Raw genomic sequence first — 144,179 nt, forward strand, 5'->3', positions numbered from 1 at the left:
CCCAGAAGAGATGGTATGTTGTCTCGACCACGGTGCACCCTTTTGGGCAGGACTTGTATCGGATGAGTCCTCTTGCGTGCATGAAGGCTCTTACAGGAAGTCCTCCTTGGATGGCCATCCAGACGATGTCTTTGTGCTGGTTCGTCAGGCGCTTGGATGCTCCGTTTCCGCACACGTGGTCTGTTGTGGCTGAGGGCAGGAAGCCTGTCAGCTCACTGATGTCCTTGCACGTATCTGTCATTGGACAAGCTTCGGAGTCCATGTGGCAGGCGGGCTGCCTCCAAACCGAACTCCTTCACAAACTTTTCCACTTCTTTGTAGAACCACGGGGTCTCCCAGTTGTACGGGACGGAGCTCGCCCACTCTGCCCAGCCGAGGCACCTCCACGTTGGCAGCAGGAAGAATCGTGCCATCAGAAAGCCGATGTGTCTCTCATCTTCGGTCCTCAGGGTGTTCCTCACGCAGTGGCACACAAAGACCCCCCTCAGGATGGTGGTGATGTCTGACACTCTTTTGCCTCCCTTGTCGTGGGTCTTGAACATCACCGCCCTCTTCACTTTGTCCATCTTCGAGCTCCAGATGAAGTAGAAGATCATTCTTGTGATTAAGCATGGGTGAATTTTGCGGATTCGCAATCCGCAAAATTGCGTATTTACGGATTCGCAATCCGCAAAATTCACGAACTCTCGCGAATTTTGCCGATTTTTTTCTTGTGTTCGCAAGTGTTTTTGCCATTTGCGAGGGTTTTTTACCAGTTCGCAAACTTGTCGGGTAGCAACGGTCGCGACCATGTTGTTTCTCCGTCTGGTTCATCACAGCACCCTCTTTTTCACCACTGCCACCCTCTGTTTCACCACTGCCACCCTCTGGCTCACCCATGCCACCCTCGTTTTCATCACTGTAGATTATGGGGGGAAAAGCACACCTGCCCTGCCGCAACTGACATGAATGAATTTTTGTATCGCTTTGTTCGCCCTAAGTGTGGCAGGGTATGCTCAGACATGAGTCCCTTGTTCACTTGGCCACTGGATTCAAGATAGCCTGGCTGATGAGGATTATGAATCCGAAACCAGTCCCAGGATGCTTGTTTCCGGTCCAGGGAAGACATGGCTTGGCAGTTCGGGTTGGACTGTTCCCACGAGGCACAGGGTCAGAATGATTTGCATATAGCTATGTCTGAACTGGGGTGGTTGAGTGAACTAAAGAATGGTGATGGATTAAACCCAGATCAGTTGACTGGGGGTGAGTGTTTGATTTGTTCAAACGCTCCGTCCATCATCCCCTTTTGTATCGCTTTGTTCGCCCTAAGTGTGGCAGGGTATGCTCAGACGTGAGTCCCTTGTTCACTTGGCCACTTGATTCAAGATAGCCTGGCTGATGAGGATTATGAATCCGAAACCGGTCCCAGGATGCTTGTTTCCGGTCCAGGGAAGATATGGCTTGGCAGTTCGGGCTGGACTGCTCCCACGAGGCACAGGGTGATGCTGATTTGCATATAGCCATGTCTGAACTGGGGTGCTGAGTGAACTAAAGAATGGTGATGGATTAAACCCAGATCAGTTGACTGGGGGTGAGTGTTTGATTTGTTCAAACGCTCCGTCCATCATCCCCTTTTGTATCGCTTTGTTCGCTCTAAGTGTGGCAGGGTATGCTCAGACGTGAGTACCTTGTTCACTTGGCCACTGGATTCAAGATAGTCTGGCTGATGAGGATTATGAATCTGAAACCGGTCTCAGGATGCTTGTTTCCGGTCCAGGGAAGACATGGCTTGGCAGTTTGGGCTGGACTGTTCCCACGAGGCACAGGGTCAGACTGATTTGCATATAGCCATGTCTGACCTGGGGTGGCTCAGTGAACTAAAGAATGGTGATGGATTAAACCCAGATGAGTTGACTGGGGGTGAGTGTTTGATTTGTTCAAACGCTCTGTCCATCATCCCCTTTTGTATCGCTATGAATGAATTAGAGGCTGATTGATTAATGTGTCACTGAATTTGAACTTCCAGTCTGGCACCTGCTTCCTTATCTGTAATTGCTTTCTGTTGCAGTGTAATTTTTTTTAGCAGGACCTTTGTGGCATACTTGTAGCTATTCTCTGAGCCTGCTGTGAGGGTCATAGCAGGGTCATAGAATAGTTGCAAGTAGGCAACTGAACTCTGGAGGGGACCCTCAGGAAGCACTAGAGGGAATGGTTACTAATGATAAGATTGAACTTTTGCACCTGCTGAGTGCTTTCAGTTTTGCAAAAATCGTTTTTCTGCAATTTAGCGCGATGCGCGGGCGCGAATTCGGGCGAGATCGATTTTGGAAGCCGCGAATTTGTGCGAATATACGATTTGGTTTTTTTGCGACATGTTAGTTCGCGTGATGTTTTGCGTTTTCGCAAGCCGCTTGTAGCGCAACGTTTGCGAAGTTACCCTAGCGGTCGTACATGGGCGCGGCCATCTTGTTTGCGTGACGTAATTCCATTTCCGGGCGCTATGTGTAATCTCGCAAAGTGTGCGGCTCGCTAGTACATGTTCGCGTGTGATCTCGGGGGAAATCTTGCGCGAACTTACCCACGCGGTCGTGAACGGGCACGGCCATCTTGTTTTTCATTCATTGCTATGGTTCTGAGCATTCTTTCTGTATCCTCTGTCAATGTCTGCCATCCTTTGCTTGTTTGAAGTTTTTTTTATCTATTTTACTTATTATCTATCTCTCTATTTTTCTAGCTCTATATTTTTGTGTTTTCTGCTACTTTTGGTTAACTTTAAACTACTTTTTTTAACTCTTTTCTTTTCTCCTTCCCTATTCTATTTCTTATTTATTATTTACCTTCCTTTCTGCCCAGACCATGGTAAAGAGAGCCGGGAAGCAGCCTGAGAAGGGGAAGGGTCCCGCACCCCGTGCCCGGCTCCCGTGCGGGCGTTTGAGGGGGGAGCAAGTTATAGCCCGGGAGATTTTTAGTGCGGAGGAGGTGGCCGCACTAATCTTTTATGTCCAGCGCCGCCTCCCCAGGACCATCATGGGAGGCAGCAAGATCGCTAGCGGCTAAGGGCTCCGGGAGAAGGTGTGCCGGGCAATGTTTCAACACTCTGGGGTCCGGCGCACCTACAACCAGGCCACCCACCATTGGACGGATCTCCTGGACCAGAACGCGACTTGCTGGACGTACTCGGCCTCGAGATCCCCGGGCTTGGTGAGTAGTATTAGCTATTTCTAGCCATTTCATCACTACTCTGTTTTCTCCCGCTCTGTGTGTTATTATATTGCACATTTTTGTTTTTTACCAAGTGTAATAATGCTGCCTATCACATTGCAGGTAAATTATATTTCAATATCTTCTGTGCATTTCAGGTGCACTGCTCTCCTTCTCAGTAGCGTTGCTACTATGCTTATTTGTTTTTGATTTTGTGTTCATTTCATTGGCCTGAGAAATTATGTATGAGTGTAGTGTAAAGAACTGCGTAATGCTAGACACTAAGGGGCAGATTTTCAATTACTGGCACATCCCTGCAAAGTAGCAGGGATGCGCCAGTAATTGTGCGCCACGCCACCACCACCCATGGTGTGCCGTATTTACAATGCGGCGCACCATGGGCCCAAAACGTCACCGAAGCGTTACGCATCTGTGCCCTAAAGGCGGCACATTGCTGGAGTTGCGTCGCAATGATGGCGCAGCTCCAGCAATGCTCTGGGGTGCCCTATCTCCCCAATGCTGCGTGAAGCCGTACGTCTGCTTCAAGCAGTCGCAGGGTTTGAGTCACGCATCATTGTCCTAAAAGTGACTGATTGAAATCTTGTAGGTTTCCCTCAGCCACTTTTAGGATGCGTTCCTGCGCAGGAACGCCCTCCCTTGCGCCGGAATGCCCCCTGATGACGCAGGGCTTTACAACGTGATGCATCTCCCATATGCGTCACGTTGTTAATATACGCCGCACCATGGCGTCTCTTTTGTTCTGCCGCTGCATTACAAAAGTCACGCAATAATGGAGCAAAAGAGCCGCAAGGGGCTTGTAAATCTGCCTCTACAGACTCAAGTCCAGTCCTTCCTTTGTTCACCTGGCAATAAGAAGAAATAGTGGTGGTGGATTGATAGTTTGAGTATTTTAATGACTGGTTAATGTAGTAGGAAACTTTTTAGTGTTGTCGCTGATCTGCAGTCACGATGGAGTTTGTCTGTCACTTCGCGTGCTGCGGACTGCTGCCTGCCAGTCCTAGGCGAACCTTTTTAGTAGTTTGTTTAGTGAGTTACATAACTTTCCAAGTCGACGGTCCGCAAATCAAGCAATACTAATATCGTAGTAGACCACATGAGATAGGTCAATATATCCCGTGGAATAGTTGTCTATTTGCTATTTCGACAAAATATTTTGTTATTGTTCTTTTGAAATGTTTGATTTGGTTGACAACAATCATCCATGTTTTCGGGTCTTTCTTTCTTTCATGTTGTACATCAGCTCCACCCAGGGGCAAGAGGACAGAGGAGGAGGTGTTATCGGCTGCTGCTGCTGTTCAAGGCCAGGATCGGTCAGGCGAGGGCTCCTTTGCTGGCCCCGGTAAGTTTTAATTTTAAGAGAGAGTACCTATTTTTTCCTAGCGTTCCTCATTCGATTTTTTCTAAATCGTCTTTGATCTTCTTGTAGACTGTATCTAAATTCTTATCCTGCCTCTACTATGACTCCCTGTGGTATTACTAGATTATTCTTATTAGTCTGTCTGTGTAGCTAACTAAGATTGCACAGTTGGCAAAAGGTGTTAAACAAAACTCCCATTCTAGTCAGCAATAGCTCTATGCACTGAGTACAGTCCTCTGGGATTGTCCATAATGTCTTTTCAAGTCTCCTAAATGTTTATGCTTTGACAATTACCAACAATAAAAATGTTAATGACCACCAAGAAAGAATAAGATACTACTTTACTTTTGGTTTGGATAGGAGGACAATCCATACTACTACTGTTGCAGAGACAAATCTGCACTAACAGAACTATGGACACTAAATAGTGCATTGTTTATCAATTATAATAGGCGCAGGTAGACTTTCCACATACCTCAGTGATATCAGACTTTGAAGAACCCCCAATCTCCTTACTGACTAGATTGTGTGGCAGTGTCATTTAGCTCCCGAATTCATCGATGATTGATTCCCAATGATGATTATCCAACGCAGGGCAAGAGTACGGAGTCAGAGTCCAGAAGTGTCATAGGCACGGACTCATGCTTGGAAATTGCAAAACCTTTAGCTCAGTCACTCTTGACCAAAAACCACAGAGTCTATTTAAGTTTTAAAGCTTTATTACAAGTAAAAATATTTATTAAAATCAAGCTTGTCATGAAACATAAACGGTTGATTAAAAATGGGAAAGTGCTTGGTGATTTATTTCACATATTTATTGTGGGCGAGCCGAGCCCTCACCTGGTTTGAACTTTAATTTCTCTTTTTGGTGCTGAATCGTTGGTCACTCCGTCCTAGTGATGATGATTTGTTCTTAGAAGTGAAGCTTCTGTCTGTTATGAGAAAAATGGTGCTTGTTAAAAAGCAAGCATTCATCAGTTGTGCCAAAAAGTGCAGCAAGACAACACCCTTCCCTGGAAAAAGGGACATTTTTACTTTAGAGTAGACAGTCACAAATTATTAGATTGGTTTCTGTATTCACATGTCTTCATTCCTAGACAAAATACTAGTGAGTGGTGTATGTCTATGACATCTAACATTCTTAAATGTACTTTGTAGGTGGAACATCTGGTGCTGGGCCCAGCGCGGAGGTGGAGGAGGGAAGTTCTGGTGAGGAGGCGGTGCAAGTGCCGGACGAAACTGCTGTGCCGGTTGCCATGGTAGTGGCGGGCAGTGGTAAGCTCTTATATTCCTTACTTATTGAGATTGCTCTCTGCACGGGTGTAGTATATATTTTCTACAGTTAAGTTACTATACTGTTAAGCAGACTTTTAAATTTAGAACAAAGTTTTTTATCAACCAGGTAGTAGCCTCCTCTAAATTTACTTCAACTCAGCGGTGAATTTTTTTTCGAGAATCCAAATCTGATCTGAGATGAACTTGATGGATGGGATGAACGAAAAGCGAAAGAAGGGTGTAAGTAAGTGTGGAAGGACGAGCAAGTTAAAAGTAATGATGACTGACAAACAAGAATGATACGTGATTCATTGGTGCCCGAGGTGGCTGGGAAGGAATATGATGCATGGCTGGGTGAAGGATGAAGCAAGGATGGGTGGAAGGAGAACAGCCTGGGTAGCTGAAACAGAAACTGTATGTGTGCGCAATATATGCTTTGGTTGAAATTCAAATGCAAGTCAAGCACAGATGTTGTAGTGTAGCTCCTATTTTCCCAATAGGCTCTGCGCATTGGAATAGTACCTACAGCAGTAAAGGCCTAGACCAGACGTTAACTAGGTCTACTACTGTCGATACTAGACTTAATTTTTGGGTTTGCCAGCTAAGCTCAGAGTTCGCTAGAAACTTTCTCGAATGTTCAAGGAAGGGATTAACTCCCCTGATTAGACAAGAAGGGATTTAGTTTCTGACAACCATAGAACATGACAACTTTGCTCTCCCCTAATCAAGAGTCAATCTCAAGAGTCGTGTGAGCACAAGGCAATTATTTTACTCAGTCAGTACGTGCATTCTTAGTCTCATCAGAATGTAGAGAAAAGGAAGAGACGGGCGTGTTCAATAAAAAGGTGTTATTTATTGATCAGTCTCTTTTCTCGTACAAGAGAAATGGATCGATATTATTGCAATACTTATAGTTAAGTAAAGTGCATACATTAGAAGCAATAGTATAAAATAATACTGTAAAAACATTGATATGGTTTCTGAGCCATATAATGTTTAAAATGATTAAAATATATTTACATACACATATACATTTGACTAAACGTACTCAACTGGTGTTTCTAAATACGCCTACCCCGTGTACCTGACCTAAGTCTAATGCGTGGGCGGGAATAGAAAGTTACAGTTTAAGTTAAGTTTGTTTTTGCCAAGTGAATAACTAAAGAATTCTCTGTGAGGGGTTATTCAGTTCTGTACCTGGAATTTTGGATGAATGAGGAATGGTATCTCTTTCTCTGCTCTCGATATTCCAGGCAGCCTGCGAGGGCTGCCCAGAAGCGCCGGTGCTGGGTCTCTCGGCTTGAGATAGCAGCGCGTCTCTCAGCGCGTCAGGAAGGCGGGGCTGCTGCCAGCGGGGTCTGCTTCTGCTCTCGGCTTCGGCAAGTATGGCTCCTCCGTCTTGTCACCACGCATGTGTTTGCATAGGGCAAGGTCGGCAATATTTATACCTTAAAGGTGCCGAGATTGACGTAAGGATGGACATAGATACGTCAATAAAGATGTCATACGACTTGCTCGTTAGCACATTCTTTACTAAAGTTCTCTGTGAAATCAAAACAATGGCCGCACGGATTATCCAGGTTGTCATAGGTTTGATTTGTTATGAGAACGTCGTATGCCTTATCAGGGGCTGGAGGAATGTCGCTTGTCTAATTAGATCTCAAGCGTTATGACCTAATCAGATAACACGTTCCTGTGCCGTAGTGTGACTGCGTCAGATAACGGTATCTGCATCATGGGGGATTTCTTGCCTCATGGGCTGACTGTTAGTTAACTTGATAGTTAGTTTAACCAGAATAGGGTCAGGAATAGGGGGACTGATTCAGAACCTATAGAAATACACGACACCCACTCCACGCTAACTATGGTCATATCTACTAATCTATGCATAGTATAACATAGTACAACATACTATAGAGTATAGTGTATACCTTACCACCCCAAAATACATAAATGCATTTCGAAATTTTCAAATATACTGAAAAATTGCAGTCATATATATTGTATGCACTTAAGCTATGAATTAAATGCAAAAGTAAACACGCATTTTTATGCATTATTGCTTATTGGTATATGAGAAATACACATGAAATGGCTCTTAATATGGCTATACAGAAAGGAAGTCCGAGACCATTTCATCACATAATAAAATATTTGTGAACATACCAGCGGGCAGCTAAAGTCTATAAAGTATCTAAAAATAGAAATTTTAGTTCTCTAGGAATAGTTTCTTACTTTAAGCAGAAGATCAGTGTCCCGGGGAAAAAATATGTAGAAAAATATTTTAAGGGGCATGCTGAAAAAATTGCTGTCCGTGAACTGGAGTGAAATTGTTCATGTGACTTTATTTTTAAAGTTGAAGGCCGAATTCAGGGAACGCCGTGTGCGAGTTTACTCAAAAGTCTCTATTTCTGTTCCGGAGAGAACATCATATCATTCAGGCTTTCGAAAAAACTGTCAACAGCTTCATGGGAAAGTTCCACTAAGTCGGAAATAGGGGTAACCATGCATTCATGCGCATGATTGTCTCCATTGACATTCTGATTCGCATTGCTGACAGAAGGTCGTACCTGTTCGATGCTGCTTTCATCTTGAACTTCACTACTCTTCAATCGTAGTGGTGAAGATTCCAGGAATGCCGTCATCAGGATTGGCAGCCTTTGAGGGCAGCACAAAGCGTGAACCTTGGTAGGAACCAACAGTGTATCTGCATCCACCGGCGCATCCGATTGTAGCGTCAGACAGGTGTCTAACACGCATTCTTCTCCGCATAGCAGACACCTTAGTACAGGTAAAACACACCTTTGCCACATTGGTCGAAATGATAGAAACCAAGTCATGTTTAGGTCTCTAAGCCGGGAGAGTCCCAGGATTTTTGATATCCGGTCCCGGTATCCAATGGCTAGGATCGTATCTTCCATTGTCGCGAGAGTTTGATCTGTGACATGGGTTGCCATAACGAAAAATAAGGACTAGGAATAGGATTCCTGCAATTAGTCCCAGGATCAGGGGAAGTCCGCCAAAAATCGAATGGACGAAATCTGGAAAAATACCCAGTATGGCTTTGAATGGTGTTAATGCCATCGAAAATACTGTCTTAAATACCTTTGAGACCCCAGTGGTATCAGAAATATTTAAGATTTCGCTCAGGATTTCCGCGAAATGTACGGGGGAATTAGTTGATAATAATGTATGTATCTCTGCAGTCGTCCTTGCGACTTGTAGATCATACGTTTCTTTAGATGACGTGAGCCTTGTAGGCGTCTGAAGAAGCACTGTTTTCATTCTGCTTAAAGTGTCTATTCGAATAGAAGTCATTTTCAAACTGGGCCATGCCCTTGCCTCCCTGTCTGGAAAGGAGCTGGGGAACAAAGAACGTCCACAGCACTTGACCTTCGCCGTTGTAGTGACTAGATAAGGAGTCCCGGGCATAAGACTGCAACATCTGCGGTCTACAATAAGAATGTAACTCCCATTATAGAGTCTTTGAAAGAATGGTTCTATTTCAGTTGCAGGTGCGCCTTGCTGGTGACATGAAAGGTTGTATGAATTCCCTTCACAGGCTCCGTGCAAACTAATACCGTTACACAGAAGCGTGCCGCTTAGTGACATAGCACAATTGTTGCCACTAAGAAAAACTTTCTGTCCTTTATTACTGACACATGCATGTGAATAGGGCAGGTTCCAAGTTGTTTTAAGGTACCCCTTTCCCAATTTCTCGTACATGCCAGCCTGTATATATTTTTGGCAGTATTGAAACCTGAAGGTTGAGATTGGAATATTTATGATTCCGTGGATTATCCATTCACTGACAGGTCGTTCTGACATTGTCAACGGTAATCTTTCTAGTTTTTCAATGCTCAAGATTGTATAATCAGCACCCTTTTGCGCCATACCGATTTGTCTATCAGTAAGGTTAAAGATTTGGAATAGTGACGTTGTGTTGATTAAACGCCAAGGCACATAGCCTGAACGCAGATTTTGTAACGTCCAGCCAAGTTGTACAATAGAACGCAATTGTGACTGACCATGTTGTAATAACAGTAAGTCTTGCGATAATATATCGATTGCTGACGACACAATGCTGTCCAAAGAAAAAATTCTGGAGGACAGAGTCATTAACCCATTGTCCACTACAGAAAGTGATTTTTCCAAATTGATACGGTCAATTTCCCGTATTCTTTCTGCTGTTTCAATTTGAGTAACCTTCCAGGCCTCATTGTATGCTGCATATACAGAGGCTGCTATGAAACGCTTTTGACGCTGTTTGCGTGGTCCCAGTATGAAATCACGCAAGTCAGCACCATCAGTAAGTAAAGTTAGGTGTTGCTTAATTTCAGGCAGTGTGGAAGACTGTAGCCATTGAAGGCATAATTTGCCCACACTGTAGGTTGTTATTATCCCTGGGTGATGTCTTTGAGGATATCTAGGGTCTGGCCTGGTCATTTTAAAACCCTGTGTTTTATTCAGGAATCTATCTTGACAGTTATTTGTATCTGTGGGCCAGATCAACCATTGTTTCCAATCAGGATGTGTTCTGTTTTGGTTTAATATATGGTTTACGTCTATCTCTTCATCTGTATCAGAGTTATTGCTAAACATTGTTGGCTTTGGAATAGACGGTTTCATTAAATCTTTGATTTTGGCTAAGCCAAGACAGGTGGTTTGTTGAACAGTGTCATTTAAAAATATCATTTGTTCTGCGATCATGCAGGCTCTAAACAAAGCTTCTAAACCCTGTACTTGCCATTCTTTTGTACCCCAAACACTTTTCAAATCAACATTTTTGTCCCAATAATCAAATCCAAAAGTATTCATTTTTTCAAAGAATGAATCTGAATATATCAATTTTGTGTTGGTTATCATGGTTTTCATCCCTGTCTTGTTTGACAATTTAAAATAAAATGTTTCAGCATTAGTTATGTTAAAACCTGAAAAATATGAATATTTGTCATAAACGGTTCTAGAGCTCCCTTTTGGAGGTGTAGCACAATGTTCCCATTGATTATAATTTAAAACATTTCTAGGTTGTGCAGATTTATGCAAAAAATGGTTACCATAATGGTTATAGCAATACATACTATCATAATTTGTAGAACCTTGCAAATAATCATGTTTTGTAAATTTAGCAGACATTACTAAATCAGACATCATGTTGTTAATACTCTCGAAGTCCCAATCATCAGCAAATGAGTTTGGTTTTGCAAAGTCACTCAAAGAGATCTTGATTTGGTGTGGATATTTCAGGATCTCGACCGGACCATAAATTTCATAGTCAGTGTTGTCCCAGGCTACCCCACCAGGTATCGGATTGGCTGTGAAGTTGGCTGAAGAAAGTTCTGAAGAAAGTTCTCTTTTCTCGACGTGTGAAGATGTGTGTGGTTTGAGGACCAAGTTGATGTTCTGACTTGCTGTGTCCATTTTAGCATATTTTCCCTCAATGAAGCGTCCCAAAGTAAATACCATGATGAGCCAAAGTATGAGGATAAATGCACCAAAACCCACCCAAAATTCAATCCATGGAGAAACCAGATATGTTTCTTTCAGTTGTTTCAAAAGTTCCTTAGCTTTGTCTTTAAAGGATTTTGATGATGGCTGTGTCTTTGATTCACTGAAGCCTTCAGAGGAATCATCGAAGTTGATGAAGTACCCGGATGCAGTTCTGTCAATTGTTCCAATTGCTTCAGGATTTTTGTTTCTTGCATTGTCACTTGGTACTTCATTGTAGATTGGTGTGTCTCTGCTAAATGTTTTTATTTGGGTTTTCAGAGGTCTGAGTTCTATTGCATTGTTGCATAGTCCTTGTTGTTCTTCTGTAGGCGTTTCGAATGTGATGAGCCTCTTTGATAGGACCTCTGTACTGGTAGCAAACCTTGGTGTTCTGCTACTTATTGGGAGTCCACTTGGCCTACTGTTTGTTATCGGCCACATGTTGTGGTTTTACCAGGTCGATGGATACAACTCGGTTCTCCTTTTTTCCAGCAAGTGGCGGTAGTACAACTGATCTTGTCCCGTTGACAGACAAGACAGGAACTGCTTTTCTGTAAGAAGGCCCAAATTCCTTCTTTACCGCGATCTTCTCCCTGACTAGATCCCCGACTTCTGGAATCCAGACAGGTCTTGCTGGGACAGGTGGTGATTCTTCAGTGGTCGTTGGCTGTTGTTTCAACTGTATGTTGCTCAGGTCTTTTCTTGTTTTGTTTAAGTCCTGCAAAATAGCCAAACGGTCTTTGACATCAAAGGTTTTTTCTATTACCACTGAAGTCTGACTATCAAGGTCAGAGATCAACATCCTAGTTCCGAATAATAATTCGTACGGACTGAATCCCTTCAGAGAATTTCTTGGCAAGTTATTTAGACTACGTTGGACACTTATTAGATGTTTGACCCACCCAGCTCCCGAACCTAATATCCTTTCCATTATAGATTGCTTTCTGCCTTGGTTTTTTCTTTACACCATCCAGTACCCTCAGGAAGGAAGTGAGAAGATTCCCGCTGGGCTGTGCTCATTTGGCCATGTTTCCCCCCCAGGCTGGATTGCCTGAGTGAAAACAATGGTCGAACGTAGCATGCTCTTAGCGTATATGCCATTTAGACTCGCAAATCTTTGTATAACAGTCCGGACGTCAGCCGAGTGCTGTGGATCTACATTATAAGTGGAAACTAGCCTGTATATGTTAATCGCAAGCCATTCTTTTTACTGGTGATGTTATCTGCAGTCAGATTCCACCGTATTATATTTTTTCTCTCCCCACTGCGATTTCTGTTGCAGTTTGGGCAGTTTTTTACAAACATGGTATGATGTAGGCTCATGCCTGGCCACCAGTACCGTGATTGTAAATCTTCCAGAGAATCTTTTAGTTTGAGGTGTCCAAGACCATCACCCATATGTGCGTCTGCGATTAACAAGTGTCTCCTGTCCATGTTTGGAATCACTCTATCCCCCACTCCAGGGATTCGAGCAAAAGGGACGGAGTTTGCATCGATTATGTATGTATAATTGAGTGGATAGTTGATCGGTAACGCTGAGCAGTCGCCTTTTGATGACGTTTTCACCGCCAGCAATGTTTCACCGTCAATGTATTTTAATGTACGCTTTTTTCGAACTACGGGAGCCGATTTAGTGGCTGCCGCTGCGGCTGTTTCAGCCAATGAATTCCCTACAACGTGAACGCCATCACGTTGATGACTCAGTGAGTGTGTCACGTGAGTCTTTGGTAGTTCTTTTTGTAAAAGAGCTATTTGTTCCCAGAGCAGTTTCTGCTTTATTGGTGCATCTGTGTCATCTTTGTAACCGTTCTGAATCCATGTCTGCAAATCGCTGTTATATGATTTGACGCAGTAATATGAATCTGACACTATAAGTGTCGGGAATTCGCGATCCGCATTATCTAGCGCCATTTTCAATGCGATTATTTCAGTTTGTTGTTCTGAATTAGTTTCTACTGAGTGTGATTTTGTTAATAGAGGTTTTAATATACCTCCGCGCCACACTTCTTTTGTAATCTCACATGTGGGGTTGTATGCTTGTTCTCCCCAAACGGAGGGTTGAGCATGTCCGTCTGTATAGATTACACAGGCGTAATGTCGTAGAGGCAGAATGTCGATTGGCAGAGGATACGTCTTTTCATATTTTAGATTTTTTAATTCTTCTAGTTCTGGATCAAAGTAGTAGCATACTTTGTCCGTTGTGATTGAATTCACCCATTGTATCCATTCCGGATTCAATGTTGTTGTTGGTAAATTACACGGTGTTGTTAGTGCCTCAAAGGCTGATTCTGCTGTTCTGACTGTGATATGTCTACCGTCAGCTATGTCTTTTTCTCTAGCTATTGCGGTTTGAACTGCACGAATGATTATTTCTGTATTACTGAATTTCTGTTCAGCTGCTGTGTACATGTGTGATTTGAATGCAATTGGTACCTTTTCTCCCTCATTAGAGGTCAGGTATGTGAATCCGCATCTCCCTGGGATGACTCGGATCACAAGGTTGCGTGTGTTATCACGTGTTTCTAATTTTGTTTTAATTAGCATGTCTGTTTGTAAGGATCTCAAAATTTCTGTGTGTGTTTGAGTCCAACTGGATCTTTTAAAGTCTGGTTTAATTAGATCATAAAGGGGTTTGACCCTTTCTGCGTAATTTGCAATGTATGTTCTTCCGAAATTTAGGAAGCCTAGCATTGACTGTAGGTTTTTTAGTGTTTTAGGAGCTTGGATTACGGCACATTTCTCTAGGAAATTGTCTGCCAGGCTTTTGCCTTCACTTGATAACTCGTATCCTAAGAATAGGACCGTCAGATGGGCAATTCTGGACTTTTTGAAGTTGAATTTGTAACCCTCTGCCGCGAACCCAAGAATTATGGTGTTCACTCTTTTCAAGTGAGTCTCCAAGTCATCATCTGTTAAGTAAATGTCATCGACATAAGATAATGCTTCATCATCATATAGTTGTAGTAATTCTGTTACTCTCGCTGAGAATACCCCCGGGCTGTTCTTGTACCCCTGGGCTAACCGACAGAATTGTTTTTGAGTGCCATTTACTGAGAATGCAGTTAAATATCTGCTTTCTGGTGCTATATTTTGACAAAAGAATCCATTGGAGATGTCCAAGGTTGTTTTGTATTTTTTGCGCACTATGTTATTCATTAGTGCAGCACTGTGTGAGTTTTGCACTGCAAAGGTTTTGCAACATGTGTTAAGGTGTCGGTAATCCAAAACTAGACGGTATGAATTGTCTGGTTTGGAGACCGGAAACAAAGGGTTGTTCATTTGTGAGGTGCAAGTTTCAATCACCCCCTGGTATTCTAGCTGATCTACTATTTCATTTACTTGTTTTTTAGCTTCTTGCTTAATTGGGTACTGCCTTTGTGCAGTTGGTTGTGATTTTAACTGGATTTTGTGAGGAGGAGAATCCTCATCCCATCCTACATGATTTTTATATAAAGCAGGTGCTAAGGCCACTGCCCACTTTCTAGCAAGTGTGTATTTTTTATGAATCGGTATTTGATTCGAGAAGGCAGGCATAATTACTTCTTCGCCATGAGGGCACTCCCTGACAAACTCTGGTGGCCAGTCTTTTTCAGCAAGAAGGATGTCATAGCCCTTGGAGAGGTTATCCCAAAATAGTCCCCTAATTTTCCTAGTCTTATCTCCCTCTATACGTAATGTTATCTCGTATATCTTGTGGGGCTTGCTAACTCTGGTGTCTGCAGTTTCCACTTGAAGGTATTCATTCGTGTCCACTGTCTCCAGATGATTCATAAGGACTTTGCGAGCTATGCTCACCTCTGCTGCGCTGTCTAGCATTGTCTGAGCCCATTCTCCGTTTTTCAGTTGTGTCCTCAGTATTCTCGGCATTGTTAACTACCTTGATACTGGCTACCTTCTTTTTTGGAAATTGTAATTTCTTTTTTAGTTGAGCAGGTTCCTTGTCTTTGGACTTGGCGTGCTCTTCTGATCGTCCTCTTCTTTCCGATTTCTGCGAGGAATTCTGAAAAGATTGAGAGGGACGTGTATCAATGTCTTGATATCTATCAGGTTTTTTAATATTATCCCTATTTCTAAGGTTATATCTATTCCCAGAGGGGTCACTCTGCGGTGACCTCTGTCTTTGGTTTGGAGATTTCTCTCTTCGCCTAGGAGACCTTCCTCTGGACTGGAATTTCTTTTCTTTAGGATTGGATTGTTTATTTCCATCCCAGTTCTTTTTTGGTGAATTATTATTATTAAAAAATATTTTTTCTGGACTTGTAGTCAGTTGCGGTTTTACTGGTATTCCACCTAGACTATCTCTGCCTAGTTCTTCATAGGATTTTTCTATGATTCTGGCAATTTCAGCTGGTTGGTCTGCTATATCTGTCTCTTTTAACCTCTGGCGGATCGCCACGTTTGCTGCTTCACCTTTTATGTTGGCTAATAATATAGCCGAGACCTGCTTGAAGTCTTTTAGTAATTTCATACCAAGAGTTAAAGCAGGTTCTGGACCGTATTCATCTTGAATTTGTTTTAGCACATCTGGTATTACCGAAATGGATGGAACACCGTGCGTTTTTGTGTAGATGGAAGCAAAGACTGTACCCCAAGTGTCACAGTCCTCAATGTGTGGTGCGATTCCCATTGGGAGACATATAGTCAGAATCCTGTGTTTTTCCAGCGGGGTGGTGTCAGGAAACACCGCCTCTATTTGGGTAATTTTCTGTGCCAACCAGAATGGTATCTGTTCCCGTTTAGCTGGAACTTTACCTAGGCAGGACTGGATGTTCTGTGGTGTAATTTTATTTGTGTTCCCCTGGTGAGGGGTCAGCTGTGGAAGTTTAATCGCTGGCTGAATTGTTGAAGTCCGCATTACATACTGAACTAATTGTCTATGAATTTTTAGTAGTTGTTTTAGCTGTATTAACAGCTCTGCTGCAGGCATTCTATCGATGTCTGGATGTGGTGTGTATCCGGCTAAGACCGGCCACGTTGCTCCTGGTCTTCCTAAAGGACCGAGCCTTGTAATGTGATTATTATGTTTTAGGGCGCCATCAAACAAGAGCAAATGCTCTTGGAATTTGAGTGGTACTTCCACCTCCTCGAAAGGAGTGTATGTTTCAGGAGGTTCCTCTACTTTGTAATAGTGGAAGTACTTTGTTACAGCATTCGCTGCTGGAAAATGTATCCATGTATAGTATACCTCTGTCTGCCGATATTCGTGTGCCTCAATTACGAATATGACTGTGCCACCTCTAGGTGTCAGTCCATTTTCTATAAGTTTTAGAGTTATAGATCTCCTTTTGGCGACCTGGATGAGTATTATATCCGGGTCTGCTGTGAGTGCTGTATTATCAGCTGCTGCTATTTCAGCTGCTAATCTAACTGCCTCTCTTTCTTCATCACTGTCTCCCATTTTACGGACAGGATGGTATTATGTTAATTTGCAGATCAGGTTTCTTTATGGAACAAAGATTAGATGCGCAATATTTTGGAACTGTTTATCCTTCAACGTTGACTTGACCAAAAACCATACATAGGAGTTCCCTCCTGCGAGGTTTTGGAGGATATTACCTTTCACCCACTCCAGACGTCTTTGGAGTATTTGGGAAAAGGGGTCTGAGTGAGAAAGCACGACTGAGTTACTCTAAATGTCTTACGTTAGTTTTATCGCCCTTTCCAAACGCGTTGGGCGCCATGTAGTGTAGCTCCTATTTTCCCAATAGGCTCTGCGCATTGGAATAGTACCTACAGCAGTAAAGGCCTAGACCAGACGTTAACTAGGTCTACTACTGTCGATACTAGACTTAATTTTTGGGTTTGCCAGCTAAGCTCAGAGTTCGCTAGAAACTTTCTCGAATGTTCAAGGAAGGGATTAACTCCCCTGATTAGACAAGAAGGGATTTAGTTTCTGACAACCATAGAACATGACAACTTTGCTCTCCCCTAATCAAGAGTCAATCTCAAGAGTCGTGTGAGCACAAGGCAATTATTTTACTCAGTCAGTACGTGCATTCTTAGTCTCATCAGAATGTAGAGAAAAGGAAGAGACGGGCGTGTTCAATAAAAAGGTGTTATTTATTGATCAGTCTCTTTTCTCTTACAAGAGAAATGGATCGATATTATTGCAATACTTATAGTTAAGTAAAGTGCATACATTAGAAGCAATAGTATAAAATAATACTGTAAAAACATTGATATGGTTTCTGAGCCATATAATGTTTAAAATGATTAAAATATATTTACATACACATATACATTTGACTAAACGTACTCAACTGGTGTTTCTAAATACGCCTACCCCGTGTACCTGACCTAAGTCTAATGCGTGGGCGGGAATAGAAAGTTACAGTTTAAGTTAAGTTTGTTTTTGCCAAGTGAATAACTAAAGAATTCTCTGTGAGGGGTTATTCAGTTCTGTACCTGGAATTTTGGATGAATGAGGAATGGTATCTCTTTCTCTGCTCTCGATATTCCAGGCTGCCTGCGAGGGCTGCCCAGAAGCGCCGGTGCTGGGTCTCTCGGCTTGAGATAGCAGCGCGTCTCTCAGCGCGTCAGGAAGGCGGGGCTGCTGCCAGCGGGGTCTGCTTCTGCTCTCGGCTTCGGCAAGTATGGCTGCTCCGTCTTGTCACCACGCGTGTGTTTGCATAGGGCAAGGTCGGCAATATTTATACCTTAAAGGTGCCGAGATTGACGTAAGGATGGACATAGATACGTCAATAAAGATGTCATACGACTTGCTCGTTAGCACATTCTTTACTAAAGTTCTCTGTGAAATCAAAACAATGGCCGCACGGATTATCCAGGTTGTCATAGGTTTGATTTGTCATGAGAACGTCGTATGCCTTATCAGGGGCTGGAGGAATGTCGCTTGTCTAATTAGATCTCAAGCGTTATGACCTAATCAGATAACACGTTCCTGTGCCGTAGTGTGACTGCGTCAGATAACGGTATCTGCATCATGGAGGATTTCTTGCCTCATGGGCTGACTGTTAGTTAACTTGATAGTTAGTTTAACCAGAATAGGGTCAGGAATAGGGGGACTGATTCAGAACCTATAGAAATACACGACAATGTATGGCTTGCGGTTTCCCAAATAAAATGAAAAGGTTGTTTTCCCGTGAGAAAACGTAAGGTTTGTCCAGATGAGAGACATGAAGAAGAATGATTGACATATAGTTTGAATGGATGGATGCCTGGATCATGGTACTAGCTGACTCTTAGATAGCATATGTGTATCTAGGGAGAGTAGACGGTCACTGGATGAACTAAGTGTTACTTTGAAGAGCATGTAACACCGCACCCGCACGTCCGTCCCAGTGTAGGAAAGGCAAGGAAAAGAAGTTGTAATTTTGTCCAAATACTACCATGAATAGTAGCAGTAGTTTGTATTGCAAGCACAGCATATATCCGGCTATTACGAAGGCCACTCACTACCTCTGTTAATAAGTTTAGTAGAACTCGGTCATTCATGTGTGGATGTATCACTGTTCACTTAATAAAAAGCAAAGCACCTAAAGTCATCCCATATGTAAGCAAATACATACCATGTGCAGTGATAGATAATCAGATTATTTATCTTCTTCATTTTCCTTTTCTAGTATTCATTGGCACTGTAGGGTGAAAGTTAAATTAATTAAGCAGTAGCCCTTGTAACAAAGTATTCTCAGTACCATCCGTAATAGAAAAGTAAGAGCATCACCACCTGCATGTACTGGACTGGTACAGTAACGCAAGTCTGTCTCACTCATCATGGCGGGCATCTGTTTTTCTCGGGTGCAAGTTGACTGCGCTGGCATTATGCCGGCTGGCAGAAGTTAGCGTACCAATTTTGCTAAACAAGAGAGAAGAAGAAGAAGAAGACTGGTGTACTGTCATAGTCGACTCTAATGGAGTGAGTCCATAGTGCTCGTAGAATTGATTCCTTAAACTCCCACTAATGTTAGAGCAAGGATGAAGAAGTGAGAGGTTAGATAGATACTGGCCACAATAGTTATGTACTGCGCTTGCAAGTTGCTAGTTCTACTGTGACATAACTTTCTGCTGAATCATTTTGTGTTAATCTTAAAGAGCATTGGTTACAGACTATGTCTTTCTTTCTTCATATAGTTGCTCCTTCCAAACCAACACGGAAGGAGCTGGCTAAAAGGGCCCGGCAACGGAGGCTGGAGGCCACTGTCACCGAATATAGGTGGCTGGTGGCCCAGGAGGAGGAGGACACGCACAGTACGTCGACAACATCCACGGCAACACGTGCATCCTCCTCCGCGCTCCCTGGGTCAGCCAGTCAGCGGTACGGAGCCGGGGTACCGCAGCCACCCGCCACCGCAGAGCAGCAAAGAAATCAGCTGCCCCCCACAGAGGTGCAAGGCACGCGTGCACCGCCTTTCACTGAGGGTGTCCTACCTCGAGCAGGAGCTCCTCAACACCAAAACCCTGCTCGAGACCCTCCGCAAGGAGCATGCCGACCTGGCCTGAAAGGTCAACAGCTGCAGCCAGCAGTAGGAGGAGACTTAAGTGGCATCTTGATTCAAGTTGTGTATGTACTAGTAATTGCCCAAATGTTTTCAAAACTAAGTGCCTGTCACAGAGTAAGTGAATTCAATAGTCCTAGGACCTTCAGTCTATTGTCTCTCCTAATACTCCATTATACTACCTCCCCCCAAACGCTTATCTTACCTGTAATTTGTGTTTGCAAATAGGGCTAGGCACAGGGCTGGCTGCACAGGAAATGGCGATTAAGGTTGGCAATCCTGGGCGGATGAAATGTCATTATTGCGGTGGTACTTGTGGTGTTACACAGTGGCAGTTGCAGCATCTGAAAAAAAAAGAAAATGAAACCTTGTTTGTCCTTACCGTAGCATTAGAACGGTACGATAGAGAATATAGCAGGTGACAGTACACTAGAACAGTGCCACAATGTAGCCGAATAAATGGTAAGGTATTGAAAGTACTTGCGTTGAATTTCTTTGACATTGGCTACTACTACAACAAATAGTACTGAAGGTGAAGGACACAGCAGCGTAATATTAATTTGCCACGTCTAGGAGGAGGATGTTCTTGATGACTAATCAAGTTGATGGCGCACATGAAAATCTGCTTTCATTTGCCAATAGTGACTCAGTGTCAAGCTGAGTAAGAATATATCCTCGGATTCCTTCACCAGCCTGTTGCTATGACCTTATCTTCCCCAGCAAGTGTGTGGAATTATTGCTGTCATTTAGTCACACATCAATCAAAACCACACAGCCCAGGGGAAGAAGGTTAGGGTTTGGAAAATGGATGGGAATGGGGGTTTTTGGGAAAGTTTTGTTGAGAGAAGAAGAAAAAAGCACAGCATGGACAAACAATAATTGAAGATAAACAAATCTTTGGCTACAATGCTATCCATAAATCTTGTAAGTGACATAAAGGAAGTGCATGCACTACTGCATGCATGGTTACTGAAAAGTAAGTAGTACTTTCTACAACCGTGAATGAAAGAATGCAACAGTACAGGGCTGCAGTAATAATTATGCGCTTTCACTTGCCTATCTCTGCACTCAGAGAAACACTTCTTACATTATATTAGGTTTAAAAAATAGCAAAAGTAAAACCTATGGAATGGCTGTAGGGATGAATTTAGAAGCATAGATCAAAGAAATGCAGAGTCACACTCATAGAAGTTCACAGCAATAACATTACTTAAAAGATAATTAGAAAAGAACGGATACTGTATATGTTTTTGTAGTTGTCCTGTTGAATTTGGTACGTTGCATGCATCCAACCATTCCTCTAATTAGCGGGACTCCTCCATTCCATCTGACGCTCCATCCATCAATGTTGGTGACCAGAAGACACCCTGTCCACTGCCTGCCTGGCGGATGCTGAATTGCGGCTCGCTAATGTGAAGCCTGACTTCATCCTTTTTTTCCCATTGCACAGGCTGAAACCCGGCCTGTAATTATTGATGGAAAAACAGGAAGTGATATTAGAACACCACTGACAAATAAATATAAGGTATGTACGCTGTGTAGTGCAAAAAGTCACACTTTCAGATTCCTATTAGACAGTATAATATTTTTGAAAGTGCCTACTCTGTCTGTGTCTCCTTTTGAAGGATAAATAAGTATGGGCGAATTAATTTAGCGGATCCTTCCCCTCAAGCTAGGTGTACTGTAAACTGTGTTTTAGAACAAAATTAGACCTTCCCAGCAGTGCTCCCAGACCCTTAATAAACCCAGTCGCAAAAATGGAGAAGACCCCCAATCAGATCTCCAAAAAACGAGGCCTAGTAGAAAATGGTGACAAAACGTACTTGGAAAATAAAGTAGGCCCAAATCCCCCCTTACCTACCATGGATTGTATTCAAACCACTTGCAAGCAAGCAAAAGTATCCATACCCAGCATTGCTCCAAGACTCACAAACCCCCCCACAAACACCAGGAACCCCCACAAACAGCCCCCCGAAAACGGTAGAGTGAGCGAAATCTCAGAAAATGCTAAAACGTTTTCCCAAGGGATTGTCTCCAAAACACTTTTTTTCGGGGATTAGACCTTTACAGCAATGGCCCCAGAACTGTCAACCTGGGCGAAAGCAAGTTTAACCCCCCCGACAAGCCAAAAGGAAAAATACGGGAAAAACCACACGTAAAAAACTTTGGGCCTACCTGGAATTCAGTCCAAACGCGCTCTGCAGCTAGGCCCTAACTCCTTTTTTCCACCATGGATTTCCTGAAAAACAAATGCAATCAACATTAGACTGTGTCAGCAGTGCTCCCAGACCCCAAAACCCACCCACAACAACCTCAAAGCCCGCCAAACAGCACCCCAAAGACAGGCAAGTGATCAAAAGTGCAAAATCGTTTTCTGCTCTGATTTTCTCCAAACCACTTTTATCCGGTATTAGACCTTCCCAGCAATGGCCCCAGACCCGTCAACCCAGGCGTAAAGAAGTAGAAGACCCCCAAACAGCCAAAAAGCAAAACTACAAAAATGGGGACTTAGAAATTTTAAGGCAAATTTCCAAAATCACTCCACGCGCGCTCTGCAGCTAGGCCCTAACTCCCCTTTGCCACCATGGATTTGCTTCAAACCTCTTGCAATCAAAACTATCCATACCCCGCAGGGCTCCCAGACCCCAAACCCACCCAAAACAACCTAAAGCTCGCCAAACAGCACCCCAAAGACAGGCAAGTGATCAAAAGCGCAAAATCTTTTTCTGCTCTGATTTTCTCCAAACCACTTTTATCCAGTATTAGACTTTCCCAGCAATGGCCCCAGGCCCGTCAACCCAGGCGGAAAGAAGTAAAAGACCCCCAAACAGCCATGAAAGCAAATCTACAAAAATGGGGACTAAAAGATTTTCAGGCAAATTTCCAAAATTACTCCACGCGCGCTCTGCAGCTTGGCCCTAACTCCCCTTTGCCACCATGAATTTGCTTCAAACCTCTTGCAATCAAAACTATCCATACACAGCAGTGCTCCCAGACCCCAAAACCCACCCACAACAACCTAAAAGCCGGCCAAACAGCACCCCATAGACAGGCAAGTGATCAAAAGCGCAAAATCTTTTTCTGCTCCGATTTTCTCCAAACCACTTTTATCCGGTATTAGACCTTCCCAGCAATGGCCCCAGACCCGTCAACCAAGGTGGAAAGAAATAGAAGACCCCCAAACAGCCAAAAAGCAAAACTACAAAAATGGGGACTAAAAAATTTTCAGGCAAATTTCCAAAATCACTCCACGCGCGCTCTGCAGCTAGGCCCTAACTCTCCTTTGCCACCATGGATTTGCTTCAAACCCCTTGCAATCAAACTATCCATACCCAGCAGTGCTCCCAGACCCCAAACCCACCCACAACAACCTAAAAGCCCGCCAAACAGCACCCCAAAGACAGGCGAGTGATCAAAAGCACAAAATCTTTTTCTGCTCTGATTGTCTCCAAACCACTTTTATCCGGTATTAGACCTTCCCAGCAATGGCCCCAGACCCGTCAACCAAGGCGGAAAGACGTAGAAGACCCCCAAACAGCCAAAAAGCAAAACTACAAAAATGGGGACTAAATCATTTTCTGGCAAATTTCAAAAATCACTCCGCGCCTGCTCTGCAGCTAGGCCCTAACTCCCCTTTGCCACCATGGATTTGCTTCACACCTCTTGCAATCAAAACTATCCATACCCAGCAGTGCTCCCAGACCCCAAAACCCACCCACAAACACCCAGAACCCCTCAAACAGCACCTCAAAGACAAGCAAGTCAGCAAAAATGCAAAAAGAATGTCACCTCCGATTTTGTCCAAACCACTTTTATCCGGTATTAGACATTCCCAGCAATGGCCCCAGACCCCTGCAGCAACCCGCAAAAAAGCAGAACACCCCCAAACAGGCAAAAAGCAATAATGGGCCTACTACCTTCAATTCTGTCCAAATGCGCTGTGCAGCTAGGCCCTAACTCCCCTTTTCCACCATGGATTTCCTGAAAAACAAATGCAATCAACATTAGACTGTGCCAGCAGTGCTCCCAGACCCCAAAACCCACCCACAACAACCTAAAAGCCCGCCAAACAGCACCCCAAAGACAGGCAAGTGATAAAAAGCGCAAAAACTTTTTCTGCTCCGATTTTCTCCAAACCACTTTTAGCCAGTATTAGACCTTCCCAGCAATGGCCCCAGACCCCTGCAGCCACCCGCAAAAAAGCAGAACCCCCCCAAACAGGCAAAAAGCAAAAATGGGCCTACTACCTTCAATTCAGTCCAAATGGGCTGTGCAGCTAGGCCCTAAATCCCCTTTTCCACCATGGATTTCCTGAAAAACAAATGCAATCAACATTAGACTGTGCCAGCAGTGCTCCCAGACCCCAAAACCCACCCACAACAACCTAAAAGCCCGCCAAACAGCACCCCAAAGACAGGCAAGTGATCAAAAGCGCAAAAACTTTTTCTGCTACAATTTTCTCCAAACCACTTTTAGCCGGTATTAGACCTTCCCTGCAATGGCCCCAGACCACTGCAGCCACCCGCAAAAAAGCAAAACACCCCCAAACAGGCAAAAAGCAAAAATGGGCCTACTACCTTCAATTCTGTCCAAACGCGCTCTGCAGCTAGGCCCTAACCCCCCTTTTCCACCATGGATTTCCTGAAAAACAAATGCAATCAACATTAGACTGTGCCAGCAGTGCTCCCAGACCCTAAAACCCACCCACAACAACCTAAAAGCCCGCCAAACAGCACCCCAGACAGGCAAGTGATAAAAAGCGCAAAATCTTTTTCTGCTCCGATTTTCTCCAAACCACTTTTATCCGGTATTAGACCTTCCCAGAAATGGCCCCAGACCCGTCAACCCCGGCGGAAAGAAGTAGAAGAACCCCAAACAGCCAAAAAGCGAAACTACAAAAATGGGCACTAAAACATTTTCAGGCAAATTTAAAAAATCACTCCACGCGCGCTCTGCAGCTAGGCCCTAACTCCCCTTTGCCACCATGGATTTGCTTCAAACCCCTTGCAATCAAACTATCCATACCCAGCAGTGCTCCCAGACCCCAAAACCCACCCACAACAACCTAAAAGCCCGCCAAACAGCACCCCAAAGACAGGCGAGTGATCAAAAGCACAAAATCTTTTTCTGCTCTGATTTTCTCCAAACCACTTTTATCCGGTATTAGACCTTCCCAGCAATGGCCCCAGACCCGTCAACCCAGGCGGAAAGAAGTAGAAGACCCCCAAACAGCCAAAAAGCAAAACTACAAAAATGGGGACTAAATCATTTTCTGGCAAATTTCAAAAATCACTCCACGCGCGCTCTGCAGCGAGGCCCTAACTCCCCTTTGCCACCATGGATTTGCTTCAAACCTCTTGCAATCAAAACTATCCATACCTAGCAGTGCTCCCAGACCTCAAAGCCCACCCACAAACACCCGGAACCCCCCAAACAGCACCTCAAAGACAAGCAAGTCAGCAAAAACGCAAAACAAATGTCACCTCCGATTTTGTCCAAACCACTTTTATCCGGTATTAGACATTCCTAGCAATGGCCCCAGACCCCTGCAGCCACCCGCAAAAAAGCAGAACACCCCCAAACAGGCAAAAAGCAAAAATGGGCCTACTACCTTCAATTCTGTCCAAATGCGCTCTGCAGGTAGGCCCTAACTCCCTTTTTCCACCATGGATTTCCTGAAAAACAAATGCAATCAACATTAGACTGTGCCAGCAGTCCTCCCAGACCCCAAAACCCACCCACAACAACCTAAAAGCCCGCCAAACAGCACCCCAAAGACAGGCAAGTGATCAAAAGCACAAAAACTTTTTCTGCTCCGATTTTCTCCAAACCACTTTTAGCCAGTATTAGACCTTCCGAGCAATGGCCCCAGACCCCTGCAGCCACCCGCAAAAAAAGCAGAACACCCCCAAACAGGCAAAAAGCAAAAATGGGCCTACTACCTTCAATTCAGTCCAAATGCGCTGTGCAGCTAGGCCCTAACTCCCTTTTTCCACCATGGATTTCCTGAAAAACAAATGCAATCAACATTAGACTGTGCCAGCAGTGCTCCCAGACCCCAAAACCCACCCACAACAACCTAAAAGCCCGCCAAACAGCACCCCAAAGACAGGCAAGTGATCAAAAGCGCAAAAACTTTTTCTGCTCCGATTTTCTCCAAACCACTTTTAGCCGGTATTAGACCTTCCCAGCAATGGCCCCAGACCCCTGCAGCCAGCCGCAAAAAAGCAAAACACCCCCAAACAGGCAAAAAGCGAAAATGGGCCTACTACCTTCAATTCTGTCCAAACGCGCTCTGCAGCTAGGCCCTAACCCCCCTTTTCCACCATGGATTTCCTGAAAAACAAATGCAATCAACATTAGACTGTGCCATCAGTGCTCCCAGACCCTAAAACCCAACCCACAACAACCTAAAAGCCCGCCAAACAGCACCCCAAAGTCAGGCAAGTGATCAAAAGCGCAAAAACTTTTTCTGCTCCGATTTTCTCCAAACCACTTTTAGCCGGTATTAGACCTTCCCAGCAATGGCCCCAGACCCCTGCAGCCACCCGCAAAAAAGCAGAACACCCCCAAACAGGCAAAAAGCAAAAATGGGCCTACTACCTTCACTTCAGTCCGAATGCGTTGTGCAGCTAGGCCCTAACTCCCCTTTTCCACCATGGATTTCCTGAAAAACAAATGCAATCAACTTTAGACTGTGCCAGCAGTGCTCCCAGACCCCAAAACCCACCCACAACAACCTAAAAGCCCGCCAAACAGCACCCCAAAGACAGGCAAGTGATCAAAAGCGCAAAAACTTACTCTGCTCCGATTTTCTCCAAACCACTTTTAGCCGGTATTAGACCTTCCCAGCAATGGCCCCAGACCCCTGCAGCCAGCCGCAAAAAAGCAAAACACCCCCAAACAGGCAAAAAGCGAAAATGGGCCTACTACCTTCAATTCAGTCCAAATGCGCTGTGCAGCTAGGCCCTAACTCCCTTTTTCCACCATGGATTTCCTGAAAAACAAATGCAATCAACATTAGACTGTGCCAGCAGTGCTCCCAGACCCCAAAACCCACCCACAACAACCTAAAAGCCCGCCAAACAGCACCCCAAAGACAGGCAAGTGATCAAAAGCGCAAAAACTTTTTCTGCTCCGATTTTCTCCAAACCACTTTTAGCCGGTATTAGACCTTCCCAGCAATGGCCCCAGACCCCTGCAGCCAGCCGCAAAAAAGCAAAACACCCCCAAACAGGCAAAAAGCGAAAATGGGCCTACTACCTTCAATTCTGTCCAAACGCGCTCTGCAGCTAGGCCCTAACCCTCCTTTTCCACCATGGATTTCCTGAAAAACAAATGCAATCAACATTAGACTGTGCCAGCAGTGCTCCCAGACCCTAAAACCCAACCCACAACAACCTAAAAGCCCGCCAAACAGCACCCCAAAGTCAGGCAAGTGATCAAAAGCGCAAAAACTTTTTCTGCTCCGATTTTCTCCAAACCACTTTTAGCCGGTATTAGACCTTCCCAGCAATGGCCCCAGACCCCTGCAGCCACCCGCAAAAAAGCAGAACACCCCCAAACAGGCAAAAAGCAAAAATGGGCCTACTACCTTCAATTCAGTCCGAATGCGTTGTGCAGCTAGGCCCTAACTCCCCTTTTCCACCATGGATTTCCTGAAAAACAAATGCAATCAACTTTAGACTGTGCCAGCAGTGCTCCCAGACCCCAAAACCCACCCACAACAACCTAAAAGCCCGCCAAACAGCACCCCAAAGACAGGCAAGTGCTCAAAAGCGCAAAAAACTTACTCTGCTCCGATTTTCTCCAAACCACTTTTAGCCGGTATTAGACCTTCCCAGCAATGGCCCCAGACCCCTGCATCCACCCGCAAAAAAGCAGAACACCCCCAAACAGGCAAAAAGCAAAAATGGGCCTACTACTTTCAATTCTGTCCAAATACGCTGTGCAGCTAGGCCCTAACTCCCCTTTTCCACCATGGATTTCCTGAAAAACAAATGCAATCAACATTAGACGGTGCCAGCAGTGCTCCCAGACCCCAAAACCCACCCACAACAACCTAAACGCCCGCCAAACAGCACCCCAAAGTCAGGCAAGTGATCAAAAGCGCAAAAACTTTTTCTGCTCCGATTTTCTCCAAACCACTTTTAGCCGGTATTAGACCTTCAAAGCAATGCCCAATACTCATCAACTCACCCGCAAAGAAGTAGAACACCCCCACAAGTGCAGAGTCTTTCTTCATTGGGCGTAATCCAGCCATCTGCTTTTATTTATTTATTTATTTTGAAAGTTTTATATAGCGCGGACAAGATCCTTGCTGATATCAGAGCGCTTTACAAAGAGGAGTACATGGGGACGCAAAGTCATACAGATAAATCAATAGGTCACATAGTATAAATGGTACAAATAGGTGGCTACAAAGCCAACCTGTGTACAAAATAGTACAAGTAAATGGCACAGGTAAATGGCTACAAAGTCAAACATGTGGGAATCAGACAATTAATAAAAATGATTAAGGTTGAGTGGGAGAGTTTGACGGAAGGATGGAGGACTCGTTGGGCGGGGAGGTGTAGTTGTGTGAGGTTATGCAGGGGCGACGAGGGGGACGAGGGCATTTGCTGCGTCTAAGAGCGGGGATTGACGCCCGGTTTGGGGCGTGTTGAGTGAGTGAGTCAACCGGATGGGTAGGGAATAAGTTGGGAGGGGAGGTGTGTGAGGGGTGTGTGGCGAGTAGTTCCTTTATGTTGTGTATGTCATCTTTGATCTGAGCAAGGGTGGCCATGATGTTGTCCAATGTGGGGTAGGTGGTGGAGGTGGGGGCGGCCGTCTGAGGGGAATGGCTGACCAGGAAATTCGTGTGCAGGTGGGAGCGTGGGCTGGTGTTCGAGGAGGTGTGCGTTGTGTTGGTGTACGGGAAGGTGTTTGGGGAGAAGGGATGTTTTGGGCGGGAGGGGTGTGGATGAGGTGGGGAGGGGGTTGTTGGTGTGAGTGAGGGCAATGATGGTAGGTGGGTGGGTCAAGGTGTATGCTGGGAGACTGATAGTCGAGGTGGGGGTGCAGGAAGGGTAATGGGGACTGAGAGTAGGAGGGGAAATGGGATTGGGAGTGGTCATGTTGTGGGGAGGGGGAGTTATACTAAGAAAGGAGGTGAGAGGGTAATGGGGACTGAGAATGGGGGGGATGGGGGGATCCATGTTGCGATGATGGTTTAGGTGGGACTAGGAGAATGCACTATAGTGGTACACATGTGCAGGAAAAACAAAAACATACAGTAGGTTACACGGTGTAAGAATAGTACTAGTGATCAATCGGCGTATCCCAAATGTAAGAGTGCGCAGAGAAACATATACATACAATAGGTTACAATAGGTTATAGAGTACAACAGTGTCACTGGTGATCAACCAGATATATATATGGGGTAGTGCCACCATCAAAAATCCGAAATCATAGAAATCAGAAATGACATTAGTTAGCAACCAAGGTAAATGAAGTAGCATTGCATTACAATTGTTCGAAATACAGGTAGAAGAATAATACTGCGGTAAAAGGTATATGAGGTAGCAATCTGCGCATTACAAATGTTCAACATACAGGTATAGGTACAATACTTCAAAACTAGGCAAACATTTTTTCAGATATGGTGTAGCAATCTGTGCATTACAAATGTTCAGAGTAAAGCTAGGAGTGTGCTACAATAACAGGCAGACATTCTTGCAAATATGAGGTGGCATTCTGTGCATTACATATGTTCAGAATATAGTTAAAAGTATAATAATATAATAATAGGCAGGCATTCTTTCACAAGAGGGTGTAGATACCTAACTGAGCCAAGTACTCAGTAGTTGTGATTAGTCTAGAGTGATTAATTCTTGGCGAGTGTTCAGATAAAGAATAAAATGACTAATCCAGGATGTCCGCCCATGAGAGAGAATAGTCAAACATGTCCGCCAAATAGGTGGGATAGAGACATTAGTCCTCTGTTTGTTGCTGTTGCTTAGCTAGCATAGAAAGCAGTGTTCCCTCTCCTTCATGCATGCAGGGGAGGTGGAGATATTAGTCCTCTGTCTGCTGCTATTACTTTAAGCCTAGGGGGAGGAGTTTCACTTTCTATCCGAGCCAGCAATGCTCCAGCTATCTGGGAGGAATGCTTATCTCTGTGTGGGGGGAGTTAAATTGAGGAGCCTCGTGGACAGAGGTACCGTGGGGGGGGGGGGATTTATTGTTACAGGTTTATGGCTCCAGCAATTTTGGACAGAGGAGGTAGTTTAAAAGTGAGCAGGCGGGTAGGAGAAATACAAATACCTCAAGTCTCTGTGTGCCCCCTGAGTCCGACCGTAGAGTCTTTCAGAAGCAATGCATCAATCCACAAGGTGTCTCAGTCCCTTCCAATTTGCTAAAATTTGTGAATTGCTTGTGATTGAACTCAACAGATTAGATCAGATCATGGCTCCAAGCCTGTATCACCATGAGACGCAGCGTAGGTAATCACCCGGTATCTAACAAACTCGATGGGGGCAGGCTTCAGTCTTCTATCGCAGAACCGCTCCCGTTGTTGGTCTCAGGGCTCTCCTCAGTCGCTCCCCTGGGCAGCGGCGCGCAATACCCTCCGTGCGTGTCTATCTCCTGAGCCCGTGTCCTGTCTCCGGTGCTGCGGTGCGGGGGGGAGCAGGAGGGGGAGGGACTGCCACTTCGTAGCAGCCGCCGTCCTCCACCGTGGAGCGGATGGTGGGGGGGCCACTTTCAATCCTCTGGTGTTCGCTGTAGCTCCTCTGCTGCGGCTTTACTCAGCCCTCCGTAGCCTCTGAGACTCACTGCGTCTCACTGCGGTGGAGCGGGCGGGCGGTTCCGGCTCAGCAGGCTCACGGAGCTTTAGCCGCCTCTGCGCGGGGGGGTGCCCTCCTATGCTGCCGAGGGTGCCCACCGATTCAACCGTGTATGCCTTTGGGCTTCCTTTGCAGCCTAGGGATGGGTCAGCAACCGAGCTCCAGTGCCTTCCCCTGCCTTGTAGCGGGGGACCACTTCCAGCCCTCCGAAGTCGTCGAGCTGTCTGGAACAGGCTCCTGGAGTTTCAGCCACCCCTTTTGATGCGCCGCTCTTATGCCGCCTTGGATCCAGTGCAGGGCTGGTGGCAGGGTGGTCCGCAGTGTCGGCAGGTGGTCCGCGGTGTCGGCTCAGCAGCACCGCGTCAGCGATGAGGGTGTCTGAATCGAAAGTCCGATCGGGGCATTTCAGGGGTCATTAGTCAATCCAGTTACTCGATCCAGTTACTCTTTCGTTCCGTTCTTCACTGCTCTCTGGGACTGAAACACTGTCATTGTAGTCTGTCATCAGTGCTTTGATGTTTTTGCCACCTTTTCCAATTACTGCCCCGGCATTCTTGCTTTGGAGCAGAATGAGCAGTTCTACCATCTCGTCTGTATTTCTGGATCTTTTGAATGCCTGTTCTTCCTCCATGTCCTCTGCTGGGCGCTTTCCGTTGGTTTCTGTGTTGGAGAATTCAACTTCTTGTTCAGTCTCCATTTTCTTGAGCACCTTCTGGATGTAAACTTAGCCTCACGCACTCGCTTAGGCCCACACGCTCTCAACACGGACTGAAGTAGAGAGCTTTGAGGGAAATAGGAGTCTGGAGGAGGAGGAGGATAGAGGAGCATGTTCTTGTGAACTGGTGAACATGAGGAATGCAGACTGCGGCACCTTCAAATCAATAAGCAAATAAGTGAAGACAGTTCTGCTGATGGGCTTGTTTTTGTGATTAGGTGATTAAAGTTTTTTTTATATAGATTTTGCAAAACAAAGAAAGACAGACACCCAGGAATAAAAGTGAATAAGGACGAAAAAGAAAGTTAGTGATTCATTGACTCATTTTCAGGGCTCGGTGTCAGGGAAGAAGAGCTCGTCCTCAAACTCTGCGAATTCAGACGGGAGTAGGTCACTAAACAGGGAAGAACTTCCCTCATCTAAGTTGGTGTCCTCCTCGTCTTCTTCCTGCGTGCGTTCTCGTATTTTGTAATCTGGTGGTATGAGGTGCTGATTCATCGTGATCATTGTTAACCTCTCCACATTTTTGGGTGAGAGGCGGGTCCTTTTGGAAGTTACAATGCCACCAGCAGCACTGAAAACACGTTCAGAAGACACGCTTGCGAGTGGGCAAGACAAGTAATTTATAGCCAGGTTGGTGATCTCTGGCCACACAACTGTTTTCCCATGCCAATACGCCAATGGGTCATGAGAAAGATGGACCTCTGTTGAGTCATTCAGATAGGCCTGCACAATCGACTCAAGGTTCTCCCGGGTTCCTCCACTTTGCTTACTTTTTTCTGGGACCATTTCAGAAGCAAACCCAAGCTGAGTTAGCCAATCCTCTTCATCACACAATATTACTATTGTGTCTGGTGCAGATGATACGGTTGCTTGTGTCGTTAACGGCTGAGAGGGAAAATCACTCACTTCTGCCACAGCCACAAATGCAGAAGTGGATTTTTTTGACTGCGGACGGCCTGCTGATGCTGATGTACTGCCTTTTCCTTCAATTTCCTGCTGTTCTCTTTCAAACCGAGTGGCTGACACAGCTAGCCAATGTTTGTACTTTGTAACATCTGCGTCATCAAAAGGAAAGAATACTCTGCCTGCCACTGCCTTTTTGTACCGTGGATCCAGAATAGTAGCACAAATGTAATGCTGTTCTGTCTTGATCATTTCAAGACGATCATTGCCAAGTAGGCGGTGTAATAACTTTTCCGCCAACTCAAATGCTTCTTCCTTTCCATCTTTTTCAAACTTAGAACACACCGCCTTCAGTCGGTGCTCTAGCATGCTCAACAATGGGATAGCTTTTCCCAAATTACAGTCCTCCCTGCTGACTGCACGCGTTAAGACCTCAAAAGGACGAAGCATGTCTGTCAGGCTTTTAACTAGGTGCCATTGCTCCACCTGTATCCTCATGTCCATCATAGGTGTACCCAGTTTAAAGAAATACTGATCGACTACCGCATACTGCTCATACAGACGCTCAAGCATGTAGAAGGTTGAGTTCCAACGTGTTGCCACCTCCTGGATGAGTGCTTTCACTGGCAATTTACGTTCATATTGCAGGCACCTCAGCTGCTTCCTGGCCTTAAAAGAATGGTTGAAATGTGTGCACATTCTTCGGCAGGTGGCCAGTAACTCGGAGACTGGACTTTCTTCACTCAAGAATTTTTTAACAACCAGGTTTATACAGTGCGCCAGACACGGCACTCTGAAATAGTTACCCATATCCATGGCCTTAACTACATTGGCGCCATTATCCGTGGATCACACATACAATAGGAGTCAAGAGGGAAAAACAGAACTAGGGCGCCCTCCACTCAGTAAGTCAACAAAACAATTGACCTAGTTCTTTAGGCAATTTACATCCAGATCTGTGAACACCTATGGATCGTCAAATAATCACTCCAACCACACCTCTAACTCTAGAGATTGTTACCGTGTCCCAATCTATTGCCATAATAAAAAGTAGCCATACTCTGATCAACACATTACAAACAGCACAGGACTAACATTCACCAGAAGGACAACAATAAAAAATGTGTGAATAGCTAGATGGCACCTCACGGGCGCACCACCAATGGGACCCCTGGTTGGTACTCACCAGGATGGCCCTGTTCTCATCATCGGTGCCACCTAGCTTAACGTAAACGTGTCCGAAACCCAAAGGAAAGGAGACAGTGAATGGTGCAGTGTACACAAACTTATATGTGACAAGGACTAACAACATTCAACATATAACAAAAAAGGATACTGTGCAAACAAGACACAAAAATTTTACTCGCATTCCCTTGTTGCAAACGGTAAACACATATACATAAAAAAGAGAGATGTGAATACTACCTATCGATTCACACTCTGCTTACAGCCGACATGTTTCATTGCCTTGGTCTTTATCAGGCAATTTCTTCAGGGCAAAATAATGAGCTGCCACTGCCAAAAACACTGTGCTTTGAGTGCCTGTTGGCCAGTTTTTCTCTCATACCATCCAAGAGGAAAAACTTTCAATATCAGGTCACAACCCCCAGCGGTGGGTGTGATCCTTTCTCCCTTCAGTACTTTATCAGTGGAGAATAGTCGTTCGGCGTCTTCTCGGCACTGGAACGACTATTCTCCACTGATAAAGTACTGAAGGGAGAAAGGATCACACCCACCGCTGGGGGTTGTGACCTGATATTGAAAGTTTTCCCTCTTGGATGGTATGAGAGAAAAACTGGCCAACAGGCACTCAAAGCACAGTGTTTTTGGCAGTGGCAGCTCATTATTTTGCCCTGAAGAAATTGCCTGATAAAGACCAAGGCAATGAAACATGTCGGCTGTAAGCAGAGTGTGAATCGATAGGTAGTATTCACATCTCTCTTTTTTATGTATATGTGTTTACCGTTTGCAACAAGGGAATGCGAGTAAAACTTTTGTGTCTTGTTTGCACAGTAATCTTTTTTGTTATATGTTGAATGTTGTTAGTCCTTGTCACATATAAGTTTGTGTACACTGCACAATTCACTGTCTCCTTTCCTTTGGGTTTCGGACACGTTTACGTTAAGCTAGGTGGTACCGATGATGAGAACAGGGCCATCCTGGTGAGTACCAACCAGGGGTCCCATTGGTGGTGCGCCCGTGAGGTGCCATCTAGCTAGTCACACATTTTTTATTGTTGTCCTTCTGGTGAATGTTAGTCCTGTGCTGTTTGTAATGAGTTGATCAGAGTATGACTACTTTTTATTATGGCAATAGATTGGGACACGGTAACAATCTCTAGAGTTAGAGGTGTGGTTGGAGTGATTATTTGACGATCCATAGGTGTTCACAGATCTGGATGTAAATTGCCTAAAGAACTAGGTCAATTGTTTTGTTGGCCATTATCTGTGGAAACATAACCAATCATGCGTTTTCTTGGGGACAGCCATTCAAAGACCTTTGTGTTAAACTCATGCAAAATGTTTTCTGCTGTATGACTTTTCTCCATGGCAAACATGGCTATTGTTGCATGTTTCCGAGCAGCTTTATAAACTTTGTCCTCGTCAACACCTGCATTTATCTTTGCTTTAACCCCTGAAAAAGAGACCCAGTGTGCAGTGATGCACATGTAATCAGTGGCTGCGCAACTGCTCCACATGTCTGTTGTCAGATGTATAGTGTGAACAGCACTCTTCTGCAAAGCTGCCCCAATCACCTCCAGCACATCTTCATGTAGTGCTGGAACCGCAACTCTGGCAAAATAGAACTGGCTAGGAACCTTCCATTTAGGGCAGAGCGTTGCCACCATTTCAAGAAAACCCACCCCTTCCACAAAAGAAAAGGGGAGAAGGTCCAGCGCTAGCATTTTAGCCAGCTTAGTGTTATACAGACACGCCATTGGGTGGTTGCGTTCATATGGCGCTTCTGAAAACAACATGCTTCTAATGGTGGGCTGGACAATTTAACAGGATGATGATGACTTCTGCGACCCAGTTACGCTCCGTGATGAACTTTTTCATGTTGGTGTCTCACTCTCTCCCACACTCTTAGTGTGGCTCATAGATCTGCTGCTGACAGGGGTACTGGGTGTAAGTGAAGAAATGTTTGACGCTTCTTCTTCCTCCTCGTCATCAGCAGATGAAACATCAACGGATACAATTTGTTGACTTGCAATTCGGGCATCCTTGATCTCCCTTAGGAGCGCATGCCATTTGACAGTGTGCTGTCTCTCAAGATGACCTCTATGGCCTCCGGTACCATAGTTGGTACCAAGCTTACCACGACTAACTCAAACCATACAAATGGTACAAATGGCTAATTATTTCCCTTGTTGGGCTAACACTAAAGAAGTCCCAAACTGCGGACTTCAAATGTCTGTGGAGGGCGGAGGAGGCGATACTGGGAATGCTGCTAATGCCAGATGAACTGGAGGATGTGTGTTGCCGAAATTTAGTACGTTGTGCACTTACAGCACCACTAATTGAGGAAATGGAGGTCGAGGTGGATGGAAGTCCCTTCTGGCGAGAAAATATGGAAGCTGTAGGTGGTGGTGTTGGTGTACTAGTTAACTGCATTCGTGGTGGTCCCATTCCCACATCGCCATCATCATCATCACGCTCAGCAACATTTCGGGCTAGGGTTAAAATGTCTGTGTGCTGCATGCCCGCTGAGGCTGGAGTGACGCCTATGATGACTGCGTCGTCGTCATGAGAGTCTTCACCAGCAGGAGTATACGCCCCTTCTTGTTCAGCGTCATCACCACACTCCATAACTCTGAGACTTTCGGGGACCTTCCTTTTACGCTTAGCTACCTTTGTCAGATCATGGTGTGCCTCACTCTCAGACGGCCATGGTGGTTCCCAAGTTTCATCCATATCATCAGAAGGAAGGGGGCTTGAAGAAGAAGTAGACACCATCCTTGATCTTTTCCTTGCTGGGGATCTGGAAGACAATGAATCATCAGGAGGAGTGGCTTCCTCATGTGATACCTCGGCTTGAATGTCAATTTCCTGATGTGCCCCTACTTCGGGAGGAACAACTATTGTGGGCACTTGTGCCGCTCCATGCCCCTCTGCTTGCTCCTCTCCTTGCGCTGCCTCTCCTTCCACATGTACTTGGGCTTGTACTTGCACATGTGGTTGTTGTTGCGGCTGTGGTTGTTGAACACTCGTCAGATGAGTTACAACAACCTGTGTTGATTGAGGGATGCTGCTACTTTCTTGCGATGAGCCAACATCACTGGTCAATGGTGATAGAACAACTATACTGACTGCCTCTGCAGCACTCAAGGGCTTGGACCTAAGTTGGCGTGGTGGTGGTGGCACTGAGCCCAATGGAGCGGAGGTTCTGCTCCCAGCTTGGTCCCCAGCAGACCCCGCTGCTGCTGCAGGCGTACTTTTTTTATCCCAAAAAATGTGGCGGTCGTCACACCAGTCTCCTTGGTAAGTGGCGCCAGTTGCTTCTTCTGCTCCTTACTGGCAACTTTCTTGCTAGAGGAGCTACGGGCAACTTTTTTTGGGGCCATCTTCTTCAGATGTCAGAACAGCAGGCCGCAGTTGCACAAGTTGCAGAGTTGTCTGTGGCCGCACGTGATGTTGTGCTGCACACACCGCAGCAGGACTTCTTCCTGGCACTGATGAGGACGATGAGGCTGATGATTCGTCTTTCTGCACCTAAAAGCAAACGAAGCCAGAGGAACATCAGTTAAATAAATGTTGGATATGTAGCGCTTCAATTAATAGTTTGCAAGTAAGCATTTTTATTATACCTACCCCCCAAAATGGAAAGACCAATAAAATGCACCACTGACAGAGTACCCCTGGGCATAATGGATGAAAGCATGGCAGACTGGGTGCAGGCCTATGACACAACAAAGCACACTGCCTGGCTTCAAAATTGCCCCTAGAACCCCACCCACATGGCCAGGCCCTGCCTGGACCAGGCCTCAAAATGGCCCCCATCCACATGGCCATGCCCCATCTATACCCCCAAAAATCGAAAAACACACAAAAATCACCACAATCCAATGCCATCCATGCCCTCCATGATGTTTACATTCAAGACACCCCACAGAAAGACTAGGCCCATGCACCACTGAGTGATTACCCCTGGGCAAAAGGCCCAAACAGCCAGAAAAATCGAAAAACACACAAAAATCACCACCATCCAATGCCATCCATGCCCTCCATGATGTTTACATTAAAGAGACCACACAGAAAGACTAGGCCCATGCACCACTGAGTGAGTGAGTACCCCTGGGCATAATGGATGAAAGCAAGGCACATTGGATCCAGGCCTATGGCACAAAGCACACTGCCTGGATTCAAAATGTCCAATTCACCCCCACCACATGGCCCTGGACCAGGCCTCAAAATGGCCCCCACCCACATGGCCATGCCCCATCAACACCCCCAAAAATAGAAAAACACACAAAAATCACCACAATCCAATGCCATCCATGCCCTCCATGATGTTTACATTCAAGACACCCCACAGAAAGACTAGGCCCATGCACCACTGAGTGAGTACCCCTGGGCAAAAGGCCCCAACAGCCGAAATATTCGAAAAACACACAAAAATCACCACCATCCAATGCCATCCATGCCCTCCATGATGTTTACATTAAAGAGACCACTCAGAAAGACTAGGCCCATGCACCACTGAGTGAGTGAGTACTCCTGGGCATAATGGATGAAAGCAAGGCACATTGGATGCAGGCCTATGGCACAAAGCACACTGCCTGGATTCAAAATGGCCCCTTCACCCCCACCACATGGCCCTGGACCAGGCCTCAAAATGGCCCCCACCCACATGGCCATGCCCCATCAACACCCCCAAAAATCGAAAAACACACAAAAATCACCACAATCCAATGCCATCCATGCCCTCCATGATGTGTACATTCAAGACACCCCACAGAAAGACTAGGCCCATGCACCACTGAGTGAGTACCCCTGGGCAAAAGGCCCCAACAGCCAAAAAAATCGAAAAACACACAAAAATCACCACAATCCAACGCCATCCATGCCCTCCATGATGTGTACATTCAAGACACCCCACAGAAATACTAGGCCCATACACCACTGAGTGAGTACCCCTGGGCAAAAGGCCCCAACAGCCAAAAAAAATCGAAAAACACACACATATCACCACAATCCAATGCCATCCATACCCTCCATGATGTGTACATTCAAGACACCCCACAGAAAGACTAGGCCCATGCACCACTGAGTGAGTACCCCTGGGCAAAAGGCCCCAACAGCCAAACAAATCGAAAAACACACACAAATCACCACAATCCAATGCCCTCCATGATGTTTACATTAAAGAGACCACACAGAAAGACTAGGCCCATGCACCACTAAGTGAGTGAGTACCCCTGGGCATAATGGATGAAAGCAAGGCACATTGGATGCAGGCCTATGGCACAAAGCACACTGCCTGGATTCAAAATGGCCCCTTCACCCCCACCACATGGCCCTGGACCAGGCCTCAAAATGGCCCCCACCCACATGGCCATGCCCTATCAACACCCCCAAAAATCGAAAAACACACAAAAATCACCACAATCCAATGCCTTCCATGCCCTCTATGATGTTTACATTCAAGACACCCCACAGAAAGACTAGGCCCATGCACCACTGAGTGAGTACCCCTGGGCAAAAGGCCCCAATAGCCAAAATAATCGAAAAATACACACAAATCACCACAATCCAATGCCATCCATGCCCTCCATGATGTTTACATTAAAGAGACCACACAGAAAGACTAGGCCCATGCACCACTGAGTGAGTGAGTACCCCTGGGCATAATGGATGAAAGCAAGGCACATTGGATGCAGGCCTATGGCATAAAGCACACTGCCTGGATTCAAAATGGCCCCTTCAACCCCACCACATAGCCCTGGACCAGGCCTCAAAATGGCCCCCACCCACATGGCCATGCCCCATCAACACCCCCAAAAATTGAAAAACACACAAAAATCACCACAATCCAATGCCATCCATGCCCTCCATGATGTGTACATTCAAGACACCCCACAGAAAGACTAGGCCCATGCACCACTGAGTGAGTACCCCTGGGCAAAAGGCCCCAACAGCCAAAAAAATCGAAAAACACACAAAAATCACCACAATCCAATGCCATCCATGCCCTCCATGATGTGTACATTCAAGACACCCCACAAAAAGACTAGGCCCATACGCCACTGAGTGAGTACCCCTGGGCAAAAAGCCCCAACAACACCCCCAAAAATAAAAAAACACTCACAAATCACCACAATCCAATGCCATCTATGCCCTAAATGATGTCGAAATTCAACAAAACAGTTGCATCATGCACCCATAACTAACCCTGGTCCTACTGGATACTGTGGCTACCCACAATATATTTTATTTAATGTTCTGAAAAAGTTCCAAAATTGTAGTTGCAGCAACTGTAATGCCCCAAACAAACAACATCAACTTACTTGTTGAATTTCTAATCCAAAAGTGATCCAAAGAAAGTCAAAAAGGCCTTAAATCCAAATATCCAGCAGCATCCACAAAAAGTAATCCTTCCAGGTCAAGATCCAAATCAAAGTGACCAGCACATGAAGAAAGCACTGGGAGGAGCCTGCTGGACAGGAACAGGACGTTGGAGACTGTAGGGCACTTCCTTCCTCCCACCCACCCCCCCCAAATTGACTCCATGCAAAAATAAAGTGCAGGCAAATGTCAACCTGAGGAGTTATTCAGATAAAAATCATAATTTTCAAGGTTTATGCTGCCTGCTGGTGGATTTCTTGTGCGAAATTGCCAATTTTGCAATCTCGCAATTGCGAGATTGTCGCTGCCCGCCGCATCTACGTGTTCGCAAGTGTTTACTCCCATGATGCGTGATCACGGGCCTTTATGACGTACTCGCGTTGCCAAACTCTCACTGTGCAAGGTGGCAAGCCGCGATGACGTAATCGTGGTCGACAAACTCCCGTGGGATCCCGCAGCAAGATCCAAAATGGCGCAGCACACGCACACATGGAGAAAAAAAACTCTTCAAACGCTGAATAACGGTAAGTGAACGCTGCGCGCCGCAAAATTGTATAGTATTCTATTTGGCAAGTGCGACCAAGCAAAAAAATCCGCTTCGCGCGAATTTGCGAATTTTCTGCAAATTTGCGAGAGTTCGCAGATTGCGAATTTGCAGAAAATCCGCAAAATTCACGAGCGGAACGGATTTTACGTCCACACTTACTCGTGATGGCCTTGGCCGTTCTGGTCTGCACCGGCCACACTTGAAAGACGTACTGGAGCACTGGCAGGGTCTCGTTCCGCAGGACCAAAGACTTCCCTTCGATCGTCAGCTTCCAGAGGCTCCAGGGTCCCAGATTCTGCCTCGTCTTTGCCAGTCTTTCCTCCCATGTCTTCTCTGCTGCACCTTCTCCGCCGAACCAGACTTCAAGGATCTTCAGGAAATCCTGCTTTATGGGGAATGGCAGTGGGTCTCGGGTGGGGGTCCAATGTCCGAAGAGCAGGGTTTCCGACTTGGTGCTGTTGATCTTTGCTCCTGATGCTTTTCCAAACTTGATACAAGTCCTCTCCAGCTCTTTCACAGGTGGTCTGTCCACGCAGAATAGTGAGACGTCGTCCATGTAGAGGGAGCACTACACTTCTCCTCGTCCGCCACTTCCCGGTGCCTTTACTTCTCTGGTGTTCCTGTTCTGCCGAATGCGTTCGGCGAGGAGTTTGATCACGCAGAGGAACAGAAGGGGGGAGAGTGGGCAGCCCTGACTCACCCCCGACAAGGTGGGGAATGGGTCAGTTCTCCAACCATTTACCAATGCCGTTCTACCGCTTCTACCACTTACCATTGACAAGTGCAGTACAAAGATCCAGCGCATAATTGCACGCAATTCCCCTGCCTGATAGGATTATTACTTATAAAAAATGACGGTGACTTTACAAATCTTTTTCAAAGTTTTAAGTGTATTGCTACCAAAATATATACACATATAAACGTATTTCTTATTCTCAGTGCTAAAAAATACTATTTTATCTGTGACAATAAAACTAAAGTGATTGTGGTGTTGAAGGGGCTTCTGGGTATGAAAATTACCCAAAAATAAAAAAAGCTTGTTCTTTCAGGCAGACTTCCCTCAAGTAACAGAAGATGGTATTCTGCCTAAAGCTTCCTGGACACGTTCAATTACCCCATCCCTCGCTCTCTCTCTCTCTTTCGCACGCACCCACACAAAACAAGCATAGGCATAGCCAATAGGTCTCGCCTTTAGGATCTTTAAAGCTAGAGATATTGGCTGTCTTTCCCAATTGTCACTTTGATGTGCACAACACGTGCTTTAGGCTTTCAACGTATATGTCAAGTACTATTCATGATTCTATATCCACTACACCCGAGCACACCTAATCATTATTTCTATAATCCAATTCAAACATATGTTGCCATAGGAAAAAAAAATCTTTGATAAAAAAAAAGACTTTAGTCCAATTTCCCAGAATTCAGCTTCAAAGAAGTACTTGAGTCACGCTCTCCAATCAGAGCTTGTGGATTTAATTTCACATAAAATATATGTTGACACTGCAGCAGCCAACGCGCGTTTCGCCCGCAGGACTTTTTCAAGGCTTAAACACGAGTGGAGAATCAAAAAATATTTTTTGATTATGACTGCCAAAATGTAGTTCAGTAACTTGTTGGAGCATTTGTTTTCTTTACCACAGCTTTATTTTCTCCCCATATAAAAGCACAAATTTAAAGTTCCCGTTTGAGATGTAGTTTAAGAAAAGATGTAGTCCAGGCAGTCTGAGGTAGCCACAATTCATCAATGTGTCATAAACGGCTCATTGGACCCTGATAAGTCCAGTTGCCTGGAAAAGATAGGCGTTCTCTTCGGCGCGTTTCTTCTGTCCCGATCTCGTACGGCACGAGATCGGAAACGCGCGTCGGCTGCTGCTGTGTCAACATATATTTTATGTGAAATAAAATCCACAAGATCTGATTGGAGAGCGTGACTCAAGTACTTCTTTGAAGCTGAATTCTGGGAAATTGGACTAAAGTCTTTTTTTTATCAAAAATGTTCCTATGGCAACATATGTTTGAATTGGATTATAGAAATAATGATTAGGTGTGCTCGGATGTAGTGGATATAACATTGGGTCAGGATTCTTGGGATCAATAGACTGATTGACACCCCAGTGGGTGGGTTTAATAACACCCTTTGAGAGCACCTCCCACTTAGTAACTTGCAAGAAAAGAATCTTTTTTTCGGACTTAGATAGTCAATAGATGTGCGGATCAATTTGAGCAAACCCACTATTTGTGCCCTTGTGCTATGAATGATTCCTTTCCTATTACAACTAGGGCAGTGGTCGAAGTGGGGGAAAAAAGTAGGGGAACTGTGGGCGGAGAAGCAGAGGGCAGGAATAACCCGTGGATTGGGGCAGAGGGCGGTGTCAGAGGTGTGGCAGAAAGAGCAAAATATCAAATTCTTTTGTATTTGTTTCCCATTTCACTAACCGGTTACTGCTTATCACGTTATTTAATTTAACAAATGGCTACAAATGTTTATTTAAGGTTTAATATCAGTTATTGACATTAAAATACACTCACAAAGTGGAATACGTTTCCAATTACAGAATGTCCCAAATATCCCTAAAAGTGGAATCATTAGTCTCCCAGCCATGGAGTTTCTATCATCAGCACTTCTCCTCCCTTTTTCCACAAGAGTAGTTCAAACATGAATGGCAAAATATACTTGTTTGCAAAGGTTTTTGACATATTTATGGCTCTGCCATATTTGCCACATAGTACATCATCTGCTGCATAATCTGACGATTTTAAATAATAAATTGTTTATAGCACAAACGGATGAAATGTTACTAAAAAATGTGATTTGTGCTGCTGTGAAGTGCAAAAGTTGACTGGTCCCCTTTCTCACTGCTGCAGTTGTATGTTCCACTGGCACTAATAACGCAAAATCTTTGCAGAGACTGTTAGCATGTGTAAAAATGTAAATCACTGCATAGGAAATGTTACATAAGACAAAGGACAAAGGGCCCGATTCACAGAATGAACTTAAGACTAAATCCTAAACTTACTACTATTTGGTATTCACAGAATGCACATACTACTTTCGGGATTCACAGAGTGAACTTACTACTTTCGGGATTCACAGAATAAACGTACTACTTTCGGTATTCACAGAATAGATTTAAGACTACTAACTCTAAGTCCGAAATCGGGGAGTAAATTCCGGCCCGGAGGCGGAGCTTACGGCCCGGAGGCGGAGTTTACGGCCCGGAGGCGGAGCTTCCGGCCCGGAGTCGGAGCTTGCGGCCCAGAGTTGGGGATTTCAGCATGGCAAAAATCCCCACCTCCGAGCCGGAAGCTCCGCCTCTGGGCCGCAAGCTCCGCCTCCGGGCCGTAAGCTCCGCCTCCGGGCCGTAAGCTCCGCCTCCGGGCCGGAATTTACTCCCCGATTTCGGACTTAGAGTTAGTAGTCATAAATCTATTCTGTGAATACCGAAAGTAGTAAGTTTATTCTGTGAATCCCGAAAGTAGTAAGTTCACTCTGTGAATCCCGAAAGTAGTAAGTGCATTCTGTGAATACCAAATAGTAGTAAGTTTAGGATTTAGTCTTAAGTTCATTCTGTGAATCGGGCCCTACCTCACTATTAGAAGGCTGTTGAAGACATGGCTATTCTCCCAAATCTAATTTTTCTTACGTGCTGTTGTCTCTCTTGGTGCTCATCTGAGTGCTGGGACACCCCGTTGCTGGGGCAGCCATGCACTCTACAAATATTTTTAACATTAACATTAACTGCAAGGTGCAGGAGTCACATGACAACAATACTAGTAGGCAGCATAGTTTAATAGTGATTGGTCTAGAGAAAAGCAAACTCAGAATTTAAAACGTAATACCATGGTTGGGGGTTCTCTTTAATAATCAGAAGTGATTTCTACCCAAATGAACCCTTTTTTGCAACATTAGGATAATCAAAGACTGGGAAATAACACATTACGCTCTAATTTATACCTTGCAGTTTGCATGCAGCTCTTACATGACAGTTAATAGCTCACTATTCTATGTTAGGATTTTAACTTATTAACTGCAAGTAACAATAGGGACTCTCTGACAAAAGCAGTAACGCACCGACCTATTTATATTAAGTGCACTTTGTGATCTGCATGGTACATGTTCTTAGTAGCAGGCACATTAACCCTCTGCGCTTCCTTTCCATGAGTCAAAACGTCCACTAGACAAAACACCATGGGGCATACTATCAAACCAGGCGATAAAATTATCGCAGCTTTATCAGCAGAAAACTGCCAATAAATCGGTGATAATGGGCTTAATAATATGCTCTATGGAAGATGTCTTCACATCTAACATGGGCTTCGATTGGAATTCCATAGAGCATATTATCAAGCCCATTATCGCCGCTTTATCAGCAGTTTTCTGCCGATAAAGCGGCGATAATGTTATCGCCTGGCTTGATAATATGCCCCCATCTCTCTCTACTAAGAACATTAATCACTGGAGTTATCATGACATTTTGATTGTTGCCAAAAATTGCTGGTGGCCAGGAAAGAGGCATCAAGTTCTTTGAATACCATATTATACTTGCAAACACGACGCCCCCAACTGAAGTCAGCGCCAGCCGCGTTCCATGCAGGTAACAGTGGTGGGGCAGTGGGGCCGAGTAAGAGGGATTTCGATAGACGATGCCAAGGGAAAATTAATTATTAATTTAATTTTCCATTGACATTGTCCCTGGAAATCCCCCCTTCCCTGCCTGGTGCGGTCGCACTGCCCTAGAGCCACCCTACTAAAAGGTCTTGTGACCACAGTGACAGTCACTGTTGCTTTAGGGTGCGCTGCTGCAGAGGCCTGCTCACAAGACTGAAGGTGAACTTCAGTATGAATTGTGCCTTCAAGGTCAACCCACACTTGCCATTGCTAGAGTCCTCCTGCTGGTGCTAAGACACCAGGGCTTTTAAGATACTCCGGGCCTTCTAAGGTCTAGCACAGGAATGTGCTCCCTCTGGGGGAGTGGTTTGGTGGACTGGTCATGAAGGCTGATCCTGGTTCTCCAGTTCCAAATTCAGCAGCTCTGACCATAGTGCCACTTCCTCTCCCCCACTGAACACCAAACTGCCTCACTGAAAGAAACTCACACTGCCTTCAACTACAACCCAATTGTGCCCCACTATAAACACCTGGATGTGACTCAATTCAAATTACACACTAGACAAGAGCAATATGCTGCCTAAAAAACAATTAACAACATCCTAGAAAAAGCAAACATTCATAGGAAATGCAAAATTAAGTAAAGTATGTGAAATGTAAGGAGGAGCAACATGGTTACATTTTTCATTTTACACTCATAGGGCCCGATTCACAGAATGAACTTAAGACTCAATCCTAAACGTACTACTATTTTGGTATTCACAGAATGCACTTACTACTTTTGGCATTCACAGAATGAACTTACTACTTTTGGCATTCACAGAATGAATTTACTACTTTTGGCATTCACAGACTGAACTTACTACTTTCGGCATTCACAGAATGAACTTACTACTTTTGGTATTCACAGAAGTTAGGATTTTGTCTTAAGTTAGTCTTAAGACAAAATCCTAACTTAAGTCTGTCTTAAGTTTGTCTTAAGTCTGTCTTAAGTTTGCCTTAAGACAAACTTAAGACAAAATCCTAACTTCTGTGAATACCAAAAGTAGTAAATTCATTCGGTTAATACCAAAAGTAGTAAGTGCATTCTGTGAATGCCAAAAGTAGTAAGTGCATTCTGTGAATACCAAAATAGTAGTAAGTTTAGGATTGAGTCTTAAGATCGTCCTATTAAGATCGTGGAAAAGTGGGTGACCCGCTCACTTTCAGGCTTCCTGGAAGAAATCGGATGGTTCGATGAGGCGCAGTTTGGTTTTCGCCCTGCGCATGGAACGGAATCCACACTGGTAACCGTTCTGGACAATCTTCGTTCGCGTGTCAATAGCGGTCGGCCGCGTTCGATACGGTTTGCCATCGGACCCTCATCAGGAGGCTGGAGGAGTGCGGGGTCACAGAGGGGGCTAGAGACTGGCTGGTATCCTATCTCAAGGATCGGCAGCAGATGGTCTCGCTCCCCCTGTTCCGGTCAGGGCCGCGGAAAGTAGGGCAGGGGGTTCCAGAGGGCTCGGCCATCAGCCCTATACTCTTCAATCTTTACCTCTGCCCTTTGGTCCAGCTTATAAAATCTTTTGGTATCTCGGCCTTTAATTACGCCGATGATACCCAGCTGGTCTTCTCCCTGGAAGGAAATAATGCGATCCCGCTGGAGACATTCCATCGTTGCATGGCAGCTACAGCTGATTGGCTCAGGGCCAACTCCCTACAATTTAACACCTCAAAGACTGAGGTGCTCCATTGCTCCATGGATCGAACTCCGCGGGCACTTCCGGAGAACTTTTGGCCCTCCACTTTCCCCGAGACGGTGTCGGCTGCGGAGTCAGCTCGTAACCTAGGGGTGATCTTCGGTCCTAACCTACAGCTGGACATGCACGTTAACAAGACCATCTCTTCGTGCATGATGCTGCTACGCATGTTACGTAAAGTCCTGCCCCTTCTCCCTGCAGAGGCCAGGCCGGAAATAGTTCGCGGGACCATACTCAGTCGCTTAGACTACTGCAATGCGCTACTCCTGAAAGCACCAACAAACCTGCTGGGGAAGCTACAACGGGTGCAGAACATGGCCGCTAAGCTGGCTCTTTCTCACCCTCACCTGAGCTCCTCCACCCTAGCCCTAAGGCATCTACACTGGTTGCCGGTGCACTTGCGGGTAGTGTACAAAGCGGCGTGCCTAGTATTTAAGGCGGTACACCAACAGGGCCCAGTGCCATTGCAAAATATGTTTGCCTGGTACTCTGCCCCGCGGACCCTTCGCTCTTCCTCAGCCCTATTGCTTGTGGTTCCGAGGTTCCAAAGAACTAGGATGGGTGGCCGCTCGTTTAGTGTCGCAGCGGCCAAACTTTGGAACTCCCTGCCACTCCCTTTGAGAAGTCATAGGGATTACCTCCCGTTCAGGAAAGCCCTAAAAACGCACCTTTTCCCTAGAACTGGCTGAGCAGGGGTGGTGTGGTTGACTGGATCTCAAGCGCCAGGATGCCCTTGGGGCGACAGGACTGCGCTATATAAGTATACAAAATAAATAAATAAATAAATTAAGTTCATTCTGTGAATCGGGCCCTTTATTCAGAAATTAATGCACTTTCCCACCCAGGGAAAACAATGCTGTTCAAAGAGAGACGAGAAAAAAAAAGTAGCGCTTCACTGGCAAACACTGTAAAGTGGCGCTAATGTGTTTATTAGGTGTGAATAAATCAATCTGGTCACCTTGCAACCACTCTGTCTTACTTTAGTAAGTTAGTTAGTTAGTTTTCATATTTTAAATGTTTTATTTCTCTCCACTTCGAGGCTGCACTTAATAATTGAAAAATATCAGAGCAAAAGTGTTTTTCTTTTTGGATTCCACTTCACAGAGGAGCAAATAAACGAAAGGAGGAAAGAGAAGGTAATACCTGTTTCTTGAAGTCTCAGTTTTCACTAAATGAGGAGGAGCGAGTCAGAATGAGAGCCTGGGAAAAGGGGGAAAAAAGAGAGGGGGGCAGCTGCCCTCTCCTTGTCTTCACTGGGCACGAAGGAAAAGACAGAGGGGCATGTTATCAAGGGAAGTATCGCCGCTTTAGCGGTGCTTTTTGCAGCTAAAGCGGCGATATTCTTATCGCCCTATTAACAAGGCGGCGCAAAGATGCATCAGCCCATGTTAGCAGCCGATTTCGTAATGCATCTCATGACAGCGATAGATATCGCTAATGAGATGCAAAGTAGGCGTTCTCTCTTAAGACAACATGTGAAATTGTTGCAAAACCAACAACGCTGTATCAACAACGCTGCCCCTGAACAGCAAAGCGATAACAAAACACGCGCTAAGCCCCCATTATCACATGATTCTAACACCTGAAAAAAACAGACTTAGAAGTATTGCCTATGGCAGGTGGAATGTGTGGTTTGGTTGGTACACAATCCCCTATTAACAATCATTTTATTATCGCTGTGAAATCATCGCAGGATTTCACATGCTAATGATGATTATCGCAGTCTATTGCTGGGTTGCACTTCGCCTGTTAGCAAAGCGTTGCTAACACGCCGTTAACAAGACGATGTCATTCAGCGATAGAGGGCAATAGAAGATGCTAATGAAAAACGTGCTAAGGGGTTTTCGCAGTTTGTAGATAATGTGCCCCAGAGACCTTCTCCTTCTCTGCCCGTTCTGCCCATCCCTAAAAGTCGAGCCTTAACTATCGGCCTTGGCGATTTCTGCCATCCAGAAGGAATGTTTAAAATAAGAAAGTAGGGGAACGGACTCAATGAAATAATGAAGTAGGGGCACGCCGTGCCCTGCCGATCCCGCCCACTTCGACCACTGAACTAGGGGCATGTGAAAGACAGGAGTCTTTGTATTCTTATCTATATTTTTGAATCTGCAAGCGCCAAGTTCAAATTAAGGGGCACAACGTGGCAAAAAACAGCAGGAAAGAAATACACACATTGGAAATGCAATCGGTTTTGCATTTGCTTGAGTTAGAGCTATTGGCGCTGTAAATGACAGTCTTTTACCCATGTGTTTTGGAGTGTATGTATGCGGTGTGTAGTGGAATTATGTGGGTTGGATTGGAATAGTTAGTAGTGGAACTGTGTGGTGTGGAGCGCTTCCTGCGCGGTCTAAAGGTGAGGTGGTGCGCCGGCGCGGGGAGCGCCAACCCTTGCTAGCGTCCCTGCCACTCCCCACTGACCCAGAAGTTGTGGCCGTGGGCGGGAACCACCCTGAACGCGGAAGTCAGAGGGAGGTCCGGTGAGCCCCTGAGAATCGCGCCGCTGGTGTGAGGAGTGCTGTGCCCTGACTGAATCGCTTTTCGATCACAGCCAACGTGAGGTGGGCCTGTTTCTTCCAGTAATGTGCAGCGTTGTGAAGGAACTGTGAACCGGCATTGTTTTCCCTAAGGGCGGAAGTTGCGTGACCTCGCCGGCAGCCTGTTCGTCAGTCTAAAGACTTTGAACTGGTGCCGCCTGAGTGCAAGCGATGACAAAGCCCGTAGGCGCGTAGAGACTCCACCGGCAAGCAGAGATCCTATCCCGGTGGCAGCCGCGTGCAAATGAGATGTTCACTGTGTTTCCTTGCCTTTTTAGATACACGCGCGTACTCCTTGAATGAGCCTTAAAAGAGTCCCAAAACGCATTCTGTGCCCAGAGAAGCCTGTATGCATTGTGATTGAAACCAACACAAACTGTAAGAGTTATCTTTCCAAATTGAAACGTAATGCAAATGAAATGTTCCTAAAATATTTAATTGGTGGCAGCGATACCAGAATGAACATGTATTTATTTATTTAAATGAACCAGTATTTATTCTGCTAGGCGAAAGTGATATATAATCTATTGATTTGTGATATTGATTGCTGATAATATTTATTCTATTTATTGATGCTATTTATTCCTGATATTCATTCTATTTCTTGATGCTATTTATTCTTGATATTATTTATGGAACTACTCATTACAGAATTGAAGCCCAGAAATGTGTGACTAAAAGAAATGTATATGTGCTATCCCAATCATCCCTATTTACAGAGAATTTTTACATAAAGGAATCGTATTTTTCTACAGCAGTGGTGTGGTGTCCTTCTTTTTGGTGTGGCTGCACAGGGAGTTATTATTGGGTCAAAGCCGGCTTAACACTACAGCCTTCACTCGCCTTGTCACTTGTGCCAAGCTACCCCCTTTGTGCTGGGCTTGCCCATCGCAGGTCCAACATAAAATTGGTGCTCAGCGGGGGGGATCACGAGCCGTGCTTGTTTTGTACCCCATAATAATTCAGGGTGCACCACAGGTACACACCCGGAGTTTTCTCCTAGCGGCCTTCTAATTCAATCTTTTGCTTTTTCTAAATTCTTCCTGGAGGTGGGTGGAGGTGACCCTCAGAGTTCCTATCCTTATAACCTACTTCGGGGTGGTTGTCCACACTTTTCACTGACAAGATGGAATTCGAAATGTCAGAGCTGGAGACCTATACTGTGGCACAGCTCAAGGATTTCTGTCAGGAAAGGGGAGTGTTTGTTAGGCGAGGGGCCAAAAGAGAGGAGCTCCGTACTAGTCTGCGAGCCTGGGTGGAAGCGCACACGGAGGGAACGGTGGAGGAGGAGGAGTCAGACAGAGGTACTGTCATTGAGGGAACTGCGGAATGTCCCCTGGGGGTGGGTGAGATGTCAATCAGCCCCAAGGTAGCCTCACGGGAGGGCAGCAGTGTATCCTCAAGAGGGTTGTCAGAGACCGAGTTAGCCGACAGAAGAGAGGAAAGACAGTTCAGATGGGAATTGGCCAAGATGGAGATGGAAGAGAGAATGGCAGGGAGGAGAATGGAACACGAGTTCAAGCTACGAGAACTCAACCTCCAGGCCCACAACATCACTCCGCAGGGTGTCGAGTCAAAGGAATTTGCCAGGGAGTCCAGGCCTCATTTACCTAAGGATGTAGTCGCCAGTTACACCGCTGGAGACGACATAGCCAAGTGGCTAACAGCCTATGAGGTCTCCTTAAGAGCCCATGGGATCCATGAGAAGCATTGGGGTGGTGGAATATACCGGTACATGCCTCCGACAGGTAGGGATGCCCTATTGGCCCTAGACCAGGAGGAGCAGGTAGACTACCCCGCCATGAAGGTGGCGCTCATCAGAAAGTTTGGGTTGACCCCAGAGAAATACCAGCAAAGGTTCAGGGGCAGCCACAAACTGAGCTCACAGAATTGGGTTGACTTCCTGGATTATGCCAAGAAAGCCCTAGATGGGTGGGTCCAAGGTAGTGATGTGGAAGACTATCGAGGGTTGTACAACCTAATACTCAAGGAACATCTACTCGAGAAATGTCTTCCCTAGCTGAGGCAACACCTGGTAGACAGCAAACTTACTTGCCCCCGTAAGCTTGCTGAGGAGGCAGACATTTGGGTAAGTACCCGAGTGTCTACGAGGGGGACGGGAGGAGATTCTCAGAAGTCCGGACAGGGCGCTCCTCAGAAGAAAGGGGGAGAAGATAACAAGAAACAAGAGTTCTCCAAAGGCCCCCAAAATAACTTTAAGGGGGAAAGTCACTTTTCCAATTCTAAGGCTATTCTGCAGAAGAACCCTAATCCTGGCCAGAGTCAGCAGCCAAGGGTTATCCATTGCTTTGAGTGCGGTGGTATTGGACATTATAAGGGAGTCGTGAAATGCCCAAAGAGGCCACCCCCTCCCACTGGAGGAAAGACCCTGGGAGTCGCTAGTGTAGCGCTCGGGGAGGAGATGCCCTTAGATAAGGGAAGGGAGAGGGTGGGTGTCACCTTAGTGTCCCTGGGTGATCGGGAGATGGTTCCAAAGATCCAGGTGCCCTCAAATACTACCAAGTATGGGCAGTGGGTCACCATCAATGGCCAGAGAGGGGAAGCTCTGAGAGATACAGGAGCCAGTATGACTATGGTAAAGAGTCATCTGGTGTCCTCGGAGCAGGTGATTTCAGGCGTACTTCATCCAGCCGCGATGGCTGACGGCAGAATGGGCCACTATCCTGTGGCCGAGGTTCCCTTTGAGTGGGGAGGGGTTGCAGGTTCACTTCGAGTTGCCGTAAGCCCCGCCGTGCCAGTCGATTGTCTGCTGGGTAATGATATGGAGCACAATGCTTGGAAGGAGGTGGAATACCGGACTCATACTGAGATGCTGGGTACACCTGCTTGGGCCTGTGTGAGTACCAGGTCTGCGGCTGCTCGGGAGGAGAAGTCGCGTGGGTTGGAGCCTGGAACAATGGCCCACCCAGCTGCTGATGAGGGAGCGTCTCGAGGACAGGAGGAGCCTGCCTCGATGTCCATGCCCCGTGAGACGGATAGGCCACCTGTGGAGGTGGACCCGGAGTCCGCGGAGGAGGACCTGATTCCGTTGGAGGACTTGCCTATCCCCGCTGAGTGGCGAGTGGAAGGGGGACCATCCAGGGAGGAACTAAGCAAGGGACAGAGGGAATGTCCCACCCTCGAGGGTCTGAGGCAACAGGCTGAAGCCCAGGCAGCAGGTAATGAGTCTGGGAACTATCATGTTTACTGGGAGGATGGTCTCCTCTACAGTGAACCCAGGGCACCAGTGCACGGATTGTCACGGGCCCTGGTAGTCCCACAGTGTTACCGAGCCTTCCTATTAGAGTTGGCTCATGAGATTCCCTTGGCAGGACACTTGGGTCAGGACAAGACTTTTGCCCGGCTTGTCCCCCACTTTTATTGGCCTCGAATGAGGGTGGCGTCTGACGCATACTGTCGGTCGTGCGTGTCATGCCAAGCCAGTGGGAAAACAGGGATGAAGCGGAAAGCTCCCCTGGAACCACTTCCCGTCGTTGGCACCCCCTTTGAAATGGTGGGCATCGACATTGCTGGGCCCCTAGATCCACCGACATCATCCGGTCACAGGTTTATCCTGGTACTGGTGGATCACGCCACAAGGTATCCAGAGGCAATTCCTCTGAAAACCATTACTGCACCGGTAGTGGCGAAGGCCCTGATGGGGATCTTTACCCGAGTGGGATTCCCCAAAGAAGTTGTGTCTGACAGGGGGACCAACTTCATGTCAGCGTATATGCGGGTCATGTGGAAGGAGTGTGGAGTGACCTACCGGTTCACCACTCCTTATCACCCACAGACCAATGGTCTCGTGGAAAGGTTCAACCAAACCTTGAAGGGTATGATCAGAAGTCTACCCGAAAGCCTGCAGAGGAAATGGGACGTCCTCCTACCCTGTTTGCTCTTTTCCTTCAGGGAAGTGCCACAGAAGGGAGTGGGCTTCAGCCCCTTCGAGCTTTTGTACGGGCACCCTGTACGTGGACCTCTCAGCCTGGTGAGGGACTCCTGGGAAAAATCTCCCCGGAAAGTTCCCCAGGATGTGGAGAGCTACATGCTGGCCTTCCGAAGCCAAATGGCTAAGTTGTGGAAGCAAGCTTCTGACAACTTGGAAGCCAGCCAGGCAGTCATGAAAGCATGGTATGACCACAATGCTCACCCAGTGGAGTTGGAGCCTGGACAGAAGGTGTGGGTGATGGAGCCTGGAGAGCTGAGCGCCCTCCAGGACCGATGGACAGGCCCTTACGAGATGTTGTAAAAGATGGGCAAGACTACCTATCTGGTGGACGTGAAAACCCCTCGGCACCCGCATCGGGTGTTACATGCCAATCGCCTCAAACCCCACTTTGAGAGGTCCGAAGTCATGTTGGTAATGGTGACTGACGGTTCAGAGGAAGAGGACACTGAGCCTCTCCCCGACCTTTTTGCGTCTCAAGAAAAGGATGGGTCGGTGGAAGGAGTGAAACTCTCACCATCCCTGACTCCTGAGCAGCAGGAGGAATGTCGCCAGGTCTTGGGGTCATTCGCTCCTCTGTTCTCCCTTGTCCCGGGCAAGACCCACCTGTGTACCCATGACGTGGACACTGGAGACAGCCCACCTGTGAAGTCGAAGTCTTACCGGCTGTCTGACAAGGTGAAGGCCAGTATCCAAAGCGAGGTAGCTAAGATGCTGGAGCTAGGAGTCATTGAACCTTCAAGTAGCCCTTGGTCTAGCCCGGTGGTATTGGTTCCCAAAGCTGCCCCACCTGGCGCCACATCAGAATTGCGATTCTGTGTGGACTACCGAGGACTAAATTCAGTAACCAAGACAGATGCTCATCCAATCCCTTGGGCGGATGAACTAATTGACCGGTTGGGAGCTGCCCAATATCTCAGTACCATTGACCTTACTGCAGGGTACTGGCAGATTCCCATGACTGATGGAGCCAAGGAAAGGTCAGCCTTCTCCACACCTGATGGACACTACCAGTTCTGCGTCATGCCCTTTGGGCTCAAGAACGCTCCTGCCACTTTTCAGCGGCTGGTGAACACGATCCTCACCGGGATGGAGTCATTCTCTGCGGCTTACTTGGATGACATCGCTGTCTTCAGTAACAGTTGGGAGGATCATTTGCAGCATTTGCAAGCTGTTCTCCAGGCCCTGGAACGGGCTGGCTTGACGATCAAGGCCAGCAAATGTCAGATTGGACAGGGGTCGGTAGTGTACTTAGGTCACTTGGTGGGCAGGGGAACGGTGCGGCCCCTTCAGGCGAAGATTGAGGCAAACATGGCCTGGAAACCCCCAAGACCCAGACTGAGGTCCGAGCCTTCCTGGGCCTCACAGGTTACTACAGACGATTCGTAAAGGGGTATGGCACTGTCGTGGCACCCCTTACAGAACTCACAGCCAAAAAGCAACCCAGGAGAGTCATCTGGACGGAGGCTTGCCAGCGAGCCTTCGACACTCTGAAACAAGCATTGTGTAAAGCTCCAGTCCTGAAGGCTCCAGATTTTTCGAAAGAGTTCATTGTCCAGACAGATGCAGCCGACATTGGCATTGGGGCAGTGTTATCGCAACTCAATGAAGAGGGTCTGGATCAACCCGTGGTCTTTCTGTCACGAAGACTGCTTCCCCGGGAACAGAGATGGAGTACCATTGAGCGGGAAGCCTTTGCGGTGGTCTGGGCACTGAAGAAGCTGCGACCATACTTGTTTGGTTCACACTTCCTTGTTCAGACAGACCACCGACCCCTTCAATGGCTCATGCAAATGAAGGGGGAAAACCCCAAACTGTTGAGGTGATCTATCTCCCTACAGGGAATGGACTTTCGGGTGGAACACCGGCCCTGTGTTGACCACGCCAATGCAGACGGTCTCTCCAGGTATTTCCGCCTTAGTGTTGAGGACTCCCAAGGGGTTGGGTAGTTCTCCCCACTTTCAGCTGGGGGGGGACGAGTGTTAGACCTGTCTGCTTCTGAGAGTCCCCTCACCATTATGATTTCTTTTGTTCCCCTGTACCTCCCAAAATTTGTCGCTTTTCTTTGTCTGCCAGGACTTTTTATGTGTTGTTTCATGGGGTTAGATGTTCCTTGAAGCCCAGTTGCTCACCAGGTTTGTGGCACCTATTTACAAGACATGGTGAAACCGGTGGCATTACAAACTGGGGTTGTCAACCCAAAGATATGGCCCTAAAATGGTAGACACCCTTTTCCCTCATGTGAGTGACTCCCATTGGAGCCTTCATGAACCTTGACCTTTGGAGGTTTTGGCGCCCTTTGTTTAGCGCGCTCTTCTGACAAGAATTTCTTTATTTTCTCTCAGGTACACAAAATGGCTGCTCTGGAACCACAGTACGGTGGCTCTGTGTGGCCTAAATACACCTCCGAAGGGCCATGTCATTGTCACAGCCAGAGAAGGTTCTGGAACCTTCTGGCTCGTGCCAGCACCCCAGGGCACTGGCTATATAAGGCTCAGTACCTGGCGGCCATTTTAGATTCATTTTAGATTCCAGACTTGACACCAGATTGACACCTGCCCTGTTGACCCCTGAGGTGGCTGGTAGCGCGGGCAGTAGAGTGGCAAAGGTCATTGGCATTGACCCTGACTGGCGTTCCAGTTATCCGCATTAGCGGTGACCTTGCGCCTACAGCGCCTGCCCAACGAGTGCCTCATCATCCCCAAAGACTGTGGCCAATATTGTGTGCCTCCCCGCCCCCCCCCGGTTGTGAATTGCGACAGACTTCACGAGTCGCGTGGCGAGAGCAAGTTCGCCGCGACCGCGATCGTCGACTGTGCCCCCCTTCGCGACAGGCGCCTCTAGAGGGCAGCTCGGACGTCTCCGAGCCCCACCAGCGTAGAGCGCTTCCTGCGCGGTCTGAAGGTGAGGTGGTGCGCCGGGGCGGGGAGCGCCAACCCTTGTTGGGCGGGACTAGCGTCCCTGCCACTCCCCAGTGACCCAGAAGTTGTGGCCGTGGGTGGGAACCACCCTGAACGCGGAAGTCAGAGGGAGGTCCGGTGAGCCCCTGAGAATCGCGCCGCTGGTGTGAGGAGTGCTGTGCCCTGACTGAATCGCTTTTCGATCACAGCCAACGTGAGGTGGGCCTGTTTCTTCCAGTAATGTGCAGCGTTGTGAAGGAACTGTGAACCAGCATTGTTTTCCCTAAGCGCGGAAGTTGCGTGACCTCGCCGGCAGCCTGTTCGTCAGTTTAAAGACTTTGAACTGGTGCCGCCTGAGTGCAAGCGATGACAAAGCCCGTAGGCGCGTAGAGACTCCACCGGCAAGCAGAGATCCTATCCCGGTGGCAGCTGCGTGCAAATGAGATGTTCACTGTGTTTCCTTGCCTTTTTAGATACACGCGCGTACTCCTTGAATGAGCCTTAAAAGATTCTCAAAACGCATTCTGTGTCCAGAGGAGCCTGTATGCATTGTGATTGAAACCAACACAAACTGTAAGAGTTATCTTTCCAAATTGAAACGTAATGCAAATGAAATGTTCCTAAAATATTTAATTGGTGGCAGCGATACCAGAATGAACATGTGTTTATTTATTTAAATGAACCAGTATTTATTCTGCTAGGCGAAAGTGATATATAACCTATTGATTTGTGATATTGATTGCTGATAATATTTATTCTATTTATTGATGCTATTTATTCCTGATATTCATTCTATTTATTGATGCTATTTATTCTTGATATTGTTTATGGAACTACTCATTACAGAATTGAAGCCCAGAAATGTGTGACTAAAAGAAATGTATATGTGCTATCCCAATCATCCCTATTTACAGACAATTTTTACATAAAGGAATCGTATTTTTCTACAGCAGTAGTGTGGTGTCCTTCTTTTTGGTGTGGCTGCACAGGGAGTTATTATTGGGTCAAAGCCGGCTTAACACTACAGCCTTCACTCGCCTTGTCACTTGTGCCAAGCTACCCCCTTTGTGCTGGGCTTGCCCATCGCAGGTCCAACACCCGGGCACTGCGTATAACAGTTTTGGTGCTGCTGATCTGGGGGTAGGAAAACATAAGAATGAGGGAAGACAGGAGGTGAATCAAACACACTTTATAAAGAGAGTTACATATCGTATTCTCTGTATCTTTTTAGTAGCACTACTATTCTGTGGGTACGTGTAGTGGGTGTTTGTGTCAAGTGTGCCTCCCTCATGTTTACTCTGATTTCTCTTGTACTCCCCTGCTGGTCACTATTAGGAGCTGTGGAGGTTTGTGGTAGGTATCGGATTCGCTGTTACTGTGGTCCTACGGTATGATGTCACTTTCCACATCATTGTCTCTTGTAGTGTCATTTCTCTGTGTGTCGGTTACAGGGTCGTACTCCTCATTATCCGAGTCCCAGCTGGTATTCTTGGTGCTTGATGCGGCATCAGCTTTATCCCATCCGATCACTTTATTGCACTTGGCCATTCTGCTGTGGGATCACACTTTGCCGTCACTTAATAAGGCAGATCGGGAATAGGTTTCATTTACTTGCAGAGGTTCACTGAACTTGCTCTAGCTTTTTCTCCGTAATTGTGCCAGCTTCACTCGGACCCACTCCCCCTTTTTCAACGAGACGTGTAATGCATGTTAATTTCACAACACACTGAGGTTGATACGAATAATTCACTTATCGGGAGATTTGCATTCAAGCAAGTTTCACTCGGAACATTGCTCCATAAATCCTCCCTTTGATGGCATGTTTGAGCCATCACAAAAATACCCATCACCATTAAATTTCTATCACCAGTTGCAAGCTACAAAAAGCACATCCACAATGAAAAAAATACTTTTTCTGCTCCACCGTGGACAATGCAAAAAACAGGCCTAATGAACTCTTCAAAATCATCAAGCAACAAACCACTAAGTCCACAACAACCTTCACCCAGGCCTCCTCGGAACTCTGCAAAAATTTCGCCAGCTTCTTCGAAGAATAAATCATAAAGATCGAACACTCGCTAGACACCAGCAACAATCCCGACAGCAAAAGCCTTCCCCTAGATACTACAGAAAGCACATGTCCTCACAACGAGATTATCAAGCTAATCTCAACCTCCAAACCCGCCTCTCACCTCCTAGACCATATACCTACTCAACTGACTAAAACCCTCAAACTCGCCATAGCTCCCTTCTGGTGCAGAATAATCAACAGCTCCCTCCAATCCGGCACTATACCTGATTGCCTTAAGGCTGGCCAAGTCACACCACTACTAAAAAAAACAGGCCTTGATTGCACGGACCTGAACAACTTCAGACCCGTCTCCAATCTCCCCCTCCTATCAAAAATCCTGGAGAAATGCGTCCTCTCACAGCTAACTCAACACATGGACAACATCAACCTTCTTGACCCCCACCAATCGGGATTAAGAAAAGTGTTCAGCACCGAGACGGCGATCCTCAACATAACAGACGACATACACCAGTCACTTGACTCTGGCCAATGCTGCCTTCTCATCCTCCTCGACTTATCTGCAGCCTTTGACACAGTAGACCACCCAAGGCCATTAAAGAAAGGGCAGGGGCCGATGATAAGGTACTCCGATGGTTCACCTCTTTCCTCCAGAACCGCTTGCAAAAGTTAAAAATCAAGAACTTTACCTCCGACCTAGTCTAGTCTAGTCTAGTCACTTGTATTGTGCACATATCAGCGGTTCCGGTAAGTGTGGTGGCAGCACAACAGAAGGTCCGCTGAGCGCCGGGGGCAGACTGCGAGCTTTTAGGACAGTTTAGAGCTCTTCTGCCTCCCCTTCCATTCCCTCTGGGTTTTACTTCTATCAGCCGCTTGATAGCGCTTGGCAGCGCGACTTCTAAAATCTTTTAGTAATCTTCGTATCACTACCTTTTAAGCTGTTACCAGACAGCGGGTGATCTGAGACTCGTTTTCCTACGTGGGGTGTGCCTCCCTGCCCCGGTCCATCACGGCTGACGTGCCGATTGTTGTGGAGGGCAGGCGCCATCTTGCGTGAGGACCTGGTTCCCGGCGGTGACACGCGCTGCGCTCTAGCTGGGGGTGGGGTTTGGCTTGAAATTGTCCACAGGATTGAGGCACTTCGCGGTTCCGGTAAGTGTGATGGCAGCACAACAGAAGGTCCGCTGAGCGCCGGGGGCAGACTGCGAGCTTTTAGGACAGTTTAGAGCTCTTCTGCCTCCCCTTCCATTCCCTCTGGGTTTTACCTCTATCAGCCGCTTGATAGTGCTTGGCAGCGTGACTTCTAAAATCTTTTAGTAATCTTGGTATCACTACCTTTTAAGCTCTTACCAGACAGCGGGTGATCTGAGACTCGTTTTCCTACGTGGGGTGTGCCTCCGTGCCCCGGTCCATCACGGCTGACGTGCCGATTGTTGTGGAGGGCAGGCGCCATCTTGCGTGAGGACCTGGTTCCCGGCGGTGACGCACGCTGCGCTCTAGCTGGGGGTGGGGTTTGGCTTGAAATTGTCCACAGGATTGAGGCGCTTCGCGGTTCCGGTAAGTGTGGTGGCAGCACAACAGAAGGTCCGCTGAGCGCCGGGGGCAGACTGCGAGCTTTTAGGACAGTTTAGAGCTCTTCTGCCTCCCCTTCCATTCCCTCTGGGTTTTACCTCTATCAGCCGCTTGATAGCGCTTGGCAGCGCGACTACTAAAATCTTTTAGTAATCTTGGTATCACTACCTTTTAAGCTCTTACCAGACAGCGGGTGATCTGAGACTCGTTTTCCTACGTGGGGTGTGCCTCCCTGCCCCGGTCCATCACGGCTGACGTGCCGATTGTTGTGGAGGGCAGGCGCCATCTTGCGTGAGGACCTGGTTCCCGGCGGTGACGCGCGCTGCGCTCTAGCTGGGGGTGGGGTTTGGCTTGAAATTGTCCACAGGATTGAGGCGCTTCGCGGTTCCGGTAAGTGTGGTGGCAGCACAACAGAAGGTCCGCTGAGCGCCGGGGGCAGACTGCGAGCTTTCAGGACAGTTTAGAGCTCTTCTGCCTCCCCTTCCATTCCCTCTGGGTTTTACCTCTATCAGCCGCTTGATAGCGCTTGGCAGCGCGACTACTAAAATCTTTTAGTAATCTTGGTATCACTACCTTTTAAGCTCTTACCAGACAGCGGGTGATCTGAGACTAGCTTTCTAACGTGGGGTGTGCCTCCCTGCCCCGGTCCATCACGGCTGACGTGCCGATTGTTGTGGAGGGCAGGCGCCATCTTGCGTGAGGACCTGGTTCCCGGCGGTGACGCGCGCTGCGCTCTAGCTGGGGGTGGGGTTTGGCTTGAAATTGCAATGACCGGCCGGAAGCGCAGCGGATGAGCGCAGGGGGCGCGACGAAGAAACGCCGGAGTTGCACCTGAGTTAAGCCCGTCTGCGCCCGTCCGCGGCCGGCAGGGGCTAGGGGCGCTCCATTATGTTCCCCTACTCACATATTCTTTTTCCCAGCTTTGTTCTTACTGGAATCTCGGCACAATTGGACCCTCTATTACCGCTCATCTGACCCATCTTGGTTTGTTTTCTCCCTCCTCCTCCACACCACCCCCGATTATATCACAGCTGATCCCTTTGCTTGCCACTCCTTTACCTGTTCCCCCGCTTCCCTTTACCCTTCACACCCCGGTATTTAACACCACGGCCACGTTGCTGAATACTAGATCTGCAGTCAATCATCAGTACGAGCTATTTGATTACATCGACACACATGAACCGGATCTCCTGTTCTTAACGGAGACCTGGTTCAAGGCCGACTCCCTGCCCAATATACTAGCTGCATTGCCCCCCCCATACTCTGCCATTCGAGCGGATCGCCCGGAGGGCAGGAGGGGCGGAGGAGTGGCCTTGATAGTTCGCACTGACCTCCACTTTCAGGCCCTTCCCTTCCCCCCCAACCCCGAAGTAGATTATCTGGTAGTACGTTCGACCTCCCATCAGACACCCCTGACCTCTGTTCTGATTTACCGTCCCCCTCACTCCACCCCTTCATTTCTCTCCAGCTTTCAAGACCTATTGGCTACACTGGCGATAAATAACTCGTCGGTGTTAGTCCTAGGTTACCTCAATTTTTGGCCAAACGACCCTGCGGAAAGCTCCCTTTCTAAGGAGTTTACTGATCTCATGATCAGCCTCAATTTCACACCTCATATTCACAGTTCCACTCACATTCAGGGTCACTTGCTGGATCAGATCTGGGCTCTGAACGTCCCCACAACACCCCCATTATCTCTCCTTGCCCCTGGTCAGACCATTCGCTCATTTCATTTTCCCTTGCCTTAGCCCCTGAGGCTAAACCCCAGCTCCCCAAGAACATCTAGATCAGGAAATAGGGCAAAGCTGATATGCCGTCCCTCTGCTCGTCTCTGGCCAAGACCGCCCCTGACCTTTCAGGCCTTGCAGCCTCGGCTCAGCTGGTTACCATCAACAACTGGCTGACTCGGGCGGGCGATGAGTTCGCCCCCTTGGGACGAATTTCGGTCAAGCGGGCCCATGCAGCTAACCGATGGTTCACCTCAGACCTCAAGGTGAAGAAACTGGCTGCACCGAGAGCCGAGCGAGCATGGAGAAGAGCGAATTGTCCTGTGTTAAAAACCACTTACCTGTCTGTTCTTCAGACCTACAAAAAAGGCATCCTTGATGCCAAAACTGAGTTTTACTCTAACAGGATACTGGCAGCGGAGTCCCGGACAAAAGAAATTTTTGCTACCGGGCACGAGCTGGCCTTATCTGACAGAGCCACGGCTACGATCCCCTCATCCCAATCCCTTTGCAACTCGCTCAATGAGTTTTTCGTTGAGAAAGTTGCAAAGATTAAAATTAACATCCCTCGTCCATCATCTACATTTACTAATCCCTCCCCTCCCCTCTCTGTCTTCAAATTAACCAGTATTCCCCTGTTGACTAAAGACACACTCCTCCCTCTACTCCAACGGGTGAAGTCGGGCTCTCCCTTGGACTTTGGCCCCGCTCACATTCTTAGAGAAATCTTTCTAGATTGCCCTACCCCGCCCCTCACCTTCCTCAACGACTCACTTAACAATGGTGATGTTCCTAGTTTCCATAAATCAGCGGTCGTTATCCCAATTCTCAAAAAGGCCGGTGCTGATCCCTCATCCCCTTCTAATTACCGCCCCATCTCCCTCCTGCCTTATTTGGGAAAGGTTTTAGAAACACACGTTACTAGTACCCTGAGCACCCATGTGGAGACAAATCGTTGCCTCTCTTCCTGTCAGGCGGGTGTCCGGCCCCTCCACTCCACGGAGAAGGTGGTGGTCTCAGTGATGGACGAGCTACGGGAAGGCATCGACACCAACCTCCCGCAAGCCCTCATCCTCTTGGACCTGTCCGCCGCTTTTGACACGGTGGATCACTCCATCCTCCTCACCCGTGTCAGGGCGGCGGGCATAGAGGGCCTAGCCTTTTCATGGCTCGAGTCCTTCCTGAGTGAGAGGGCTCAGGCTGTCCATCTTGCTGGTTTCACCGCTGCCTCCTGTGAGGTGGTGTGTGGTGTTCCCCAGGGCTCTTCACTTTCCCCTCTTTTGTTTAATTTATACATCTACCCCCTCATTTCTATGTTACAGCAGCTCGAGGTCACGGTGTTTAATTACGCCGATGACCTCCAGCTAATTTTTAACCTTTCCCATTCCCCCTCATCCGCCCAGAATGTTCAAACAGTTATGCTGTTCATTCAGGATTGGATGAACTTCAACCACCTCAAACTCAATCCGGATAAGACAGAACTGGTCTTGACCGGAGGTGGTTGCAGTCCCTGGTCCCCTTCCCACTGGCCCCTATCACTTGGTGCTCCCCCACTCCCGGTTCCTAAAGTTAAAACCCTGGGGATTCTTCTCAATTCACAACTTTCTGTTCATTCCCAAATTAGTGCAGTGATATCCTCTTGTTTCTTTTCCCTTAGGACAATCAGGAAGATTTCACGTTTTTTCTCCCTCCCGGCACTAAAAATCATTGTGATGGCAATGGTGCTTTCGCGCATTGATTATGGCAACATAATCTACAATGGCGCGCCGGCCTATGTCATCCATCGTTTGCAACTAGTGCAGAATCAGGCCGCTCGCCTGATCTATGGCCTGCCTAAATCCCATCGTATCACTCCTTTATTGCAGGCATTACACTGGTTGCCCATGAGAGAGCGAGCCTTATTTAAACTCGGCTGCCTCACCATCCAGGCCAGGATGGGTACCGCTCCTGAGTTTATATGCTCAGCCATCAAGCCCTATCTGCCGGGCAGAGAACTCCGTTCCACCCACATGGCACTCTTGGCTACCCCCCGTTTTAAAAAGAAGAAAGCTGGTGGAGCAAAATTTGCGGTTCTTGCCCCAGCTTTCTGGAACTCTCTCCCTGTGCGTCTCCGCACTTCACCCTCCTACTTAGAGTTCCGAAAAAATCTCAAAACTCTTCTTTTTTCTCGAGCTTTCGCTGTTTAGCCTCCTCTTGCTGCTGGTACTGGTTATTATCTGTAAAGCGCCATGAAACCGCTTGGTAAAAGTTGCGCTTAATAAATGTTTTTAAATTCAAATTCAAAAATATCACATCCCGAAGGAGTCTCATGGCGCATGCAGACAGTCCTGAGATAAAAAGATGAGCCGAAGGATAAAACTAGCAGATGAGCCAGGTTTTTAGTTTTTTTCGAAAGCTCATATGTTCGGTGGTTATACGAAGGCTCCGAGGAAGTTCGTTCCAGAGGGAAGGTGCCATGAAAGAGAAGGCACGACCACAATTTCTGGCAGTTTGAACTCTGAGCGGCTTGAGCAGTGACTTAGTACTTGATCTCAGCTGTCAGCCCGGCATATACCATGTCAATTTCTGAGTCCAGTATTTTGGTCCTCGCCCGTACATGTGCTTGTGAACCAGACATAGGGTCTTAAAAACAGTTCTTTTTTTTATCGGAATCCAATGTAGGGTTCTCAAACATGGCAATGAGGGGGATCGTCTAGGTAGGCCTAAAATCAGACGAGTAGCCTTATTTTGGACGACCTGCAGTTTCCTGATATGGCACTCGTTAATGGCCAGGAGGAGTGAATTGCCATAATCTAGCCTATTTACGATAAGGCCCTGAACCAGAATTCTACGTGCTTCGGTTGGTATCCATTTAAAGACCTTGCGAAGTCTCCGCATGATTCCGAAGCAGGTGGCCACAGTATGATTAACTTGGTCACTCATGGATAGCTTGTTGTCCATGTGGAACCCTAGGTTGCGGACTGATTCTTTTGGGGAAGGGCACTCCCCCAGTTCCGAAGGCCACCAGTCTTGGGTCCAGTGTTCATTTGCTCTCCCAAATAGCATGACTTCGGATTTAGTGCCATTCAGCTGGAGATGGTTTTGGCCCATCCAGTTTTTTACCTCTGCCATACATATTCTGAAACGCCTTTTGGTCTCATTTACGTCAGGGCCAAGTGTAACCAGTATTTGCGTATCATCCGCGTATGATAACACGTCAAACCCACATGCCCTGATCACTTTGGCCAGAGGGGCCATATAAACATTAAAGAGCGAGGGGCTCAAAATAGAGCCCTGAGGCACACCTCTTATGTCGGGCCGAGTACTGGCCAAAGTTTTTTCTACTTGTACTGTGGTTGTTCGGTTCGTCAGGTAACTGACAAACCATCTTAAAACCTGCCCTCTGACACCACACTCCAATAGTCTTCTGTAGTAACTGACTCCACGCAGGTAGGTGATATTCAGGTAGATTTATTGAAGATAAGTGGAAATCAGTGATACATCAGTAGATAGCCCCACCAGGAGTGCCCAGCTAGGCACTCAGCCCTACTCCAACTGACAGCTTCATAGAACAACACTCCAAATGACATGATACCAGAGTGTTCTACAGATGGAGTAGTGGGAGATATGTATACACTCAATATACAGGATATTACATCTTCTGATCAAGATTTGGTGGGAGATGGTGTCAAAGGCAGCTGACAGATCTAAAAGGACAAGAATAGAAGATTGACGTTTGTCCAGGGCAAGCCCAAGTAGTTTACCAGTTGTTCATTTACAAATGCTTCCAACACTTTCCCTGAGTATGGCAACAAGGAGATGGGACTCAAGAACGTGGTACCAGTGAGCCACTGGGACCATCCCTGAGAGAACTCGCCTGTCTCCCCGTGAAAAGGATTTCCCACAAAGTTCATAAATGTTCAAAATCAAGTTTATTCTTATTTCGTCTTCAAATCAAATTCAATTATCGTTTTTAAGCATTTCATTCGTGCATCAATATGGCATCATGTCTGCTTATTCTATCCAATGCATTTCGGGCTTTAAAATAGCCCTTCGTCAGGGAATAACATGGCTGTAAGAATAAAGGTATAACTGGTTTATACTCATGGTCTAGGATGGTTGTCTACAATATTAACATCTCAGTCTGTTGTTATAGCCAAAGGTACTCTGATAATGGAAAAACAAGGTTCAAATATATAAAAGGATACTCTATTACTAAAAACTACCGGTCATATAATACATGCATTGACTTTTGAAAAGGTAGATAAGAAATTATGACTTACATGCCTGATTTGTTTCATGTGAGGTTTACAAGCTAAAAGAAACAGAGAGAGAGATCGACAATGTAACTTAGCGCTATTTAGTATCATAAGTGTAGGCGCTCTCCACACAGTAACTCTAACTCGACTAACCTGATTTCCATGCTGGATGGGCTTAATTAGCTTCCATAGGTTTGTTTGCTCGAAAAACGCCGCTCTACTGGATGCGCGCCATTATAGTGGTTTGTTTATGACCGGGTTGCGGTCATGTGATCAATAGACGCTGAAGACAGACTGTCGTCGTCATGGTGTGTTTATGGGGATCTAACGCCATAATGTCCTGTAAGAGGGGGGTTATTGTTGTGCTTAAACGAATGTAAAGCGGATGAAAGTGGGGTAAAAAAATGTATGAAAAAATAAAAAATAAAAACAGGCGTGTATTAAAAAGAGAAGTGAAAAGAAAATGGGTGGGTTCGAACCCTGTTGTTGCTATATTGGATGTCAGTGCATCAAACCTTTGAGCTATCGAGAGTGTTTGGCTTACACTTGGGTGTATCTAACCATGAGTATGATATTCTCATTTGCAACTAACACAGTTGTGCCGTGTGGCACGTACAGGGCAATTTATAAGTAGCATGCAAATTGGATGCGATCATTGAGTCCATTTGGCTTCTGTGTGCCAAGTCTGTATATCCAAAGGTTTTCCCTTTGTAAAAGATATTTGGAATTGTCTCTGCCTTCAGTTTTCTTAATGATTTCCAAGATTAGGAACTTGAGTTGGGTTATGTTATGTTTTGCTTCGTTGAAATGAACTGCTATCGATGATTTGATATTGTTCAATCGAATGTTGGACTTATGTTCTGTAATTCTCACTTTTATCCGACGCTCAGTCTTCCCAATATATACCTTCCCGCAGGGGCATTTTAAGGCATATATTACATTAGATGTGTCGCATGTCCCATTCACCTTAAGTTTGATACTGTGGCCTTTCATTGGATGGTTTATTTTGTTTCGTTTCTGTATGTTATTGCAATGTCCACAATTCAGACAGGGCTTTGTCCCTTTGTATGTCTCCATGGTTGTGACTTGGGGTTTGATCATTTCTCCCAAATTTCTCGCTCTAATATAGGCAAATAACGGAGGGTCTTTAAAGCAGTTGTTAAAATCTGGTTCCAACGTTAGTATTCTCCAGTGTTTCCGTATGATTTTCTTGAATTTATCACTTGATGTTGAATATTTTGATACTGCTACTAGCCGAGTTTGTTCCTTTTTGGTGCTTGGTTCTAGTAGTTTGTCTCTACTAATCTGATTGACTTTTGTTTTTGCTTCCTCTATAATTTGTGTTGGATACCCTCTCTGTTTGAATTTCATGCCCATTTCCACAGTTTTTTGTTCTGTTTTGTTTGCGGTAGATGTGATCCTTTTTATTCTAGCCATTTGGGAAAACGGTAGGTGTTTTTTCAAGCTGTGTTCATGAAAGCTGGAATAGTACAACATATTATTACTGTCTGTGCTTTTAGTGTAGAGTTCGGTTTCAAGTCCAGTAGTAGTGCGATTCACTCTAACGTCTAGAAATGTGATAGTTGTTTCAGACATTTCCCAAGTCAATTGTATTCTTTCGTCGACATTATTGAATGCAGTGAGAGCTGTTTCTAGGTCAATTTTTGTGCTCTTCCAAATGATGAAGATGCCATCTATGTATCGGATGAACAGTTTTAGGTTATTTTGCCAGTTGGTTTGAGAAAGTATGTGTGTCAATGTGCTTGCATGCATTTATTGATTGATCTTTCTTTTGAATAAGTAGATTAGATGTCTAATACTTTGCTCCTTAGTACGTACGTTGGACTCCTGTGAGAGTTCATCCCTGATCAGAGCATATATTCTGTCCGCTTCATCAGACTTAAATGCAAATGTGGAGGCTCTGGCCTCTGTACTCCTCGAAATTTCGTCATAATTACTCATGTCGTGCTATGTGCGTGCTATCCGTCCTATTGAGGTTAGGAGAATTAACAGAAATCGGTTGGATGGATGCACAGCTGGTGTGTTCCCTGGTTTTGGGTGGGTTACCCAAAACCAGAGAACACACCAGCTGTGCATCCATCCAACCGATTTCTTTCCAACAAGGAGATGGGGCCATAATTAAAAAAAATATTTGCATCAGCGCCTGATTTTTTTAATATGGGTTCAACTCTTGCCACCTTCCAAATTTTTGGGAACTCAGCTTCCTTCAGGGATTTATTTAAAAGACCGGAAAGAGAATCTACTAGCGCTGGGGCAAAGGTGGCAAATAGTTTGGAAGTTAATTGGTCACTGGGGGAGACTGATTTAATTTTCCGTCGTACTAGTATGGTTTTTTCGTTGTCAAGCAAATCAAAAGTGGCCCATCTCGGGAAAGAATCATTTGTATATACAGATTCTTTCGTGTATGTGTCCTGTTCTAAATATTGAAGGGGTGCGTTGTCCAGATCGAAGGATTTGCATATATTTGTGATTTTGTCATCTAGGAATGTAGAAAGGTCTTCCGTCCATTCTTCAGTCTTTGGTGTTGATTGTGGACTTTTAAAGGAAGTAAATTCCTTTAAGATATGATGAAGCTCCCTAGACGAGTTCTCAGCTTTAGTTATCCGTTCGGCTAAGTGTGTTCTTTTTACTGTTCTTATTTCCCTCATATATTTAGTATGTAGGGTTTGATAGGTTTTGCGATCATTTAGATTTTTACTTTTCCGCCAGGTTTTCTCAGCATTTCTTGTCAAGGTTTTAAGGTTTTTTAGTTGGTCTGTAAAACAGGGCGAAATGTTCTCCCTACAATGGACCATTCGTAGAGGGGCGATCTTGTCCAGTGTCTTGCCAACGGCAGACTCCAGATGCATAGCTGCTAGATTGACATTTGCCTTCGGGTCTATTTGGTCTACCACAAAATTATCCAAGAGAGCAGCGAGAATGATCTTTTTCATGTTTCTGTAGGTTTTTTTGTCTTTATTACTAGTCATTTCTAGTCTACAGCTATTTATGGAGAATTTCACCAAGTAGTGGTCAGTTCACAGTAGTGGAATAGGGGGGCCGTCAAAACATTAAGAGAATTAGTGAATTAGAGGTCAAGCGTGTGGCCAGCTTGATGGGTGGGACCTGTGATCTTTTGAGTCAGATTGAGGATATTCATAGAAGAGATCAGTTTTTCTGTCTCAGTATTTGACTGGTCATCAGCGTGATGATTAAAGTCACCCAGTAATAAGAAATTATCCGCTGTCAATACATGAGGGGCTATAGTTTCTAGTAAGGTATTGGCGAAATCTCCTTTATTCCCCCGGGGGTCGATATAGCAAAGCTCCTTTCCATGTTTCTTCTTTTCCCAAGCCATTCACTCTGAAAACAATGATTTCAGATTCATTTACCACAAAATGTTCTATAATGTGAACATACATGTTTTCCTTAGCTGCTATCAATACTCCTCCCCCCTACCCCCTATTCTATCAGACCTAACTATAGCGTACTGCTGAGGGAAGGCTATGTGAAGGTCAAGAGTGGCATGCTCGTGTAACCATGTCTCAGATATAAAATATAGATCTGGCTTTTCAGAGTCTAAAAGGCCCAATATCTCCAGAGCATGTCTTGGGATGGATCTAGCGTTGAAGTATATGGCCGTACATTTTACCTGTACGGAGCTAGTGGGAACGGTCTGAGCTTCGCCTGTCTTGGTACGAATCTTCACTGGTGGCTCTAGGAAATCAGTACAAGGGGCCTTCGGAAGGTCTGTTAATAGTGCCTCTGATGCCATAAAGAGGGGGGAATTTAATTCTAAAAGTTCATTTTGTGCATACCTGATATAGCGTGAGGTAGTTGTAGTCATTTTCAGAAGGTGAGGGTGACTGGATAAGGTAATAAACACCACCCAAAACTAACGATAATGGTGTGGCAGCTGGCGGCGTTCTGGCATGGACGGGCGCAGACGGGCTTGCCTTTGGCACGCCTTCGGTGCACTGCTGCGTGCGTCCTCGCCTCCCTCGAGGTTAAATAGAGAAGGGGGCGAGTTCAGCTAGAGCGCTGACAGTCTCTTCCCTCCACCCTGTCAGCAGAGGTGTACCCCAAGGCTCAGTGCTGTCACCTCAACTGTTCAACATATACATGGAACCCCTCACCACCATTCTTAAAAAGGCGAAGATCCCCTTCCACCTATACGCTGACGACACCCAGATCTATCTAGAAACCTCCTCCCCAGAGGACATCCTCAGACTAAATAACACTCTAAAAGAAATTCAAGGCTGGCTATCCCAAAACCACCTTAAACTCAACCAAGTAAAAACGGAGATCCTCCTCATCTCCAACAAAGAAGAGAACCCACAAATTGCGGAGTGGCTTAAAGCTTTAGAGGCTCTAAACGGCAACCACACCTTGGCCAAGTCCGTAAAATCATTAGGAATCACCCTAGACCCCAAACTGGACATGAGCAACCACATCAAAAACTCTGCAAAGTCTGCCTTCCTCAACCAAAGGCTTCTTTACAAAATCAAACCATTCATTTCTGCCAAAGACCTCAAACAAGCCACTCAATTGCTGGTGGTATCCAGACTCAACCACAGCAATGCAACCCTTACTGGTGCCTCAAAATCCAACTTGGCTCCCCTCAGAACAACCCTCAACGCAGCAGCCAGAATGGTCACTGGAATCAGGAAATATGACCACATTTCACCAGCACTAAGAGAACTAAAATGGCTTCCAGTTGAACAGCGATCCAACTTCAGAATGGCATGCCTCACCCACAAAGCCCTCCACACAGGAAAACCAGAATATTTAGCCGCCAAACTTAAGAGGGCCGGGGAGACGAGAAACCTCAGGAGCTCAAACTCCCTCCTTCTCATACCCTTGAAAACACGCAAACACAAAACAGCTGCGAAATCATTTGCCGGAACCGCACCCAAAATTATCTATCCCTTCCTTCACAAAATTAAAAAAACACCTTAAAATCCTCCTGCTGAACCACGTCCTCCCAAATGGATAGCCACGCCATCCCTGAGGACGGTGTTCTCTGACCTGACTCTGCTCACATCCCCCTGAGCCCACCTCAAGACTTTCCCTGCACATGATTAAGCGGCCTCACGATCCTCAGATCATCTCCACTCAGCACTCAACAAGGCTACCTCAGGACTCTTCCACTCGGCCTTGAAGACACGGGACCCCTGGTCTGCCGATCTTTTTAGATCTACCGAAATCAACATTCAACAAGGCTACCTCCGAACTCGTCCACCGCTTCCATAAGCCTTAGCACGCTTGGACTACCAAATCGTTCTGATCTATTTGCTGACAATTACTGTAATATGCTTAACTACCTTGAAACAATGCTGTAAAGCGCTCCGATACCCTCAGGTCTGGTCAGCGCTATATAAAACTCCTAAAATAAATAAATAAATCATGAGGAACCCTCCAGCAGTATCAGTCGAAAGACGATCAATTAACCACTGTAGACAATTTGCGAATTTTATGTGAATTTAGAGTGACCCCAACTGAAGGTATCAGTGCTCCAAAAATGTCTCCCACCATTTCTGAAAAAGTTGCTCTTTTAAAAAGTGTTAGTCCTTGTTTCTCTTCCTTGATTCCAGTGTCTCTATCCACGTGATACATTTTAGGGAATACTATTAAAATCAGTTGTCAAATACAGAAAATCCTTGGACTTATAATGAATTTTTCTCAATTTTTTTTAAAGCATTTCAAAAACTGTACGCTGCTATATAGATCATCAAAGAATGCACTGTTATAAATTGTTGTAAACTAAGTAATGATTGTATCTTAATGTTGTCTTTTTTTTCCACAATTAATTTTATCCCGCTGTATTTGCTTGTGTAACTTTTATGGTTTGTAAATTCAAAACCGAAATAAAGTTTCATGAATTGAATTGAATTGAATACTATTCCAAAATAGCAACTCCCATACCATCTTTCAGGTAGCCTGTAACAGGCATTTTCCCACAAACAGAATAGATTCTAGGAAATACTGGATCAGTTCCCCCTTTTAGACCCCAAACCCCTATAATTAGGAAGGAGTGTTCACAGTCAATGGAACCAATTCATTTATTATACTCAGTTTTAAGTCTATGGAGGCAGAATTTTCCCTTTTTTGCCAAGTCCAGAGCCATTGCGGGATGAGTCTTGCCTTGTAGATACTATCCCCCTTAATGTTATGTTATGTTATCCATGCTTATATAGCACACGGCTGCCCCAGCAAAGGGGCATCCCGGCGCTTCCAACAACAGAGGATGAACCTAGATACCACAGCAGGAAGACTCCAATATAAAAACAGAGGCTAGAGAAGCTATTGTACTGGAAAGGGATAGGTTTTGATAGCTTTCCTAAAGTCCAACATACCCTCCAGACCACGTATCTGAACCGGCAATGAGTTCCATAGTTTGGCCTCCCAACATCGAAAGGAACGTCCTCCCGCCCTACAGAACGCAGATGGAACATACGGGGTCAACAAATTGCAAAGCAAATTGGGCGTAGCGGGCTTCAGTATCTTAAAAGAAAGACATAAAGTTTTAAACTGGATATGTTCCGCCATGGGAAGCCAGTGAAGTTTCCGAATGGTGTCAGCAATGGGACAGAACCGAGGATTCTCCAGCAAGGCTCTCGCCGCCGCGTTTTGAATCCTTTGCAATCAGGTAATCTCAGCTTGGTTAGCCCCCAATAACAGGGCACTAGCATAGTCCAGTCGAGATAGAATAGTTGACTGTACAATCAGCTGGCGTGTTGAGGGTTAAAAAAACTTCAGAAGTCCCCGTAAGAGACCGAAGCACGTACTGGCAACTTTCTTGGTGTGGATTCGAAAGCTGAGAGAGGAGTCCATCCACACCACCAAGTTCTTAACCTCCTCCTTGGGTTCCGGAGTCTTGCCTAGCGACTTCGGCCACCAATGCTCACCCCACAGGCTTGCATTCTTACCAACTAACAAAATCTCAGTTTTACTAGCATTTAACTGCAAATAGTTAGTGGTCATCCATTCAGCCACGGCCGTCAGGCCCTCTCCAAACCTGGAGGCGTTCAAGGTGGAACCTTCAGCCAATGCAACTACCAGCTGCGTATCGTCCGCATATGAGACAATTGAAAGGGCTACTGCCTGGCCACTGCAGCTAATGGCTGGACATACAAGTTAAATACTGTGGGGCTCAGAGCGGCGCCCTGAGGCACCCCCTGCTCAATGGAATGGACATGAGATAGAAATGGGGGAGCAGATACTCGGAAGAATCTTCAGGTCAGAAAAGATCTGAACCATTCCAGAACCAGGCCCGTAATGCCTGCCACCTCCAGACGTTGTAGCAGTACATCATGCGAGACCATGTCAAAGGCGGCACTAAGGTCCAACAGGATCAGTGCCCCTTTCTGACCAGAGTCAAGAATGGTCCGCAGGTGTTCAGTCATGGCTAGGAGAGCATTCTCGGTACTATGGTCAGAGCGGAAGCCATTTTGCGACGCATCCTGAATGTCATTGGACTGCATAAAGTTAGTTAAGGTGATGTTAACATGAGCCTCCGCCACTTTCGCCACCCAGGGAAGAAGAGATATAGGCCTAAAGTTCTCAGGCTTGGCCGCGTCTAATGCTGGTTTCTTAAGAATGGGGGACAGGGGAGGAGCCAAGATGGCGATCGAGATGGCTGCATAAACGCTCGGCTCCGTGAGCCCTCTCACCCCGCACATATATCCTGGCATTTATCCTGCGCAATAATTGCATATCTAAGTAGGCGAAGGACACCGTTCACTTACCGTCTGCTCCTGAGGCTTCTCCGTGCGTTAGACCCGAAGATATGTCCCCGACTGTTTGGCGGCCTTCATTGTGCCGGGCCCGGGATCTCGAGTGAGGAGAGTATCCGGCCGCGACTGCAACAACAGCGGCCTCCTGCTGCGGGGGGAGTCGGTCGGAGGGAACCTGAGATCTCCTGGCCAAAGGCGACAGTGCCGATCTACTCCAAATAGCAGATTGCTCTGCGGAACGTGCGATACAGCAGGACCGGAGGGAAACCATGATACCCGACCCCCCCTCGATGTGATGCCAGGGCATTAACGACTTCTCCCGGGACCGACGGGTGACTCCCGGGGAGCGGCAGAGATTTTGTATAGCCCTTTGGTGACCCTCCGTTGAGATGCCTGCTTTGCTTTTAGGGGTCCTCCTGTGAATCCTGTCGCGTCCTGGTGTGGGGCCCAGTCCTGAGGTGAGATTGAGAAGGAGGAGGCCGTAACGGCTAAGATGGCGGATGGCACCCTTTTCCGCACCCCTCATCTGGATAGAGAAACCGCTGTACAAGAGAGTCCCCGGGGTTGGCACCATGAGAAAGGGCCCACGTCCAGAGATGTACTGGCTGCATTAACAACCCTTCAAATTTATTTATTTATTTACGGGTTTATACCGCGCTAGGATCACCTCCCGAAGGAGTATCTCCGCGCCTTTGAAAAACCTTTCAGCTTGTGGCAGTAGGTACACAGGTATCACTAGTTGGGAAATAGGAAGGTTTTTAACTGTTTTCTGAACGGGAGATATTCCTGGCAGAGTCTCAGAGAGAGAGGGAGGCTGTTCCACAGCCTTGGTCCGGCTATGGATAGCGCCCTTCCACCTTGCCTGGTCTTTCTAGCTCTTGGAACCTGTAGTAGAGCTTGGTCACTGGATCTCAGGGACCGTACAGGTTTATAGAGGGAGAATCTGCTGTTTAGATACTCAGGACCTCTATTCTGGAGGCTTTTATGTATAGTACATCCAATCTTGTACTTCACCCTTTGTTTAATGGGTAGCCAATGTAAGATGTGCAAGAGAGGCTTCGATGGTGTGCGGGGGGGCTGATTTAGTACAAGACGGGCCGCAGTGTTCTGGACTACTTGCAATCTTGCAATAACTCCCTCGTTTGCTGATAGGAGCATCCCGTTGCAGTAGTCCAGACGACTCAGTATTAAGGCTTGTACTAACGTTCTCCTAGTTGAGTTGGGGAGCATAGGAAAAACTTTCCTCAGCATGGCGATCACATGGAAGCATGAGCTCACCACTTGGTTACTGTGTTGTTTCAGGGAGAGCTCCTGGTCCAGACGCACGCCGAGATTTTTTACCACCTGCTTTGGCTCTGGAACTGGGCCTAGATCTTGCGGCCACCAGTCTGGGGACCATAGGAGCTTAGCCTCACCGAACAGCATCACTTCCGTTTTTGCAACGTTACATTGCAAGAAGTTAGATGCCATCCAGTGGGCTACTGCCTTCATCCCCGAGGAGAAAGAGTTCCTGACCGTCTCTGTAAGATGTTTGAACGGAAAGAGGAGTTGGGTGTCATCCACGTATGACATAGTGATGAACCCATGAGATCTCATGATGTTTGCCAGGGGGGCCACATAGATATTAAACAGGGTCGGGCTTAAGCAGGACCCCTGTGGCACCCCCTTTGAGATCTTCAACTCCTCTGACCGGTGGGGACCCAGGATGACAGTCTGGGTACGGTCAGTCAGAAAACTCCTTAACCATGCCAGAGCTCCACCTTCCAGACCGATGTTCACAAGTCTGGTAGTCATGATGTCATGTGACACGGTGTCAAACGCCGCAGACAGATCCAATAGAACCAGGATGACGGAGTAGCCCCCCTCCTGGTACATATGTAGATCGTCTGCGACTGACAGCAAGGTGGTCTCGGTGCTATGGCTTGGCCTGAAGCCCGATTGGGAGGGGTCCAGCCCATGTGTATCCTCAACGAACCTGGACAGATGTCCGTTAACAAATTTCTCTATCATCTTGCCCATAAAAGGGACCCTGATCCGGGAGGCCCGGGAACTGGGAAGAAGGATGGCCGCCATTGTTGCTCCGCCGTTCCACGTAGGCTTGGTTCAATCTCGTGTGGGCGCCGATCTGCCCGCCTCTGTGTCACTGACGAATGCCTCCGCTACGTTTAAGTCCGTAGAGTCGCTGGTAGACTTGGTTCATGAGATTGCTGCGGATACACCTGTTGCGCATGTGATTGACTCATTGGGGCCCCTGTCTGCTTGGCGAGTAACTGAACGACATCTGTCCGTGTTTTGGGCTGCCCCGACGGTGTTTCATCGCTTGCCGCATTGTGTGACTCTTTTTCCATGGCTGGCGAAATTGTGTTCGGACTGGAGGTTGTTATCGGTGTTGACATTGATACAGACAGATTTCCGCCATGCGTCTTCGGCGGGGTTCTGGTGGCTAACGTTCCATGGAGCAACAACACTTCCCGATCCTCCTGGAACATTTGGACCCTTCATGCTCTCTTGTATGCCGATTGAGAGTGGGATATACGTTGGTACTATGGATAGAAGAGGCCAGGGATGATCCGTTTGGAACATGGTGGGACTTATTGTTGTTTGACGGTGATTTCAGGAACACTCAGCGGGGATATAATTGATTGTACTATACATGGTTACTTTTTTCTTCGTAGTCCTTCTACCATTGCTGTCGGACGACTATTGCACGCGGTGGTGGGGAGGGACCTGGTGGCCGGATCGATGGTCCTCCTCCAACATTTTTTCATCTTTTTTCTCTCTTCTTCTCTATATTTCGGGTTTCTTAATTAGGGCGACAGGCACGCTGCTGGGGGGGGGTAGGCCGTAACCTTCTGCAGGGGTGCAGGGTGGGGGTAGAGGGATGGGATTGTTTCTTTGTCCTTTCTTTGTCTTTATGGCCCTTTGTCCTTCTCTTTTCGATGTCGTCGTCTTCTATGTTTCCTACAGTGTGTTTCGCTTTGCGGGATGGGGCATAGCTCGCAACGAATTGTATGTGTTTTTTATACCTATCCTGACCCAAAGGCCCTAACCCCCATTACTTCGAATGCATGTGCACTGCTGGCGGGTTTTATGCTTTTTGTTAGCTATCGTAGGAGCATGTATGATTGTACGGCATTGATTCTACTTTTATTTTTCTTTATTGTAAAATGAACCTTCTTGGATCCTTATTCTCGCATTGTAAATTTCCACATATGTTATATCCTGGACGCTCATCGGACCTTGATTTCCGTGCCGCTTTCTTTTTCTATACTGTATTGCTCTATTTCCGACTTGAATAGCGGCCGGCCGGAATGGTTGTAGGCCCATGTTTGTATTTCCTTGCTGAAACAATAAAGGTTCTTTAAAAAAAAATGGGGGACACCCATGCCTGTTTCCACCATGTTGGCACCATGGCTGAGGAGAAGGAAGAATTAATTATCTGGCAGAGAGGTGCTAAAAAAAGCGAAAGAGACTCCTTAAAATGAGTAGGCTTTAAGGGATCAGCTGGAGAGCCCGATTTAATTTTCATACTCAGCCTAGTCAGCTCCTCCTGGGAAATCTCAGGAATAACCATAAGACTAGAGCTCGGACAGGGTCTTGAGGAAATTCGTCTAAGGGGAGAGGTCATAGAAGAAAAAGACCTATAAATAGCCTGCACTTTCTCTACAAAGAAGGAGGCCAACTTTTCACACTGACGTTCCGATGTGATTACAGGCGCCGTATTTTTTCTGGCTCTGACGTCTTTCAAAATCTTAAAAATGCATTTAGCAGGGTTGGAGCTGAGCATGATCTCATTGGCGTAATAAGCCGGCCGAGCTTTACAAACAGCTCTATGGTGAGATTTAAGTTCGGCCAAGTACTGTGATTTTTTTCCAGGGTCATAGTCTTTCCTCCATACACGCTCAGTTCTTTTACATGCCTTCTTCAATATGGTCAAGGCTTCGTTGTACCAATGACTGGAGTCATGAGTACGACCCTTAAACCAGCCCGCCGGGATGAGAGAGTCCAGCGCCCATGTGATCCAGTCACAAAACATCTCATAACCTAACTCGAAGTTGTTAAAAGGAAACAAAGGGTCAGCGCTAAGAAGTGCGTGAAAGTCCTCTAATCTCAATTTCCGCCAAGGGCGTTTAAAAACTGGTCGCTGAGCATCCTTGCAGAACATCTCTGATATAGGAAAGGACATTTCCACCAACAGATGGTCCAACCAACCCACGGGGGTAGGGATCGCCGTAGTAGCAGACTCAATATTAGAAAAAATAGGGTCTAGCAAATGGCCACCCATGTGCGTGGGACTAGAGACCAGTTGATTTAGCTGGAATGCAGCAGGATCTTCAAGCAAGCTACAGATGCTATTGTCTTGCATAAGGTTGAAATGCAGATTCAAGTTGCCAAAAATGCTAAATTTGCAGTCCCCACAGCAAGCGAGCCCACCACCTCCAGAAGCGAATTTATAAAACTAATGGCCGACCCACACTAATGCTAAAGTGAGCACATTCACACCCTTGCAGTACTTCCTTAGTGAAGAGACAGGAGTATCAGATTTAAAAATCATCGCAATGCTGCCCCCCCTAGTGTCCCTATTTAACATGCAGATGGAATATTCCGTAGGGAGACCTAAGTTAGGCTCAGCCGTCGTTTCCCCATTGAGCCACGTCTCTGTCAGAAAGAATATGTCCGGAGTTTCGTCAATAATGAGGTTGTAGATTTCAGCATGATGTTTAACTAATGACCTCACGTTAAGCTGCAAAATTTTCAGCCGTCGCTGTGAATTAGTAACATTATGTGGCGGAGGGAATAAGGGATCAGGGAGCACAAACCTACAGCATGGTCAGCTGATGGGCCCACTCAAAGGGTGTAATGGAAAAGCTTTACACTGATTAGCTAAGGGATTCATTGCCAGTAGGTCTTCTCTGGAAAAATACGGACATCAGACATACCTCGGCCAGCATCTTTGGCGAGAGGCAACGTACTCTGTGTACCTCCTCATTCAATGCAGAGTTCCTTTTCTTCCTCATCTGCCCCTTCCTGTAACTGTCTGACCTCGTCACATGTGTCAAAAGCTAAAAAGAACATAAGCTGGCAACTAGTTTCTACCCCTTCCAATTTCTTATTCAGTGCTACGTGGTTCCTGGCACAAAATTGTGCAATCTGATCTGCATATCGATTGCCCACTGTCACAAAATCATTTCCTGACTGATGTGCAGGACATTTGACAGCAGCAATTTGGTTTGGTTATTCTATTGCATCAAGCAATTCTTTCACATATTTCCCATTTCTGTTTGGGGATCCTGAAGAAGTCAGAAATCCCCTTTGCAACCATAGTTGACAAAGTTGTGCACAACCTGAAAACCATATTGACTGTCCGTAAATATGGTTACTCTCCAACTTTTTCCCAATTTACAGGCTTCTGTCAGCACAACCAATTCAGAAATTTGTGCAGACTTCACCACTTTTAAACCAGATTCTTCCAGAACACCTGACACTGTGCATACTGCATAGGCAGCACTTAATTTGCCTTCATCTTGCCGCAGGTTTGAACCATCAACAAACATTACATAGTCCAAAATTGCCAGGGAAACATCTAGGAGGTCTGGACGTGGTTTTGTGCACAATTCTGTCAGTTCCAGACAATCATGTTCAACCTCATCCTTAACTTCTTCACAATCTTGACTAGGCAATAAGGTGGATGGATTCGGTGTAGTACATCTGATTAGTGTCACATTTTTAGCAACTAGAATCACTCTCTCATATCTAGTCATCTGACTAGGGGTAAGATGCTGGGTCCAAGTTCTTGTTAAATGAATCTCAACTGAATGTGATACATATACTGTGAGACAATGTCCCATTACAATTAATTCGCTTTGCTCCAGGCTCATACACGTAGCAGCTACTGCTTTTAAGCAACCAGGTAAAGCTGAAGCAACTGGATCCAATGTGGCAGAGAAGTTTGCCACTGGGTCTGGTCAGTCCATGTCTCTGTGTTAAAACTGAGAGTGCACATCCTTCCCTTTCGCAACAGAAAAATGCAAACTCTTTGGACTAGTCTGGAATACCTAATGCGGGTGCTTGGCAGAGACAATTTCTCAACTTTATGAATGCTTCCAAACTCTCATCATCCCACTCAATTTGGTCTCGACTTCCCTTTCTGGTCCATTGAATCAATGGTTTTGCAAGTATCGAGAAACCACTTAGCTTACTACAGAAGATTTGTCAAGGGGTATGGATCCATTGTGACCCCCCTGAATGACTTAACTTCAAAAAGAATGCCTAAGAAAGTTCAGTGGACAGTTAGCTGTCAAAAGGCTTTTGATGACCTGAAGCAGTACACCAATTCTGCAAAGTCCTAACTACTCCAAATAATTCATTGTCCAAATAGATGCATCTGAGTAGGGGGTAGAGGCTGTGCTATCCCACTTGAATGATGAAGGTCAGGACCAGCCAGTAGCTTTTGTTAGCAGAAGGCTGACCCCTAGAGAGAAACGTTGGTTAGCTATTGAGAGGGAGGCCTTTGCTGTGGTTTGGGCTCTGAAGAAGCTGAGGCCATACCTGTTTGGCACTCACTTCACTGTTCAGACTGGCCATAAGCCCCTCTTATGGCTAAAACAGATGAGGGTGAAAACCCCATACCTTTGAGGTGGTCCAAACAGTGGAACATAGACCTGAGAGTAACCATGCCAATGCAGATGGACTTTCCAGATATTTCCACTTAGAAAATGAAGACTCAACTGGTCAAGGTTAGTTTAATGTCCCTGTGTTGGGGGGGGATGTAGGAGAGTAGGCTCTGCTTACTATGGTTACCCCCACTTTTTGCTGGTGTTTCACTGTTTTTCAACTTTAGTCTGGCTGGGGCCCTGCTATCCAGGACCCCAGCCTAGCTTCTTCCTCTCTAAATTGATTGCATGTACTATAGGTACAATCCAGTTTGGTCACTGGGGTACCCTTGTGAGTCCCTAGTATATGGTACACTAGGTACAGGCAGTCAGCAAGGAGCTGAGTAGCCTCCAAATTAGCACACACAGCGATTCTGTGGGAGCTTGGCCTTGACATGAGACAGACAGCTGCTTACCGCACGTCATTGTCTCTTCCTTCTCCCCTCCCCGGTACTTGGGTGATTTATGACGATTTATTGCTGACAAACTTATAGACCAGTCATGGAAAATGATGCCATGAGAGATCAGTTTTGGCACACATTGGTGGTATTCAATACCACAATGACAACAGCATATATGTGGAGGAACTATTCAACGTTGAGTTACATGTGCTTAGTTTAGGACACACAATCACATTGCAAACAAAATAGCTGGATGTGTTCTATATGAACTGAAGACCCACAAAGCATTCACTGCTGCAGTGTGTCAAAGATATGGAAATTGTATTGTAACTGCATTTATATAGCGCTAATTATCCCTGAAGAAGTGTCAGAAGCGCTTTTTCAGCGAGTAGCGCGCTTTTCCAGAACCCATTAAGGATTAGTGGTGAATTAGTATAATGAAAAAGGAAAATAATTTGAGTGGTGGATATGGTATTATGTTATTTGGATTGAGAAGGATAGTGGAGGGATGTTTTAGAGCTCATAGCAGTAGCAGGAGGCTTGGGGCGAGTAAAAGGGAGACGGAGGGGGAAGAGTCAGAGGGAAGGGTTTAGAAAGGCTTGTTTTTGGGGGTTCAGAATAGTAAAAGAGGTATGAAAAAGTTAAGAATGAACTAAATGGACATTTCTAGAACTAGTGCTTAGCCACGTTTGCTGACTAATGCTATGATTGTACTCAAGAGAAGATACCTATGCATTGAAACTGTAGTTGTAGCTACATGGTTGACTAAATGTTCTGGCATATTCTTATGTTTTGCTGTATTACCGCAAATAGTACTTCCATTGCTTGATATTTATAGAAACATTCTTAATACATTTGAACTACACAATTTAAAATACTCCGGGGCCGATTCATAGAATTAACTTAAGACAAAATCCTAAACTTACTACTTTTGGTATTCACAGAAGTTAGGATTTTGTCTTAAGTTTGTCTTAAGACAGACTTAAGACAGACTTAAGACAGACTTAAGACAAAATCCTAACTTAAGTCTGTCTTAAGTCTGTCTTAAGTTTGTCTTAAGACAAACTTAAGACAAAATCCTAACTTCTGTGAATACCAAAAATAGTAAGTTTAGGATTTTGTCTTAAGTTAGTTCTGTGAATCGGGCCCTCCATGTTTAGGAATCTTGGGCCTCATTTATGAAAAGTGACGCATTGCTGCGTGAAAACAGCGATGCGTCACTTTTCACTGCGTCCTCCTTGCGACACCAATGATGCGTCATATTTACAGTATGACGCATCATGTCGCAAGGTGTTACAGATACGTCAATATTTCTGACGTATCTGTAAGCGCAAAAGTCACGCTTTGCTGGGGTGTTTCACAAAAGTGACGCAACTCCAGCAATGCGTCCTTTCACATGGGGAAGCCCCATGGGAAAGGGCTTGCGTGAGTCTTACGCCTGCTGTGAGGCAGGCGCAAGATACAATCCCAACCAAAGGCCCTGCAAATCATTTTTGGGCGAGATTCTAGAGTTTAGTGAATACTATAGTATTAGCTCTCAGCTGAGCCTGGAAAGCCTGCTCTTTGAGGAATGTTTTTATATTGGATACCATAATATTAACTACAATCTAGAATCTCGTCCCATAATGCTTTGAAGGGCCTTTGGTTGGGATTGTATTTTTGCCAATAACTGTGCTTGGGGTGGTCCCAGGAGGATGGGACCACGACCAATCGTTCAGCATGATGTGCTCTTTGTGTTCAAGTCATCTGCTTGTTTGTCACCTCTCTCTCCGCTTGCTGAATTTTCATTTTCACTTTTGTGAGATGACTCTATGTATTTTTGCATGTAATGTTTGATTTAATTGTTGTCTTATCAGGGGTATGTGAAGTTTCTGTTATATTTATTGGGGTGAGACTGAACGGAGTTGCTCAATTCCCACCCTTACGGTCTTCAGCAGTGAAGAGGGGGTAGGCTGCTGTTCAGGAGGTGATGTTAGTTCCTCTGCAATGTAAAGGGCCGAAGCATTTTAACTGTGTGTTTCATGAATGATCATGCATTGGAGACGTTTACAAGCAGATTGCATGACAATGTACATTGTGACTGTTTGGGAGGGGCTACCTATTTCTTGCTGGATGTTGCCTTTTTCGACTACATCATGGGTATGAGGTTGTACTTGTACATTGTCATCTCACAATTTACAGCTATGACTAATGTGATTGGGAAGTTCATACACACAGGCGGCACCAGTTGTGTCCTCTGTTCAGTTGTGAAGGTAATGCAGTTTCTCCCACATTGCAGTTAATGTCGCTGAACTCCAATTGTTATGTGTGTGCGCTGCATTATGGGATATTCACCCATACAGCTTTTGTTTTTCTGCCCCTTATCCCTTTCAGGCAGTGGGCCTCCACTTCTGTGCATTTCCAATGCTAAGATGTTGCAAGCTAGGGTAAATGTGTCATGGTCAGAGTTGGGACACTTGTGCATTGTTTTCAAGCAGAGGTCTTGGTTATGTAAGGGGTTGTATGTACACATGGATGTGTCAGAGTGTGACCTGCTCCTTTAAGGATGTGGGCCACATTCAGCCACCTCTGTGATGTGGCCTGCACCATGTGGAGATGTTTGGGGTGCAGGCATGGTATTCATCATGCTCTGTCACTTGCATTGTCAGTGTGGCTCACAGAACATCACCTTTTCTGTGTACTGCACATCTGCATTAGTTGCAAGATTAGTTGTGTGTGAGGATGGCCCGTAGGTGCAGTGGCTACTAAGGCCTACTTGCTATTTCAATGTGTGCAGCACTATGCTGAATACATGTGCATCCAGGTAGCTTTGTCTATTGTCTATTTTGATTTGTTTTGTGTGCATTGCTTACTCCCCTCCCGTTGGCTTACCTGTTGTGAATATGGTGCTCCGCGAGTTTCTATTGTTGTTGCTGGCTGGACAGACAGTGTCAACAACAATAGACCTCTATGTTGACCACACATGTGATATGTAAGTGGCCCGGCATTAGATGGATGTGGAATTCCAATGCATATTTGTGGTGCTCAGGCCTTGTCACCACTACCCTGCCAACAAATTTAAATGGAAGGTTGATGTGTGCATGTGTATGTGACACACAGCTGGTCACATGGATGATACATGCTGTCCTGGTTATGAATATTCAATTCATGGATTTGTGTGTGGGTGATAACAACCATGACTGCATATTTGGTCACCTTCACAGTTGACTTCACAAACAGCAAGGTTTACATGCACATAATGGTTTCGTGGGCACCTGATACCAGGACTGATGTAGAATGGTGTTTTCTTTATGGCAGATGTGTACACTTGGGAGTGGAGGAGTACAATTCAACCTAAGGAGTGTGTGTGTGACATTTTGCTACTTGTCATTATTGGTTGCTACTTTGGTATCCTTGCTGGTTGTCATGCTTTAGTTGTCTTACTTCTTTACAGGGACATTGTAATTCTGTGAGTCTGGCACACAGACAGGCCATGCAGTACAGATTTCGTTGACACCTTCCTGATATGCATTGTCCCCGCCCTGTGGTGTTGTAGGCATAGCCCCCCTGCTCATTGTATTACATCACCTTTTGAGTGCAGTCTGCTGTTTGGGTGCATTGTGGGATATGCACATTTGAGCCATTTGGCTGCATGATCAGTTTGTTGTAACATTTCAGGGCATATTCATAGGCCTCTATTGCCACGACATCGTCATTTTCTGTGATGTTGTGGCAGTGATAGGAGACTCGTCTTATTCACAAGGCAGCCGTTAAGCCACTTAACGTGGCTTAGCGCTGCCTCGTGAATAGGTCCACTTTCACACTGTGTTTAGCGTGAAAGGGGCATGCAGTGGGCGTTGTGGTGGGCGTTCCCCCACAGCACACATTGATATTTACTCAGCCCCCTATTCACAAAGGCAGCCTAAATAGGAGCCAACGCAAAACTTGAGACCAAAAAACCCTTGTCTCAAGTTGATGATTGAGGATTACAGCTTTATTTCTCCTCATTTTTGCATTGTCCATGTGTGCTGCCTTGTGCAGCACACATTGGAAAAGCAAAACTTCATTGGTTTTTTATGTACATGAAGGGACAGCTTCCTGTACATAAACAAACCTTTTTTTTAATTGCAGTTTTGAAACTTACATGTGTGCTGCATGAAGCAGCACACATGTAAGTTAGTAAATGGCATTTTAGGTGTGTTTATATGCAGAAAGGGACACCTCCTGTACATAAAGGAAACCTCCCTGCTTGCAGACACCCTTGCACTCTGGTGCAAGAGTGTCTGCGTTGGCGCTAAGTTGTGAGACTTAGCGCCATCGTAGAGGAAAAACCAAGGCTGCACCATGTCCTTGTGGATATGGTGCAGCCTTGCTTTTTCAAGGTGGCGGAGAGAGACATTAAGCCAAGAAGGCTAACACCTCTCACCACCACTTCCTTGTGAACATCACCCTGCATGTGTTTCTGGTTTGCTGACTCACTAGATAGTTTCTCACTTGAATTCCCACTGTGAGCCATCACTGTGTGTACACCACCAGGGCAGTGGTGCATGGGTTTGGTGCAGGGCAGGTGAGGGCAGGATGGGGAGTAGTGGAGTTGGAGACACGACATGCTGAGTTCAAGCCAAGTCAAAGGTCTTTATTCGGTTATTCAAACAAACAACCATAAAAGCACAATTCAATAGATAGATTTAAAAAAAAAAAAGGTTAAAACGATCTAAGACTCTCTTCCGAAGTTAAAAACCACAATTTATCATGTACAGTACAGTGTTTAAAAACAATTAAAAACATTTAACCCTCCATGCTATTTCTGAATTTTAGTGCTAATTTTAGGAAACCAGATACAAATAAAGTGCAATCGTGAGTTAGCAGCTGTAAATAACAAAGTGCAGGTCTGACCTGTGTAAAGTTCATATTTTTGAGCAGGGGCTTTAAATAGAGCCTCCGAGGAATGTCATAGTAAGGACAAATAAATAAGAAGTGCACCAAGTCCTGCGAGACACATTGTCGCAGCCGCAGGACGGTAGCACTTGACCTCGGTGGCACCCCTTGGGAACAGCAAGCAGTAAATGAAAAAAGTCCAGACGGAACCTTGTTAGCAAAAATCTGTCAAAGCCCGACATTGGCCAAGTCCGGTACGGTTCTATACAGGGTGTAGATTTTATTACAACATATTTACGGACACTGCTTTTGTTCAATTCCACCTCCTCTCGATGCAGATTCCGAGAAAGAGAAAAAAGTTTTCCTCACATATGTAACATCAGATCTGTTAATAGAATCAGGTCTTATAAAAAGCTCAGGACGCCCTAATTCTGAGAAGCGGTCTTTCAGGTATTTAAGCCACGGGATTTTGTGCATGTTGTCCCAAGATAGGGCTTCTCTCAGAAGTTGGTGATTAAGTGGCAGGTGTTTGTTTAACCAACAATTTAGCCAGCAGATTAGGGGTCGAAGGGCTATGGTATCGCTTAAAAAGGGGGCACCCAGTTCTTCATGCACTATAAAACTGGCCGTTCCCCTTGGGACCCCCAACATCTGCTTCAAAAAATGATTTTCTACTACCGCCAATTCGTTGATTGCCGTGTGCCCCCAAAGCTCACTCCCATACCAGGCTAGCGCCACACTCTTTCCCTGGTAAATTTTTAGCAGTGCAGCAATTGGGCGATTGCCCATTTTCCTGGCAAAGCTAAATATGGCGGCGTTAGCCCGAGTTAACTACCCCCTTTTCCTTTGTACTGCAGGACCCCAATTCAACTGGTTATCGAACAGGACACCCAGATAAGAAAAGGTTTTTGCGGTTGGGATCTTATCCCCATTAACATGAAAAGGAAACGTCTTTTTGTGGCCCTTCCCTACATTCATTACAAAGGATTTTGTGTTGTTAATGGCGAGATCTCGGGATTTCATGAAGCTGTAAAAGGAGTCAAGTAACAATTGAAGCCCTTGTGAGGTCCTTGCCAACAAAACGGCATCGTCCGCATAAAGTAAAATGGGTAGGCCTTTGCGCCCAACATAGGGGTAGTCTGCTCCGGTGTTTAAAAGGTTCTCCTCCAAATTGTTAATATATAAATTGAAGAGAAACGGAGCTAAAATGCAGCCCTGTCGGACTCCCCGATGCACCCCGAAATCCCTTGTTACCTTTAGCTCTTGGGAGTAACGTACATTGGCTCTCGTGTCCTGGTGCAGGTCTGCCAGCAAGTTAACTAGATTTTGCTCCAAGCCCATGTGGCCCATGGCCTCCCAGAGCTTAGCCCGATTGACACTGTCGAAGGCTGATGAGAGGTCCATAAAAGCCATGTGTATTGTGCCCCGGCGTGCCAAAGTGTATTTTCCCAGGACCATATACAGGTTGAGGCACTGTGAAATCGTGGAGTGGCCTGGCCTAAAACCGTATTGGATCGGGAGATTATGTTATGATCTTCTGCCCAGGTTGTTAATCTGTTCAAGATTACCCCCCCCCCTCGCTACTTTGACCACAGAATCGATTAAAGATATTGGTCTGTAGCAGGACGTACTATTATGGTCCACTTTCTTGAACACGGGAACTGTCGTGGAGACCCCCCACGACCAGGGGCATCCAGATACAGCGGCTGCATTAAGCACAGCAGTAAGAACAGGCGCCCACAGTGATATACATGACTTAAAAAGGTCCGGGTGCAAGCCGTCGGGCCCTGGAGCTTTATTACTTGTTAAGCCCTTGATTCCCTTTTCAACCTCGCTAGTGGAAAAGCACAGAGGGTTATCTTCTAAAACACCATTTTTAAAATCAGCTTGTGGTAAGTTACTATTAAAAATAGAGCTAAAATGGGAGACCCACTCTTCTTCTGGTATGTTGGAACCTACAGCGGAGTTACCTGTTAATTCAAAAAGAGGTATATTCATGAGTTCCCAAAACTTTGCACTGTTTCCAAGGATTTTGGGATCTAGCAAGTTTTCCCAGAAGGAGGCCTTCACTTCTGATTTGCGTTTCGCTAAGGCCTTATTACAATGAGTACGTGATGCCCTGATTCGTGCCAGGTCTCTAGGCCTGGCCTTTAGGGCCGCCTTTAAGTCACGACTTGCCTTAGAGCATGAATGATCAAACCATTTCGGTCCACTGCGAGCCAGCCCTGTTGAGGGCATGGTTAACATTGCCCCGACTTTAGAAACGATACAGTCGAAAGAAGACAGGGCTCCTGGGGTGGAGGTGCCGAAGACACACAGAGGGACAACTCAGGGCCACACGTGTTGTTAATTAGTTCATATAAGTGGCTCGAGTCTACCATTGCCCACTTTAAATGATGTTTGCCATAAGTACATTTTAAGACACCACCATCTGGCCTCTTCTTACGCGTTTCAAATATCACACCACCCAGTTGAATGCAAACTGGATTGTGATCGCTGTGTTGGTTCTCCTGAATTTTAAAATCCAAGATAGAGGTACCAAGGTCACCAGAGAAAAGTATATGGTCAATGTAGGAACCCCCTGAGTTGCCTTTATAGGTAGGTACATCATGGAGGACATGGTCAGCCACCACGGACATGGCCGGGGTTAGATTGAATTCATTCAGGAGATCATTCAACAAATTACCCCTCCTTGTGTGATCAAAATGAAAACCTCTCTGTCTGTGGCAGCCCAGTGAACCTATTACAGTGTCCCCTGGGTTCCCACAGGGGTGTGCGTTAAAATCCCCTACAATGAGTATTTGGTGTATGAGGCTCTCCATATTACTCCTAAGGAAGTTACCCAAATCCGTGAGTCAACACTCGCCGTTGTGATTTACAGCGTTATAAAAGTTGATCAGGGTTAGTGAGTTTTTCCCTTTCTTGACCAACAGCACTTGGATGTCAGTGTTGCAAACGGAGTACCTTTTGACTGTGCATATTAATGATAGATCAATAAACACAGCCAAGCCCCCTTTGGCTCTGCCGCTACGTGACGGCTCCGCAGGTACAAAGAAGCTTTTATACCCTTCTATGGATGCGTTGTTCCTGACCAGCCAGGATTCTTGGAGACATACCACTGCAAAAGATCTTATGAAGGCTACCCAGGTCGGATCACTAATTTTGCCTGCCAGCCCAGCGATGTTCCAGGAGATTATATAAAATCTAGAGGTCAGCAATTCAGTAGGGGCCATCACACATGCAGCTAAAGCTTTTTCTGGGGGAGCAACAGAACTGATTTCAATGCTAACCCCTGCGATTATATTTGCTGTAGCGTCATCACTCTGAGTAATTTTTGACGTTTGAGTGAGTTCGCATGTTGATACGAGGTCTACTTTATCTAGGCATCTATGATTCAGGAGAACATTATCTGCCACTAGTTGCCCTTGATGGGGCTCGGCCACGTCAGTTGCCCTAGCTGTATCATCTGTGGATGGAATAGACGTGCCCCGTGCAGCAGTTAAAAAAAACGGATCTACCTTCATCTGTTCCCTATTTGCTATCCCACTTCGTAATTTGGAAGAATTGTAACTAGCGGAGAGTGGAGTCTTTGCACAGAGTCAATCCACTGCTTCAAGGTCTCCCTGAGAGTGGAAGACGTTAAATCAATTAAAAATAGGGACCCTATATTAATTATCATGAAGGTCGTAGTACCTATTGTCATGGGTATAATTTGGGTGCAGATTACCATTGGTTATATGTTGGTAATCATAATGATCGTGAAACCTGCTTCCCTTTGTGTAGTGTTGAGACGTATTTCTTTGGGTCATGGGGGTTGGTGGGTAAAAGAAGCTGAGTTCGACAGTTTGAATCCTACTTTCTAAGTCGCCTTCCCTCCAACCACTAATATAGCTTGCCACGCGCCTGTCTTTAAAATTTATGATGATACAGTCGCCTTCTAAGACCTTGTTTCTCTGGCCCACCCAATCTACCCTTCTAACGTTAAGTATTTGGCCATTTAGGTATGAGGGAATTGGCCTATATCTGGTTAGCCAATGGCTAACTTTATTTTTCAGTTCAGTATGATTTTCCGATTTCCCCTCTCCTAGTGATGGTACACCTATCATGACCACTGTAAAAGGGTGGGATTCAGGGGGTAGATCTAAGCGCATGTTCTTGTTAACAGGTCTTGGTCTTTTGGGTTGCTCTAGCTATTACTAACAGTTGTTGTCAAGCCCTCTGCCGCCCACTCACTCCCATCCCCCCATTTGTATTTTCTACTACTGCTTCCCTTAGATGTACATCTGGAAGGGACAACACGACCCTGCTTTCGCCTTGCTTGTTTTGAGACTCCTTATGGCTTCTATCTGGAGGTATCGGTGTCTGTATCTGTTTAGCTAACTTACGGATAACCGATACAGCTTCTTGGGTGTTTTTGTTGTTTAGTGAATTAGATGGTTTATCATTATGTTTATGTTGAGGCTGTGGTTTGTGGGAATTGACAAATTGTGTCAAGATATTATTATTTTGCTGTTGTACTACTTCTAGTTTCTCTAGTTTCTCCCCTATCGTTTTTACCCTTTCATGAATGGGGAGCATGAGAGACCTCATTAGGTGTTCCATTTTTCCCATAAGGGTCTTCACACAAATAGAATTATCACAGACCTGGTTTGCTAATTCGATGGTGTCTTGCCCGGTGACTCCCTGGGTGTCTGTTATCTGGTTTTGGGCTATTATTGTGATAGGTTGTGGCACCCTGTGGGTATTCCTCTGTGTGTGGCTCGTACGTCTACTCTGTCCGGGTCTAGGTTTGTGCCATGCAATCTTCGGTTTTGCCCTGAGTTTACTGGCAGCCCTTTTAATTCTTCTGGGTAACTAATTATCTATATGCTCTTTCCCTCTCGAGCACTCATTTAGGGGGCTCCCTTTATCAGATGAAGTACAAACTTCATTAGCGATGCAAACGACAGCCCCTTCTTCTCCGTCTAGCTCATGAATGAGGTTGGAGGGTTCTACATTTATCTGCAGGCTAGGAGTCAATGATAACCTGCTTTCCCTATTGTCAAAGTCGGGGGGTAGGGTTTGATCTAATGAGATGATCTGATTCCTATCTATGTTTGGGAGGCCTACGAATGAATGCATGAGGATAGAATCCTGTGAGTACACGTAGTATTAAGGTGTTAGCATTCGTAGTGATTTGAGTTGACTGGTTGGCCAAACACATACTTGGGGGTAAGGAGAGACGCCTCTCCGTATTCTCAATCGCATTAACCACTACATCTATTGTCTTTTGGAGCAGTCTATCGATAGCAGTGAGAGTTGGGAGTGGGGTGGTAACTTGCGCCTTTTTCCATGAGGTGGATCTGGTCGACATTGGCGTATCTTTAGACTTATCCATGTTGTAATTCCTAGGCACGGCTACAAGTATAGTGTACAGTACCCCCCTAGATACAATTATAAAACAAACACAAGGAGTAGACGTGCGAAAATATGGGAGAACGAATATCAGAAAACGGGAAAGTCAGAAGTCACCTGGAGCACAGTTACAGGTGGCACGACTAAGGGGGGGTGGCCCTGCCCAGCCTCCTCAAGCCTCTAAGGGCCACAGAGGGCCCGCCCTTTGCCCGGGCTTTGCCCGGCGCTCCCGCGTGGCGGGGGCTTCTGTCTACTATATAGGGAGCAGAGTGAGCGGTGGGCGGGGCCATGATGGTAACGCAGACCAGGTGTTGCAGGTCACGCAGGGACTCCTGGATGATGGAGTTCCAGTAGCGTTCTCAATAGCCGGCTCTGCCCCCTTCCACAGCCCACAGCACAGCGCCCGGTCACAAGGGGCTCGCACCACTTTCCCCGGTGTCTCTGCAGTGGCACCCGCAGAGCGGGTGCGGCGAAGTGTGGGCTCAGTCCAGATAAAATTCTCCAGCGAAATCCTCCTAATTCGAGGGTCCACGGCAGTGACAGAGTTGAAAAAGATTCCCACAAAGGTCCAGGAAGCACGGGATTTTCAAGAGAGCAGAGTGAGCGGAGGGCGGGGCCGAGCTGGTAACGCAGACCAGGTGTTACAGGTCACGCAGGGACTCCTGGATGCTGGAGTCCCTGCAGCGTTCTCAATAGCCGGCTCTGCCCCCTTCCACAGCCAACAGCACAGCGCCCGGTCACAAGGGGCTCGCACCACTTCCCCCGGTGTCTCTGAAGCGGCACCCACGCAGCGGGTTCGGCGAAGTGTGGGCTCAGTCCCGATAAAATTCTCCAGCGAAATCTTCCTAATTCGAGGGTCCACGGCAGTGCCAGAGTGGAAAAAGATTGAGTTAGCTAAGTAATAAATGAATTCTACTATTTAACTTGCACTTGCTGCAACACCAAATTAGCTATGCAGTAAGTCCAAGGTAATTGGTTGGATTTATTTATTTACTTACCTAACCCCAGCATGTCGTTTCTCCAACTCCACTACCCGATCCTGCCCCTCCCCCACCCAGCACAACCGCCATGCACCATTGCGCCACACACTGCGAGCTGTCAATGTGTACACAGGACTGCATCTCCTAGACGTGCAGGGGGACACATTTACTGGAGATGTGGCAGGATGTCTACATGGCCCCCTTGCCTCAACATCACACATTTCCAAATCATCTGCACAGGGCCCCATCTCTCTGATACTTGACATGTGGATGCACTGTGTGTGTGACTGATCATGTGCATGAGTAGGCATGCCACCACCAATGTCATCAGACATGCGGGATTTATTGTACCTGTGTGTCTGTGTTGTGTGGAACATTGTGTGTATGTAGTTGTGTCACCCTTGATGCACAGTCTTGCACACAACTCCGACATGTGGGCACATGCATATGTATGGTGTTGAGGCAAGGGGGTCATTTTGACAGCCTGCCACATCTCCAATCAATGTGGGCCTTTTCTCTTTCATGTAGCCCTTACATTGTGGTCTGATATGATACTTGGACTACATTTATTTTACTTTTCTTTCTGTGCACATTTCCATGTCTGTGTGCCCACAAATATGTGTCTTGCAATGTGTTTGTTGAGTAGGGTGATATGTGTGTCTATGCCACCAGGGTGGCATAGACACACATAAAAGTGACGTTCTGGTGGTGATAGGGGATTGTAAATATGCCCCTTTGTATTTTATGAGGATAGCTGTGAGTTACTGCTTTTCTCACAGAGATGAGCTCTGTTTTGTTTACTTGCCAGAACCTCTGTCGCACAAGGCACCCAGGGCTCACCTGAGGGATGGAGGGTCCTTTGTTTAAATAACAGGGTTTTGAAACTAACCATCAGTGTGGCTGAATTATTTGTGTGTCCAGGCGTTTTCATGCAACAATAAAACAACTAGATGACTAAGGGTGAATAATGGTGTGCTGGAGCACCCTTAGTTACAAAACTGTGGGGCGTAGTTACAAGGAAGTGGCGGAGCGTTGCCTTAGCCTCCTTGGATTAACTCCACACTCCGCCACTTCTGAAACACAGGGCTGCACTGTATTTACAAGAATACGGTGCAGCCTCGTGTTTTCCCTCCCCTGGTGCTAATTTAGCTACCTAGAGCCAGCGCAAGCACCCTTGCACCATAGTAAATGGGTGCCTGCGTGGAGGGGAATAATTGTTTTTGTGGATTAAGGTGTACCTTCCTGCACATAAACAATCAGTAATGGCGTTTTAAACTACTATGTGTGCTGCGTAATGCATCACACATAGAAATTGCAAATCAGCATTTTTTTTAAATGATTGTGTATGTGCAGGAAAGTGTCCCTTCCTTCATGTAAACAATCATCAAATAATGGGGATTTGCCACTTCTCTGCATGCTGCAGAATGCAGTACACGTAGAATCAGCAAATCAACATTATTGATTGTTTATGGGCCCGATTCACAGAATGAACTTAAGACTCAATCCTAAACTTACTACTATTTTGGTATTCAAAGAATGCACTTACTACTTTTGGCATTCACAGAATGTACTTACTACTTTTGGTATTCACAGAATTGGGTCACCTTCCTGCACATAAACAATCAATGGCGTTTTGCTGTTTCTCTGTATGCTGCACAATGCGGCACACAAGTAAACAGAAAAAAGGTAAGAAATTAAAAATTTCTCCTTGGTGCGCCTAGGTAGGAACCATGTTTTCCCTGATCGTAATTTTGGCGCTGCTCCATATTTATGCCACCCTTGTAAATAAGGGGCAGCGTCAAAATCAATGGGTGTTGCGGTGGAACACCCACCACAACACCTATTGCCTGCCCCTTTCACGCTAAGTATAGCGTGATAGGGTGCCTTATTCACTAGGCGGCGTTAAGCCATGTTAGGTGGCATAACCCCGCCTTGTGAATAAGGTGATGTAGCTCAAAATCCAATTACCATATTAGGGGTGCATTATAATCACAAGCATAGACTGCATCCACATAAAGTGCCTCATTTATTGTTTTTTTGCTACAGGGCAGCACAGCCGGCCTTGCTGCTGCACTGCCCTATGGCAAAAGAAAAGGGCTGGAATGTGCTGTATCTAGTAGGTACGGCGCATTCCTGTCCTTTTCCCCTGCCCCAGCACACAATGGGCTGCCGTGCTTCATCGCAGGCACCTTTGCACCATGGTGCAAGGGTGCCTGCATTACAAGATGATTATTTTTGTGCAGGAAGGGAAACTTTCCTGCACAAAAACAATCATTATGGGCCTGATTCACAGAATGAACTTAAAACTCAATCCTAAACTTACTACTATTTTGGTATTCACAGAATGCACTTACTACTTTTGGCATTCACAGAATGAACTTACTACTTTTGGTATTCACAGAAGTTAGGATTTTGTCTTAAGTCTGATTAAGTCTGTCTTAAGTCTGTCTTAAGTTGGTCTTAAGACAAACTTAAGACAAAATCCTAACTTCTGTGAATACCAAAAGTAGTAAGTGCATTCTGTGAATACCAAAATAGTAGTAAGTTTAGGATTGAGTCTTAAGTTCATTCTGTGAATCGTGTCCTACGAGGCTTTTTCGCCTTTCTATGTGTTCTGCAGAATGCAGCACATGTAGAAAGGGGAAAACCGAGGAGAAATTACGTTATTTCTCCTTGCTGTGCCTCACCTACGCCTCGCCTAGGGCAGCATACATTTTTGGCGCTGTCTCAGATTTTAGATTTCTCGAAAATATGGGGCAGTGTCAAAAAGTCATGGATATTGCTGTGAATTCCCCTTTCACGCAGTGTTCTGCGTGAAAGGGGCTCACATTTGGAAGGCCATGAAAAGCCACATAAAGTGAACGAGCTCTGTCTCTGTAGCTTCATGCTAGCCTATTTTACAGAATAGAGTGGAAAAAGCAAACACAAAGGGATGATGTACAGAGTTCTGAAACTTGTCAGACAGTCACCCCCAGTCACAGATCTGGGTTGATTCCATCATCGTTCATTAACTCACTTTGCCACCCCAGTTCAGACCCAGCTATATGCAAATCAGTCTTGACCCTGTGCCTCATGGATTCTGTCCAGCCCGAACTGCCAAGCCAGGTCTTTACTGGTCCGGAAACGAGCATCCAGGGACAGGTTTCAGGGCAACACCCCTCATCAGCCAGTCTAGATTGAATCCAGTGACAAAGTGAGCCAGTGACCCACGTCTGCGCATACCCTGCCAACTAAGGGTGAACAAATGCATCCGGGGAAAATACCTGAGTTATTGGGAATATTGGGGCAGATTTATGAAGGCCTTGCGCCGCCGGTGCGTCATTTTTAACATGGGAAAAAGTGACGCACCGGCGGCGCAAGGCCTTCATAAATCAGCCCCATTGTACTTGGGGAAAGACCCCACTTCTTCTAAGCCCTTTGGAGAGAGAGCATCTTACAATGAGCTCTGTTTCTGTAGCTTCATGCTACTTGACCCAATGGAGTGGAGAGCCTTCTGATTTTGCCCATGTTAGACCTGGCATCTTTTGGCATGAGTCCCCTGAGTTTTTGCTTTCTGACCTCCCGGTGTTTACTCTGTTTTTGCTGGTGTATCGTTTCTGCGCACTTTTTGCACTGCTGATCAGTGGTAAAGTGCGGGTGCTCATATGGTAAATTGTGTTATGAATTAGTGTTTCCATGATTGGAAGCTTGATTTACTTGTCAGTCCCCAGTAAAGGGCACTACGGGTGCCGGGGCTTGTAAATCAAATGCTACCCGTGGGCCTGCAGCAGGGGTTGTGCCACCCGCGTACGTAGCCGTAAAAAGGTTTCTCAGACCTGCCACCCTAGAGTCTGTGTGCAGTCGTGACTCCCATGTTGAAGCGGCCCATGCCCACACTGGCCCGTAACAGAACCTTCCCTTTTCTTACATGTAAGGTGCCCCTAAGGAAGGAAATTAAGTTTAGTATGCCTGAACTCAGAATCTAAAGACACAGCTGTTAATGAAGGTGCCCTTTTTATTCTGAGTTCATAAAGGTCACTTCTAGGAAGTGAGTATTATTTTGCCCGGTCATGCCGTGTGCCTCTGCTGGAATGTGGATTGCCTGTCTGGGTTTGGGAGGGCAGCAGGCTGGGGAGCAGGTATGACTCCAGATAGCCTAGGTAGGTCAGGAAAGGGCCGGATAGACCTGGACTGCGATGGGGGATGAGGGACGAGATTTTCTTGCACCTCAAAGGGTCTGGTCTGCCTCTGAAAATGCTGTCTCCACCTCCTGCCAGAAAATCACACCAGAGAAGGCTGGACTGTTTCTGGCCAGGAATTGACACTCTCTGCGTGGAGGATCAAAGTATATTTGTGTACAAATACTGAGGCCCCGACCCCTGAACTTTAGAACACCTCTTGGTCAAGCAGACTGCCAAGAAGAAGAGCCGGAGAAGCTGCGAAAATGAACGACTGCTTTTCTGGGTGCTTTGCTGGGCTGAAATGCAGTGGCTGATTCTGTCTTTGGCAGTGAAAGGCCTGGACTGAACTTTCTGCAACCTAATTTGTGAGTCTCTCCAAGGGCTTGAGGTAGAACTTGCCTCCTGTTCACGAAGCCTCAGGAACCACAAAGACTTCAAGCTCTTCGACCCGCAGCACTGGGGCCTGTGTGTTTTGTGCTGCAACCCGAGGAACACCAACTCTGCGACGTCTACGACACCACTGCTGACTCCGTGTCCTGAAGGCACAGCAGAGGGCACCGCTGCAACGCAACCCTGATCTCACCAACGACGCCTGTTGAAGGCCGACACTGAGCCACTGCTTGCACTGCGACCTATGGGCACTGCACTCCGCACCGCCTCGCTTCATGCAGAAGCTTTGGCACCGCAGAGAGCACTGCCGCAATGCCGCACCGTGACCTTGGTCTCACCGACGACGCCTGTTGATGCCGCCACAGAGCCGCTGCTCGCACTGCGACCTGTGGGCACCGCACTCCGCACCGCCTTGCTTCCTGCTACCTTTGGGATTCTCCTGCCCTCCGCGAGGACGAAAGACTTGCCCAGCGTGTTTCCCCGTACTTCCAGCTACCTTTCGCGCCACCCGCTCCGCGGGTGCCGCTCATCGCTTCCTGCCCCGTCCTCCCTGGTGTGAGCGGCTCCACAGTCGGTGGAGTGCAAACGCGCTCCCAGGTTGAGGTCAAAGCCTAGTGATAGCGCCTGGAGCCTACCGGGGGACTGCGAGGTCCAGCAGCCCCAGCTGCACACAGCTGCTGCCTCTTCCCCCGGCGGCCACGCCCCCAGCCTCCGTGGTTAACACTGCCTGGATCCGGCTGAGTGGGTGCTTCCTGCTACCTTTGGGATTCTCCTGCCCACCGCGAGGACGAAAGACTTGCCCAGCGTGTTTCCCCGTACTTCCAGCTACCTTTCGCGCCACCCGCTCCGCGGGTGCCGCTCATCGCTTCCTGCCCCGTCCTCCCTGGTGTGAGCGGCTCCACAGTCGGTGGAGTGCAAACGCGCTCCCAGGTTGAGGTCAAAGCCTAGTGATAGCGCCTGGAGCCTACCGGGGGACTGCGAGGTCCAGCAGCCCCAGCTGCACACAGCTGCTGCCTCTTCCCCCGGCGGCCACGCCCCCAGCCTCCGTGGTTAACACTGCCTGGATCCGGCTGAGTGGGTGCTTCCTGCTACCTTTGGGATTCTCCTGCCCACCGCGAGGATGAAAGACTTGCCCAGCGTGTTTCCCCGTACTTCCAGCTACCTTTCGCGCCACCCGCTCCGCGGGTGCCGCTCATCGCTTCCTGCCCCGTCCTCCCTGGTGTGAGCGGCTCCACAGTCGGTGGAGTGCAAACGCGCTCCCAGGTTGAGGTCAAAGCCTAGTGATAGCGCCTGGAGCCTACCGGGGGACTGCGAGGTCCAGCAGCCCCAGCTGCACACAGCTGCTGCCTCTTCCCCCGTCGGCCACGCCCCCAGCCTCCGTGGTTAACACTGCCTGGATCCGGCTGAGTGGGTGCTTCCTGCTACCTTTGGGATTCTCCTGCCCACCGCGAGGACGAAAGACTTGCCCAGCGTGTTTCCCCGTACTTCCAGCTACCTTTCGCGCCACCCGCTCCGCGGGTGCCGCTCATCGCTTCCTGCCCCGTCCTCCCTGGTGTGAGCGGCTCCACAGTCGGTGGAGTGCAAACGCGCTCCCAGGTTGAGGTCAAAGCCTAGTGATAGCGCCTGGTGCCTACCGGGGGACTGCGAGGTCCAGCAGCCCCAGCTGCACACAGCTGCTGCCTCTTCCCCCGGCGGCCACGCCCCCAGCCTCCGTGGTTAACACTGCCTGGATCCGGCTGAGTGGGTGCTTCCTGCTACCTTTGGGATTCTCCTGCCCACCGCGAGGACGAAAGACTTGCCCAGCGTGTTTCCCCGTACTTCCAGCTACCTTTCGCGCCACCCGCTCCGCGGGTGCCGCTCATCGCTTCCTGCCCCGTCCTCCCTGGTGTGAGCGGCTCCACAGTCGGTGGAGTGCAAACGCGCTCCCAGGTTGAGGTCAAAGCCTAGTGATAGCGCCTGGAGCCTACCGGGGGACTGCGAGGTCCAGCAGCCCCAGCTGCACACAGCTGCTGCCTCTTCCCCCGTCGGCCACGCCCCCAGCCTCCGTGGTTAACACTGCCTGGATCCGGCTGAGTGGGTGCTTCCTGCTACCTTTGGGATTCTCCTGCCCACCGCGAGGACGAAAGACTTGCCCAGCGTGTTTCCCCGTACTTCCAGCTACCTTTCGCGCCACCCGCTCCGCGGGTGCCGCTCATCGCTTCCTGCCCCGTCCTCCCTGGTGTGAGCGGCTCCACAGTCGGTGGAGTGCAAACGCGCTCCCAGGTTGAGGTCAAAGCCTAGTGATAGCGCCTGGTGCCTACCGGGGGACTGCGAGGTCCAGCAGCCCCAGCTGCACACAGCTGCTGCCTCTTCCCCCGGCGGCCACGCCCCCAACCTCCTCCTTCTTTGCTGGCTCCAGCTCTACCGCAACGCGGGACGCGCGCAGGGCGGAGCACGGGGCGAAGACCGGGCAAAGAGCGGGCCGTTTTAGGCCGTTAGAGGCAGGTAGAGACTGGACTGGGCCACCCCACTTGATTTTATCACCCAACTCTTTACGTTCTCTTTCCAGGCATTTTATCTTGTGCATTCCATGGCAACCCGCGAGTTTAGAGACAGAGCGGCCAAATCCAAATTGAAAAATGGTAGCATGGATGATTTTATTACTAGGACCCACACTGCAATTGATCATGAAATAACTAAGATGCAACACAGGGTCTCATTAGAACTCGAAGCTGCTAGAAGATTGTCAGTTGACCTAACTGCTGCTAAAAAATCCTCCCTTGGGTCTATTGCATGGGCCAAAACACCAGAACGCTTGCTTGGCCCTGCTTCCACTCTGATCGTCACAAATGCCGATATCCACCAATTGCAAGTGGACAGTATACCCGTGCTACAGGGGGGATCTCCTCCAAAACCCACTCTTTCCCCACAATTCCATCTGGGTGTAATTGCCGAGCATAAGAAGGAAACTGAGACGGGCTCATCCCCCAAAGCTACGATCAACCACGCTACGCTACCAAAAGGTGGCAACCCTCCAATACTACAAAATGGCCAATATAACAAAAGGAAGCGTAACTACACCTCGACATATGCAAGGAAAAAGGCCAAAATAGCTAAGGCCCAGTTGCTAACTAAGGCACCTCCCCCTGCTTCGCTGCCAAAAACTAAGTCTTTTCCACTGGAAACGCGCCTAGTAAACACTTCCCCACACACAGTAGTCACCCAAGAAAATGATGATCTCACCATAGAAAGTGACACTGCTGGAACTCCGCTCTGTACTATTAAAGGAAAGGACGTAGAGTTTCTGACTGTTGTTTGGGAAACACTTAAAAAACTTCTTTCCCCTCTAGAAGTGAGATTCACTCATATAGAAACACAGCTTCTGGAAATAGAAAAGAGCATCTTAAATTTGGCCACTATCACCATGCAGAATGCTAAACCAATATGTTCACACGGAACCTCGCCTTCCATAATACCACCTATCCCTGTGACCCAAGCTGCTGCGAATCCGCAGGCGCCTACGAAGGCTAAGTCCCTGGGATCAACTAATGACACCCTCCCTCCCCCCCTTGTTGTTACTACTTTTTCCAGTCCTATTGCCAGCCCCATGGCCAAACCAATTCCTAAACCCCGAACCAAGGTAATTACTTATAATCTCCCAACTAGGGCGACGACGACCACTTTCCAACCGGCGGTTGAAACCTTCCCGCCACCACTATCAGTCATATCCGGCCAAAGGGTACCACCATCGATAGATCAGCCCAATTCGAGGCAAAAAGGCCAGAATGCTAACCATTCAACATCACAGAGTGCTAGTAGTACTAGCTACATACGATCCAGGGGATATGTAGATCTTCCCCCTGAGGTCAGTTCTTATGTTGTAGTGCTGACTGGGGTAACCGAATTGACACATAACCAGCAGGAAAACTTTGCCTCCTTAAAGAACAAGGTGATCCACTGGTTCGATTCCAACAAACCAATACCCAGCCACCTAAGGAGCAAAATCCTTATGGTCCGGAGGGTACCCTGGGTAGGCACCACACAAAAGTCTACTAGTGGCGACTGTGTGATTGTATCCTTCGAGGATCCAAACACTGCACACGCCATTTCTTCCTGGACCAACCATAGCATAACTTCAACAATAATAGCCAGACCCCTCACTCATCCCGGGGGGGGAATTGGAGAAGGGTCCCGGAGAGGAATCACACATGGGGAGGGCAAAGTAATTTTTGGTCAGATGCACTTGGTGGCTGGAATGGGGTACCGATCTCTAACAGGAAGTGGACTGACTTCCACACTTGCCAACCATCGCACCTTTACCACCCACTCCAAAGAGCTCTCATTCTAATTCAATGGGTGATCTACCAACTTACATTGTACCAAACGTACACACGGGTGCCAAAACATCTCTACCAACATTAAATCATCTAAAGGCTCACACATTTAGTGTAGTGCCAGGTGGGCACGACACCCGTACACTAAAGTCAATAAACATTGATCCCCATATGAGGATTAAGGATAGCCCCCCATTACCACACAGCCCCAAACTAATTAGTGCCCCATTGGATGCCTTTCCACCTAACCAATATGGCAAATTCTCAGCACTTGACAGTTCGCAGAGGCCAGACACCAATAATACACTAGAGGCTCCGGGTGTAATTTCCATCCTCTCCTGGAATGTGGCGGGGTTATCCAATAAAGTAGATACGCCTGATTGGGGGGATCTCATTGAGGGCTACGATGTGTGTCTCTTACAAGAGACATGGGCAAGAGAAAAATACTCTCGGCAGGGTTTTGCCATCTTTGATATTGAAGCAAAATGGGGAGGAAAGGGCCGACCTTCAGGAGGGCTCTCGATCTGGGTCGGGTCCCACTTGGGATGCAGGGCCACACATCTGGAAACCAATTCCTGTGACTTCCAGTGTGTCTCCCTTGAATGGCCATGCGGAGGTAAGGTCACCTTGATTAACATATACTCAAGACCAGTGGGGGTTGCAGCTACCTCGGGACCAGTAGAGGATCTAGCTCAGTTCCTTGACATACATAATTTTTGCTCCCCTCTAATTGTAGGTGGAGATTTTAATCACCAATATGAACCACTTCCTGACTACCTGGTGGGCATATCCAGTGAAGAGGACGAATTGTGGAACATCCCCACCCTGACAGATCCAGTGACTAGGGCATGTTCCCCACTCGCAACCCAAATAATGTCCCTCACGCTTAGTCACTCGTTGAGGGCTTGTAATGGCCGGTTTAAAGGCGACATTCCGCCTAAAAATACCTTTAATAGGCCGGGCTATGAGTCACGGATTGACTACATAATGGTTCCAACCAGGGACTGGAGGAAAGTCAAAGACTTTCGAGTTATCCCCAGACTTGATAGCGACCACAACTTGCTCTCACTAAAAATTGAGATCGATGGCCGGCAAATAGACAAGGTCGACAACAATTCTGCATCACACTCTGATCTTGTGCTATCGGGTAACAGGCGCAAAATTAAATGGGCCAAATTGCTGGAGAACCATTGTAACATTGAGAGACTCTATGCACTGGTCCTCCCCGCCCTGGAAAAAGTAGAGCGTTGTATGCACCACTCAGTTAGTGAATTTGAAATCAATTTTATAGGTAGTTTAGGGGTACTCACTCCCCCTCCATCCAAGCCGGCACAATTCTCTGAACTCGGTAATATTCACTCCGAACTATGCACTAATGTTGCAGGGGTGCTGAACCCAGTGGCCAGGCCTCAAAAGCCCAAGAAGAGAAGAGCCAACTGGTTCAACGCCCCCTGTAGGGAAGCAAAATCTACATTATTGCAATCACTCAAAGCACGAGACAACTCAAATGTAATCAGGGAGAGACGTCTAGCTTATAAATCGGCCCTCCATGCTGCAAAAATAGACTGGGACGAGGGGAACTGGTCTAAAATAACAGCTGCCCTTGCATGCCGAGACTCACGAACTTTCTGGCAGATCGTTAGGCACGGCTCGGCCGAACCATTTGTAGCAGTTGAGGGCAATATAGCACCATCCGTATGGGAGGATCATTTTAAAAATTTATACGAACCACATAGCAGTGACCAGGTCACAAACGAACCTGCAGAAGTGCACCACCCCACTACCACTAGTGTAATTGGCATGGATGATTTTAGTATAGAGGAAATCACTATGGCAATCATGTCCCTGCCTGCAGGCAAGGCGCCGGGCCTGGACAGGCTGCCAGGTGACCTCTATAAACACGAACCCAAAATCTGGGCTCCCTATCTCGGCGTCCTATTCAATTCCATTCTGAAAGGCATGCCAATCCCTCCGACTTGGCCGGGGGCTGAAATAGTTCCAATCTTTAAAAAGGGGTCCCCCCTTCTCCCGGCCAATTACAGGCCTATAAGCCTGATCGATGTATCCCAAAAACTCTTTTCTAAGCTATTACTAAATCGCTTACACGAGTGGATCAGGGATTTTAACATCCTCAGCCCCTTTCAAGCAGGCTTTAGGGAGAAGGTCTCCACCATTGACCAGGTCTTTCGTTTTGTCCTCATACATTGGAAAACGGTGCAGTTGGAGGGTGGCAGCCTCTATACTGTATTCGTGGACCTGAGGGCAGCGTTCGACCTGGTCCCCAGGAACAAGCTGTGGGAGGTCCTTGCTAAATTGGGGGTTCCGGAAGGTTTGCTGAAAATGATAATTCGCCTTCATAGCACTAACTACGCCCAGGTCAGATGTGGTAGGATGGGTGCAATGTCCGAGAGGTTCCCCGTTGGCAGGGGGGTATGGCAGGGTTGTGTGCTCGCACCAACCCTGTTCTGCCTCTATGTCAACGGGGTAATCTCCCATTTAGCGGGGGTACTCAACTCTGATGCCCCAAAACTAGCCGCTGAAAGGGTGCCAGCCATCATGTTTGCAGACGACACACTGTTACTATCTAAGTCGGCAACGGGCATCCAGCGCATCCTCAACGGCTTTGTGGACTTCTGTGAGGCCCATGGATTAGAAATTAACGCCATCAAAACGAAATTCATGGTCCTCAACCCCCCACAGAAATTCCATTTTAGTCCAAGCATTGCACACATTAGGCTCGAAAGAGTGAAAACCTTTGAATATCTGGGCATTTTGCTAAATGATAAACTTACTTGGAACACACATCTGGAGAAGGCAGCACTCAAATTCGGATCACTGACATAATATCGACGACACAAATATCGAGATACACAAATATCGAGTCAAAAATATCGATTGACAAAATATCGACTCCCTATCTTCAAACAGGTAAGTACCAAAATATCGACTCCAAAATATCGACTTACAAAAATATAGACTGTCAAAATATCGATTTTTTTAAATGTCTTAAAATTAAGTTAAAACTAATATAGTAATAAATATATTTAATGTAAACTTAGAAATAATTAATAAAAAAATGTAATTTTAATAAATAATTTATATAATTAAAAAAATTATATCACCAAAAATTACACACACATATATATATATATATATATATTCACTGAAAAAACCATAGGTTATACACCATATATAGTTAGGAATTAGCATTTAAAAAACCTTATTTTACTCACACAAAACCATTGAAATTCCATATATAGTTAGTTGCACTAACTATATATCGCGCACCCGCAATCCACTGCTGATCATGTCACATATTACATCATTCATGACATGGTCAGTGACATCACTGATGACATCTCAAATGACATCACTGATGACATCTCAAATGACATCACTGATGACATCACTGATGACATCTCAAATGACATCACTTATGAGATCACTGATGACATCATCCAGTGACTGTGTGTTTCTGTAAAGTTTAAATATGTTTTACATATTGAAGAATGAGTAGATGTATAAGTGTCTGGGCGAAGGATTTAGTAGGTGCATGACTGAATGTATGAGTGAGTGATTAAATGTGTCTCACTGAGTGCATGGGTTAGTGAGTAAACTGTCTTAATTTGTGCATCATTATGTCTGTTGTTCTGTAAACTGCTGCATGTGTTGATCAGTAGCTATATGATTAACTATATGGGTTATTGATTGATTGTCCAAGTATTTGTATAGGAGACTGAGTGTGTGTGTGGCTGGCTGGGAGGTGTGTGACTCTGTGCAGATCAATGTGTACTTGTATCAATGATTGTATAAGAAAGTAAGTATGTGTTAGTATATGTTTGAAAATGTAAGGTGCTCTATGTTTAACTGTATAGACAAGAAAATGGAAGTGTGATTGATTCTTTACAGGACTGACTAGGTGTGTGAGTAAATCCATGGATGAGTGGCAGAGTGTAAGTGTCTGTATAGGTGTATGAGTGCATATGATAGTGTTGTAAAGATGAGTGATTGTATGTATGAATGATTGTATGGGTGAATGAGTGAATGTGTGTGTAGACGTAGGAATCAGTGAGTACGTATGTAGTAACTAGTATTGGTGTGTCAATGGTTTCAAAAATTATACTCTGTATTTAACACTGGGTGAAACAGAGGTTATATTAAAACGTGAGGAGATGCATTGTATTGTCACATGAATGATATCATCAGTGATGTGGTCATTGATGTCAAATGAGATGTCATCAGTGATCTCATCAGTGATGTCATTTGAGATGTCATCAGTGATGTCATCAGTGATGTCACTGACCATGTCATGAATGATGTAATATGTTATGTTAATGTTATGTTAATTCTGCTTATATAGCGCATGGCTACCCCAGCAATGGGGCGTCCCAGCGCTGCGGACATACCTAGAAGCAGTGCAACACAACAGAGAAAGTGGAGCTAGATGGAAGAGAACAGCCAAGTTTTAATCTGTTTGCGGAACAGCAAGTGGTTAGAAGTGGCCCGAGCCCCAAGGGGAATCGAATTCCACAGCTTCGGCGCCAGATGCCTAAAAGAGCGACCACCAGCTCGGCACCTGCGGATCTTAGTCGTGCGTGCCAGTGACAGGTCGGCTGAACGAAGGGCGCGCGAGGGGACATAGAAGGAGCAGAGTCCCAGCAATATGTGACATGATCAGCAGTGGATTGCGGGTGCGCGATATATAGTTAGTGCAACTAACTATATATGGAATTTCAATGGTTTTGTGTGAGTAAAATAAGGTTTTTTAAATGCTAATTCCTAACTATATATGGTGTATAACCTATGGTTTTTTCAGTGAATTTTCAAGGTTTTGTAAATGCTAATTCCTAACTATATATGGTCTATAACCTATGGTTTTTTCAGTGAATTTCAATGGTTTTTTAATAGCAAATATCATAAGCTGTCGAATGTCAAGTACGTGGTAAGTGAAAACATTTTCGTGTTTATGCACACTGATCTGCTTTGAATGGTGCCCCCCCCCCTCATTTCTATTAGGAGTACTCTCTCTTTGCAGATAGTGAAAGGTAGTTAACGCAGGCCTTTGCCCCCGTTGTAATCCGTCGTGCCTGCTTCTCTCTCCATTTGATTGATTGTTATCCAAGTATTTACTGTTTTAGAATTAGTTCTCTTTGGTTCATTCTCTATTTACAAACAAACACAGAGTCGCAATACTCTGTTTAGTCTTTGCAGATAACGAAAAATCGTGTAAAAAAAAAGAAAAGGAATCGAGCAAAATCAGTAGGCCACTAATGGGATCTCTTTTTGACCTCGCTAAAATAGAAACATTAGGAACAACCCCTCATGACAAATACAAAACTAGTGAGATGAACTGAACTCCACACAATGATGGCTGCAAAACAGCTCGGCTCCGCCACCCACCCCGCCCAAAATAACGATAAAGAGCGGCTGCCATGATTGGTTGCGGAATGGCCACAACGGAGCTACGAAATGGTGCTGCTCTCATGCTAACCCCAGCTTCGGTCTGAAACATCCAGAAACACTGTAGACTACCAATTCGATCAGTTCCGGTAGCGCCCCAATGTAACCCGGTAGAGAAGAACTAGCCCTCCCCTCTTTGACTGATGGTTCTTGTTGCCTGTCCTTTCTGTTGTCATTTAACAGAACTATTTAGCCTGCTGAAAGGGGTTGTGTTTCGACCGCTGGTTGGTGGAGACATTTTGACTATATTCTGGACCTGCGTTGTCGCGTAATGCGTCATATGACGCGCCGCGTTAGCGCATCCGGAAGTCATCCGGGGCGCGCAGCGCGTAACGTAAGCATAACAAGTCATGTGACTTGTTAATAAAACTTTTCATTGGTTCATTTTACTTTTCTTATTCTAATGATGAAAGCCTTGGTCATATCACCTAAAAATTACGCTTTTAATTACTTCCGAACATTATTTTCTCTTAAATATATGTTATAATGTTCCAGGCTAATGTACTTTCCCGGAAATTTTACAACTGTCCTGCAAGTAAAATATATTCTTTTTTCGAGAAAAAGAGCGTTTCTTCGTCCCATGGCGGAGCCGTTGAGCAAAAGAGGGTCGACCTGCTGTCTTAGTCGCCGATACGCCTGAATATGAGATTCTTATCGATCACTCATGTTGCAGGAATAGAAAACACAACAGCCCTTGACCATTTATCTTTACTGCGTTCCTTCGTATTATACCTTTTACCCTTCATGTAATTGGTCTGCTTTATTTCACTTGCCTTTTAATGATTCTAAAACAGTGACTATTATTAAAAACTTTACCAATGTATACACTACTACCATGTTTTCTTTTAAAAACCTTTATTGTGAAAATTTCATTATACAAATACGAGCCTATAACCACGTGGGCCTGCCACGGAGCAAACTGTAATCGTATATGATGAATAGACATTTACACTGTAGAGGAACGTAACGGGCGGGCCATTAGGTTGCAAAAACTAAGGTGTCTAACAGTTACGGAATCGGTGGACGTACATTTTATAATTAAAATACGACAGGGCCAGTTACAATAAAATTATCTAGATATACATTTGCGGGCAAGTACCATGGGTGACGTTAATTCGAATTTTCAACAGTACAGTAATCAATAACACATCAGAACTTAATATCAATAGGGATGTCGAAATATTCAATCAATTCTCGTCCCCGCCCGCCATGTGCTTCAAAACTGCATACGTATCTCGTGATTTCAAGGTTCTGCAACCAGTACACAACAAGGAGTTACGAGTCCCATTTATTCCGGCGCCATTTTGGGCGAGGACGGGCAGGTCCAGGATATAGTCAAAATGTCTCTACCAACCATCGACTATGATGATGTTCATATGCTGTATTTATTAGAGTAACACTCATCTGCCCACATGAAATTAATTTACCACAATCTAAACATGTCATTTTAATCTTTCCAAAGTTCTTCTAAATATTTGGGACCGTTTCCCTTGCCTCTGAAGCTCTCAGTGCCACTTCTTTGATGAATGTACTAGCAGGTCAGGGGTTCTCCTCCAAATCTCTCTTTTATGCAGCACTATAATTAATTGGTGCCACCTCTCCATATGACGATGCATGGTATAGTTACCACAACTATATATTTTTTCGGTTCCTCTGGAGAGTTCATCGTGGCAGATGAAGCGTGTAACATACCGGGCATTTACCTTTTTTTGCATGTACAGGAAAGGAAAAAAAAATCGAGCGTTCGAGTTCTTAGGTGTCCCAGGGCCATTTTAGTGGACCAGGCCCAAATCCAAAGAACAGCTATCTCACAGGCTAATGGGGCGACCCACGCCGAGTTTCAGCATTGTAGGATGACCACACAAGTACAGCAACTTGCTAGACATCACCTCGGTGCCATCCGGATCTCGGCGCCCCACTGCAGATGAAGTGCCTCTCAACTATGAAACCACCACGGTGACATCCGGATCTTGGCGCGTTGTGCTGCCTTCGGCCTATTCGCACATCGGTCCGCTACTGACGCCATCTCACAGGCTAATGGGGTGACCCACGCCGAGTTTCAGCATTGTAGGATGACCACACCAACTTGCTAGACATCACCTCGGTGCCATCCGAATCTTGGCATCTCAACGCCTAGTGGTATCTTCCATACAGAAAATATTGTTACGCTGCCTTTGGCCCCATTCGCACATCAGTCCGCAACTTAGACATCACCTCGATGCCATCCGGATCTTGGCATCTCAGCGCCTTGTGGTGTCAGTCAGAAAATATTGTTGCGCTGCCTTTGGCCCCATTCGCACATCAGTCCGCTACTGACACCATCTCACAGGCCAATAGGGCGCCCCACGCCGACTTTTACCATTGTACGATGGCCACACCAGTGGCACAACTTCCTAGACATCACCTCGGTGCCATCCGAATCTTGGCATCTCAACGCCTAGTGGTATCTTCCATACAGAAAATCTTATTACGCTACCTTTGGCCCCATTCGCACATCGGTCCGCAACTTAGACATCACCTCGGTGCCATCCGGATCTTGGCATCTCAGCGCCTTGTGGTGTATTCTCTTCAGAAAATATTGTTGAGCTGCCTTTGGCCCCATTCGCACATCCGTCCGCAACTTACACATCACCTCGGTGCCATCCGGATCTTGGCATCTCAGCGCCTTGTGGTGTCTTCTACTCCGAAAATATAGTAGAAAATATTGTTGCGCTGCCTTTGGCCCCATTCACACATCAGTCTGCTACTGACACCATCTCACAGGCCAACAGGGCGCCCCACGCCGACTTTTACCATTGTACGATGGCCACACCAGTGCCACAACTTGCTAGACACCACCTCGGTGCCATCCGGATCTTGGCATCTCAGCGCCTTGTGGTGTCTTCAAATCAGAAAATATTGTTGCGCTGCCTTTGGCCCCATTCGCACATCGGTCCGCTACTGACGCCATCTCACAGGCCAACGGGGCGCCCCACGCCGACTTTCAACATTGTAGGATGGCCACAGAAGTGCGACAACTTACTAGACACCACCTCGGTGCCATCCGGATCTTGGCGCGTTGTGCTGCCTTCGACCTATTCGCACATCGGTCCGCTACTGACGCAAACTCACAGGCCAACGGGGCGCCCCACGCCGACTTTCAGCATTGTAGGATGGCCACACCAGTGCGGCAACTTACTAGACACCACCTCGGTGCCATCCGGATCTTGGCGCGTTGTGCTGCCTTCGGCCTATTCGCACATCGGTCCGCTACTGACGCAAACTCACAGGCCAACGGGGCGCCCCACGCCGACTTTCAGCATTGTTGGATGGCCACACCAGTGCGACAACTTACTAGACACCACCTCGGTGCCATCCGGATCTTGGCGCGTTGTGCTGCCTTCGGCCTATTCGCACATCGGTCCGCTACTGACGCAAACTCACAGGCCAACGGGGCGCCCCACGCCGACTTTCAGCATTGTAGGATGGCCACACCAGTGCTGCAACTTGCTGGACACCACCTCGGTGCCATCCAGATCTTGGCGCGTTGTGTTGCCTTCGGCCTATTCGCACATCGGTCCGCTACTGACGCCGCCTCACGTGCCAACGTATTTTCTCCTAATTTTACACCCTATGCCGCATAACAGGTCATGTGACTTGTTTATAAAACTTTTCATTGGTTCATTTTACTTTTGGTTTCCTAATGATGGAAGGCTTGATCATGTGACCTAAAAACAACACTTTTCATAGGATGAAAACTTTTTTTTTTCCCCAAACGATGAAAGCCCCACCTTGTTTCTGGATGTTTCAGACTGAAGCTGGCATCAGCATGAAAGCACCACCATCTCGTAGCTCAGTCGTGGTCATTCCGCGAGCAATCATGGCAGCCGCTCCCCACCAGAAGCCTGCAGGAGTCGGAGCCCCCAAAACTTTTGATGAATTCTCAAGGCGGAGGGGACGCTTTCGAGAATGAGGTCCAAGACCTAGCAGACAAGCGTCCGATTTCCAAGGTGTCCCAGGGCCATTTCAGTGGACCAGGCCCAAAAAGGAAAGAGCCTGCCGCCATTTTGAGAGTCCTGTGACAGCCGCCTATCGCTGCACCGCAAGAGTGGGCGCAACTCAGCTGAATTGCGGCTTTTGACACAGTGGACCAAAAACGGACGGAATGGCAACTGAAACGGTAAAGGGGCGCCCCACTACAACAGATGACACTCCACCTGGAGAGGCCCGTTCACGCCCCCTCCCCCGGGGCGCTCCACGCCGTTATTCGGAGCAGCATTGTAGGATACCAAAACCAGTGCGGCAACTTACTGGACATCACCTTGGTGCCATCGTTCTGCTGCCTTGGAACTATTCGCGCAACAGTTTGCTACTGATGACCCACCCCCCGCGACGCCCCATGCCGTTATTTGCTGGGTGGCAACTTACTAGACATCACTTTCGTGTCATCTAGATTTCAACGCGTTCTGCTGCCTTGGAACTATTCGCACAACAGTTTGCTACTGATGACCCACCCCCCGCGACGCCCCACGCCGGAAATCTGGACGTTGTGCTGCGTTGGGACTATTCGCACAGCCGACCGCTACTTCGTTGTTTTTCCCTAAAAATGTTTATATGTTATTACTATTTTTGTTTTCTTGTATATATTTATAAATTATTAAAGTTTTATAATCTTACTACTTTGTCGGAGTGCTATATATTTTTAATGTGACACATAATTGTAAAAACTTTGATGTACAAACAGTCATCCCTGGAATCTTCCGCTTCAGGCTCGGTCCCCTCCCCAATCACAATACAGGATGGTTTTCAGATAATAGCAACGCTTCTGCTGTGACGAATCTCATCGAGTGTGGGCCTTGATCTACTATAACTCCTTTGAAGAGGGGTGATTCTTTACAGCTGTGGCCATAAACTACATCTGCAGGGCTAGCTGATACCCTAGGACCAGCCTGGACAATTGGACACAGAGGAAAAGGAGTGTCAGAGGGTGCGGTAGTGAATAGGGCGAAAGGGAGGTGTCGGGCGGGCACAGGGTGTGATTCTCAGGGAACAGCAGCGCAGATGGGGGAGGTTTATTACCCATGCATAAGACAGAGAGCGGGGGTGACCACTGCCTGGGGGAGATGTTTGCGAGGGTGGGGAGCCATGCTAAGGATCGACAGCGTGCACAGAGTGGGTCTGGTCAAGGCATCTAAAATGGCTGCCGTGCACGACAAAAGTGTGGCATTTGAAAAAAGACAAGATGGCGCAGACAATGTTTTTCAACACTTCCTGATTTCCTTCGAATCGAAAGTTAACAGACGTTGGGGCATATTACCAAAGTTAAGCGATATTTATCCCTAACGATGCTTAGCAACGATTTTTTTACCGTCAGAAATTATCGCAGATAAACCTTGCTATTATCAAGGTTTATCGGAAATACGATAAAAAACGACCGCAATGCATTAATATCGCTGAAAACTCAGCGATATTCATGCATTACCGAGCTAATGCTCTTAGCCATGTTATCCACCTCCCATTGGATAACATGGCTAAGAACTGCTCAGGGCAGGTGGTAGCTTTTAGAGATATTCGCCCTTATCTCGAATATTTCCAAAAGTTGATAATAGGAGATAGCGATGTTAGCGACTGTTTCCAGTCGCTAACATCTTGGCATGCCCACTTTGCATGTCATTAGTGATAAATATCACTCACATGCAAAGTGGGGCCCAAGATGGTCGCTATCTTCTACTAGCCGTCGCTAACTGGTGTTAGCAACAGCTAGGTAATACACATATAATTTTATCTCCGCGAAGCGGAGCGCTGTTACAGATATATATCTTGTTTCTGAACGTTAATTTCTCAAAATGCACTGAAGCACATATATTGAGACCTAGCAAAGGCACATCGGGCTACCAGTCCCTACAATTTTGCCAAGTTTCGTGCAAATCCATTCAGCTGTTCGATCCTACCGAGAGACAAGATGGCGGCCGCTACGGACTGTTTGGAATGTTCACAGACACCGGAGAGCCAATCAGCTTCGCTTCGCAAAGCTCCGTAACGCGAAAAGTATGCGAAGCGGTGCGCTGTTACAGATATATACCTTTTTTTGAACGTTAATTTCTCAAAATCCACTGGAGCACATATATTGAGATCTAGCAAAGGCACATCGGGCTACCAGTCCCTACAATTTTGCCAAGTTTCGTGCAAATCCATTCAGCTGTTCGATTATTATTATTTTTATTTTTTTTTGCCCCGCGGGGCCCTTTTAAAACCTCCACATCAAACCTAGGGGGTGAGCGACAATGTACTATGCCCCCTTATGGTCATTTGCCCCTTCGCTTCGGCCTCCTCTTGTCTCTCGATCCTACCGAGAGACAAGATGGCGGCCGCTACGGACTGTTTGGAATGTTGACAGACGCCGGAGAACCAATCAGCTTCGCTTCACAAAGCTCCGTTGCGCGAAAAGTCCGCGAACCAGAGCGCTGCCCGGTCCGCTGTTACAGATATATATCTTTTTTTAAACGTTAATTTCTCAAAATCCACTGGAGCACATATATTGAGACCTACAAAAGGCACATCGGGCTACCAGTCCCTACAATTTTGCCAAGTTTCGTGCAAATCCATTCAGCCGTTCGGGCTAAAAGTGAGGCCAACCGCCCTATGGAAAACTCAATGTTAAAAACACGTTTTGGGACCCCCTTTTTTCTCAGCCCCCACTGGACGAACCCCCCCCAAATTTTCAAGGGCTGCTCAGAAACAAAATGTGCCATTTTCCTGAAAATTTCAGCCAATTCCGTCCACAAACGCCAAAGTTATTAGACATAGAATTTTCAAAAAACCCATAGAGAAAAAATCCTAACTATATATACCTACTGGCGACCGCCAGTAGGTAATATATATATATATATATATATATATATATATATATATATATATATATATATATATAAAATATTATTAAATAAACATATATAACATTTTAGAAAATGTTTAAAATTTATTGTTACAACTATAGTGAGTTCAACATTAGCAAAAGTGTTGGATAGCATAGAGGTCAAATTTACTACTCCCACTCCAGTGGGTGCAACAGTAGGGAAAGCGCTGGATAGCGTAGAGGTTAAAATTACTATTCCCACTCCAGGGATGTATGACGTTACAACGCATACTTTTACAACGCCTACCATTACAACAAAACTTTTACAACGCAAAAACTTTTACAACGCATACATTTACAACGCAAGATTTTACAACGCATATACCTTTACAACGCATGCCATTACAACGTAAGTATTGGTAAGTATATAATACTTTTTTGAATATAAATTAATAAAAAATATTATAATATAATTTAATATAATTTAATTTTATTAAATAAATTTAATTTAAATGTAATTTTACTTTATTTTTACAAAGTACCCCTGTACCCCAAAAACCCAAAACTGACCCTGAACCCTAAAAATACCCCTTTACCCATAAACTGAAAACTGACCCTGAACACTAAAAATACCCCTTTACCCGAAAACTGACCCTGAACCCTAAAAATACCCCTTTACCCCAAAAACTGAAAACTGACCCTGAACACTAAAAATACCCCTTTACCCAAAAACTGAAAACTGACCCTGAACCCTAAAAATACCCCTTTACCCCAAAAACTGAAAACTGACCCTGAACCCTAAAAATACCCCTTTACCCCAAAAACTGAAAACTGACCCTGAACCCTAAAAATGCCCCTTTACCCAAAAACTGAAAACTGACCCTGAACCCTTAAAATACCCCTTTACCCCAAAAACTGAAAACTGACCCTGAACCCTAAAAATACCCCTTTACCCAAAAACTGAAAACTGACCCTGAACCCTAAAAATACCCCTTTACCCAAAAACTGAACACTGACCCTGAACCCTAAAAATACCCCTTTACCCAAAAACTGAAAACTGACCCTGAACCCTAAAAATACCCCTTTACCTAAAAACTGAAAACTGACCCTGATCCCTAAAAATACCCCTTTACCCCAAAAACTGAAAACTGACCCTGAACCCTAAAAATACCCCTTTACCCCAAAAACTGAAAACTGACCCTGAACCCTAAAAATACCCCTTTACCCAAAAACTGAAAACTGACCCTGAACCCTAAAAATACCCCTTTACCCAAAAACTGAAAACTGACCCTGAACCCTAAAAATACCCCTTTACCCAAAAACTGAAAACTGACCCTGAACCCTAAAAATACCCCTTTACCCAAAATCCCAAACATATAACCTTTTAAAAATAATTATATACTTACTAATACTTACATTGTAATAGTATGCGTTGTAACGGTATCTGCGTTTTAAAAACATGCTTTGTAAATGTATGCGTTGTAAAAGTTTTTGCAATTTAAAAGTTTTGTTGTAATGGTAGTGCATAGTAAAAGTAGCGTTGTAAACGTTGCATACCCACTCCAGTGGGTGCAACAGTAGGGAAAGTGTTGGATAGCGTAGGGGTTAAAATTACTATTCCAACTTCAGAGAGTGCAATAGTAGGGAAAGTAAATACTTCACAAATATATATAAATAACATAAATAGTAATACCAATTACAAATAATTAAAATATTAAAAAAGTGTATAAAAATATTCAATATTTATTTATAAATACAAAATATAAATATTTAATTATAAAAATTGCCTACTCATACTAATTAATTACCTATTAACAATAAATTAATTTACAATTTAAAAATTTATAAATTATTTTCAATTACCAATTATATTTTAATTAATTACCAATTAATAATTAATTAACAATTAATTCTAAATAAATATCAATAAATAAATTAACATATTTAATAAATTATAATTAAATTACTTCCCACCCTATTCCCCTATAAACACACAACCCGCTACAGAAAATAAATTACTAAAATTAAAATATTTATCAATTATAATTAATTACCAATTATATTTTAATTAATTACCAATTAATAATTAATTAACAATTAATTCTATATAAATATCAATAAATAAATTAACATATTTAATTAATTATAATAAAATTACTTCCCACCCTATTCCCCTATAAACCCACAACCCGCTACAGAAAATAAATTACCCACAACCCGCTACAGACTTATATTACACAAAAAATAAAAATTATTATTAACTTACCTTAAATTCGATATTTTTGTTGTCTATATTATGTCTAGTCGATATTATGTCCATTCTATATTTTTGATTCGATATTATGTCCATTCTATTCGATATTAATTTTCTCTAGTCGATATTTTTGTTGTCTATATTATGTCTAGTCGATATTATGTCCATTCTATATTTTTTACTCGATATTCTGTCCAGTCGAAATAAAAGACTCGATATTATGACTGTACACCCTCAAATTGACTCAACACTCGGGGGGCATTATGAAACTCTTGGCAAACAACAAATCCTCAATAAGGCCCATCGGCCCTCCGATACAGATATATAAATCTCAGGCTAAGGGGGCCGTTATCTACGGATCTGAACTTTGGGGTCACACTAATACATCAATGCTCTTGAAGGTGGAAAATAAATTCATCCGTAATCTTGTTGGGCTACCACCGAGCACTCCCCTTGTCCCCCTCAGGATGGACTTAGGCCTATGTCCGCTCGATGAGGATTTGGCCTTACGCCCACTGGCCTTCTGGCGTAGATTATGGACAACTCCGGAATTGGCCAGCTACAGAGAAGGACTTCAGGAGGTCCTTGCTATCCCAGGCGCTGGGAAAATTAAATGGCTTAATTCCATCAAATTTGAATTGGAGGCCTTGGGCCTTTCACCAATGTGGTCTGATCCTTTGAACATGTGCCATCTCCTCTCCAAAAAGGAATTAGTCAAGTCTTACCGTGACAGCAAACTGTCCTTGCTACTTAATCATCAAAATCTCGGGACTTTCACAGTTTCCTTTTTGTCCTACAAGGCCAACTATAATATGGAACCAACTCTGGATAAAATTTACCCTTCCATATTGAGGAAACTATACCTGCAGTGGAGACATGGGTCTCTCCCCATTAGAGTTCTTGCATCCAAATGGAGTGATGATGCAAGCAGTACTTGTCCAGCATGTAGAACTATGGATGAAACTGAACTCCACATCCTTTTCGTCTGTCCTGCCTATCGAGAGATCCGAAGGTATTGGATCGCTCCCCTATGCAGGAACCTGGGACTCGCGAAGTGTCTGGTCGCCTTCAGAGTTTTAAAAACTGATCTCTCGGACCACATTGTGTTTGCTATGGCCAAGTACTTGGGCGCTCTCTGGTCCATTAGAAGGAAATGTCTTAAGGCTCTGACTTGATTTTCAGTACACTGGGACTTTGCTAAGAAATCCTTTTACAAATTTTATATTTTGTTGTATAAATCATTTTATATGAACCAGTTTTTAATGTGTATGACAAACGTCTTTTATGGTAAAGTTTTACCGAAATAAAGATATTTTTTAATTGAATTGCTTCTTGAGGACGCCTTGGCCTGCCTGACGCTGCCTCTTCCCACCAAAATAAACGCTGCTGCTTGCACCGTGGTTCGAGGACACCGCTCGTTAGTCACATGACGCACCGCTCTCATCCCGCATCGCAGCCTTGGCCTACTGACGTCGGCGCCATCGACTCCAGTTCGTCAGCCGACGATAGAGCTTCAGCAACGACGACACCATTGCTCACACCGTGACCTGCTAGCACTGTGACGAGCACCGCCTTCATCTCGCACCACGACCCTGGTCTCACCGATGACGTCATCTGATGCCGCCACCAAGCCACTGCTCGCACCGCGACCTGGGGGCACCGCACGCGGCACTGCTGCACTTCACACCGCAGCACCTGACGCATGCCGGTGCCAGCGTTCCTGATTCCACCAGAGAGGAGCTCGATCTGCAACGCTTGTGACTTCAAGGGCCTCAACGCCCTGCATTTCTCACAGGCACTGTTTTGCGGGTCTTCCCGACACCGTAGCTGGCCCGCGATCCAGCGACCAGCCAGAACTATTGGATTTGTTGTTCACTACACCGTGGTAGCACGGACGGAGCTATCTACACAAAGAACTCTTTTTAATCTGTGTATTTATTTCGAACATTGAACCTTTAAGTATAGTATTGTGGATTTTTATCGCTTTTGGTCTTGTCTTAATTATATAAAATTATTGGATATTTTTCTAAACTGGTGTGGTGTCCTTTTATGGTGAGTACACTGTATTACTGCTGGTTATGTGCAAATGCTTTACACATTGCCTCTAAGATAAGCCTGGCTGCTCGTGCCAAGCTACCAAGGGGGTGATCATGGGTTATTTTAGAAGTGTAATGCCCTTATCCTGACTAGAGTGGTGGTTTTTGCCTGGCTTTGGCCCACACCCTAGCCTACCAAAAATCCCATTTCTAACAGCCCATAAAATGCATAACTAGGTATGTTCATATGCCCCAGTGTTTGTCTTCTAGGAGCTAGTCCAAGGCGGTGGAAGGATTTGCCTCACTGGGCAATTCAGCTTCCTACAGTGTGCATGTCTGACTACCCATCTGACTTATGTGTATGTGTGTGTATCTGCCTGTCATTGTCTATCTCTGTGCCCGTGTGTGTACATGTTTGTTTGCCCGTCTTTCAATATGCGTGCGTCTATATCAGCGTGTCCTTCTTATATTTTATTAGTCTGTGTGCTCATCCTTCGAGGTGTGGGTGTGTTTCTATACATGTATCTGCCTCTCATTGACTGCCTCTGTGCCCGCCTGTAAGTGGGTGTCTGACTGTATGCCATATGTCAATTTGTGTCTGTCTAACATTGTATATCAGTGTTTTTAAATATATAGTGCAAACTTTACCCGAAGGTGTCAGAGAGCTTTACATAAGAACCAGTTGCAAAACATAAGGACTAAGGATTACATGCGTTACATTAAAGATACAAACAGAAAAAAAAATGAAAATGTACAAGATGTAAAGTCACACAAGGAAGAGATACAGACAGAAAGAACAATTGCAAATGTACAAATATTAAAGTCCCAATTGTAGGTGTATGCGTGTCTAAATTTGTATCTCTCTGTCATTTATTTGCCTGTTTTCATCCATGTATCGGTGTGTATGTCTCTGTGCGCATGTGTGTGCCCATTAGTCAGTGGGTGTGTCTGTATCCTGTGTCTATCTGTCGTTGCATGCCTGTGTGCCCATCTGTGAGTGTCTCTATCAGTGTGTTCACCTTCGTTGTGTCTTCGTTCCTTTTTTAAAATAAAACTTTAATAACCGAGTTCAGCGCCCGCTTCAGGAACACCGTGCCTGAATCTATTATGTAAATACAGTGCTCATGTAAAGCGCTCCAACACCTTTGGGTCGAGTTCGTGCGATATAAATATGCACAACACCCCTCTCCCCCCCCCAAAAAAAAACCCATTGTGCTCTGCAATACAATAGGTCTCGCTTTTGCCAAACTTTGAACTATTGGTATTGTAAATGACAATGCCTTTTAATATTATAAAAGGCATTGCCATGTACAATGCCAGTAGCTCAAAACCTCGCAATTGCTATACCGACTGCATTGCAAATGCTTGTTTTTTGTGCGCGTGCATGTGTGCTAAAGAGAGTGAGAGAGAGCAGCTCGTTTCATTTATGGGGCAAAAAGAAGCGATCACATCACTCCCATGTTATCCTCCCTCCACTGGCTTCCCATCGAGGCTAGAGCTATCTACAAGACTGCCTGCATCACCCACAAAGCCTTGCACTCCTCCTCTCCGCGCTACCTAGCGAATAAACTAAAACTCTCTGGAGGCTCTAGACCATCACGAAATGCGGAAAATCTACTGCTTGAACATCCCACTTTCAAGAAGGAAAGATTGATGGCCCAATGCTTTTCAGGCAGCGCAGTGAGAATCTGGAACTCACTTCTGCCTCAGCTCCGGACCACCACCTCCTCCCAGGCCTTCAAAACTGACCTCAAAGTTCTCCTTCTTCAAAGACATTTCCAAATGCAATCCATGCCCTCTCTATTATCTGAAGGAAGCCCTTCAATTATTGAAAAATCTACTTTACATGATTATGGAAGTGTCTTCCCAGTGTGTTCTTGTGGTTTGAGAGTCTGCCATTTATTGCAGTATTATCCTTCTACCTGTGTTTGGGACTCGTGTGTAACATGCACTCGTCACTTTCTCTTGTAACACACTGTTTTCTACCTCTTACATTTGTTTGCTCGATACCTGCACAAGTGCCACCAGTGCCTCCGTAACGTTTGTTCTTGTGCTTGAGTGTCCTCCATATATTGCAGTATTATACCTCTATGTTTATTTTGTATGCTTTTGTAACCTGCACACGTCAATTTTTCCTCCTGCAATGCACCGTTTGCTACCTCTTATATTTTGTTGGTTCACAATTCTCACTTTTGTAATGCACCGTTTGCTACCTCTTGTATTTTGTTGACTCATGATTGTCATTTTTGCTTCATTTAATGTAACGTTTGATTTTGTATTTTGCTCACTTGTAATGTTCTCATTTATCAGTTCTGTTCCTATTGTGAAGCGCTCTGACACCTTCGGGTAAAGTCCGCGCTATATAAAAATGCATAAAAAAATAAATAAAGGGAGGGGGGATTGAACTGTCCAGGAAGCCTCAGGGCAGCACCATCCTCTGTCACTAAAGTCTGACTGAAAGCAACAAGCTGGTTTTTTTTTGGAGGGGGGTAATTTGCATACCCAGAAGCCACTACAACGCCACACACACTTCCGTTTTATTGTCACAGGTAAAATAGTCTTTTTTAGCTTTGTGAATGAGAAATACGTTTACGTGAGTATATGTTTTGGTAAGATACCAATACACTTGAAACTTTGAATGACATTTGCAAAGTGACTCTAATTTTCATAAATGATATCTATGAAACCACAGGCAGAACTTCAATAACATTTTATGCTAAATACACGTTTGCTCCGCGCGTCATTGAATTTCGAGTGACGATGATTAACGGCAATTTGTGGCATCGTTCTAGTTGTTGCCGAGAGCGCAGGATCCGGAAGTCCACCCACCGGGACAGGAAGGCGGCCATTTTGTGTGGCGCCGACCGGCAAGAGATAGCGCACGCATATCCCGGCGCTCCGGGAAAATAAATACTTGAAATTGCACAGCATGCCTCAGTGTTTATTTGGGGATGAAACGGACCTCTTTACAATGGCGACGAGGCGGGATTGAGGCCAGATACCACCACGCTGGTCCTGCAACGAGAAAAAAAAAACACAAACAATACGGAGAAGAAAAAAAAAAGAAACCCTCTCCACACTAGCATTGGAGAAATTCCCTAATCCATCGTGCACCCCAGCACAAGATTCAGGCATCGCCCCGGAGCGCGGCAGAGGACGTCGGACAGTGCGCCAGCCAACATAAAGCCAGCACATCATCACCCCGCCACGCAGGACATACACCCTCCGGCCAGCCTTGACAAGCGTGGGGAAGGGGCCAGCAGTGCGCAGGCTGAGGCAACGGGATTGCCCACAACGGACGCAACAAAGGAAGGTAACGACACCCGGAGGGCGCTAACCCGCACCCAGGCACGCTGGCGAATCGGCAGGGAAGAAGCGAGGTGCCCAGCAGAGTTGACAGTGGGGGACCACGCCTAGCCAATACCTCGGAAGGGGCCACAGGTGGGGCTAGCGGCAGGGAGAACGACCAAGAAGACAGTGAGACCAGGCAGACTCCGGGCAGCCCGCCCAACCACGTGGTTCCCGCCCAGGCGATCCCAAGGGGCGACGGCAGGATGGCGACACCATCCACTTCCCTCACCCACATGGTACCGTTCCTTCCGAAGAGGGGGGAACCCATGATGCCGTGGGAAGACTGGAAGAGATACTTCCTCAATTACTTGGAAGCCCTGGAGGACGAAAGTGAGGCCGCCTACACGAGCCCAAGGAGGAAGAAGATACTATTGCACAATTTAGGCCCAGAGGGATTGAGAGTGTACGACACCATCGTCAAAGGCACCAGGGACGCGACCGACACAGATGTGTTCCGGCACGCCATAGAAGACCTAGATGCACACTACAGACCGGTGGTATGTGTAGCCATCGACAGACACACCTTCTTCCACAGAAAACAAGAGAGCGGCGAGACTGTTGATGAATATGTGGCGGCTCTGCAGAAGTTAGCCCTCACTTGTAAATTCGGCGCCCTACATGACGATGTGGTACGTGACCAAATCATAATGCGCACCACGAGCACGCATGTACAGGAAAAACTGTGGGTAAACGGAGACGCTCCCCTGAAGGAGGTCTGGGCCATGGTGAAGAAGGCAGAGATGTCCAAACGGTGTGCGCAGGCAGCCAGGAAGGACAGAGGTGGCACACAAACAGTATGCAGGGTCATGGTACACAACAAGGGAGACAAACCCAGACAACGCGAACCAGCGAGAGATCCAGACACCAGGAGAAGCCAACAAACTGGAGGAGAAAACCCGGAGGCAAGCAGAGGAGGTAGACCCAGCTGCCCAGCTGTTACAGGTGTGGAAGCACAACTCATCTGGGCAATGACAAGGTATGCCCAGCATTCCGGGCGAAGTGTACGTTCTGCGGCATATTTGGGCATTATGAGAAAGTGTGTCGTCGAAAATCTAAAAGGCCCACCGTCAAATACATAGACCAAGGAAACCAGGAACAAGAAGAAACACAAGAGGGGGAAGAGGACCCGGAAGAACTCCTCTACATTGATGTACAAATCCTAGAAATGGGAGGCAAAGAGTCTGACAAGCCAAGACTCGACATGCACATGGGAGGAGTACCGATTGAGATGATAGCAGACTCGGGAGCCCCCTCACGATCGTCCAGAAACAAGTATGGGAAGAGAAGTTCATGTCTAAAATAAAAGCAGAATTGCACCCCATGGACGTAAGACCGGTCACCTACACTGGGCAGAGAATACCCATGCTAGGGTATTGCCCATTACTATTCGAATTCAAAGGGAGACGTGCCAACTGCAAACTCTACGTAGCAGAAAAAGGACCATCGGTACTCAGCTGGAAGGACCAAGGTGCCCTCGGCATCCTATTGAATCCAGGAGGCATAGAACAAGTGTTGCTCATGGACGCGGAGAAAGAACAAGGAGAGGAGGCTTGGCAGAGAGAATACCCGAAGGTGTTCAATGGACAGATCGGGGAGCTAGTCAAGTTTAAGCACATGATACGGTTGAATGACGGACCGAAACCCGTCATCCACAAAGTCCAGAACATACCCTTCCGATGCAGAGAAGCAGTGCAAGAGGAACTGGACAGATTGGAAAAAAGTGGGGTGATACAGGCCATAGAGAGCGCTGAGTGGTTGTCGCCACTAGTGGTTGCCCAGAAGCCCAACGGGAAGGTGAGGCTCTGTGTAGACCTCAGAGAACTTAACAAAAACATTTTAATAGACAAATTCCCGCTCCCACGCATCAACAAGATGTTGGCTATGACAAAAGGGGTTAAGTGGTTTTCAACGGTGGACCTGTCATCAGCCTACCATCAGGTGAAACTCCATCCGTCCAGCAGCCATCTTACCTCCTTTAAAACCCCATTCGGATGTTACAAATTCGTGAGAATGCCGTTTGGGCTGGCGTCCGCGGCGGCGTTTTTCCAAAAATTGATGCACAGACTCTTTCAAAAAGTGGAGGGAGTTCAGTTCTTCCAAGATGATATCCTCGTAGTGGGAAAAACCAAGCAAGAACACAATGAAAAACTCCATGTCGTGCTACGCACACTACAAGAGAACAGACTCACGGCAGAGTGGTCAAAGTGCAAGTTCGGGGTTCCTTCCGTCATCTATTTAGGTCAACAAGTAAGCGAGAAAGGGATTGAGCCAAAGAGAGCCAACATGGAGGCGATCAAGAACGCACCTGCCCCAGCAAAGAAGGAAGACGTCAGATCGTTCCAGGGGATGGCTGAGTTCTATAGCAAATTCATCCCCAACTTCGCCACAAAAACGCACTGTCTACTCCAATTGCTGAAAGAGAGAAACAGGTTCAAATGGACCGAAGAAGAGCAGAAGGAGTTCGAGGCGTTGAAAAGGGAAATGGGAGAAGCCATACCACTCAAAGGTTTTGACCTGAAGGCGGATTCCATACTCACCACTGATGCCAGCGACCGAGGTCTGGGCGCTGTATTAATGCAAAGGTCAGACAAAGGACAAATATCAACAGACAGCTTCGCGTCCCGATCATTGGCGCCAAACAAAGAGAAGTTTAGCGTCATAGAAAAAGAGATGCTGGCCGTGGTATGGGCAATGGAGCACTTTCGACAATACCTGTGGGGGGCCAAGTTCGTGGTCCGCACAGACCATAAGCCCCTGATAAAGGTTTTAACGTCCAGTGGACATGCACACGCCACCCCAAGAATAGCCAAAATGACATTAAGACTATTAGATTTTGTGTATGAAGTTGAGTATATACCAGGGCCTCAGAACAAGGTGGCCAACTTCCTGAGCAGGGCGGCAGCCATGGAAGGTGCAGAGGAACAAGAGGAACCTGGATGGGAAGGCTACGTGGTGGCGACAGTGCACGACATGGAGCAAGTGATTAGTGCACAGGAGTGGGCAGAGGCCTACAGGCTGGACGAGGACTTAGAGGCTATCAAAGGATACTTTACTCATGGGTGGCCTGAGAAGAGGCATCTGAAAGAGGAATTGAGAAGATACTGGGAGGTGAGAGAAGAACTGTCTCTAGGGGAAGACCCCCTTTTCTTACTCAGAGGAGACAAAGTAGTTCCCCCCCAGGCTTGATCGAACACCTGATGGCGTTGTTGCATGAGGGACACCAGGGAATCACAAAAACCAAGGCCCTGGCCCGACAAGCATACTGGTGGCCTGCGATCGACGCTCAAGTAGAAAGGTATGTGAGACAATGTGACTCCTGCTCCAAAGCGGACAAATCCCAAGTAATGCTAAGACCACAATTGGGAAAATTCCCCACACCGGGAGGACCCTGGGAAATGGTGTCCATCGACATTATAGGGCCAATCCTGGACATCGAAGGGAACCAGAAGTATGCCATAGTATTGATAGATAGGTACTCCAAGTGGCCGGAAGTGGAGGTGAAGGACACAGTAGACTCGGATGCAGTAATAGCGTTTTTGAATGCAGTGTTCATAAAGGAAGGAATTCCTAAGGTCATAACATGCGACAATGGGCCCCAATTCGTCTCGGCCAAGTGGGTGGCCTATGTGTCCAGGAATGGAATTGAAGTAAAGCACACACCCATCTACCACCCGGCGGGTAATTGCCAGGTGGAACGGTTCAATCGAGTAATCATGGGAACTATCCAGGCTGCAATAAATGATGGGTTGATTGGGAGAAGGAGTTGCCCAAAATGCTATGGGCCTACCTACCGCATCACGCCAGGCAGCACAGGATACAGCCCCTTTAAGGTGTTAAGGGGAAGAGAGCCCTTCACCAAGGACAATATTGCATGGATGCAAATGGTGGTGCAAAGCAAATGGTCACCGGCAATAGTAAAGAGGAATCTGGAAAGGGCGCAAGAGACATATACTGAACAGTTCAACAAGAGACGGAATGTACAAGGAGTGGCATTGGAGAAAGGCGAATGGGTGAGGGTGAAATTAGCGACCATGAAGAGGAAAGGAGAGAGCAAATTCACACCGCCTCTACAGGTCATTGAACCTTATACCCGGTCAGCACTACTTAGTGACGGCAAAGTTTGGTCACAGGACAGAATGGCCAAATGCAGTAAGATACTGAAGCGAACGACGGGAGTAGACGAAGACATGGAAGGAGATGCAGAGAGAAGGGAGGCGGAATGTAGTGAAAGGAGACAAGAGCAAGTAGATGGAAGGATACCACAAGTGGAGGAAAGGGAGATCATGCATGGCGGGTGCAATAGAGAGAGCGAAGAAGGTGGCAGTGCTAACAGGAAAGGAGAAAGTGAGGAGAAAAACGTCGGCGAAGGTGCAGGAACAGAAACCCGAGGAAGGATGGCCATGAAGGACATGCAAGGAGACGAGAAGGTGGAGAATGTAGTGAGGACAAGAACAGGAAGAATCGTGAGGACTCCCAAGAGATTTAAACACTATGATATGGACATTAAGTAAGAGATTGTTTCCTTTATTATGTTGTTCAGTGTATAAAGGGGGGAGATATGTGGCATCATTCTAGTTGTTGCCGAGAGTGCAGGATCCGGAAGTCCGCCCACCGGAACCGGAAGGCGGCCATTTTGTGTGGCACCGACCGGCAAGAGATAGCACACGCATATCCCGGCGCTCCGGGAAAATAAATACTTGAAATTGCACAGCAGGCCTTAGTGTTTCTTTGGGGGTGAAACGGACCTCTTTACACAATTGCAGTGTAATTTATGAAAGATCTTAGCAGAGCACGTGATCTATTATAGGGTGAAGAAAGTTAAATCTTTTTTGCAGATAACCAAGTGGCTGTCTTTAACAAGGATTATTATCAAGCTCATACTTAAAGTGAAACATACTTAGAGTGAGTCTATACTAAATGAACTTACTGTAACAAATCGTTACGATTTTAGTAAAATTTCATACCCAGAGCTCCTTCAACGGCACACTCACTTCCGTTTCATTGTCACAGGTTAAATAGTATTTTATAGCACTGAGAATGAGAAATATTTTTGTGTTTGTATATGTTTTGCCAAGATGGCATTACACTTGAAATATTGAATACGATTTTGAAAGTGAGTGTCATTTTCATAAGTGATATGCATGATACCACCAGGCAAGAAAGATCATCTGCTATGCTTCATAGCTGTATTATGATTTCCATATCTGGTTCCGTTCCTTGCCCTTTGTGTGGCTATGATAAACAGCAGTAGTTTAATTATTGAAGAATAACAGCAAAGGCGAGACCCACCATCAAGTGAAGTAAATCAGTAAATTGAAAGAAACTACGTGGGGAACTTTACGTAAAAAATGCTATGATGTCAAGAGGGAAATGGTCTTAAAATGTTCTTCGTCTATGAATCTCATTCAAGTTGCATTCTGCTGCAGTGACAGAGGCGAGGCCTCGAATGGTTGAGCAGGACAGAGGCGAGGCCTCGAATGGTTGAGCAGGAGAGCGTCCCGTTCCCATCCCACAAGCAGCAGCAGGCACGCGGGTTCTGTGTTGACCCCATATATTATAGTAAATAAGCCCCATGGGGCATTCCTGCTCTTTCACGCAGCGCAGTAAGGTCACCCTGCGTTGCGTGAATTTTATATAAATATGGGCCGAGTCTTGGCGCTCTGCATCGTTTCATCCCTGTGATTTCTGGGGGAGCAGAAGTGTTTGGGAGCTTTGATGCTTTGGGGTTAAATGCAAATTTTCAACATTTAGAAATGAGTAGAAAGTCATGATTTTAATAAAGGCACGGAGGCTAATATTATGCACTATCTTTTATTACCACTCAGGCAGCAGCAACAAATAAATAGAATCAGAACACATAAAAACTTCTAGAACTCTGAACATGCATATCCACTTAGAACCCGCAGCCATCTTCCTCTTTTGGGTTCTGCAAATCCATATCCATCCATACTAATATAATAAAGAGAGAGCCCAAACCTTTGAGGCAGGTAATCTCAGGAACCACAGCACCAATCACAACACCCAATACAGCGTTGGAAAGGGCAGTTGCAGCAGAAGGACATAGGCTATGCAGACGCCCACCATATACATTTAAAAGGTACAAGAACCGTGCCAGCAAAGTAGTCCCTTGTGGGCGTGTCTGCGTTGTGCTGTGGGCGTGTGCTGGGGGGCGTGACAAACGCTGGGGGCGTGTGGTACGTTCCGCCCTTCATGCCATGTCTCATATCGTGTGCTAATCCCACCCTGCTCCCTTTAAATACCCCTGCACCCCATAATCATAACCCACCATTACTCCTTAAAATACCCCAACACCATTGAACACTAACCCATCTTAACCCTATCAACATACCCTGTACCCCAAAACCCAAACCTATCCCTAAACCCTAAAAATACCCCTGTGCCCCAAAACCCAAACCTACCCCTGAACCCTAAAAATACCCTGTACCCCAAAACCCAAACCTAGCCCTGAACCCTAAAAATACCACTGTACCCCAAAACCCAAACCTACCCCTAAACCCTAAAATACCCCTGTACCAAAAAACCCAAACCTAGCCCTGAACCCTTAAAATACCCCTGTACCCCAAAACCCAAGCCTACCCCTGAACCCTAAAAATACCCCTGTACCCCAAAACCTAAATCTAGCCCTGAACCCTAAAAATAACCCCGTACCCCAAAATCCAAACCTACCCCTGAACCCTAAAATACCCCTGTACCCCAAGCCCAAACCTAGCCCTGTACCCTAAAAATACCCCTGTACCCCAAAACCCAAACCTAGCCCTGAACCCTAAAAATACCCCTGTACCCCAAAACCCAAACCTACCCCTGAACCCTAAAAATACCCCTAACCCCAAAACCTATACCTGAACTCTAAAAATACCCCTGTACCCCAAAACCCATACCTATCCCTAAACCCTAAAACTACCCCTGTACCCCATAACCCAAAACTATATATGAACCCTTAAAATACCTAAACACCCCAAAACATATACCTCAGTACCCCAAAACATATACCCATACTTACCTTATCCAAACATTAAAAAAAACATGCTTTTCCCATTCTTGCATTTACAACGAATTTCGTTGTAAATGTATGCGTGGTAAAAGCATATAAAATGTAATGCCATGCGTTATAATGGCATTGCAGAGTCATGGTACTTTCGGAATGAAAGTATGCGGAGTGATGGTATGCGGAAAGAAAGTTGCGGAATAATGGGTGTTTACCCTCCCCCGGTAAGTACATTGGTGGCACGGCGGCCCATATCTCCAGCAACATACTCATATTTTTTCACCACCCATTTGAAAAATGCACAGGTCTCTCTCATTGATGGCCAGCACCGACATACACTTTTAGACACACCTCCCGCCACAAGTTCTAGAATTGCGAACTTTAGAGCTGGGGAGCTCCGTTCGAATCTCAGCATCAGCTCAACATCCTGTGATTCCAGGCAAATCACTTTGTCTCCCCGTGCCTACCACAAATGAATGTGTTCTTCTGTAATGTAAATTGTGCTCATGCTATGTTGTTGAGTTCGTGCTATATAATATTGCAAGGAAAAATAAAGTAGGGAAACTCGAGTTCACACACTACTGAATGCGCACTCTTAAGTGCATCAGCAGTGCACTGTGAATCGGAGCGTTTCACAGGCCTGTCACAGATAAGAAATGCTATCAAAACGAAATCCTACAAAACAATATACTACTGGCCGGCAGCAATTCATACCCGGACAACGTCGGGACGGGCTGCTAGTATTAAAAAAAAAACAAAGTCTCTATTCGAACAAGTCCAAATCTTCTTTCTTACCAGGACATCAACTCTTCAGAACTTCAACTCCTTAGAAAAAACTTCATTATCCTGAATAAGAAAAAAACCAAATCATTAAAACTGGGCGGGAAAAGCAGGGGGATAATATTAGCCTCTGTGCCTTTATTAAAATCATGATTTTCTACTCATTTCTAAATGTTGAAAATCTGCATTTTACATGAAGGCCCGGAGGCCAATATTATGCATGTTCTTTTTTTTTTTAAATATCTTTATTTGATTTTATACAAAAAAGACAATACAACACATAAAACAACACCCCCGCCCCCCTCTGGTCGGGCAGGTTAAATGTGGAACAAAAGAAAACCATAAAGCATATATCTATAAAAAAAGAAAAAGATAATACATGAATTAACAAATAATTATTCAAAGACAAATAAACATTGGGTTAGATAGGTACAGGTGACAGCTAAATCATTACAGCCAGATTATTACTATATAAGTCACTGGGATTCAGACCATTCTATTAAAGGTAACCAGATTTTTAGCCCTTTTATCCTACACTTCCTACCTTTAGTTTTATATAATGCCATTTCTAGGTTAAAGATTTCTAACAGTCTTCAAAACCACTGTTGATATCAGGTGGCTATTGGATCTAACCAAGCTGATGCTATGCAAATTCTTAATACGGCCATCGAGATAAAAATCAGTTCATGACCGATATTCAGGTGGGTGCAGTTTGTTACGCCCAGGACTACTGTTTGATCAGATAGAGTGACCACAATTTTGAGAAACAGTGAAAGGAAATGTTCGATTTTTGACTTGAGAGGAATTAGAGAGGGACAGGATGAAAAAATGTGTATGCAGTCCGCATTTTGTAACTTACATCGGATGCAGCATGTGCCTCTCCCACTACCCCATTTGGCGATTCTGTCCTGAGTATAATACATAAAAAAACATATTTTATAAAATTGTGTTTGTAGTTTCGTTGACATAAGTATAGTTTGCGATAGCCCATATACATACTCAAATTCTTCTGTGTAGATTGTAATTTTACTTTGCCATTTCTGAGTGATCTTCTGCAAATCATCCATAAAATGCATCAATAATAGCTGCTATAACCCCCCAATCCAGATTTTTTCCTGAGAGTGGCTGATAATTTCGGCTATGGGGTTTTTAATCATAGTGTCTTCTCCCCTTACACGTCGTAATAGAAAATCTCTTATTTGAAGATATTTGAAGAAGTCTCTCCATTCCAAGTGATACTTGTCTTTCAACAATTCAAAAGAGTATAGCCCCTCTGAGGAAAAAAACATCCTATATGAGTGATTCCGGCTGTGATCCATCTATAAATATAGGAGTCTTTAAATATGTCTGGTAGGGAGGGATTGTTTTGTATGGGTGTATAGAAAGATAACCGTCCCAAACCTATCATTTTCCTCACAGATTTCCAGACCTTAAATGCTCCTATGAGTGTTTTTAATCTCACTTTTTTATGGTAACTATCGAAGAGATAGCTCCAAAGATAGCCAGTGTTTCTATCACCTAGTATTATTTGATGAATTGAAGGGGCGTCATTATCCACAATTGTCCCTGTTCCGTCAAGAAGAAAAAGTTCATGATTATATAGCAAGACTGTTGCCCAATAATATACCCTAAGATTTGGAAGACTTAATCCTCCTCTTTCTTTGGGAAGTGTCAGCAGTTTATAGGCACGGCGGGACTGTGTGTATGACCAGACAAAGTCCGTGAAAATATGTTCCATTCTTTTAAACCACTGGTCTGAAATTTCCAGATAAATGGCTCTAAATATATACAGGAGTTTTGGAAAGTAGACAATTTTTAATGCATTGACCCGTCCGATCAAAGAAAGATGTAGATTATTGATACGGCAGAGATCTTTTTGCATTTTATTTAGTGAGGGTTTTAGGTTCAGATCGACTAGATTCTCTAATTCAGAAGTAATCGTAACCCCTAGATAAGAAGCTGAACCTGTTATGCGTGGATCTATCATATCACATTTGTTATTGATAATTATTTGAGTTTTCCCTTGGTTCAGAGCATACCCTGAAATTTTCCCAAATCTTACAGCCTCCAGTTCAATAGTAGGCATAGCCAAGTTTGGATTAGCGGTGACAATGGCGATATTATCGGCATATGCAAGAGTTTTTGTTGAGTATCTATGTGTCAAGATAGCGGTTATATTCCTATTGCATTCCAATCTCCTAATAAACGGATCAATATAAATAGCGAACAGCAGCGGGGAGCAGAGACATCCCTGCCTAGTTCCTCTCAAGATTTTTAGTTCTTTAGAAATGCAACCGTTGACCATCACCATAGCCTGAGGATTAATGTAGAGTTTTTCGATTGCCTGTATGAAAACCTGTTTGAATCCGATCCGGGACATAGCCTTCCAGAGGAATGACCAGGAGACCCTGTCAAAAGCTTTCTCGGCGTCGAGTAGTATTAACGCCATCGGGTCTCCTGTCACCTGGGTATGGTCAAATACGCTGATTACCCTCCGTGTGTGATTAGTGGTGTCTCTCCCGGGGATAAAGCCATGCTGAAATTTAGATATGACTTTATGAATAATTAATGAGATACGGTTGGCAAGCAGTTTAGAGTCAATTTTTGAATCTGCGTTTATTAACGTGATGGGACGATAAGAGCCCATCTGGTCCAAGGGTTTATTTTTCTTGGGGAATAAAACAATTTTAGCCTTTGACCAAGAGTTGGGGGGTTTCCCTCCTCTAAATATATGTAGGCATAGGTTCAACAATTTTTCTTGAAGCTGATCCAGGAATACTATATAAAATTCAAGAGGAATCACATCTAGTCCAGTTGCCTTCCCACGGGAGAGATCTTTTACTGTTTTTACTATTTCCTCTATGTCGGGGGCCTTTTCCATGTTTTCCTGATCTTCTGTGTTAAATTTGTCACAGGTATCTAAGTCTAAATATTCAGTAATTTTCTCTTGAACTATTTCTCCCTCTTCTGTATATAAAGCACTATAAAAGCGCCAAAATGCTTCTCTAATCTTATCTGAGTCGGATATTTTGCCTGCTATAGGGTCCTGGATTTCCTGTATTGCGTTTTGTGTAGTCTGCTGTCTCATCCGGATGGCTAATTGCTGACCAACTGACTCACTAACCTCGTATATTTTTTCACGGTGAGCAGTAGCTTTTTTAACTGCTTTGATGGTATATACATTTGTGATTGCCGCTTTGGCTATTGCAACCTGCGTTTGTGCATTAGTTATCTCTTCTGTGGTAAAAAAGCTTCTTGTTACCCTTATAAGATCTTCCTCCACCCTCTTTAAGGATTCTTGTAACAGTCTTAATGTTTCTCTTGCACACTTGTTAGTCCTGAGTGAATATTGTATAGTTTCTCCCCTAATGTCGGCTTTTAGGGCATCCCAAACGAAATCTATCGTTGTGCTACCTGTATTAACCGCTAAGAAGTTAGATATCCAGCTTCTCATGTGATTACAATATTCGCTCTAGAGGAGCAGAGACCTCTCGAATGTCCAAGCTTGTGGTATCTGTGTCAGAGATGTTGTCTCAACTGTAAGTAGCAAAGGATTATGATCCGACATAATACGGGGTAGCTTTACTAATTTGGAGAATGTTTTGATTGAGTTAGAGATTAAAAAGTAATCCAGTCTGGCATGTGTATGATGCAGATTTGAATAATATGTGTACCCTGGGTCATTGGGGTTGCTATTTGAGGTCTGCCACGCATCGATTAGCCCGTGGGTAATACATAGTTCCTTGATTGCCTTAAAGACTTTTGATTTCCGTCCACGGTAATGTCAGTCATCTTTTATTGACCAGTCATATGAAAGATTTATATTAAGATCTCCACAGATTATAACAGGTAGCGGCCAATTAGTAAGTTTATTGGAAACATTATTAATTGCCAAGGGGTCATCGCTATTATTCCCATAAATTGAGCACATGGTCATTGATGAGGATTGTCCTGTATGAACTTCTGCGATCACCCATCTTCCCAATTTATCAGATTTAATTCTCTTAAAATTAAACCCTCTTCCTTTGGCTAAAAGTGCTACCCCTCTAGCCCGCATACCCTGTGTAGTTGCACCGATCAGATTGTATCCTAGTGAGCTTAACATGTGTGATTGTGACCCTTCAATATGAGTTTCCTGTAAACATACAATGTTAGCACCGATGGTCTGTAGGCCTACTGCCACCATTTGTCTCTTCTTAATATCATTTAACCCACAAATATTTAATGACAATATTTTGAGCATACCCATCTATCAGTCCATTTTTTGTGTCGATAATGTGATGCTTTTTCTTTCAATTCCCTGAAAATGTGTCCGCTAACAGCCCGAACTGCCCGACCATCCCCCCTCTTTCCCACCCCCGACTCACCACCACCTTTGAAGGTTACCTGGCCTTGTCGGGAGCAGGGGTGTGACATCAGTGTAAGCGCGCCCAGCGGGCTGGGCTGGTTTGTTAATGTATTTTACATACAAATCTCAAATAAACTAGGGTCTAGCTAATATAATAGCGTTTCACATTTCCTATTATAAAAATAGAATAGATTTATTCTCCGACCTGCTCAACCCTTCTACTAATTTTCAGTGATACCTCAAACTATGTACATGAATAAAGAGTAGAATAGATAATTCAGCTAGGATTTACATTATTTCCCTGAATTTCGTGAACTAGCCTCAGTAATTTCTCGTAAATAATCCTCCGCTTGTACTTCGCTATTAAAGCTTCTTGTTGAGCCCTTGAATATAATTTTCAGGCGTGCCGGATTTTGCAGGAATACTTTTGCTCCGAGTTTTTCAAAGGGTCCAAATAGTTGGCGTATTTTCCATCTACGCTCCACAGTCGAGTGAGCCAAATCCGGTCTCGCAAAAAATTTGAACCCCTTATGTTCTCTTTGTGTGGTAGGTCTTGCAAGATCATAAATTGCTTCGTGGAGGAGAAAGTTGCCAAAGTAGACCAACATTGCCCTGGGATATTGATTTAGCTGTTTTGAAAGGGTTAAGGGAAAGCAATGGGCCCGCTGTATCTCCCTTTCCATATCCCAGGCTTCCAGTTCCGGAAATGATGTTTTGAGAATGTTAATCATTGCCCCTCTAGCGTCGTCTCTCTCAAATTTTTCTGGAATTCCAAGGAACCTTAAATTGTTCCTTCTAAATCTATTTTCATGATCTTCCACTTTGGCCATGAGGTCTTTTATTATTCCATCTAGCTCTTTTTCATTTTTTTGGATTTTCATGACTTCAGTTTCAAGGTTCTCGGTTCGAGTTTCAACCATGACCATTCTCTTGGACATTTCAGAGCAGATATTACCTACTTTTTTCACAGCGCCTTGTAGTTTTTCAATGGCCATGCGATTTTTTAGGCTATCTTTCTTAACATCCTCGTGGAAATTCTTTATTGAGCTTAGTACCTCGCTCAATGAGGGTTCAGTTGTTTTTTGACATCAGGTTTCTCCCAGGGATTTAATCCTTGGGCTTTTTCGGGTAGGATTAGTTCTGCTTTTGTCATAATCGGTATTGTTACCGGGGTCTGTGGTCTCTTCGTTCAACCAATTTTTTCCCCCCTTTTATGTTTCATCCGTTTTTTCCCGGTCCCGCTCCTTTTTTCCCCCTGTCGCCATTTTTGGTGTGTAATCTTGAGTCACCGGAGCCAGTGATTTCTAGAAGTGCTGAGTCTCTTTGCGCTTCAGGACTTGGTTCGCTTGATTCGCTTAGTTCGCTTGAGTCGCTTGAAATAGACCTCCCTGTTTCATATATTTCTGATTCGGAGTCTTCGTCGGAGATTGATGAATTAGCTGAGTGCGAGTCTTTCCCCGCTGAAAAGGTTTGCATGTTGCGGGCGGGTTGTAAATGCTCTATTTTCTGATTCATCTTTTTTTGATCAGATGGGTCTCCCTGGTTAGTCATCCGTATGTCAACTTCTATGGATGGCCTTGTCTCTTCACTCCCAGTATTTGGGTCTTCATATCGGGTTCCATCTCCTGTAGTGAGAGTATGATTCCCATTGGAGCTAATTTCATTTGAGAGTATATTTTGAGCCTCGTTGCAGCTCTCACCTGGCTCCCTAGAGTCCTTGATTTGCTGTTGGCTCTGTTGTTGGCTCTTCATTTTTTCATTTGTAAATACATCGTTTGGGGGCTCTTTGGGTCAGGGGCTGAAAATATTCGATATTCGCGGCTGGGATGTCGCCGGGAGACCAGTACTTTTAGCTGTGGCTTTTAAGTTTTTTATAGTCTGAAACCTCTGTGCATTTTTCGTCATTAGCTCTATTTTGGCATTTTCTTCTTCTCCCCCTGTCTCCTTCTTGTCGGCTGGTACCCGCTCCTTTTCTTTTTCTCTCTCTCTCTCCTTGCGTTTCGCTTTTTCCTTTTCCTTTTCCAGCTTTTTTTCTGCATTTTTATCTTTAGTCTTTGCTTTCTCTTTCTCTTTCTCCTTTTCTTTCTCTTTCTCTTGGGACTCATTCTTTGACATATCTCTTTCCTTTGCTCTGGCTCCTCTAGTTTCAGGGCCTTTATACCTGTTAATTAGGTTCGTAGTAAATGTCTCTTCAGTCTCTTCTATCTCTTCATTCGACAGGTTTTGATCTTCTAGGCTAGGTCTCTCATCTTGTAAGGGAACACCTACTCCACCTCCATCGACTTTTCCTTTGTTGAGGACAATATTGCTTAGTGTTGTTGTTTGTATTTTCTGAATTTTTTTATCCTTTTGGTCCCTTTGGTCTTTTTGTACGATGGGTCCTCCCTCTCCATCTACTCTATCCTCTTCGGCGCTTCTATCCATGTCTGTAGCCGGAGATGTCATCCGGAGTTGCCCTTCTTGAACTCTCTTGAAACAGTCGGTGTGTTTTCTCAGCACACTTTCGCCTCCTCTCTGTCTGTTTTTACCATCAATTTTCCTCAGACAGAAATCCAGGATACTCTGTGAGAAGTCAGAGATGGAGGGACAAAGTTTGTCGACCTGGAGGTTTGTTGATGTCTCACCAAACAGGGCAAATAATGTGACATTGAACACTGTGTTAAACCGAGCAGAGGAGGGGGTCAAAGTACCAATATCAGATCGATTTTTAAAGTTTTTAAAGTTGTATCTCCATTTCTTTGATCTCACTCTGCCTTCGAGCAGCATTCACCTTACCCCGATCTTTTCTCCGTCCCTCCCTCTCTCCCCCTTTTTTTTCCTGCAGCCGGAGCCTCTTTCGTCTCGCTAGAAACAAGAAGCGCGGGACACACAGCGTGCGTGAGATTTGAAGGCCAGCTCTCGGGTTTGCAGATGACGTCCGGGAGCAGGAGGAGAAGGAGGGGAGAGATGCCGGTCAGTGCGGTAATCGGGTTAAGCGTGGCTCGGGTGCTGGCAAGATACACGCAGGAGGTAAGGTGAGATCGGGAGGGAACGGGTGGATCGGAGAACGGAAGGGATCGAGAGGAAATATGTATGTATGCAGCAAGAGTCAATCGCAGACCGCTTTCAAAGGACAGAGTGCACAATCAGAAAGGATTAGCACTTTTGCACTTTAGCATTGGAGCCACAAGTACGGGATACAGAACAGAGAGTCTAAATAAATGATGAATGTAACAGACAGACAGGAGCAGGGAGTAATTATGAAGACACATCAGTCAGTCCAATCCTGTCAACTTTCACAAGCGGAACGTAGCCATCACCTTACCCGGCGCTGTAATGCTGTAATGCCGTGATATGATGATACCGCTATTATACTCCTTACTTGGGGGGTATTCGCGGCAGTGGAGTACTGGGGTGCCGGAGCACTGGAACACAGGAGCACAGCAGGTTGCAAATTGCAGATTGCAGGTTTTTTGCGGGTTATGGGTTACAGGTTGCAGGTTGATTTTAGCTGACCACATCCAACTCGGAATAGCACGTGAAGGGTTCCTAGATCATGTAATCATGAAATCGGCTGATATGTAGAACTTATGGAATTGTAGAGAAGTATCTGAGATAAACTGCCCAGGGCCGCCGAGCACTGCCACTACGACCGCTCACACAGACGCCATCTCATCTTGCCTTCCTCCTGTCAATATTATGCATGTTCAAAGCTCCTCTACAACATTTTCCACAGGTTTAAAAAAAAAACTCTGAAATGTTGATTCATTACTCCAATCTGCAGCCTTCATAATCCCACTTAAACTAAAGCCTCTCATATAAGCCTTACTAGCCATAGCCCCTCTCACAGGATGAGCTCCAAAAACACATGTATCTATCCCAGACTTCAACATCACTTCTCTCACCCATCTAGCCAAGGTAGCAGATGTAACTGCCTTAAAAGGCTTCCTTAAAGAGACCAACAACTGAGAACATCCACTTGGTCTCACACCAAAAGTTCTTTTTTCATATTTCTTTAAACAATGTACAACACACAGGGCCCAATTCACAGAATGAATTTAAGACTCATCCTAAACTTACTACTATTTTGGTATTAACAGAATCGGGCCCACAATTGTTTATTCTCATCAAATTGAGGATAAAAAATTGTCCTAGACATAGTCTTAGTTCTCTTTCTTAATTCAAAACAAACACCTTCCGGTTGAAAAAACCTAGAATCCACCTTCAAAGCCCTAATATCAGATACCCTTCTACAAGAAGCCACACAAAGAAGCATGGTTAGTTTCCATGATAAAAATGTAATATCCAAAAACTCATTCCCACCCCAACTATCTAACTCTCTCAAAACTAAAGAAACATCCCAAAGAACACCATACTTCGTTTTAAGAGGTAGAATCATCCTTACACTCTTAACCAACCTTCTTACTAGACCATGTTGTCCTACTTGTAGGCCATCCACCAAAATATGCCCTGCTGAAATAGCCGACCTGCTAATATTCACTGAATTGTAAGCTAAACCTTTTTCATACAATTCAGTCAAAAAATTCACCACTTCTACCACAGGAGCTGACATGGGATCCAAATCCCTCTCAAAACACCAACCAGACCATCTTCTCCATGCTGATCTATACATTTTTGTTGTTCCCTTTGACCATGAACCTGTGATAAGACTCTCAGCTTCCTCCAATAATCCATTTACCTGCCAAACTCTCCTGAAATCAGCCATGCCATCAGTCTTAGCTGTCCTTTTTATACTAAATCGTGAACATTCTCCTGTGGATCCAAAATAATTTCTCTTATATTCGGTAACAACACCGGATCCTCCACCAACAACTCCATCTTATCTGGAAACCACACTTGGGATTTCCAAAATGGTGTTATCATCACGATCTCCGCCTTCTCTCTCCTGACCTTCATCAATGCTCTCTGAATCAAAGAGAATGGGGGAAAAGCATAATTCCTTCTTGCTCTTCAATCCTGTAGAAAAGCATCTATTCCCCTTGCTTCCGGATCTGGTCTCCAACTGTAAAATTGCTCACATCCTTTAAATATCTTGAAAACCAATCCGCTTCTACGTTGCTCAGACCCGGAATATACTGAGCTTGAACCACAATCTCCTTCTCCAAGCAAAAATTCCCAAAATCCTTTGCTAAATTCACTAGCCCCTTCGACCGAGGTCCTCCTAACTTGTTTACATACCTTACCACTGACAGATTGTCCATTTTCCAGAGTACACAACACTTTATCTGATCCTTCATGAAACTTTTCACAGCAAAAGACCCTGCAAGCAGCACCAGACAATTTATATGCATCTGCATCTCCTTCGACCATTTCCCTCCTGTTGACACCATTCCTCACCTTGCTCCCCAACCATGAAGACTCGCATCCGACTCTATCTCTATCTCTGGTACCTCTCCAAATATCGCCCTGCCATTCCATGCTTCCAAATTCGTCATCCACCTTTTCAATTCCTCCCTTGAATCCTGATTCAACCATAACCTTTGAGAATACTTTGCTCCTTTCCTCAAGTGAAAACCCTTCAATCTCTGTAATGCTCTGTAATGAAGAGGAGCTGGATAAATCGCCTAATCGATGCAGACAACAGACCCAGCAACCGAGCTAATTGTCTCAATCTGATCCATTCCGAATCCATAGCCCTCTTCACCTCCTTCTTGATAGTCTTCACTTTCAACATTGGTAACTTCAATACACAGTCCAATGTCTGAATCTGAAAACCTAAAAACGATATCTCATGTTGAAGAACCACACAAGATTTCTCTCTGTTCCCTACACATCCCAAATCCTCTATCACTCTGATTGCAAACTCCGTCCGTTCCTTCGCTAGATACATCTCTTCTGCCATGATCAAAAAATCATCCAGGTACACAATTAAACGAATCCCTCTTGACCTTCATCAAGCTGCCACCGGACGCATCACCTTCGTGAAACACCAAGGGGCTAAAGTCAAACCGAATGATAGACTTTTGAATTTCCATAACTTCCCTTTCCACCTGAACTGTAGAAAATCTCTCTGTTCCTTGCACATCAGTATTGTTAAATAAGCATCCTTCAAATCTAACCTTGTTAACCAATCTCCTTACCTCAACAGATCTCTCAACATATGAATTCCCTCCATTTTGAAATGATTGTACATGACCCAATCGGTCAATTCCTTTAAATTTATTACAGGACACATTTTCTTCTCCTTCTTTTCTACTAAAAATATATTGCTTATGAATCCTCCTCTTACAAACTTTGGCTCCTCTATTGCCCCTTTTTCATCCAGGGCTTCTATCTCTCTTGTCACCATATCCTCCATCTCTTTTGAAAACCTCAAAATATTTGGGACTCTCTCTTGAACTGGAATTTCTACAAAATCTATTCTGTAACCAACAACTGTTTGTAAGACCTAAGTATCCTGTGTAATCTCCTTCCATCTCCTTCCATCTCGAAACAAATAGTGCTAGTCTGCCGGCCAACTTTATTCGGATAGAAGTATCGTCTCGTACATTGCTTACCTGAGGCCCCTCTTGTTCTTCGCTCTGAGCGCATGCCTCTTCCTCTGCTTCTCTGTCTCTGTGGGAAAACATTTCCTTGACCTCCTCTCGAACCATAACAATTTGATCCATATCCTGAATTATAGGCTCTGCCTCTTCCGAAATTTCCTCTTGAAATTCCCTGACCTCGGCCGAGGAACCGACCCCGCATTCGCCTGGCCACTCCAAAAACTCTCCTGATGTCTTTCTGTGCCGTCTCAAGGGAACTAAAGGTATTGACATACCAGGACATATCTTTAACAAAATCGTCTGCAAACAACAAACCTTCACAACGTTCCCCAGGTTCTTTACTTGCTAAATCCACTAATTTTGGATCAATCTTGAACAAGATTGATTTCCTCCTTTCAATACACAAAGCTGTATTAGCATTCCCCAAAAGGCATATAGCCCTCTGGATACATTGGCGCATCTCCGCCACATCAATTCCAGTATTATTTGAATGCGCTTCCTCGCATATATCAACAATTTTAGTTAAAGGTCCCAAGACATCCAAGAGCCTGTCTTGACACCCTTTTAAGCCCTTCTCCAGGCCCCTCCTAGGATCTTTTCCTGATTTATTGATAAACGCCAACATCTTTTGATCAAGCTCTGGCGTGTAAGCAACCTTACTGTCCAAACAAGGCCTTGGACACTCTCTTCTCATTCTTGTCCTAACCTCCTTGGGTATTTCCCTTCTTATCCAGAAACGAACATACTTTGCCACGTGCTCCACCGGAGTCCACTGTGGTGACAAAGGGTGCTGAATTAAAAGAGGATCACACATTTCCTCGCCTTGAGGGTCAATTATTTCGTTTTCTTCTAATTTAATATCTCTTTCAACCATTTTACTTTTCTTAAATTGGAACCTCTTCCACGTCAGAATCTTCCAGACTATAACTACAAGTTAGTTCTACATCACCACTTGAGCTTGTGTCACAGGCCACAGTGGTATGTTTCATCTTTTGCGCCTTCTTTGCGCTTACTTTCGCCTTTATAGCGACTCCTTTGAGAACCTTACGTTCCCTTCCTTTTTTACTTGCATCTATATATTTCCTTTTTTGACCCTTTTTGCCTCCATGACTGGAAGTTCCAGCAACTACATCCACCTCTTCTGTGGTCCAGAAACTTTCATCTTCACAAACTCTCTGTCTCTTTTGAATACTTTTTTCTAATGTATTCTCAATTTTTTTATCAATGGATGCCGCCATCTCTCCAAATATCTTGTCCTTATAGGACTTTATCCTTTCCTCAAAGTTTCCATCAGCACCTTCCATGAGCCCGATTCACAGAATGAACTTAAGACTCAATCCTAAACTTACTACTGTTTTGGTATTCACAGAATGCACTTACTACTTTTGGCATTCACAGAATGAACTTACTACTTTTGGTATTCACAGAAGTTAGGATTTTGTCTTAAGTCTGTCTTAAGTCTGTCTAAAGTTTGTCTTAAGTTTGTCTTAAGACAAACTTAAGACAAAATCCTAACTTCTGTGAATACCAAAAGTAGTAAGTTCATTCTGTGAATGCCAAAAGTAGTAAGTGCATTCTGTGAATACCAAAATAGTAGTAACTTTAGGATTGAGTCTTAAGTTCATTCTGTGAATCGGTTCCCATATCTTATTATTAATTCTACAATATTATAATCAATATAATACAATGAAAACTCTTTTCCTTCAAATAAAAACACTACACACCTGTAATATCAAAAAGCCTTTCTTTCCTTCCAAAACCAATACCATCTCTCCCTACACGACAAATGCGACCTTTCACTGAACCCTCGACTAAAGTCTGTCAGAAACTGGCATTCGATCTGACAGACTTTGATAAAAAAACTGCCCAAAACATGGAAGCTATATCTCCCATAACTTAAAATATACTTTTCCAAAGTAACAAAATGGCCGCTGCACGTTACGTGAGTACGGCGGCCTGAAATTGACAAAAAACACACACCCGAACAGGTTCCTACCGACAACGCAGCACTGAGGAAAACCTGTCTCGCGCTTTGACTTCGGTAAATTGCCTCACGCTCAGACGTACAGCCTCGCGCTGCCTCGCCATTAGAGATGCAAAGTGGGGTGTTGGGAAAAAGGATGCTAACATGTGATTATGCATGTTAGCACCCTCTTGTAAATAGGGTGATGGTTTTATCTACGCTTTTTTGGCTTAAAAAGCTAAAAAAAAAGCGGAGAATAAAGGGGCAGTTAGCGACAGCTAGTAGGAGATAGCGACCATCTTGGGCCCCGCTTTGCATGTCAGTGAAATTTATCACTAATGACATGCAAAGTGGGCGTGCCAAGATGTTAGCCAAGATTAAGCTCGAATATCTCCAAAAGCTAACACCTGCCCCATAGCAGTTCTTAGCCATGTTATCCAATGGGAGGTGGATAACATGGCTAAGAGCATTAGCTCGGTAATGCATGAATATCGCGGACTTTTCAGCGATATTCATGCATTTCGGCCGATTTTTATCGCTTAGGAGATAAACCTTGATAATAGCAAGGTTCCTAAGCGATAAAAATCGATGCAGCTCGGCGATAAAAATATTGCCGCTAAGCCAACATAGCGATAATTATCGCTAGTTGTTGGTAATATGCCCCCACAGTCCTTGTAAATATGCCCCTCGATTTTTAGGTCTCGGCTGGGAAAGCAGCCCTGGAATCAATACAGATTCCAAAGCTCTCGGTGGTGGAGTTGATTTTTAGGTTGGACTCAATACAGATTCCAAAGCACTGGCTTCTCATTGTAAAGGAGGTTTCTGAGGGGCATATTTACAAGGGCTTTATCTCATATCGCATGTTAGTACCCTTTTACCCAACGCATCTCTAATGTAAATGTATTGCGATTTATATAGCGCACGTATCACCCGAAGGCATCAAGGCGCTTGCCTTGGGAACCCGTCCTGGTATTCCCCTGTGAGATAACCCCAGCAGGGTATCCACAAGGTGAAAGCCAGGCATCCCGCCGCGAGGGGCCGTAGTGGAGATTAAGCAAGCTATTGCCCAGAGTCGCAGAGTGTGAACCCATGAGTCGAGTAGGCACCGGAACGAGAATTATTGAGTCCGTGGAATTTTTGAGCCCAAGACCCGCCGAGGCAGGGAATTGAACCCTGGTCCAGGACCGCTCTCAGCTTCCGGGTCTGCCGCCTCTAACCCCTGAGCCATACTTCTCCAATGAGATGCAAAGTGGGCATCACTGGGCGTACGCCCCCAGATGGATAACCTTGCAAATATAACTGATGTTCACATTGCAATATTTACAAGGCTGCCCCAGCATTTTAGCACACATTAGTTTTTGGAGAAAACAACTGTATTCTCCAAAAACTAACGTCTGCTAAAATACAGACTTACCTATCCCCAGCATTTGAGTGAATTATGCTGATACGACCCTGTGGGTCGTATCAGCAAGGTTATCGTCGTTTTGCCGGGAACATCGCTGGAAAAGCAGCAATGTTCCCTGCAAAACAGCGATAACCTCGCTATCTCTGGAATTTTTATCACCCTGGAGAAACGCGTTGTTAATAATGCGCTACTGCTAATTACAGAGATTGCCTGCGCTAACAAAATTATCACTAAGCACGGCCAGTGGCCGTTGATGATATGCCCCTTAGTCCCTCCTTGTTGCCGCCTTATCTCCTTTTGGTCCCGCCCACCGGGATTTGATCTTTTACTTTTGGCCCCGCCTATTGCCTCCTTTTGGCCCCGTCCACTGGGATTTGATATTTTACCAGTGGCGTGACACTCTCTCCTTCATTAGTCCCCACACACCTTTTTCTTCTCACTCAGCTTTGGCAAAGTCAGCCGCTTGTTTATTTTCGCATTGCGCTCTGGGATGCGAAAGTAAACACGCGGCTGCCTTTGCGGTACCCCTCTTGTTTCATGTAACACTTCGAACGAATAGATCTGGGACACACACACGAGATAACAATGCATAGTGGAAAATTAATCATTAAATACTTAGAAAGACGCACAATTACATATTGGAAGATTGGATCCAAGATTTGAAGCGAGTGCATTTAAATACCATTTACCAACGTTATCCTAACGCTGAGTCTGCAAAACTCAAGCCTTCCCGGGCAGAGTTTCAACCTTTCTGTCTGTCTGTTAATATGCAAATCAACACGAGAAGGGGGCACAATGCATGATGGGCTGCATTACAGTGGGGAGAGGACAAGACTGTCGATTCAGTAAGCTCACCTTCCTGCTGTAATACCGTTCAGAAAGCGAGACTTTCGTTCCAGTTATTATTAAAACTAGCAGCCCGTCCCGACGTTGTCCGGGTATGAATTGCTGCCGGCCAGTAGTATATTGTTTTGTAGGATTTCGTTTTGATTGCATTTCTTATCTGTGACAGGCCTGTGAAACGCTCTGATTCACAGTGCACTGATGATGCACTTAAGAGTGCGCATTCAGTAGTGTGTGAACTCGAGTTTCCCTACTTTATTTTTCCTTGCAATATTATATAGCGCGAACTCAACTACATGGAATGAGCACAATTTACATTACAGAAGAACACATTCATTTGTGGTAGGCACGGGGAGACAAAGCGATTTGCCTGGAATCACAGGATGTTGAGCTGATGCCGAGATTCGAACGTAGCTCCCCAGCTCTAAAGTTCGCAATTCTAGAACTTGTGTCAGGAGGTGTGTCTAAAAGTGTATGTCGGTGCTGGCCATCAATGAGAGAGACCTGTGCATTTTTCAAATGGGTGGTGAAAAAATATGAGTATTTTGCTGGAGATGTGGGCCGCCGTGCCACCAATGTACTTACCGGGGAAGGGTAAACACCCATTATTCTGCAACTTTCTTTCCGCATACCATCACTCCGCATACTTTCATTACGAAAGTACCATGACTCCGCAATGCCATTATAACGCATGGCATTACATTTTATATGCTTTTACCATGCATACATTTACAACGAAATTCGTTGTAAATGCATGAATGGTAAAAGCATGTTTTTTTAAATGTTTGGATAAGGTAAGTATGGGTATAGGGGTATATGTTTTGGGGTACTGAGGTATATGTTTTGCGGTGTTTGGGTATTTTAAGGGTTCAGATATAGTTTTGGGTTAT

Source organism: Lissotriton helveticus, chromosome 1_1, assembly GCF_964261635.1.
Source record: "Lissotriton helveticus chromosome 1_1, aLisHel1.1, whole genome shotgun sequence".
In the NCBI taxonomy this organism is placed as follows: Eukaryota; Metazoa; Chordata; class Amphibia; order Caudata; family Salamandridae; genus Lissotriton; species Lissotriton helveticus.